Below are 142317 nucleotides of genomic sequence, written 5' to 3' on the forward strand. Positions count from 1 at the left end.
CGACACAGTCAGCATAGTTCCCTGGCCATCGGATGGAATGGGAACTTGTACTTTTTCCATAGTTCAGTTTAAGCGGTAAGCTGGTTTTCCTGCTGCGCTGTCACTCCCTCCCGTGTAGGTTTCTTGGAGGAATATGAGTGAAAAGCTGACCCTTACACCACTGACAGTGGTGACTCAGGGGTAAAGTGATGAGAGGCGACACTGGGGAAGGGGGCTAAATCGCCAAGGGGTACATTTCCCGGTGCTGTCCTGTGAAGCCCACATAATGCCTGTCCTGAAGTAACTGCCCGGAAGCCGTATCCATTCAGCTTGAGACTTCGGCAGAGACATTTTTTACAATAATGAGAAGAGGTGGATTTTTTATTTTTTTTTTGGGCAGAGAATGAAGTGGCAAACTACCCTTGGCTCTGCACTGTAGGACCCCCTGGTGATCTCAATTTTTTTTTTTAGTAACAAAACACATAGATCAAATGTCCACTCCAAACAAATGTCCATTTATGTGACTATTTTGGTTAGAATATTATAATCTATAATAATATATTAAGTTTTTCCAATCGATCCGCCGGCGTGACACCCCACCCCACCCCACGCCTCCCCACCCCTCACTCCCGTCCCCGCCCTGATCAGTACTTTTACCACTGGCACCCCATACTTTGACTAGCATATTGTCACATTGTTAGCATGGTGAGACATACTTGAATTAATGTGCAGAGATGCAAATGACAGTAAATACCGTTTGCTTGCCGCAATCGCCAGAAAGGTACCAGAAGCTGCACGGACAATACACACGTCGAACACCATCGGGGGGGGGGGGGGGGGGGGGGGATTACAAACACACTTCAATGGGAAACACGATACTCGGCACTTCATTACAACTAGACACACCTACATTCACTGACATACCTACATACTGTGTCATGGATATTATTTACACAAGTATTTGCATTATGTACAGTCTGGCACAATGCCTGCTGGTCCAAAAGCAATTAAGTCCTGAGGAGTCACAATATTATTGATATTCTGTAGTTTTTATTCCCTCTGGTTTGTCTTTCAGCTCCAAAAAATAAGCCTATCTAAAATGACCCACTTACATAGCGACTACCCATGTCCGCCAAGAGCCCCCAGAGAAGTTAGTCCACCCCTGGAAATGAGGTTATGCTCAACATGACTCCTTCTTAGCCGTTCCATGCTATAATTATTCCATATATTATTATACTATTATGCTATAACAGTAACAAGCACTAACTACGGTAAGAGGTACGGAGCATGCGCTGATTATAGCACGTTGCCGCACCCGCCACAAGACAAACCATCTCAGGGAGGAGAACCCGAGTGCAGCCGTGCAGTGAGTTATACCTCAGCAGCACACTTGTCCCAATGGACCACTGTGAGGTTTTTTCTGGTGGCTGGAGTGAAAATTCCGAATTAGGCACTAAGGTTGCAAACAATTTTAAAGGTCCAATGAATCCATCCCGTCATTCTTTGCACTTTCATTATTATTTTCTTTACAATTACAATTATTTTGCAGTACAATAGACGATCAGAGTCCTATTTTCATCACTTCCTCTTACTTCATCGCTTTTTATTATGATCAGATATTATTCGACTTTTATAGAGGAAAACATTGAAAATGAAAATAAAGGCAATATTAACATTATTGGTAAATAGATTTTAGTTGTTCAAATATGTGTTAGAGTACAATCGTTAAATTCATAGACAGTCAGCAGGAGGGTAATACAATACAAGAAAAAGCCGACTGTGACTCTTATTGCAAACACTGCAGATTAAAAGCCAGCCACTGAGCTTTATTTATTTATAGCTGTCCATGCGTAGCCTCTAATTGTGTGGAAATCAGGAACAGCGCTGGAGAGGTTGCGAGCTCCTCGTCCCGCAGTTTCCCGCAGGGGGCTTGGATGCTCCTCCGCCTTGTCCAGCGGACTTTCAGCACCGTGGAGAGCGGCTCCAGTTTCCCACAATGATAAAAATAATTATATGAATGACCAACGGAAATCCACCATGACAATATTCAATACACATGGTACGAACTGTGCGTGGTGTAATTTTGAAATATTTTCACAAAATAAACAGATGCAATGTAAGCCACTGAAAAGGCATATAAGTACAATTTAATAAATATAGATTATTTGTTGCTGTCGTGATGGCTGTCGTGGTCGCAGCGTTAAATTCGAATAGGTTAATACTAAGGCTACGCGCGCTGTGATAGATCCCCTTTCCACGTGCTCAGCCGCACTCCGTTGCCCGCAAATTGAAAGGCAGGAGTGGATCTGAAGAAGCTAGGGTGCCCTCCGTCTCAGTCCTCCGTCAACGTGTCAGGGGTTAGCGGACGGTGGGCTGTGCATCTACTCGGGATTCAATGCGCTCCATTCTTTCTGAAATTATAAGGATGTCACACATGTTTCTGGACTTAAGCTTAGATGTGATGGAGGGAGGCGACAGTGACCTGTGCGTGAGACGATCCGTTCGCAGTCAGGTCCAGTCTTGCTTCATATTTGATATATAATACTGTTATTTATAGATGTTTCGGTGACAAATCTATCATAGAAACAAACTATAGGCGACAGTGATAAATCGGCTTGGTTTTCTGGATCGCAAGCTCTGGCACATTTCGGATAGGAACTCGTAGCGTCTTCGCCTCGCCTGGTTTATAAATACCCAGCTTTTACTTTTTTTTTTTTGCTTTACGTCATACCATGATACTGATATTTACATGAATAGGAAGACCGGTACAGTGCGGGAGACGGAGTGGACATTTTTCAATATTTTCATATGGGAACGTTAAAATTAATGCGACTGAAAGTTCTTCTGCAGATATAATAGCAGGAAGTCCAGCAACAGGTATGAAGCTGAAGTTGAAGCTGAAGATGAAGCATCTGCTGTGGAACTTCGCCAAAGTCATCTGGATGTTCTGCACTTCAGTGCAGGCGCAGGTAATGCCAAGAAAGCAGGTTTTGTGCAAGTTTTTAACATTTTTGTTATATTTTGATATTGTATTTTATATAGTATATATCTTTCCCCTTGCTAATCTTGTGTGCTGCGTATAACTCATCAGGCTATATACATATTTGTCTTCATCGTTCTTTTTCCCACGTGTGGTGCATTTGGCAAATCAAATAGCATAAAATATACAGGATGAGTTATATATTCTTACCGGGACTTTTAAATTGAATTGTTCCATCTTTTTAATGGTCATTTTGATTGTTTTCGTCTGTGAGACGAAAAATGCCGTATTTTATACAGTAAGCGTTTTGTTTCCATTAAAATGCTCTATTTTAAGATGGCAGCTAGACTGTCACATATTCGTAACCGTACATGGGGTCTTTTAATATTCCTAAACGAATTATGCGAACTGGTCTAACTATATTTAATTTACCAGTTATATTATTCATTTCTGAATATATAGATAAACACAAGAAAAATAAATGAATTGATTCACAAATAAATAATTGCGTGCATGGTGTTCAGTACAAATTTTATTGATGACACGCCCTTAGATGTTTTTGAGTTTATGTAACACCACGTTGCAAAAAAGTAACCCTGTGAGGTGTCACGGTAAGAAGCACTTTACTGATTTTCCACAAGGTGATTGCAGTAATTGGACTCCTCAAAGCCGCATAGTGCCAGCAGGACTAAACGTCAGGACAACTTCTTTAGAGACTGCAATAATTATGTGGAGCTCATTAAAAGTCAAGTAAACAGTGTCGGCATCAAAGCCGGGGTGGGGGGTACGGCAAGCGAGATAGGATATGAGAAACTCACTTTCCATCTCAGTTTGATGCTCGTTTTCATGCTTTTATAATAATATGCGGCTCCTTGTGGATGCTTCTCGCGTTTCGCGGGTGGCCTCTCGTCTCTTGCATCTCAGCAGGTTTGGACACAGACCTGAATGTACGCGTTTGCTCATTACGTTCATTACGCGTCCTGTACATTGTGATTTTCTGAGAGAGTCATAAATCATAATGTTTCGCAGCCAAAGCCTTTGGGTCTGCTGATTGGAAATAATACCGAAAAAAGGGCTTTTGGGATGTCGAATCACTCCTGCAGAATCACCGGCAACGTAAACGGGTTTCGCTTATAGATTCACGACAGCTAGCCGTGAGTTGATCCTTACGTTGAGTTCCCTGAATGTGGCTGGGAGGCTGGGGGTTAAATTAATTGCAGCAGATGTGCAGACGACTCTCTGTATTGTGGCAGGATGCATATGCTGTAGGTGTGACTGGGGTTCAGGGTTACGCCTCTCCTCCCGTGCTGGGGGTGTTCCCCTCTACTCCTGCTCTCTGTCTGCATCCGTGCCTTAGCTGAAGATTAGCTGGTTTCCAGTGTATAACCTGGTTACATGAACAAGGGTGGCCCCCACTCAGAAATTCACTTCAATCCCTGACCCCCCCCCCCCGTGTAGTGGTTGTTTATGGCCAATAGGGGGCCCCCAAACCTAGGGAGCACAAATGCTTGGTTTGAGTTGTATAAATACTGCTGCCCATCAGTAGCTGATGCTATTCTCCCTGATCCATAGCTGGTCCTGGACCGATTGCCTCTGTCTTATCCTACTGTACAAAAATTAGCTTAGCAGGTGGACAGGCATTATACTTATAAAAAATAAGTACCTTTATATGCTGCAGAGAGCTTTACAGAAGCACAAACCTGACAGCTGTTTAAACAAAAAGGTTTAGTTTATTCATCTTTCTCAGCTTATGGACTCTGCTGTGAAAACATCCGATTTTTGAAGCCCTCTTTCTTCAAAGGAGCAGTTTACTGCCTCATCCTAAGTAGGCAGAGCTTTGTGAATCTGAATAGAAATATCATATCTCATTTTCCTGCTTACGGGTAGAGTGGGATCTGCTGTAATCATTTCTCTAATGGCTGTCTTGCCAACGATCTCCAAATGAATGTCTGCATCTGGGAACATCACATTAACACTGCTCTCAGGCTTGTTAGTGCAACAGGTTTAAGGTCCCTTTAAAAGAATTTGGTACACAAAGGCAGTGGAAAGCTCCGTGAGATGCATTCAAATGCAACATGCACACACCAAATATCGCAGTTATGCAATTTGAGATCCTGTCTGGAGCATGCTGAGAGTGGCCAGTTGGGCAATAAGCTGCATTCTGACGTTCCGTTACAGGGACAATGGCTAAATTAGCTTCAGGTTGGTTCAAACACGTAGGCTCTGGAGCTACTGCTGTATCCGCAAGATATACAAAGTGTGTGCGGATGTACCGAGCAAGAAGGCTGTGGTGTCCTGGGAGATCAATGCGCAGTAAGGAGTCAATAACAGAGAGTCTCATGGCCGTTGGGGGAAGAAACTTCCAGGCATCTACATTTGGTCACTGTGTATTACTTAAATGCTATTTACAATTAGAATTTAGAATTTGGTGATCAGTGGTCACTGTTGACACACCGCAACAGGAAAATGTGTCCTCTGCATTTAACCCATATGTGACAGCCACCCTGCGGAGGAAACTCATTTCGGCCGCTTGTACCCGCAATCTCGTTCTTTCGGTCACTACCCATAGCTCATGACCATAGGTGAGGGTAGGAACGTAGATCGACTGGTAAATCGAGAGCTTCGCCTTTTGGCTCAGCTCTCTCTTCACCATGACAGACCGATGCAGCGCCCGCATGACTGCTGACGCCGCACCGATCTGAGAACCATGGTCTCGGATTTGGAGGTGCTGATCCTCATCCCAGCCGCTTCACATTCGGCTGCGAACCGTCCCACTGAGAGTTGAAGGTCATGGTCCGATGAGGCCAACAGAACCACATCATCTGCAAAAAGCAGGGATCCAATCCTGAGGTCACCGAACCGGACACCCTCAACGCCCTGGCTGCGCCTAGAAATTCTGTCCATAAAAACTATGAACAGAATCGGTGACAAAGGGCAGCCCTGACGGAGTCCAACCCTCACTGGAAACGAGTCCGACTTATTGCCGCCCATGCGGACCAGGCACCGGTCATACAGGGACCGAACCGCCCTTAAAAGGAAGCCCGGTACCCCATAATCCCGGAGCACTCCCCACAGGACCCCCCGAGGGACACGGTCGAATGCCTTCTCCAAGTCCACAAAACACATGTAGACTGGTCGGGCAAACTCCCATGAGCCCTCCAAAACCCTGCTGAGAGTATAGAGCTGGTCCACTGTTCCACGGCCAGGGCGAAAACCACACTGCTCCTCCTGAATCCGAGGTTCAACAATCCGGCGGACCCTCCTTTCCAGGACCCCCGAATAGACCTTACCAGGGAGGCTGAGGAGTGTGATCCCCCTATAGTTGGAGCACACCCTCCGGTCCCCCTTCTTAAAGAAGGGGACCACCACCCCGGTCTGCCAGTCCAGAGGCACTGCCCCCGATGTCCACGCAATGCTGCAGATGCGTGTCAGCCAGGACAGTCCCACAACATCCAGAGCCTTGAGGAACTCTGGGCGGATCTCATCCACCCCCGGGGCCCGGCCACCGAGGAGCTTTTTAACCACCTCAGCAACTTCCGCCCCAGAGATAAGCGAGTCCACCCCCAAGTCCCCACACCCTGCTTCCATATCGGAAGGCGTGTCGGTGGGATTGAGAAGGTCTTCAAAGTATTCCCTCCACCGACCCAGAACGTCCCGAGTTGAGGTCAGCAGCGCACCATCCCCACCATAAACAGTGTTGATGTTGCACCGCTTCCCCGCCCTGAGACAGCTCCGCCCCACTCTTCACCCGAGTGTCCAAGACATGCTGCCGCAAGTCCGACGACACGACTACAAAGTCGATCATCGAACTGCGGCCTAGGGTGTCCTGGTGCCAAGTGCACATGTGGACACCCTTATGTTTGAACATGGTGTTCATTATGGACAATCCATGACGAGCACAGAAGTCCAATAACAAAGCACCGCTCGGGTTCAGGTTGGGGGGGCCGTTCCTCCCAATCACGCCCCTCCAGGTCTCACTGTCATTGCCCACATGAGCATTGAAGTCCCCCAGCAGAACAAGTGAGTCCCCAGGAGGAGCGCTGTCCAACACCCCTTCCAAGGACTCCAAAAAGGGTGGGTATTCTGAACTGCCGTTTGGCAGTCAGGACCCGTCCCCCCATCCGAAGGCGAAGGGAGGCTACCCTCTCGTCCACTGCGGTAAATCCCAACGTACAGGCACCCAGCCAGGGGGCAATAAGTATGCCCACCCCCGCTCGGCGCCTCTCCCCGTGGGCAACTCCTGAGTGGAAAAGGGTCCAACCCCCCTCAAGGAGACTGGTTCCAGATCCCAAGCCGTGCGTCGAGGTGAGTCCGACTATATCTAGCCGGAACTTCGCAACCTCGCGCACCAGCTCAGGCTCCTTCCCCATCAGAGAGGTGACATGTCCCTAGAGCTAGCTTATGCAGCCGAGGATCGGACCGCCAAGGTCCCCGCCTTTGGCTGCCGCCCAGCTTGCATCGCACCCGACCCCTATGGCCCCTCCCATGGGTGGTGAGCCCATTGGAGGGGGGACCCACGTGCCTTGTTCGGGCTGTGCCCGACCAGGCCCCATGAGTGTAGGCCTGGCCACCAGGCGCTCGCCCTCGAGCCCCACCCCCAGGCCTGGCTCCAGGGGGGGACCCCAGTGACCCGCGTCCGGGCAAGGGAAGCCGTGAGTCCAAAATCTTGTCCATTGTAGGAATCTTCTGAGCCGCACTTCGTCTGTTTCCTCACCCAGGACCTGTTTGCCTTGGGTGACCCTACCAGACAACATAGCTCCTGAGAGCACTGGAACACGCAAACCCCTCCACCACGATAAGGTGTCGGCTCCAGGAGAGGAGCCAGCAATCTTTTATTTACAAGTGCGCTTTAAGGCATGAGAAGTGACAGAATGACATCATATCAGAGCCAAACCAGCAGTGAGTCAAGGAGAAGAGATTATTGTAAATGGTCTGCATGTTTTACATCAAGCCACTGATTCGGAGCAGAAAGCAGATTTCACTGGTTCAGAAGTGACCCTGAGTGTGACTCAGATCACTATGTAAAGGATGCGTCACAATGGCTTCCTCAAATGCGATCTTCTGTCGTTTTATAAATCAAAAGCTTTTGCATTGTTTTTTTAACGGGCCGCATGTAAGCCCCTGGAGAATCTCTCGCCGCTGAGTGTAGGATGAGTGTCAGAGGCCAGGGCTCTCCTGCCTCCAAACTGCAGTCGCTGACTCATCCGCACACCACAAACAGGCTTCAGTTTGTGATGAAGTTTGGCGAAAATGGTGCATTTGTGCTGCAAGAAAAGATTATCACATGTGCCAATATGGAGTGTATTAATCAGAGAGCTCTTCTTAGTACTGAAAAGCATTAATACACTTGTCTCAAATGTGAATTAATTTAAGTAATTTCATTCTCACAGAAAGAGACAAATAATTAAAGATATTGTTGTTGCACTGTGCTGCAAAACTGAACATTACAAATTGTGAATTATATACATGTTGTTAGCAAATTTTATGATTTGTTGATGGATGTTGATTATGTACCGAAAATATACTTAACCTTGAATTCCGTGTGTGTAATGATTGATTTGTGGTGGAAAATTTAACTAAAATGAAAAAACCTAGTGAAACACGATACAGCAAGAAGGTTCCAGGTTGGGTAGCTTGAGACGAGCCATTCACAGCAAGCAAGGGGCTCATGATGATCAATGAAAAATGACATCCACTTACGACGGTCCTCTACAGGTGGGCTCGGATGCTGGAATCACTGCCCAGGAGCAGGTGTACCTCCTATACGATGTCAAGGTGCAGTGCCTGCAGAACGTGTCGTCGCACGACCCCACAGGTGAGCGGGGGAGACGCTGCTCTTCAGAGAGCTATAAGGTGACCATCAGGAGACTGTAGTTTGAGAAGCACGGTCAGCTGTATGGTGACCATCAGGAGACTGTAGTTTGAGAGGCACGGTCAGCTGTAAAGTGTCCATCAGGAGACTGTAGTTTGAGAGGCACGGTCAGCTGTAAAGTGTCCATCAGGAGACTGTAGTTTGAGAGGCACAGTCAGCTGTATGTTGACCATCAGGAGACTGTAGTGTGAGAGGCTCGGTCAGTTGTAAGGTGACCATCAGGAGACTGTAGTTTGAGAGGCACGGTCAGCTGAAAGGTGACCATCAGGAGACTGTAGTTTGAGAGTCACGGTGAGATGAAAGGTGACTATTAGGAGACTGTAGTTTGAGAGGCACGGTCAGCTGAAAGGTGACCATCAGGAGACTGTAGTTTGAGAGGCACGGTCAGCTGAAAGGTGACCATCAGGAGACTGTAGTTTGAGAGGCACGGTCAGCTGAAAGGTGACCATCAGGAGACTGTAGTTTGAGAGTCACGGTCAGCTGAAAGGTGACCATCAGGAGACTGTAGTTTGAGAGGCACGGTCAGCTGTAAGGTGACCATCAGGAGACTGTAGTGTGAGAGGCACAGTCAGCTATGAGGTGACCAGAAGGAGATGGTAGTTTGAGAGGTACGGTCAGCTGTAAGGTGACCATCAGGAGACTGTAGTTTGAGAGGCTCGGTCAGCTGAAAGGTGACCATCAGGAGACTGTAGTTTGAGAGGCACGGTCAGCTGAAAGGTGATCATCAGGAGACTGTAGTTTGAGAGGCACGGTCAGCTGAAAGGTGACCATCAGGAGACTGTAGTTTGAGAGGCACGGTCAGCTGAAAGGTGACCATCAGGAGACTGTAGTTTGAGAGTCACGGTCAGCTGAAAGGTGACCGTCAGGAGACTGTAGTTTGAGAGGCACGGTCAGCTATAAGGTGACCAGAAGTAGATGGTAGTTTGAGAGGCACAGTCAGCTGTAAGGTGACCAGAAGGAGATGGTAGTTTGAGAGGCCTGGTCAGCTGAAAGGTGACCAACAGGAGACTGTAGTTTGAGAGGCACGGTCAGCTGTATAGTGACCATCAGGAGACTGTAGTATGACAGACATGGTCATCTGTATGGTGACCATCAGGAGACTGTAGTTTGACAGACATGGTCATCTGTATGGTGACCATCAGGAGACTGTAGTGTAAGAGGCACGGTCAGTTATAAGGTGACCAGAAGGAGATGGAAGTTTGAGAGGCTCGGTCAGCTGAAAGGTGACCATCAGGAGAATGTAGTTTGAGAGGCACGGTCAGCTGAAAGGTGACCATCAGGAGACTGTAGTTTGAGAGGCACGGTCAGCTGTAAGGTGACCATCAGGAGACTGTAGTTTGAGAGTCACGGTCAGCTGAAAGGTGACCATCAGGAGACTGTAGTTTGAGAGGCACAGTCAGCTGAAAGGTGATCATCAGGAGACTGTAGTTTGAGAGGCACGGTCAGCTGAAAGGTGACCATCAGGAGACTGTAGTTTGAGAGGCACGGTCAGCTGAAAGGTGACCATCAGGAGACTGTAGTTTGAGAGTCACGGTCAGCTGAAAGGTGACTATTAGGAAACTGTAGTTTGAGAGGCACGGTCAGCTGAAAGGTGACCATCAGGAAACTGTAGTTTGAGAGTCACGGTCAGCTGAAAGGTGACTATTAGGAAACTGTAGTTTGAGAGGCACGGTCAGCTGAAAGGTGACCATCAGGAGACTGTAGTTTGAGAGTCACGGTCAGCTGAAAAGTGACCATCAGGAGACTGTAGTTTGAGAGTCACGGTGAGATGAAAGGTGACTATTAGGAGACTGTAGTTTGAGAGGCACGGTCAGCTGAAAGGTGACCATCAGGAGACTGTAGTTTGAGAGTCACGGTCAGCTGAAAGGTGACCATCAGGAGACTGTAGTTTGAGAGGCACGGTCAGCTGTAAGGTGACCATCAGGAGACTGTAGTGTGAGAGGCACAGTCAGCTATGAGGTGACCAGAAGGAGATGGTAGTTTGAGAGGTACGGTCAGCTGTAAGGTGACCATCAGGAAACTGTAGTGTGAGAGGCACGGTCAGCTATAAGGTGACCAGAAGTAGATGGTAGTTTGAGAGGCCTGGTCAGCTGAAAGGTGACCAACAGGAGACTGTAGTATGACAGACATGGTCATCTGTATGGTGACCATCAGGAGACTGTAGTTTGACAGACATGGTCATCTGTATGGTGACCATCAGGAGACTGTAGTTTGACAGACATGGTCATCTGTATGGTGACCATCAGGAGACTGTAGTGTAAGAGGCACGGTCAGTTATAAGGTGACCAGAAGGAGATGGAAGTTTGAGAGGCTCGGTCAGCTGAAAGGTGACCATCAGGAGACTGTAGTTTGAGAGTCACGGTCAGCTGAAAGGTGTCCATCAGGAGACTGTAGTTTGAGAGTCACGGTCAGCTGTACGGTGTCCACCAGGAGAATGTAGTTTGAGAGGCACGGTCAGCTGAAAGGTGACCATCAGGAGACTGTAGTTTGAGAGGCTCGGTCAGTTGTACGGTGTCCACCAGGAGAATGTAGTTTGAGAGGCACGGTCAGCTGAAAGGTGACCATCAGGAGACTGTAGTTTGAGAGGCTCGGTCAGCTGAAAGGTGACCATCAGGAGACTGTAGTTTGAGAGGCACGGTCAGCTGAAAGGTGATCATCAGGAGACTGTAGTTTGAGAGGCACGGTCAGCTGAAAGGTGACCATCAGGAGACTGTAGTTTGAGAGGCACGGTCAGCTGAAAGGTGACCATCAGGAGACTGTAGTTTGAGAGTCACAGTCAGCTGAAAGGTGACCGTCAGGAGACTGTAGTTTGAGAGGCACGGTCAGCTGTGAAGTGACCATCAGGAGACTGTAGTGTGAGAGGCACGGTCAGCTATAAGGTGACCAGAAGGAGATGGTAGTTTTAGAGGCACAGTCAGCTGTAAGGTGACCAGAAGGAGATGGTAGTTTGAGAGGCACGGTTAGCTGAAAGGTGACCATCAGGAGACTGTAGTTTGAGAGGCGTGGTCAGCTGTATAATGACCATCAGGAGACTGTAGTTTGACAGACATGGTCATCTGTAAGGTGACCATCAGGAGACTGTAGTTTGATAGACATGGTCATCTGTATGGTGACCATCAGGAGACTGTAGTGTGAGAGGAACGGTCAGCTATAAGGTGACCAGAAGGAGATGGTAGTTTGAGAGGCACAGTCAGCTGAAAGGTGACTATTAGGAAACTGTAGCTTGAGAGGCACGGTCAGCTGAAAGGTGACTATTAGGAGACTGTAGTTTGAGAGGCACGGTCAGCTGTAAGGTGACCATCAGGAGACTATAGTGTGAGAGGCACGGTCAGCTGAAAGGTGACCATCAGGAGACTGTAATTTGAGAGTCACGGTGAGATGAAAGGTGACTATTAGGAGACTGTAGTTTGAGAGGCACGGTCAGCTGAAAGGTGACCATCAGGAGACTGTAGTTTGAGAGTCACGGTGAGATGAAAGGTGACTATTAGGAGACTGTAGTTTGAGAGTCACGGTGAGATGAAAGGTGACCATCAGGAGACTGTAGTTTGAGAGGCACGGTCAGCTGAAAGGTGACCATCAGGAGACTGTAGTTTGAGAGTCACGGTGAGATGAAAGGTGACTATTAGGAGACTGTAATTTGAGAGTCACGGTCAGCTGAAAGGTGACCATCAGGAGACTGTAGTTTGAGAGGCACGGTCAGCTGTAAGGTGACCATCAGGAGACTGTAGTGTGAGAGGCACAGTCAGCTATGAGGTGACCAGAAGGAGATGGTAGTTTGAGAGGTACGGTCAGCTGTAAGGTGACCATCAGGAGACTGTAGTTTGAGAGGCTCGGTCAGCTGAAAGGTGACCATCAGGAGACTGTAGTTTGAGAGGCACGGTCAGCTGAAAGGTGATCATCAGGAGACTGTAGTTTGAGAGGCACGGTCAGCTGAAAGGTGACCATCAGGAGACTGTAGTTTGAGAGGCACGGTCAGCTGAAAGGTGACCATCAGGAGACTGTAGTTTGAGAGTCACGGTCAGCTGAAAGGTGACCGTCAGGAGACTGTAGTTTGAGAGGCACGGTCAGCTATAAGGTGACCAGAAGTAGATGGTAGTTTGAGAGGCACAGTCAGCTGTAAGGTGACCAGAAGGAGATGGTAGTTTGAGAGGCCTGGTCAGCTGAAAGGTGACCAACAGGAGACTGTAGTTTGAGAGGCACGGTCAGCTGTATAGTGACCATCAGGAGACTGTAGTATGACAGACATGGTCATCTGTATGGTGACCATCAGGAGACTGTAGTTTGACAGACATGGTCATCTGTATGGTGACCATCAGGAGACTGTAGTGTAAGAGGCACGGTCAGTTATAAGGTGACCAGAAGGAGATGGAAGTTTGAGAGGCTCGGTCAGCTGAAAGGTGACCATCAGGAGAATGTAGTTTGAGAGGCACGGTCAGCTGAAAGGTGACCATCAGGAGACTGTAGTTTGAGAGGCACGGTCAGCTGTAAGGTGACCATCAGGAGACTGTAGTTTGAGAGTCACGGTCAGCTGAAAGGTGACCATCAGGAGACTGTAGTTTGAGAGGCACAGTCAGCTGAAAGGTGATCATCAGGAGACTGTAGTTTGAGAGGCACGGTCAGCTGAAAGGTGACCATCAGGAGACTGTAGTTTGAGAGGCACGGTCAGCTGAAAGGTGACCATCAGGAGACTGTAGTTTGAGAGTCACGGTCAGCTGAAAGGTGACTATTAGGAAACTGTAGTTTGAGAGGCACGGTCAGCTGAAAGGTGACCATCAGGAAACTGTAGTTTGAGAGTCACGGTCAGCTGAAAGGTGACTATTAGGAAACTGTAGTTTGAGAGGCACGGTCAGCTGAAAGGTGACCATCAGGAGACTGTAGTTTGAGAGTCACGGTCAGCTGAAAAGTGACCATCAGGAGACTGTAGTTTGAGAGTCACGGTGAGATGAAAGGTGACTATTAGGAGACTGTAGTTTGAGAGGCACGGTCAGCTGAAAGGTGACCATCAGGAGACTGTAGTTTGAGAGTCACGGTCAGCTGAAAGGTGACCATCAGGAGACTGTAGTTTGAGAGGCACGGTCAGCTGTAAGGTGACCATCAGGAGACTGTAGTGTGAGAGGCACAGTCAGCTATGAGGTGACCAGAAGGAGATGGTAGTTTGAGAGGTACGGTCAGCTGTAAGGTGACCATCAGGAAACTGTAGTGTGAGAGGCACGGTCAGCTATAAGGTGACCAGAAGTAGATGGTAGTTTGAGAGGCCTGGTCAGCTGAAAGGTGACCAACAGGAGACTGTAGTATGACAGACATGGTCATCTGTATGGTGACCATCAGGAGACTGTAGTTTGACAGACATGGTCATCTGTATGGTGACCATCAGGAGACTGTAGTTTGACAGACATGGTCATCTGTATGGTGACCATCAGGAGACTGTAGTGTAAGAGGCACGGTCAGTTATAAGGTGACCAGAAGGAGATGGAAGTTTGAGAGGCTCGGTCAGCTGAAAGGTGACCATCAGGAGACTGTAGTTTGAGAGTCACGGTCAGCTGAAAGGTGTCCATCAGGAGACTGTAGTTTGAGAGTCACGGTCAGCTGTACGGTGTCCACCAGGAGAATGTAGTTTGAGAGGCACGGTCAGCTGAAAGGTGACCATCAGGAGACTGTAGTTTGAGAGGCTCGGTCAGTTGTACGGTGTCCACCAGGAGAATGTAGTTTGAGAGGCACGGTCAGCTGAAAGGTGACCATCAGGAGACTGTAGTTTGAGAGGCTCGGTCAGCTGAAAGGTGACCATCAGGAGACTGTAGTTTGAGAGGCACGGTCAGCTGAAAGGTGATCATCAGGAGACTGTAGTTTGAGAGGCACGGTCAGCTGAAAGGTGACCATCAGGAGACTGTAGTTTGAGAGGCACGGTCAGCTGAAAGGTGACCATCAGGAGACTGTAGTTTGAGAGTCACGGTCAGCTGAAAGGTGACCGTCAGGAGACTGTAGTTTGAGAGGCACGGTCAGCTGTGAAGTGACCATCAGGAGACTGTAGTGTGAGAGGCACGGTCAGCTATAAGGTGACCAGAAGGAGATGGTAGTTTTAGAGGCACAGTCAGCTGTAAGGTGACCAGAAGGAGATGGTAGTTTGAGAGGCACGGTTAGCTGAAAGGTGACCATCAGGAGACTGTAGTTTGAGAGGCGTGGTCAGCTGTATAATGACCATCAGGAGACTGTAGTTTGACAGACATGGTCATCTGTAAGGTGACCATCAGGAGACTGTAGTTTGATAGACATGGTCATCTGTATGGTGACCATCAGGAGACTGTAGTGTGAGAGGAACGGTCAGCTATAAGGTGACCAGAAGGAGATGGTAGTTTGAGAGGCACAGTCAGCTGAAAGGTGACTATTAGGAAACTGTAGCTTGAGAGGCACGGTCAGCTGAAAGGTGACTATTAGGAGACTGTAGTTTGAGAGGCACGGTCAGCTGTAAGGTGACCATCAGGAGACTATAGTGTGAGAGGCACGGTCAGCTGAAAGGTGACCATCAGGAGACTGTAATTTGAGAGTCACGGTGAGATGAAAGGTGACTATTAGGAGACTGTAGTTTGAGAGGCACGGTCAGCTGAAAGGTGACCATCAGGAGACTGTAGTTTGAGAGTCACGGTGAGATGAAAGGTGACTATTAGGAGACTGTAGTTTGAGAGTCACGGTGAGATGAAAGGTGACCATCAGGAGACTGTAGTTTGAGAGGCACGGTCAGCTTAAAGGTGACCATCAGGAGACTGTAGTTTGAGAGTCACGGTGAGATGAAAGGTGACTATTAGGAGACTGTAATTTGAGAGTCACGGTCAGCTGAAAGGTGACCATCAGGAGACTGTAGTTTGAGAGGCACGGTCAGCTGAAAGGTGACCATCAGGAGACTGTAGTTTGAGAGTCACAGTGAGATGAAAGGTGACTATTAGGAGACTGTAGTTTGAGAGTCACGGTGAGATGAAAGGTGACTATTAGGAGACTGTAGTTTGAGAGGCACGGTCAGCTGAAAGGTGACCATCAGGAGACTGTAGTTTGAGAGGCACGGTCAGCTGAAAGGTGACCATCAGGAGACTGTAGTTTGAGAGGCACGGTCAGCTGAAAGGTGACCATCAGGAGACTTTAGTTTGAGAGTCACGGTCAGCTGAAAGGTGACCATCAGGAGATTGTAGTTTGATAGTCACGGTCAGCTGTAAAGTGTCCATCAGGAGACTGTAGTTTGGTGACCATCAGGAGACTGTAGCTTGAGAGGCACAGTCAGCTGAAAGGTGATCATCAGGAGACTGTAGTTTGAGAGGCACGGTCAGCTGAAAGGTGACCATCAGGAGACTGTAGTTTGAGAGGCTCGGTCAGCTGAAAGGTGACCATCAGGAGACTGTAGTTTGAGAGGCACAGTCAGCTGAAAGGTGATCATCAGGAGACTGTAGTTTGAGAGGCACGGTCAGCTGAAAGGTGACCATCAGGAGACTGTAGTTTGAGAGTCACGGTCAGCTGAAAGGTGACTATTAGGAAACTGTAGTTTGAGAGTCACGGTCAGCTGAAAGGTGACTATTAGGAAACTGTAGTTTGAGAGTCACAGTCAGCTGAAAGGTGACCATCAGGAGACTGTAGTTTGAGAGGCACGGTCAGCTGAAAGGTGACCATCAGGAGACTGTAGTTTGAGAGTCACGGTCAGCTGAAAGGTGACTATTAGGAAACTGTAGTTTGAGAGGCACGGTCAGCTGAAAGGTGACCATCAGGAGACTGTAGTTTGAGAGTCATGGTCAGCTGAAAGGTGACCATCAGGAGACTGTAGTTTGAGAGTCACGGTGAGATGAAAGGTGACTATTAGGAGACTGTAGTTTGAGAGGCACGGTCAGCTGAAAGGTGACCATCAGGAGACTGTAGTTTGAGAGGCACGGTCAGCTGAAAGGTGACCATCAGGAGACTGTAGTTTGAGAGGCACGGTCAGCTGAAAGGTGACCATCAGGAGACTTTAGTTTGAGAGTCACGGTTAGCTGAAAGGTGACCATCAGGAGACTTTAGTTTGAGAGTCACGGTCAGCTGAAAGGTGACCATCAGGAGACTGTAGTGTGAGAGGCACGGTCAGCTATAAGGTGACCAGAAGGAGATGGAAGTTTGAGAGGTACGGTAAGCTGTAAGGTGACCATCAGGAGACTGTAGTTTGACAGACATGGTCATCTGTATGGTGACCATCAGGAGACTGTAGTGTGAGAGGCACGGTCAGGTATAAGGTGACCAGAAGGAGATGGTAGTTTTAGAGGCACAGTCAGCTGTATGTTGACCATCAGGAGACTGTAGTTTGAGAGGCACGGTCAGCTGAAAGTTGACTATTAGGAGACTGTAGTTTGAGAGGCACGGTCAGCTGAAAGGTGACCATCAGTAGACTGTAGTTTGAGAGACACAGTCAGCTGAAAGGTGACCATCAGGAGACTGTAGTTTGAGAGTCACGGTCAGCTGAAAGGTGACTATTAGGAGACTGTAGTTTGAGAGGCACGGTCAGCTGAAAGGTGACCATCAGGAGACTGTAGTTTGAGAGGCACGGTCAGCTGAAAGGTGACCATCAGGAGACTGTAGTTTGAGAGTCACGGTCAGCTGAAAGGTGACTATTAGGAGACTGTAGTTTGAGAGGCACGGTCAGCTGAAAGGTGACCATCAGGAGACTGTAGTTTGAGAGTCACGGTCAGCTGAAAGGTGACCATCAGTAGACTGTATGGTGATCATCAGGAGATTGTAGTTTGAGAGGTACATCTTTGAAAATGCATTTTACTTAAAAGACAGGAAATGTCAAGAACTTTCTTGGGTATAATCATTATTGCCATTTCGTTCCTTTTACAGAAAATTTATTTTGGTCCCTCTAGTCCACACATGCTTTAGCGAAGACGAACATATTTCAACTGTTGGTTGAGGCCCAATACTGCCGTTCTATTCACATTAACATTTATATGAACCTAAATCCCAGCTCTCGACACACTGTTATCAGCTGACCTGGCATCATTGTGCCTTTACGATTAATGGGTACCAGCTACTGTTAGAGTGGTACAGTGGGCTGGATACTGACTCCTTTATTCTAAGGTTCTGAATTCAAATTTTTAGTATGGCCATGTTATCTAGGGACTGTCTGACTCGTCTGTCTCTAAAATGTATGTTGCTTTGGATAAAAGCATCTGTTACATAAATGTATGTACTGTGCTCATACAGTTTCACTGCTGCCTCACATCTGATGACATGCCTTTTATACGTCTGGTCATGTGGGATCTTATGACTGTCATGACCTGCTCGTCCGTTCCTCCCATGTGCCACACCCCCCTCGCTACCTCGTGTGGATTCCCTGTGTCACCAGCTGTTTCTCGTTGTTGTTAATTAGTCTGATGTATTTAAGTCCGTGTTTGAGTATGTTTCCCCAGGTCTGTCATTAACATCATATCGTGTCTGCCTGTTCTGTGTTTGCCCGGAATTAAATCCTCTGTTTTCCCCTATTCCCTGAGTCCTGATTCTGCTTCTGTGGTCCTGCATTGTGCAACCGTGACAGAATGACAGTACTCGATAAAAAAGACACCTCGCCTCACCATAGAGGAGTATCTCAATTTGGTGGACGAGGTGAGCTACTGGCTCTGGCAGCCAGAGATCCAGGACCCCGCTGCTGGCACCCTTGCTGCTCGGTTGAGAAACTTGTTGAAGGAGATTTCGCCGTCTAGGGACCCGCATTTAGCCGAAGAGGTATGGCAGATGCTGGTCCGGCTGAGATTCAAAGTCACAGAGTCTTCTCCCGTCGGCCGAACGAACCCCTGCTCCTGCTAAGTTAGCTTGCACGAAGAAGCGGAGAGACTGAAGAAGGGAGGACATGCCGGGTGTCTGCGTGGGGTCCGTCTCGGTCCCTGCTGCCTCTCCTGCAGCGTGTCGGGAGGAGCTTCTCCCGATTTTCGACTCGGCGGTGTTTGCATCACCGGGTCTGCCCACTGCTTCACTGTCTGTGGCCGAGGCACGTCTGCTTCGCTGTCTGTGGCCGAGGCACGTCTGCTTCGCTGTCTGTGGCCGAGGCACGTCTGCTTCGCTGTCTGTGGCCGAGGCACGTCTGCCCGCTGCTTCGCTGTCTGTGGCCGAGGCACGTCTGCCCGCTGCTTCGCTGTCTGTGCCCGAGGTACGTCTGTCCGCTGCTTCACTGTCTGTGCCCGAGGCTCGTCTGCCTGCTGCTTCACTGTCTGCACTCGAGGCACGTCTGCCCGCTGCTTCGCTGTCTGTGGCCGAGGCACGTCTGCCCGCTGCTTCGCTGTCTGTGCCCGAGGTACGTCTGTCCGCTGCTTCACTGTCTGTGCCCGAGGCACGTCTGCCTGCCGCTTCACTGTCTGTGGCCGAGGCACGTCTGCCCACTGCTTCACTGTCTGTGCCAGAGGCACGTCTGCCTGCTGCTTTGCCTGTGCTCAATTCGGTGCCCAAAGCCTGCTCTGTCACATCTGTTCTCGCCCCCGTGGTTCCTGCTCTTCTGTTCCGGCCCCTGTTCTCATGGTCCCAGTCCCTATCGCCGAAGAGGTCCTGGACCATCGGATCACCATTCCTTCTCCCAGTCATGGAAGAGGAGCTTGAGTGGGACCCCTCAGGGATATACCTGATAACAGCCCCAATGAACCCATTTAGTGGGTTATCCCAACCACCACCCCAGCATGGCAGATCTCGGTCAGCTCCCCGTCTTTCAGTGTCCCACAGAGGGAGGGGACACCTGCGCAGGGGTCGGGTCCCAGCCACCCTGCCCCCTGGCTCGCCGTCGATTCCTCCGGTTCCAGTGGCTCATCGGGCAGCTGCGGTCCCACCTCCGAAGCCTCGTCAGTCCCCCTGCTCCAACTCATCGGTCATCTGTGCCTTCGCCTGTCGTGGCTTCTGCTCCCTCCTCACCTCCTCCATTGTCTCCCTCACCTCCCTCCTCGCCTCCTCCAGCAGTCCCTCCACCTTCCTCCTCACCCTCTTCAGTGTTCCCTCCCGCTCTGGACTCGTGGTCGCCGAGGGTTCCTCCAGCTCTGGCCTCACGGTCGTCTATGGCTGCTCCAGCTCCCTGTTTCCCCCTGCCCTCTGCTTCCTTGCCCCCTGGTTTTGTGCCCACTGTGTTTGCTCCCTGTCCTTCTGTTCTGCCTTTGTTCCCTCATGGTCTCTTTGTTCCTCCTGTTGGGTTGTCCCCTGATGTTGTCCTTTCATTATTTCCGTCTCTGGTGCCCCTATGTCTGTCCACGTTCCCTGTGGTGTGCCAATTGGCGTCTTGGTGACTGTCTTTGTCTGTTCTGCGTGTCGGTCCTTTACCGTTGCCTCGTTAATGTTTTTTGCTTCTGTTTCCCCAGGGGGGAGGTTTTTCATGACCTGCTCGTCCGATCCTCCTGTGTGCCACGCCCCCTCGCTACCTCGTGTGCAATCCGCATGTTATCAGCTGTTTCTCATTGTTTTTAATTAGTCTGATATATTTAAGTCTGCGTTTCAGTCTGTTTCCCCAGGTCTGTCATTAACATCATATCGTGTCTGCCTGTGCCATGTTTGCCCGGAATTAAATCCTGTGTATTCCCTTATTCCCTGAGTCCTGCCTCTGCTTCCGTGGTCCATGCCTTCATGACTCTGTCAGCCTTCCATCCTGTGCTCCTTTGTGATGTGTGGACAGGGAAATGGACTTTATTTAGGGCTCATCACACGGTTCTTATAAATCGACTGCTGTAGATGAAGATATCATCTGATATTCAGAGCATGCAGCGCAGTTCAGAGAGCAAATCAATGAATCTGTAACAGTTGTGAAATGTCCTGGGGGAGAGGGCAGTAATCCTGGCAGGGAGAGGGGTTCTGCCAGGGCTGCTGTATGAATTTAATCACAGCATTTGTTCTGCTTTGAAGCCCCTTTAAATCCTTCATAAGAGCATGAAGGCAGGGTTTTACAATAAACAAATAAATAGCCCTTCAGCCAGTTGGGGGCGCTGCCTGTAGTTGTCCATGCAGAGGGCACTGGTAGGTCACTTCTTTCAACGTGTCCCACCCCCGCAGCCTCTTGTAGTTCGTTTTCATGTTGCTGTGTGGTCACAGCTCGTTCTGTCCTAATGCTGTTCAGATTTTCTCAACTGATTGAGTTACCTGACCTCCTGCTCTTCACCAAGTAGAAGAATCCATTAAGGTTACTGGATTTTTTTCACAGTGGCGTCAGAGTAAATTATGCTTTCAAAGGTTTCTATTAAAGTAGCGGATGTGGCAGCGGCATCATAACATGGCAGCAACTCTCCTCCTCTTCATCCTCATCTACCTCATCCTTGCTTGTGTGTCCAGATGAGCCCTGCCCCCCCGGGTGGGATGGCCTGATCTGCTGGCCACAGGGATCCCCGGGAGCAGTCACGCAGGTCCCATGCCCCAAATATGTCTACGACTTCAACCACAAAGGTACGCTGCATCCTCTCATCTCCGCACGTGTCTGCCAGGAAACCTAACAACTCAAGTTCGATTCCGTTATAGAGGAATTCACTGCCTTTGATGCTGCCTGCCTGCCATCACTGACAGCTTCATGGAACTATCTCTGAGCTTTGACATTCATATCATGGCGCTTTTAATGTTCTTTTTTTTTTAGTTCAACTCAAGTTGCTCATTTTATAGAAAGGCGGAAATTTGGGTTCTTGTCCCTGATTGTTTTCAAAAGCAATACAATTTTATGTGAAAACAGGGCAGACAAAACCTCCACAATTGCAGATTTACGTAAGTATAATTTCCTGTATTGTGCAAAAATATAATATCATATGATGCAGTCTGTGTGTGTGTCCTGCAGGTCACGCCTACAGGAAATGTGATGCCAACGGCTCATGGGTTTTTCTGGAGAGCTTAAACAGGACGTGGGCAAATTATTCTGAATGTTTGAGGTTCCTTCAGCCGGATCATGTGGTGGGGAAGGTAAGCCCCATTGGGGTGTTTTCACATGAATTACTCACTCTCATCCTCAATCCCAGAATTCATAGCCAAATTCCAGCAGATATACGAGTGGTCTGGTTCTATCCAACTCAGCTTTTTTTTGACAGTGCTTCTTGCATGTTTCCAGCAGGACTTTTTCGAGCGACTCTACATCATGTACACCATCGGTTATGCGGTGTCCTTCAGCTCCCTCCTGGTCGCCATCTTTATCATCGGATACTTCCGGTAAGAACAGCTGTATCTGACTGTTTCTTGTTGACAGGTAGACTTGCTCTATGATACTTTGGACTTTGGATGTTTTGACCCAGTCATAAACCTACGTTTTATTTACAAGGTCATGAATTATCATCACTCATTCTGGCACAATTCAGCCACCCGTCACTCGTTGGTTCTCAGTCGTAAGCCTAGTGAACACCGTTTCCTGTAGGGGTCACTAGATTAACGTCAGACAGTGGAGTCCTGTTACTCTGTAATTAGGAAATGCACGTGTGGCTGGGGCTTGCCTTGTGGGATGGATGTTGAGCTTCGCAGAGTTTCAGTGTCCTCTTCAGTTGAGATTGCAGGATGTTTATGAATCACCTGTGAAATTACAGAGCCAGTTCTAATCACACACTGCGAGTTCTCCCATCTGCTCCATGTTAATTTACATATCAGGTTCATGGGAGCAATTACTACTGTGCCAATTTGACATATCTGAATAATGTGCTCCACCTGAGAGTGACAGGAAATGCACATCCCTGACAGGAAATGCACGGCCCTCATTGATAATGCCTGTCATGCAATCCTGTGGAAGAGCCCATCTTCCGCTATTCATTGCAGTTTGGATAAAGTGTGTCCGCTGTATTAAATCATGCGCAGGTGCTTGGACTTGCGCTGTTCAAAAGCTGCTGTGCATACAACGAGGACACCCCAGCAGAGGAGCCATCCCCAACGGTTCCGGCAGAAGCGAGCCACTCACATCTGATAGCAGCTTTAGCGACTATCAGCTTTAGCAAGTTTAGCTATGTGTGACACCAGCACCCTCAAGCCAAATCAATTACTCTCTCTCTGTCCTTAGGCGCCTGCACTGCACCAGGAACTACATCCACATGCACTTGTTCGTGTCGTTCATGCTGCGAGCCGTCAGTATCTTCATCAAGGACCACGTGGTTCACGCCAATGTCGGCCTGCAAGAATTCGACTCGGTGCTGATGGACAACTTCAGGACCGTCTCTGTAATGTCAGTGGACAAGTCTCAGTATGTGAGTCGTCATTCCTTCCTAAGCTGTAAAGTACTTTGTAAGAGATAATGTCCACAGTGATGCCGCCAGCATTATCTCATCTCCAGAGATGTTACATGATACTACATGGGCATTTTGAGGAAGGAACATCTAGTCTAGATCAGGCTCTGATTGTGTGATAACTGCAGTGTCTGTAATCGGCAGATCGGCGCTTCGAATCCTATGCTTGGCGATGTAGTTGTAATTTGTTTGGGCCCTTGAGCTAGGCCCCGTAACTCCTCGAAATGCCCCAGGGATGCCGGATTAATGGCCTAACCTTGTGCTTAGACACTCTCAGTTACTCTCACCCCTCATTCTTGTGCAAATCACAAATAAACCCTTAAGGTCAGTCTCATATATTTAAGCTATAAAGGCAGGTGGCATTACTGTAGTTTAATGTTTTTCAATACACTATGCATGTGCTTAGCAAATAAGATGATTTCTCCAAGATTTATATAAAAAAAAAACCTACAATAACAAAACAAGCAATTAAGGGCGGCCAAGCCTCTGGGGCCTGCTAATGAGGAGAAGCTAAATGTGGAAGCTGGAATCCATCTCCAAGCTCCTACTTTCAGGAGAACGCCTGCACGTTTTCTCCAAATCGCCGACGGAGCTGCCTGTGGTGCCCTGAGCAGGCCCTTGCGGTAAGAGGAGGGGAGAGGAGGGGAGGGGAGGGGAGAGGATAGGAGGGGGGAGGAGCTCACGCCATCATGGTCTGCCTCCGAGGGTAACACACGGCCTCTGAGCAGCCATCATAGTGCCAGAAGGATTCATTCGTATTTAGGACCCACACTGAGCGTTTCAGTGACACCCTGACTTCACGCTCGATCAGACAGTTAAATTAGCGTTTGTACGTGACCTGACTCCTCTTCTGTCCCATTCAAGCTAATCTGCCTGCTGATTCTTTCCAGAGCCACGGACTCTGATGTTGACAAAGCAACATGATATAATATAAGTACATCATCCTTCCATGCACCAATATCAAAACATTATCCTCTGTAGAACAGCAGTGTAAATAAATAGCTATCCAGTTAAACTGCAGATAAAGTGCAAAAATTCTGATAAGATTTTTAAAAATCCCCCCTAACCCGAATGAATGAGTTCTGGATCTCCTCAGCGTTTAAGCTCCGATTCCAAGTGTGGCGGCACGAAGGTGGAAATCGGAATTTGTCGGCTACACCACCTAGGGGATGGTTACCACCTAGGAATTAATTAAGTGCACTATCTACACACCTTCTACAGATGCACAGATGCAGTAAGGCTCACAGGTTCAATGCCGCAACGAAGCACAGACAAGATTCTATAAAACTAATATTTATTTTGTTAAACTGCACCCACAAGGATAAAAAGTACAGGAAACCAAGAAGCCAACCAGATAGCCCCTTTACTTAATTTTCAAGGTCAACACAAACCCGCCCTCTGGTCCCACTCTTAAGGGGGGGTGAGGCACCACCCTAACATAATTAACCAGAGTGGCACTTAGCAGAAGGGGTCCCCTATACCACCCACACCCCCACCAGTTTAGCTGGTAACTCAGGCCGGACAAGTACAAGTAAAGTCACACAGATACAGTAATATTATGAGGCACAGCAATATCCCACTACACACACACACCATAAGCACTCCAGTAATACACAGCAGATGTCAAAGCAAAGTTACAGGCGTGGCGGCAAACTAGACACAAGCCAATAATTCAAACACAACACGAAAACACACAAGACTGATTCTGCCCTGATAACCTGGCCGCACACACCGAGCCACACGAGCCGCTGCACATGGAAACAATGAGGTTTACGTCAGAATGCTTGAAAGAAAACAGCAGCACTGCATTAACTGGCGCCCAGGAAGCCGATCCAATCAATCACAGGCAGCCTATGACCGCAATCCGGAAGAAATAATTCCTCTGCTCCTACGGGGAATGATCAAACTAGATCACCATATAGCCAGCAAATCACAACGAGGCCACAGAGCCCTCGCTGTTCACCACGAGAACGTTCCAGTTCGGGACGTTTCCAAAGCACCTCTAAACAGCGGAGCCCTGCAATGGAGCGGCACTCCGTGCTCACCAGCTGTTCCACGCCACCAAGACGAAACCAACAGGAACCCAATCCAGAGGGAGAAGGTGCAAACACACGGCCCTTAATCTTGCCACTCACCTGAACTTCCCAGCCGACTTCATAAAATAGCCCCCAGACCAATCACTAAGTATCATGTGATAAAGTAAATTGCGCAAATTCCACAAGGAATGAGAAAATTACAGCAAGCGAACCCCCAAATATACACATCTTAATGCACATGTACACAACACCAGCTTTCAGTGCTGCAGGGATTGCAGCTGCACTGCATTGATCGCAGTGAATTACACTCATGCAAATCACTGCCGTGCACACACTGCTTTTTCCTGCATTCTTTATGAAAATATTTTGCCAGGTGAATCTTTTTGTGTGGTAATATACAGTCATCAGCCACAAGCCAGCTGTGAGTTTTTGTTGGGGGGGTGGGGGCAATCAGAAATGTACCCTGTGTCTCTGCGAGATCTGTGGCCTGTGCTGCCTTATTAAATCAGAGAAACAGAGCAATGACACTGTCTCTCCTGCCCTTATAGTGTCCTTTGGCTACTTATTTATAGGGCACAATTACAGCTCTGACAGTAAGATCATTAACTTTATTTAAGGGTTTATTTAAGGGTTTAGTGTAAACGAACTTGCTGTTGTCTTTAAGATATTCATTGTCAAAAGGAAACTTGGAATTAGGTGATTGTTTAATGTGTGACAAGTTTAAAGCACAAATGGGTGTATCTGTATTAAATCACCCCACAGAGGCTTGTCAGGGTGCCCAGAGAGGAAGGCCAGGTCACTATATTATCCATTTGAAAGCTTGTAGTTTGTGGTACAGATCCCCCCATGGGACCCTGGTGTGGTGCAGCTGAGCACCGTCCAATCACAGGGCGGGCTGTGTGAAGAGGTCTGCGGAATAAAAAAGACTCAAGAGTTCTTTATTGTCAGCACATCCATGTATCCGAGTACAGTGAGCTGAAACGCTGTTTCTCTTGGGCCCTCTGTTGCGTTACATATAATTACAAATACATAAATATGAATGCGTAACATCATCTACACAATACGGTATAAATACTAATAGTGTAGGATTATGTGGATTAAGAGTGGAGTTGAATCCTAATAAGGCATCCGGCAAAGCACAAATAGTGGGTTTTTATGAATTGTTATTTTATACAAACATTAAATAATTATGCGCTGCCATCTGAATAACGATATGGTACTTAGCCTGTCTAACTTATAATACCAATAATACTTGATAGGGATGTTAAAAATGTTTGTTACGCATTAATTATTTACTTTACTATAATGTTTTGTGACTTTTTAGTGAGTGCAGGTGAAGAATAGGTGCAGTAAACTATGTTAGCTGTATGTTTACAGTGAATATAAAATGTCCTAATGGACAGAATGTAAGCCGAGCTTGTGTTCTGTGTATCAGGGGCCAGATCAGATCAGTTTAGTCAAGGTTTGATTAAGGTTTCATTCTTGGCTTACAGTGCATCATATTCTGTCTATTTAGCATCCTCCAGTAAGGGTGGATGGTGGGGGTCACAGTGTCCACACAGGCATTTATGTGCTTAGAATTTCATTTATTGGTCTGAATGTGGGCTAGGGACTGAATGTTATGTTTAAAATAATTTTATTTTCTATGATGTAGATGTCATACATGTTTATTATAATAATGATTTATAGTGTTTATAATTTGAACACTTAAATATTGGTTTATGGTTTTCATAAACCTAGTAACAGTTTATTGAACCACACATATTAACACATATTATTTAACTATAATATTCTAAAACTAGTGCAATAGAAGTGCAATAAAAAAAAACTGGATTGTTACACCTATTTCCACTTTTATTCAAATATAAATATAAATAGTTTTATTGCCTCAACAAATTCAGATACAAATACAAACCCTGGGCTCTCTGCACTTAATGTGCCTGAAAGTGGTGTAGTGCAGATGTATGCTGAATTACTGTCAGGGATCCGGGCAGGTTTAGCACGAAGGGGTGGCATCATGCAGGCGGGGAGCAGAAACTTTATGACCCACTGGTGGCTCAGAGGACAACCGGGGACTCATTAAGAAACAGGGAAGACACTAGAAATACTTATTAAACAAAAACAGCTTACGAGGGGTCAAAAGTAAAGGGGGAACTTAAATATGAAAATGGAACTAGGTAACGAGACAGCAGGAGTGACACATAGACAATTAACCAATGAGGGAGGGTGCAGGACAACAAGCAATCAGGAAAACACACAAGGGCAGGCAGAAGAACAGGCAATAATTAACTCAGGGAACTGGGAGGGGAAAACTAAGACACTGACAGAAACAAGGAAAGGGAAACTTCAGGAGGGGAATAACAGACAGGCAGAAACACAAGCACAGGCACAAAGTATGAAACCAAAACCAAATACAAATCACAAGACACAGGAACTAGAATGAAGCACTAGGGAACAAAACAAAAAAACAAAGGAGGCAGGATTCGAACAGGCAGCAAAGGGATTTGCAGGTAGCCACATGCACAACACATGGAGCCATGTGGCTGAAAGGGAGCAAGTGAAAATACAAAGACTGACAGGAGGGACAGGTCAGCTAGCAACCCAGGACTCAGGAAGTTGATGATAAGAAGGCCTATGATGTCATCTACTTAGATTTCCAAAAGGCTTTTGATGTTGTCCCCCACAAGAGGCTCCTACTTAAACTCAAAGCGACAGGTATTTTAGGTACCGTAGCGACCTGGATTGATAACTGGTTAACAGATAGGAAACAGCGAGTAGTTATAAGAGGCACAATGTCACAGTGGGCTTGCGTTCATAGTGGGGTACTGCAGGGTTCGATTTTAGGACCACTGTTGTTCCTAATTTACATAAATGATATGGATACCAATATATACAGTAAACTGGTGAAATTTGCAGATGACACCAAGGTGGGTGGTGTAGCAGATACTGAATTAGCGGCTCAGCAGCTACAGCGGGATCTTGATTTAATTAGTGACTGGGCCAATACCTGGCAGATGAAATTTAACGTTGATAAATGTAAGGTACTCCATCTAGGGAGCAGAAATATAAAGTACAGGTATTTCATGGGTGTCACTGAAATAAAGGTAGCTGATCATGAGAAAGACCTTGGTGTGTATGTTGATGCTTCCATGTCCCATTCTCGCCAGTGTGGAGAAGCAATAAAAAAGGCCAATAGGATGTTGGGGTATATCTCCAGGTGTGTGGAGTTTAAGTCCAGGGAGGTAATGCTAAGATTATACAATTCCTTGGTGAGACCTCACCTAGAATATTGTGTGCAGGTTTGGTCACCATATCTTAAAAAGGACATTGTGGCCTTAGAAAAGGTGCAGCGTAGGGCCACAAAAATGATTCCTGGTCTTAGAGGAATGTCATACGAGGAACGGTTACTTAAGCTAAATCTGTTCAGTCTCAAGCAAAGGAGACTGAGGGGGGACATGATCCAGGTATATAAGATTCTAACAGGTTTGGATGCTGTTCAACCAAATAGTTACTTCAGCATTAGTTTAAATACACGAACTCGTGGCCATAGGTGGAAATTAGCGGGAGAACATTTCAAGCTGGATTTAAGGAAGCACTTCTTTACACAGCGTGTAATCAGAGTATGGAATAGCCTTCCTGATAATGTAGTGCAAGCTGAATCCTTGGGTTCCTTGAAATCAGAGCTAGATAAGATTTTAACGACTCTGAGCTATTAGTTTAGTTCTCCCCAAGCGAGCTTGATGGGCCGAATGGCCTCCTCTCGTTTGTATAGTTCTTATGTTCTTATGTTCTTAACCCCTGCTGGCCAAACAGGGAAGGGACACAAAAGACTGAGACAACAGGAACTGACCCTGACAATTACTAAGAGTGAAACTGTTTTAAGAAGCAACATTCCTGGTGTAGAGAAGAGTCTCGGATATGGGAATATGAAAGCTCAGGTCCCACCGGGTGTCTCTGTGGTAATTAGCTTGTCCTGTGCATTTCCAGGGAATTTCACGTATCGTTATGGCTGTGAAGGAGCCGCACTGTGTTTGTGCTTCAGCGACGATGCTGAACGGGGTTTGGTACATGGGGGGTGCAGGAGCTTTTGGACAGGGATGCACGTGATACCTCCTCCGAGCACAAGGTGTTATCTTTTGAATGAGAACTCAACTGTCGTCGGAGGAGGTGCAGCGATCAGCAGAGAGGATGAAAGAGAAGCAGGCCCACGCTGCAGAGGGGAATGTTTGAAGGGAGCAATTTCCAGAAAGCGTGTAAGCATTCTGCAGAGATGATCCTTTGGGGGGATTTGAGCTGGATCCTCCCTCCACTGTCTTCCATAAGTTCCTGACAGGAAACAATAGATGTTACAGCACAGGCACGTGAACCACGTCTCTGCTGTTCTCCTTCTGTCCATTGCACCATTTTCCTCCATTCGTATTTCCTCCATTCCACTTTTGTAGTTATCCTTTGAAGTTGAAGCAGAGTGGAGTCAGCTTTCGTTTATCTGTTTTCTTGTCTTTGTATTCTTTAAGGATAAGTTTCTTTATTGTTTTTGCCATGTTGGTTAGGCTGGGTCATTTTCTTTCATATATTTAATGAAGACTTTTAGGTTTGTACTTGCCTGTTCTCTTTGTAATGAATTGAAATCTCTTTCTGAATGATTATCTATAAATATGATTTAAAATTTGCTCTGACTTACCTCCACTAACTATAAAAGTAAACTTGCATGAAGAATTTGGGTAAAAGTTAGATATGCATATTATATGCAATGGCAATCACAACTAGAGAACGAGTGGCATTTTTGTAATACACAAAATCACGGCTTCTCCAAATTCAGAGTTATGAACAGAGCAGATGCATTTTAATCATATTTCAGAAGTGAAACTTCTGCTACATCCCAAAATAAATGGTTTAAACAAGAAATTTGAAGAAGACATGCAATTAAAATTAGAGCACGGTAAAAAAAAAAGTTGTAGAAGAACTAACAAATGATTTACATCAATGTCTACAAATGAATTCTGTCAACTTTTTTGATGGTTGCTTTCAGGAATTAATAGGAAGCGTAGAGGCCCTTGCTTTCAGTGATTAGCACATCGGCGCCCACAAGAAATAATCACTTTCTCACACTGCTCTGACTTTATTTTCTTCCAGTCTTTTCTTCCAAAATTTGGCAACTGTACTGGGTTTGTTTGCCATAATTTTGTTGTCAATTACCTTCCAGGGATTCTTGATAGGGTTCAGATCAGGACTCTGAGCAGGCCGTTTCATGACCTTGATGTTCTCAGCTTTGAGGAATTGCTTCACCTGATTTGCAGTGTGATAAGGTGGTTTGTCTTGTATAAAAATGACTGGCTGACTGGATGATACTCGAAGGGCAGAAACCGCATGTTGCTGAAGGAGGTTCTGATACTCGCTAGCATTCACCTTAGCATGTAGCCGTATGCCCACACCTACTCCGTCCACACAACATGCTCCTCAGCAAAGGACTAGTCTCGCCTTTTGCAGTATTCTTGTTGATGAGTGGCTGGACCACTGCAGAATGGGCTTTTAGTCCAGATTGTCCCAGATGGTGACACCCTGCCAAGACGTTCAAGAAGTTCTTGTCCTGCCCAGATCTAGTCTGGTGAGCAATTCCAACTGTTGAACCGATCTCCCATCATCCTGTCTACATGTGCTTTCGTCATATGTGGACAACCAGCCTTTTTTGGTACTAGAATGACTTAGATTTGTTGTACAGCTTCAGTATTAAAGAAATGAAGCTCTTGTAATGATTAGCTTCTCTTCCAGCCTTCATCTGAACAACCTGATGTCACAGGGTCTCAGGTGCTTTGAAGAGGTCCACCACCTTGCATAATGCCTACCAATGTAATGAGATAGACTGGGGATGCCAGATATTTCAGATTAGATGCAAGAACTGCCAAGTATAACAAATCGTTCTCTAATTTTCATCGCATGTCTTTCTCAAATGTCTTGTTTAAACCATTTATTTTATGATGTGGCATAGCGTTCACTGATGAAATGATTACATCTCCTTTATTCATGTTAGAATATCTTTGAATTCAGAAAATCTGTGACTTTGTACATTACAACAATGTCTCTTGTCCTCTGATTTTGATCACCACTGTAGCTTTTTGTGTTAAACACTCTCTGCACTTGCCTTTCTGTCCTTTCTGCCTTTTATGCACATACAGTACTGTCCAAAAATTGTAGGCAGCCAAAGAAAATGATGTTTAAATGATTATTATGTTGGTGTAAAACTATACTATTATGCCTGTCAAAGTGTTTCACCTTAGCAAAAATCACCCCGTTATTTGCAGCAATCGTATAATACGCCCGTGTATTTTTTGACTCGACCACTAGCAAACCTTGTATAGCTAATCGATGTTTTCTTTCACCTTTTTAACTAATTAATTAAGTGAGTTGTTCGTGAAATTTATTACATACATGGAATGGCTGAGGTGCCCCTGCAGAGAGGTTTGGGAACTGAAGGAGTGCTCGTCTAGCCGTCCAACTAGATATCAAAATTCAAGATGCAAGATTGTTTATTTGTCACACACTGGTTATGCAGTGAAATGTGCCAGCTAAGTCGCTTCTGCACTGTGCAGTAGAAAGAAGTGGGGAAAGAAGAGCCAGTAATTTCACTGGTAATTAAGGTGTTTAAATAATAAATAACCATTAATAGACTAAGTCAATCCTGGAAGATAAATAAAATGTAAAATAAAATGAAAACGTAAAATAAAATACTCTGGTTTCCCCCCACAGTCCAAAAACATGCTGAGGCTAATTGGAGTTGCTAAATTGCCCATAGGAGTGCATGCGTGAGTGAATGGTGTGTGAGTGTGCCCTGCGATGGGCTGGCCCCCCATCCTGGGTTGTTCCCTGCCTCGTGCCCATTGCTTCCGGGATAGGCTCCGGACCCCCCGCAACCCAGTAGGATAAGCGGTTTGGAAAATGGATGGATGGATGGATGGATGGATGGATGGATGGATGTAAAATAAAATTAAATAAGAAATTATAAACAAGAGATTAGAGGCTGGATTACGATACATTAGTGGGATAATGTACACGGGCAACAAAGTTACCCTGTACATTGTGTGCAATAGTGAACGTAGAGCAAACATGGAAAACGAACAGCATACAAAGTGGCACTGTGCATATAAGCTTCCAGACTTTTGAAGTGCAGACTTAAGGTGTGTGGGATCTGGGCGGGTAGGAGATTAGACTTGTCACTGTTTCACGGATTCTAATGGCATGAGGATAGAAACTCCCCCTGAATCTTTCAGTTTGTGCAATGCCTTTCCCGAGTTCAACAGTAACTTTTGGCAGAACAGAAGAAATTTTTACTAGTTTTTATGACGTTACTCTTAAGTTCCATCTGTTCTAATGTTAAACTCTCAACAGATTGAGTGATCTGGCTTGTCAACACATCATTAAAACTCGTGATGCCGACTTATTGATTCATGGGTGGGAATTCGGTCTAAAACATGACAGTGAAAGGCAGTGTTACCAAATCAGCACATGACGCCAAGTCAGGCCCAAGGGCCCCCTAGGTGGCAAGCAAACATTTAAAGGGTTATTTAATGTTCAGTTTACTGATCATCAAGGGTGACTGACGTGATATAATGACAATTTATTAGACATGGCAACAAGGAGTGGTCCAAAGGAAGTCTATTGTCTGCTTATATTGATTTAAAATCTAAAATCTTGCATCTAAACCCCAACCCAATGACACCGCCCTCATTAATGAAGACCTGGACCCAGCCAGCTATGAAACTGAATGTTTATGTGTTTTGGGGGGGGGGGGGGGGTGGAGGCACTGAAGAGAGCCCTGGCCAGCAATCCTGAGCAAAGCTGGCTGCCGCAGGCGTCCGGAGCACCTCCACACACAGCCCATCTTTTCTTGTCTTTTGGTTCCTCCTGCAGATTGGCTGCAAGATCACTGTCCTCCTCTTCATCTACTTCTTAGCAACCAACTACTACTGGATCCTGGTGGAGGGGCTGTACCTGCACAGCCTCATCTTCATGGCCTTCTTCTCGGACACCAAGTATCTGTGGTGGTTCACCATGGTCGGCTGGGGTGAGTTTGGGGGTCACGTGCCACCCCAGAGCATCATGGGGGGAGAGAAGGGAAAGACAGGAGCAGCATATACAGACCCTGACTCTTACACACCCCATTACCAGGTTTATTCAATTCATATAATACCAATACAAATTCAGATGCTGCTTAACTAAAGGAGCATGTGCAGGGGCGGGGCCACTGGGGCACGGGACTCAGCTGAAAGCTGATTGTCCCCCAGTTCAAAACATGTCATTGGCTAATAATAAGATTGGCCCTTTTAATGTCCCTTACTTTTAAAAAGTCCTAGAATTGCCTCACTCACTGAGAAACGTACAGCATCTGTATGTCTGTCATTGGCATCGACTTGTTGCAAAGTGTGTAGCCTAAGTGAGGCATGTGATGTCCGTGTTGTTAGTTATTTAAACTTGCTCTCCTTGAGAAAGGCACTGTGAATGGCTTCCGGCTTTTCGTTGCCATTGTGCTCCAAGGCGCCACCTCCCCACGCCTGTGTGAACTGCATGCTGGGTTACAGAGCTTTCCACTGAAGTAAGCTGCTGGTGGGACACGCAAACTCATTGGCTGTTTGTCTGACCGCCCACTTCACTTCACTGAAGCCAGAATCTTCTGGCACACCTCTGATTGCCCCGCATTAGGCTGGGCACGGCGCTCCGTCCGGGTCACACCGGGGGGCTTGATGTTTACGCGCCACAGACCCCCAGGTTCTCGTGATGAGTAAGATCATACGAGCCGGAGATGTCCTGAGTACACTCTGTTTATCCAGCCCTAGCGTGAGGTTCTGTCGCCATGGCGAGGAACGGGGAGTTTTGACACGTTTGACGTTTGTGGGGAGGTGTTCAGACTGGATGGGGGGGGGGGGGGGTTGAAGCAGACCTCTAGAGACACACAGGGAGGAGAGGAAAAGCACAAGAACAAGCAAAAGCGTTTTTAAGTCTGACGATATGCTACGGATCATTCTATGCACATGACAATCTAGCATTTCACACCCTGTTGATACATAATCGGTCATTATTAGCTGTAAGGGAAACTCGAGCCCGGTGCTTCTCGGGAGTCTGTGATCGTCTGCAGGGCAGGATAACGACTGGTGTGTGCCTGCAGAGGTCTGCTCACCCCGTTTGATGTGGTATACGCAGCAAACAAGAGAGCTTCTGTCTTTGAAATGCTGATTACCCACCCCAGCTTTAGGGGAGGACCTCACAGAAATCACCGTCTCACAAGCATCTGCAGTTTCTGTTTCTCTGTTAAGAAATGCAGTCTAGCGGGGTTCATTGGTCGTTATCCAATATCTTTACATTTCTGTCATAAAAACAAACATTAAATAGGCATATTTGGTGTAAATTCCTATTCAGTCTCATTCCTTTAATAAGATGGAAAAGTTTTGTTGTGCTCTAATGTCAGTCTTATATTTCTCATCTAACGGCATGTTTGCGAACGGCCCAGTACTGAAGTTTTTATGATAGTGAGGCTCTGCAGATATTGGCTCAGTCGCACTTCCAGAGCAGAACCAAAACCATACAAAGACAACAGTTCCTGAGACGGGGCGTGACATTCGCTGTCACCTTCATCAACATAAGCTGTGATGCGTCCCGTCCTGCATCTCTGAGGTCTTCCTGTGGTGTGACTGCTCTGGTTCCAGGTGTCCCCGCTGTCTTTGTGGCGGCCTGGGCCATCGTCCGGGCAATGCTGGCCGACGCCAGGTAAGAGACACGCTACCGGCCATATTTGTTGGACGGGTCTTAAACGAATCAGGAACAGGTCCAGAGTGATTACAGGCAGATTGTATTTCATCCAATATGTAAACGTGTGACATGTTCACTGACGTTAGGATTGTTTTGCGAATTATATATACTGTGGAAGTTTGCCAGAAATGTCCATATTCTTTATGACAGCTATGTCACGTCTATTAATAAGTATGTCAGGTATCATCACGCACGGCTGTGTCTCTCGAGAGCTGGTGCCCTCCTTGTTTTCTGCAGTTTCACACAGAGGCCGAACCCTGCATGATTCCTATCAAAAATGCACATGAATGCAGAAGGACTCTTGTGTAACTTTGGAGGGAAATGTGGACAGTTTTAGTGCTGCTGTAGTGAGTTTTTCTGCTCAGGTCTGGCTCCCCTGCATGCGGGGTGGGGTTGGAACTGTCCATTAGGCCATCAGTGATGGTGCGGGGGATTTCTGTCCCAGTTTCAGAGGGCGAGAAGGCGTCCAATGTGTAAGCCAGTCTGTTACTGTTCAGCTAGCCTTCACTGGGGGGGGGCAGCTCATTCTGTCAGGTCTTCCTCTGATTGGGCACCTTCAAGAAAATTTACTGGGGGGGCAGAAGCACCACGGCCTCTGCCACAATGACAACCCTATAAGTGGAGATTTCAGGTCCAGAGAGTACAAATCCAGACCAAGATTTTGTTTCAGCCAACTGGCTGAGGCCTCTGTCACTGTGACTCTTTATACTCAATTAATTGGTTGAAACAAAATCTTGGTCTGGATTTGTACTCTCTGGACCTGAAATCTCCACCTCTGGAAAACCCTAACCCAGCCCAACCCAACTAATCCGTGTCCCTGCAGATGCTGGGAGCTCAGCGCAGGAAACATCAAATGGATCTACCAGGTGCCCATTTTAACCGCCATTGGAGTAAGTGAGCTCAGCACCTGCAGCCTTCTGCAAACCCACCTGTGTATCTGGTATCATGCTGAAGGAGGGCTCTTCCAACCAAGGGTGGGGTTATTGGTTATGTGGTCCAATTCAAAACGTCACTTTGGCGTCCCCCTGAAGATCGTAGCTAACTAGGTGTGTAGCAGAACATGATGTTTCAGCATCTCCCAAACCCCAGGGGTCCCATGCAAATCCATGGTATGAGTAGGTGGTAAATGCCACTGATGCTTCCAACAGGCCTTACAGAACATATGAAGGCCATTATAAGCTTTTCTATGGCTCAAATTCCATTCCAAAGATTGCGTTTGTATGTTCAATGCAAGACTTTACTTCCCCTATCACAGTAGATTAAATTGCCATTGTTATTAATAGCTGCTAGAAACATACAATAGAAATGATCTAAAACGAATACATCAGATGGTCCACAAAAGATACTCTATTCTAGGCAGGCAGCAGACAGTTAGCAAAAAACTACCTCCCCCCCCCCCCCCCCCAGTGCTGGTCTATAAACAGCCATTGTATGGGCTTGCCTTCTGGGTGTAGATGGGTTCTGCCCACTAGCTTGGAACTGATTGGATCAGTGACAGTTTGCCGGTCTGCCTGAAACCTTTTTAATGGTCTAGGCAAAGGAACACGGACCATGAGCTTAAGCAAGGCTTTTTCTGAGTGTCAGATAGTAAGCCAACGGCAGGATTAGGCACTAGCTGTCAGCGTCGCTGCTTTCCTGGTCCTATCCCAAGTGTTTTGTCCCCGTGTCACTGCCTATCCCGTTCCTGTAGTATGTTTCCCTGCTTCCCAAACTGCTCCATAGCTCAGCGGGTTACATCTGCGGCCTCAGAGGCTGACCCCCTCCCATCATGACTGTTTGTATTGATTGTTTTCTGTTTTCCTTGTACCTCTTTGCTTTGTGTGCTTGTTTTCATTTGCCCTACTTGTGCTCCGTTTAATTTCGGTTCTGCTTTTGTTCCAAGTTTTTTCTCCTAGCCTCGTAACTCTTAGTGTTCGGTAATGCTTCCTAGTTTGCTAGTTTCCTGTGTTTGTAAGTTTCTCCATCTGTTGCTTGTTGTCCTGTACCTTTGCTGTTTGGGTAATTTTCTTAGGGTCCACATCTGTCTCTTGTTAGCCTGATTGCCTGTATGTATTTAAGTGCCCGCTTTCTGTTCCTGAGTTAGCCATTGCGTGTGTTAGGCGTGTGGTTGTTTCAGCTTTGTACTAGTTTCTGCGTATTACAGCCTTGCTTGTTTTTTTTCCCTTGTTCTGTTTCCTGTGTGGCCGGTTTCCCTAGCATGTTGATTTATGGTTCCACCTCGGTTCCTTCTTTTATCATTATCGCTCCCATTTTGTTCTGACCCCACATGGTCCCTTTATTTTCTGCTTTCCCCTTCGAGTTCTGTTCAGTTCTTTAAAAAATGCCTTTTTGTCTTGGAGCTGCTCCGTAGATCATCACCTTTTTTCCGCCTGTGCCACGCCCCACCATTACAACTAGCCTTAAAACATCACTTATACTTTCCAATATTAATGTAGTATAGATGCCCAAATAGCAATGTTTCTCAGATAACTGTGCGTATTTGTTTGGCTGTGGTGGATGCTGTTGGAATTTTTCATCTTTACATTCATTTGTATTTTATTCACACATCAGTTTACTGAACGAATCATGTTCATGTCTGAAGTCGTTTAGCTATTACTTTCAGCTGCTTTTCTTAATTATAGGCTCTACCGTGGAGCAGTTGTATATTATTCAAACTTGTTTTCCTCTAAAATCTAACAGAAATTAGTTGTAAAATGATTAATGAAGAAATTGAAATCGAGTTTGAACACAAACTTATCCAAAGGGCACACATAACAACTGAACAGATAGAAACATGAATGCGTTATTTTTGAATGTTATTTTTCCCCTGTGGGACTTTTTTCCTTCTCATTTTAGATGCATTGAATAATTCAGAATCACGGGGCTCCTGGGTAGCTTCAAACTGCAGAAAAATGCTGTGCGTATTTAAAATCTCCAAGTATGTTCGCCCAAAATCACTGTCATTGTCCACTGCAGTCAATTAACGCTTCGCGTTGAAAGGCTGCAGCTGCTGTAGCGTGCCCTACAATGCAGTGCAATAGAGCACAAACAAAACAAATGAATCATAGCATCTTCATTACAATAATCAGGCCTGGAACAGTCTGTCTGTTACCTGCCTCCACTCCTTAGCAATTAGCATTATACACTCATATAATACTGTGAATGTGTCAGCCTGCTGTAAGAGCAATATTCCTGATAAAACGGAAGAGATCATGCATATAATTAAAATCCACAAAGTTCCGGTTGCAGGAGTAGACCTGTAATATGGTAATATGGTCACATTCTCACCATGGTTTGAATTATATGTGAAACAAAGGGGATTGGTTGCATTCGCTGAAGGGGCGGGCTCCCCACAAGCCAATAAAAATCAACCCCCCCAACAGAAAACTGGTCATCCAAAGAGTGACTCGTACGATTCATCCAGAACTGATATTTCAAGATGCAGGGAAAGTATGGAGAGGGGTAACCAGGTAGACATTTAAAGATGTTGAATGTATAATTAATATAATGATATCAGTATTGTGACCATCATGGGGAAGAATGAATCCATGTCCTTTTGTTTATCTCCCCGGTTACAGTCCCTGAGTGAAGGCGAAAATGCAGCATGTATATTAAGTGAATTCAGTAGCAGTATAATAAAAAACCAAAATGTACGGTGAGATCTTCCTGACATGGATTTCATTCCAAACCAGTGATATTATAGTTCAGATTTTTTTTATTTAGTTTTCCTATTATATTATTTTAAATTTTCATTTGAAATACAGTTGACTTTTAATTAGTTTTCAGTGTTGTTTTATTCACTTTTATTATTTTTTTAAAGGTATATTTCTGTTTACTTTTTATATATTTTAATTTAATTTTATGTGTTAGTAATTTTACTTCTAAGGATTTACTGAAAGCTGTGGAGCTATTTCATGTGTCTGATGTTTAAAGGATCCTACAAGAATATGCAGTTCGCATGATGTAACTCAAAAGGGGCAGAACATGTAACGGGTGTTATTATAATGGCAATTAAAGATAAACAAGTCATTACTTTAGCTAAATAGTATTAAATACACTAACGGAAAGTATTTGATGTTTGTTTTTGTTTTATTTCAGTTCATTTCAGGAACAATTTATAGTTTTTGTTTAGTTGTAGTTTTTTATTTTCATATCTTTATTTCAGTTTATGAAAATGTTTTTTTACATTGTCAGTTCTCTGTAATGATAATAACCTTGTTCCATATCATCAGTGCGATGGGTTGAGCAGATAACACTTATGATGCATTCAGGAGTCATAGTAATGGAGTGATATGGGGGGATGGAGGGATAGAGAGCTGGGGGATGGAGAGACGAGGGATGGGGGGATGAGAGATGGAGATGGGGTGATGGAGATGGAGGGATGGGGGAATGTGTTGATAGAGGATGGAGCGATAGAGAAATAGAGAATGAGGGATGGGGATAGGAGATGGAGGGATGGGGAATACGAGGCGGAGGGATGGAGAAATGAGGGGGTGGAGCATTGGAGGAGTGGGGGATGGAGGGATGGAAAGATGGGGGGGTGGAGGAAATAATGCCCAGCGCTTTTTACTAGTCAGGCTGGTAGTAGGGTTTGGGCTCAGGATTTGGGTAGGTAGTAAGCTTGGGTTTATTAGCAAGCAGCTGCTAGTTGTCACTGTCCCTCTGCAGTCATAAAACATTGTTTGTTCGTTCACAGGTCTCATTTGCAGACAAATGCACTTCAGACCTCAGCATAGCTCTCTGTGCTATAACGTTGTGATGAAATTTTTATGATTAAAATATGATGTAATGTAATGATCACAAAGAAATAAATAAATTGGCAGCTATTTGAAACGTACGGCAAAAATGGGCTAAAATTAATGCATATTCTTTTCTTGTTTCTTTCAGCTAAACTTCATCTTATTTGTAAATATTGTACGGGTGCTTGCAACAAAGATCCGGGAGACCAACGCAGGGCACTATGACACAAGAAAGCAGTACAGGTGTGTGTATATGTGTGTCTGTCTGTATGCATGTGCGTGTGAGTGTGCATATGTGTGTATGTGCGCGTATGTGTGTGTGCATGTATGTCTGGGTGTGAATATGTTCATGCTTGTGTGCATGTGTGTGTGTGCGTGCGTGTGTGCATGTGTGTGTGTGTGCGTGCGCACGTCCGCGCGCGCGTGTGTGTATGTGTGTGTGTGTGCGTGCGTGTGTGCATGTGTGTGTGTGTGCGTGCGTCCGCGCGCGTGTGTGTATGTGTGCGTGTGTGCATGTGTGTGTTTGTGTGTGTGTTTGTGTGCGAGCGGGTATACCTTACCTTAAGGGGAGACAATATACTCAGAAGGGAAAACTCAATTTAATAAAAATCGGTGACTGCTATGAAAAAAGTAAAATTGCAAAAACTCTTGTATTTGGTTTGGTTATGGTTATGGTTAGGGCAGGGTGGGGGTTAAGGTTGTCATAGTTAGCAATAGCTAATAGAAATGAATGTTTACCCGATATGCACGTACGTGTGTGTGTGTGTGTGTGTGTGTGTGTGTGTGTGTGTGTGTGTGCATGTTCATGTGTGGGGATCCAGCTTCCAGGAGGCCCACTCCGAGTGCCTGTTATACTTTCATAGACATAAATGAATGAATGCAGGATAAATTGAAGGGCAGGAGGATAATATGAATGTGGATTTAACCATGGCAATAACATACTGATGCATTTATTAGTGCTGAATATCTCATTTCTCACATAGGGTGTATTTTTAAAATTAGCATTTATATGAAAAGCAGTCATACAAAAATGCTCTTTGTATAAATCAATAAATTTTACTCCTGTGAGTAAACATTGTTTTTAGTACACAGCAAAATAACAAGAAAATTGAACTTTGATGTATCAAAAATAGAAGTTCAGAGCTGTGACAGTGACTCATCAAAGATAGAGGTCCCCCGAGGTAGCAGTGATGTCATTTCCTGCCCCTTCAGCATGTCCTGGCGAGGCGGCAGGCAGCATTCACGGTGATGGACTGTGATGCGTCACGTCCCGGTTTGGCTGAGCGGTGCTGTTCGGAACGCTGAGCTGTCTCCAGCTTTATGCTGATTTGTGCTCTCCACATGCCTTTTGATTTGAAATGATTGACTGCACACAATGAGTTAGGCTTGTGATCAGAAGGTTGTTGGTTCAAATCTCAGCAGAAGGGTCAAATCTCCATTGAGCCATTGAGCATTGTGCTCAGCCTCCTGAAAAATGCATGTCTTACAAAAGGAGAGCATGAAGCCAAGAAGCATTCCAATGTACCTGGACTCACGTAAATAAAGCATCGTTTCATTTGCTGGCATGCAATACGTCGATGGAGCCCGAGGGCGGTCCGTGCTGTGTGGCAGGTCCCTGCGTGTTTGTGAGGATGGCCTGGAATTGTCACACAGGGCAAACACAGTGATACAGGGCAGCAAAGGGCACGGACGCAGTGAGCGGCATCAACATGTGAGGCAGACGCCCGGGGGAGTCCTCCTCACGGTATCATGTGTCTCCCTCAGGAAGCTGGCCAAGTCCACCCTGGTCCTGGTGCTGGTGTTCGGGGTGCATTACATCGTGTTCGTGGGGATGCCGCACACAGCCAAGGGCGTCGCCTGGGAGGTCCGCATGTACTGCGAGCTTTTCTTCAACTCCTTCCAGGTACTGGTGCTGCTGGCCATCGCGCGGACCATTATCCAGCGTGAAATTCTCCACTCATCCCACCTGGTGGCCTTCTGCCAGAATAGCAGGAAGACGTCCGAAGTCACGCACGATATCGTCACACTCCATTACTGCAACATCAACATAATACATGAATTAGCAGCAGTTAGAACAGGACTAAATGCATGCAAAAAAAAAAGTAAATGCAAATTTACACCAAATCATGTGCTTTTACAGTTCTTAATTTTATCTCAGTAGAATGTTGGTTCTGCGGGGAAGTCCAGCTCAGAAGCATCAGCGTAGGACGTGCTGTTCTTCTCTAACATGGTCTTTTTAGCTGTGAGCCCATCTGCCTCCGGGTCTGCTGGAGCTTCCATACCGGCCGTATTCCTTCCAGCTCATTCTTCCTCCTTATATAAAAAAGTTCTCTAGAAAGTTCCCAGAGCTGAGTAGAGGCACACGGCAATGGGGCTGGATATTCACCGTCACGTGCAATAAAACATGCTTCACCTATCGGCCGAGCCATTTGATTTATAAGAGAAGGACCCTCTGCAGCATTTGATCGTATGTTGGAAACACTTACAATTCTCAGCCCCCTGGTACGCTGTCATTCACAATCAAAACTGATGATTCACTTTACTCAGTTGTAGCCTTGAATTTAAAATATTTTTTAGAAAGGTCCGTCACCCCTCTGAGCGCCTCTAGAGGTGCTTCTCTGGTGCCGCGGAGTACTATGGCGGAGACGGGGATGGCGTTCACATTTCACGCCCACTCTTGGGCACCCGCCGATGAGCAGCTTCATTACCCGTTAACTTTCAGTCGTCAAGGCCACCTTTCCGGAAAGGTCGCTTCTGTCCAGTCGCTTCTGTGAGTCACCTTCCAGTTTTGTGTGCTCACTGCCCTCCCCTCCATGTTCTCTTTCAGGGCTTTTTCGTCTCCATCATCTACTGCTACTGCAACGGCGAGGTGAGAGACGCCGATCCCACATCTGGCAGATGAGCTGCCCCCCACTCAGACACCACGTGGCCCTTAATTGAGAGTGGTCGCTATGCACACCCCACACTTCTGTGTCGATACGAGACCGGGGGGCCCATTAACATCGCGACACTTTCCTCTGTATCTTCTCCTGCATCTGTGTCTCCTGTTGATTGCCTGAGCACTCAGAGCAGAGCAGCTACGCGGCAGAGAGACACACGAGTGCCTCACTGGAGAGTAGTGACACCCCCAGATGACACATTTAACTTAATTAAGCAATTAAGTTCTCAGGTGGTGCTAATTCTGGCAGCTGGTTTGTTCTTCCTCACACTGTAAACAAGGTAGACGCTGTATGTGCCCCCCCCCCCCCCCCCCCCCCCCGCCCCACCCCCGACTCTCAGGTCCAGACAGAAATCAAGAAGACGTGGACGAGGTGGAACCTGGCCTTCGACTGGACGGCCCCGGTGCGGTGTGGGGGATACCGCTACGGCTCTGTACTGACCAGCTTGAGTCAGAGTGCCGGCAGCCAATCACAGCTGGCCGCTGTCTCCCGCTCCACCGCCCTCTTCTCCAGCCAGGTGTACCGTAGCCGGGGAGGGCGCTCTGCCACCACCCAGGCTGCCCTGCCAGGCTGCGTGCTCAGTGGCTCAGAGGGCGACAGCCTGCCCGCATCTGCCCCCGAGGAGCGCGACGAGAGCGCTGGGCATGTGGACGACATCTCGCTGAAGGAGGCGCCATGTGGGCCCCGTGGGGCCGAGGCCGACCAGGAGGAGAGCATATAGGATGGGGGTGGGGGGCCCCAGAAGACCCTCACACACACAGGGGGAGAGAGCCCCCGTGAAGCTCTTACACACACATGGAGAGAGGGGCCCCCTTGCAAGGCCCTCACACACACAGGAAAAAGGGCCCTATACAGCCCTCACAGGCACATGCAAAGAGGAGCCCCACAAGTTCCTTACATACATGCACAGATAGGGGCCCCTCAAGGCGCTTAAACGCACATGGGGAGAGGAGCCCCATGAGTTCCTTGCATGCACACAGAGATAGGGGCCCCACAAGGCCCTCACACACACATGGGGAGGGGGGGGGGTCCATGAAGCCCTTACAAACACATGGAGAGAGGAACTCCAGCAAGGCCCTCAAATGCACCTTAAGAGAGGGGCCCCACAAGGCCCTCACATGCAGATGGGGATAGGGGCCCCACAAGGCTTTCACATGCAAATAGGGATAGGGGCCCCACGAGGCTTTCACATACAAATGGGGATAGGGGCCCCACAAGGCCCTCACATGCAAATGGGGATAGGGACCCACAAGGCCCTCAATGCACATGGAAATAGGGGCCCCACAAGGCCCTCATACGCAGATGGGGATAGGGGCCCCACAAGGCTCTCACATTTACATGGAGATAGGAGCCCCACAAGGTCCTCGCACGCAGACCAGTAGAGGGGCCCCCAAGGGGACTTCACACACTCACATATTGGCATGTGCATGGACACACACAGGCACAGTCTATCACGCACAAACACGCCCTCATGCCAACAGGATAGACCCCTAGTGAGGCGGGGGGTGGACAGCCACACTACTGTCCTCTGCTTTTTCCTGTCATTTTAAATCCTAATGTCCTCATTGCCTGGCAGTACATGAATGGCGACTGTTTAACTTTGCCTGTAAACACTGAGCATTACGGGGAAGGAGTGTGAGGGTCCCCGTCTGGCATCTCTGTGACCACCAACAGCTCTCAGAGTATCACTGCTAGTGAGGGGATCTCGGCTGATGTCCCTCTGGTCAGCAGCTCAATAAACCACTATATTTTTCTGGCTTGTACAATATGCTCTCCTTTGTTTGTGTGTGTTTGCCGTGGGCCCTGTACATGCACCCTGCTCGGGATCACTGCACTGGAAAAAAAAATCTCACTATTAATTTCAAAACTCTTTTCCCAAGACCTGAAGCTTAAATGTTTCTGCAGTGTAGTGATCAGGTGAGGGACCGATGCTGGTCCTGTACATTTAATGAGTACAACTTAGGGCTTGAAAGCTAATAGTCAGCTTGTTTAATTACTTCAGCTTAGTGGCTGGTTTAACTGCAGTATTCATGATAGACTCAGATCAGAGAGTGAGAGCATGACCCCCCTCTCCCCCTCCAAGTGAAAAACAGGACCCAAAGGAGTCCAGCATGGCAGATTCCAATGATGCTAACAGCCTTATGCTGTGCACCCCCACCAGCGAAATGAGAAGGCAGTGATTGGCTCCATCAGTGAAACACACAGAGCTAATCAGTTTCTGATTTGTTGCTTTGAGGGATGCCCAGCCTGTCACCTGCAGGCTCAGTCACCCATTTCCCGCGGCGTAATGCCCTCCTTACGTGTGAATCATATGGTCACGCCCTCTAGCATCTCTGCTTTTCTGCACAAACCAGCATTCTGCTCTGTTAGTCACTCGCCGTTTGGCAGAATAAACACCATTCAGTCAGAAAATAACAGGATATGACAGCCTTTCCGGCAGGGAAGAGTAAATGTTAGAATGGTTTGTGCAGAAAGCTTTTGCTCAAATTGTTCCAGTATAACACAGATATCTTCCTAAGCAGTTATTCATAAATCTATATCTATCCATCCATCCATCCATGCATCTTCCATACCTGGGGACTCTCCAATTATTTATACGGGGGAAAACTGTAATCCCTATATGACGCCCTTAACCCTACCCATCCCTAACCATAATCATAAGTAACCAAACAAAATACAAGACTTTTGACTATTGAAGTTTCTTGACTGCAGTGTCAAATTTTTGTAAAATTCATTTTCGTCTTGTGCAGACTGAAGAAACCACGATGTCAAAATAACGGGTTTTTGTCACCTTGTGGGGACTCACAGAAGCACGCTAACGCATGCACAAACACACATACCTGTGCTCCACCAGAAATACTCCGGTGAGCTTAAAGATCGGTCCTAAATGGGGTGTTTTCATGCAGCGGGAAGTGAAGGCCATTTCCTTCATTGGCAGGTAATTTCACACAGCCACTGTGAATTAGACATTAACACTGAGTCTCAGAAAAGACCAAGGCTAAAGCTTCAACTTCATAACCCCGCCCACACACACACACACACACACACACACACACACACACTCCCTGTATACAGCACAGGACAATTATCGCTCCATAACCTCTGGTTTCTCTCTTTCTCTTACGTCTTCACTCTCATGGAGGTAGGAGATGCTTTGTGCACTTCAACATGATTCATTCATATATATGAATATCAGTGTTGGGAAGTAGCTGACTACAATTAGTGATGCTACTAACTGAACTACTTTGTTCAGCAGCTCATTACTAGCCCAGTTACTTTTAAAACGCTGTAGCTTTTCCAGTATTATTTTCTAAAATAGCAATGTAGTGGCGAAATGCAGCATTGTTAAAAAAATACTACAGGTTGCTGTAGACCTATGTGACTTACGACTGATCGACCTTGCGACCGTTCTGAGGGCGCAGATATGTGGCAGCGTCTGCCAGCGCGTGTCACCCCACATGAGTGTATGACAGTTTATGCCCCAACTGTCAATAGATTATCAAAATCTATCTTTCTTTGTTGTAACCCTTCTCATTTTCACACAGCAGTTGTGAAGTATTCTTGTTTACACCAAAGAAACCTTTATTGTTTGCATTTTGCTGTTGTCTCTTAATTTTTTCCAGAGCTGTGTGTATATATATACACACATGCACACACACACACACACAGCTCTTGAATAAAAACTAAAGACTAATAAAACATGACCGACACAATCTGGACAGGAAGTGATGTCACCTTGTGTCTCAGATACTCCAAATGTCCTTCATTTCCAGCCTATTAAGGGACACAAATTGGCGAATTTCCCCTGGCATTTTCTCATCAGGTCACGAGTGATTTATCTTTTTCACCGTCTTTCATCATTTAAAGGGAGTTAAATGGCCCAATGTCAGCTAAGCACTTCCTGAGGTTCAGAGGTCTGCTCTCAGGTAGAGCCAGCACTTGACGTCACTTCAGTCACAAAGGTCACCTGCATGCACTAATCATTTGAATGGCAACACACTGAATACAGGAGGAAAACACGTTCACTGTAACATTGTGATCACTCAATGTAGGAATTTGACAGATACTACAAACAACTGTTTCTGAGCTATAAAAAACATTTGAAAATCAATATACCGTAAACATTCGATGCGAGCAGGAAAAGGCAGGAAGTTAATGTGCAGATTTAATGTATGTTTTTTGTATCCTCTATCTTTCATGTGCTGATAAACGCTGCATTTATCCAGTTCCTGGGATTGTAAGTCTTATCTCTGTTAGTCCCCTCATCTCTGTTCGACTAAAATAAATGTCTCAATCCCTCCATTCTTCATGATTTTATATTTCTGCCCACTGCTTCTTTCCACTGCCACTGTGACACACAAATCTCTTTCCCTCTCTCTCTCTCACTCTCTCTATCAGATCGTTTACATTTCATTTATTCAGCGGATGCTTTTACATACATTTCAAAAAAAAACTTTCGATGAATTTTCGTGAGCCGACCCCCATGATTCACTTTGCTGAGAGGTGGGGCAGGTGGCAGGATATGATTTGGCGCATGACGGTCCGTGAACCCTGCAAAATGGGCTTTTATCCAAATGATAATAGAACAGAAAAAAGGGGGGGTACAGCAGAGCTGGAAGAGGTCATGGAGAAGAATCTGCTCGTGGCACCGGTGGTGAAATTTCTTTGCTCACCGCAGGATTTGAACCAGCTTATCCCTATGTGGTATGTGAGGGCGTCCTTTCTGATGATAATCTGCAGGAATAATTATGGATGTCCTTTTCATTCGTCATTCCAGAACATTCTGTTTTGATCCACCATTACAAGTAGAAACTTTTCTTGTGGTTGCCTCGGTCTGCCGTACACTGTCAGAAAAAAAGGATACAGACTTGGTGCAGTTTTTTTCCCCAAAGTACAAAAAATGTTCCTCAGCGTCCAAGGTACATTTACCTGCAGCTAGGGTATAATTGGCAGACCCTTGAGCGTACAGCACTAGTGACAAGTAATTGTATGATGATTCCACCCTGATAAAGACCTCACACATCTCAGTACACATGATGAGCCCCTCATACCCTTTACAGGATTGTTCTATTTGAAAATCCTTAGGGCTGCCCTTGGTAATAGCCAATGTTTCATCTTTGATAGTAACCGGGACTGAGGCAAGTCCTCTCAGTACAAGATCAGATGCTACTGAAGAGTCTCCATGTTCTGCCACTTTCGAATGAGCGTTTCTCAAACCCAAATCCACAATGAATGTCCCATCCACTCATCTTCGTCTCACTTTTGTGTTTGACGCCTCGTATTTTATCCTGCACGTCTAACATTCTTCTGGCTGACGAGTCTGCAGCAGCATCACAGGTCTTCTCCAGGCAGCTAGCTGAGCACGCTCTGTTTGTGCAGCTCTCCGTACCCTGCTGGGCCCACGGCTGACATTTTAATGAGGAGTAGGGATCCGTCAAGACTGCATGGCTGTTCTCTCCTTCTCTGTTTCTTTACACTATATTTCTGTTAAATCTTAGTTAATATAAGGGATTTTTGGAGAAAATATCCCTTCCAAGGAAGGAGTTTTTAGGCTGGCCAGAGCTCTCTCTCTCGTTACATAACAATTGCCCACGTTTTGTCCATGTTTAGATGCTGTTTGCATGTCATTTCATGCCCTCTCTCATGTTTGGACAGTCATGTGAATCACTGGGTTTGTCAGGCCACCGTCAAACACACGCACGTACTGTTAAAGGCTTTCTATTTCTATTTTATATATTCCGATTTTTACCTTTATCTGAATACAAATAGGGGGCGGCATGGTGGTGCAGTGGTTCGCACTGTCGCCTCACACCTCTGGGACCCGGGTTCGAGTCTCCGCCTGGGTCACATGTGTGCGGAGTTTGCATGTTCTCCCCGTGTCGTCGTGGGGTTTCCTCCGGGTACTCCGGTTTCCCCCCACAGTCCAAAAACATGCTGAGGCTAATTGGAGTTGCTGAATTGCCCGTAGGTGTGCATGTGTGAGTGAATGGTGTGTGAGTGTGCCCTGCGATGGGCTGGCCCCCCATCCTGGGTTGTTCCCTGCCTCGTGCCCATTGATTCCGGGATAGGCTCCGGACCCCCCGCGACCCAATAGGATAAGCGGTTTGGAAAATGGATGGATGGATGAATACAAATAGCCGTGTTACTATCACAGATGCCGCTCCTTCACACGTTACAGACTGGCTGTAACATTTGGAAAAGCCACCATTTCAAGGTCACTCAGATCCAGTCCTGGTACACCTGGTGTCACGCCCAATCTCCCTCCCTCCTGTCCTGTGTGCTTTTGGCCAGCAGAGGTCTCCCTTGCTGGCCATCCGATATCCTTGATCATTCACACCTGTTCCTCGCTGGCTGTAATTGCGACCCTCACCGGTGTTCCCTTATCTCTGGCCCATTGTGATGTCTTACACCAAATTGTCCTTGATCCTCAGTGCATGTATGTACCCCTCCGTCCTGTGTTCTCCTGTCCGGTCATTGTGTTCCTGCTCATGCGCATAGTCCCGGTAGGTCCTTGTAGGAACCCACTCGCTACTGTAAATCTCTCAAATAAAATGCCCTTTGGGGTTTCTTTATTCCTCCCATTCTTACCAGACATGACACCTGGTGTGTGAAGGTCTGCATTCTGGTAATAATCTGTAGCAATAATTATGGATCTGCTTTCCATTTATCATTCCAGAGCATTCTGTTTTGGTCCAGCATTACAATTAGCAGCTCCATTTATTGTGGCGTAAGCAGTGGGTACCCAGCCTGTAATTACTGGATGATTATGGAAATGAGATGTGGTGGGGGGGTGGTACAGAGACTTTAAGTCCTGGGGGGCTGCAGTAAAAGCCCCCCTGCTGGTAACACTACTCATGGGCTGCCCTGATAGGTTTACAAGGTTTACATCTGTGTTCTCGTATCAGTGCGAGACTCAGTCGACCGGCCAAAAACCAGCACCAATTCTCCAGACAGCCTTTATTGGTTATAGCCAAACTGCCATCATCATCCCCCTCCATCAGGCACAACCGTCTGGGCGGTAGAGGAAAGACGTGACTCTGTGCCAGCTTCAGAGCTGAATGCCCCGCATAGGTCCGCTATCACCACCTGGAGCACATGCACGACCGCGACCGGAAGCTTTATCCAGCCGGATTCTGTCTGTGATAAATCAGTTTGCCGTGAGTCATCATCAGAGATCTGCACACTGACTGACTGGGGGTAAACAGGACTTAGAAACATCACATGTCTGAGGCCCCCTGAGTTTGCCAGCCATAGCCTGTTAAAGAGGAAATTACCTCCCTCAGCGGGTGGCAGAGGACAGAAGGTCTGACCTTCTCACATCAGGACGGCTCCAGCATCACCAAACAGTTCCCACTCTTATGGTGTTCGTCACACTTCACTAAAACCCAACTTCTACAGGAATAAATTGATGAAGAAGGACAGGAAGTCGACTATAAATGCCCCTTTCAGCCTTTGAGATGATCGCAGAGGGGGAAAAAATAAGCAGTCAAATCGTACAAGTCACTCTGTTCTCCTGTCTGTGAAAGCTAATGGTCTTAAGTAGAGGAGTCAGCGTGAGTTTTCCCTCCCCTATGGCAGAATAAATGCCATAAGGAGATTATAGCATCGACCGGACCGCCGACTTTTAACAGGCTTTTAACGATGCAAAATCACCAACTCTTGTGTGCCAAATTGCCAGTGAGGTGTTGCTGTGTTCAGGAAAGCTCTTATCCCCCGTGCAAATCCTTCGCACACGCACGAGCATGGTCAGAGCGATTGGCACACGGACGGGAAGCAGGAGAGCAGCCGGTTTCAAGCAGCTGCCCAGCAAAAATTGCCATTATTACTTATTGTTTCATCTAATAAATCCTCTACTTTCAACACCCAGGCTGTGGTTTGTCTGATATTTGTTTTGTAGGTTCTTCCTAAAATTGTTCTTCACCTCAAGTGCTGTAATTTCTTCTGTTTTAGACCAGGGTTCCACAATGACTTTGCAGATTCCCCTGCTCAAACACACCTTCTGAACCAGATAAGTAGCTGGTTAAGTTGTACTTCAGAAGACAAAACCTTTTTGAATCCTGGCTCTCCCAGATTGGAATTGGGGAACCCTGGTCTAAACGGACCCTTCCTTTAGGCATCCAGGAATATCAAAGTAACAAGAGTAATATAAATGTAACGAACCTCAACATATTGAAGCCATTCCATCTCTGCCCTCTAGCCAACATGAGTGATTCCTGTCCTGCCACAAGCCCTGGTTTCAGGAAGGTGTCACTGCCGTTGTCACCCTTTTGCTCACAGCTAGTTATGGGAGACAGATGGGCGGAAGCGAGTACGTATCCCTACCTGAGGATTCCTGAGCGGTGAGTGAGCTACAGCAGGATAATCACTGTGACAGCTAGTCGGCAAGTGTGACTGTGACTGTCGTAGACCATCGGTTTGGTTCACATCGTTTCAGTCTTGACTGGTTGTTTCCTCTTTCATGAAAAGGAATGCATTTATTTAGCTTCATCAGGGAGTTGAAAAGGTCTTCTGTTTCTTTTCTTGGGGGCGTTTCTAGCTATTGCTAAAATCAGGGGCTAAGTGAAATCTATACGGGGCTTGACTTTTATTTTTTTTGAAGGAAGATTGGCATCAGGGCTAAGCTTAACTTATTCAGGGTTACAGCCCCAAGCGGTCAGAGCTAACCACGCCTTTTCCTAGCTTATAACAAATATACCTTGTGTTGAGGCATCTCCCTCTGTACTTACTTCATGATGAATAGCACATAAATCATTTCACAAAGAATCAGAATAGCGTGAATTTTCTGTGTTTATCACACAGTGGCTGTTCTTCATGACTGGTCAGCTTAAAGGCCCACGGAGCCCCGTTAGTGCATGATCCATCTTGAATGTGCCACTTTCATTCTTATTCACAGGTTATGATTTTCTAGTAGGGGGCGGCATGGTGGTGCAGTGGTTAGCATGGTGGTGCAGTGGTTCGAGTATCCGCCTGGGTTACATGTGTGCGGAGTTTGCATGTTCTCCCCATGTCGTCGTGGGGTTTCCTCCAGGTACTCCGGTTTCCCCCCACAGTCCGAAAACATGCTGAGGCTAACTGGAGTTACTAAATTGGTGTGAGTGAATGGTGTGTGAGTGTGCCCTGTGATGGGCTGGCCCCCCATCCTGGGTTGTTCCCTGCCTCGTGCCCATTGCTTCCGGGATAGGCTCTGGACCCTCCGTGACCCAGTAGGATAAGCAGTTTGGAAAATGGATGGATGGATGGATTCTCTAGTACTTTATGTACTGAAACATTCCTCATGTTAAATTTTTGATTACTCATAGACTCTTTCTTTTCCTTCCTTCCCTTCTTTCCTTCCTTCCTTTCCTGCCTTCCTTCCCTTCATTCCTTCCTTCTGTTCTTTCCTTTCCTTCCTGCCTTCCTTCCCTTCTTTCCCTCCTTCCTTTATTCCTTCCTTTCTTTCCTTCAATCCTCTCTACCTTCCCTTCTTTCCTTCCTTCTTTCCTTCCTTCCCTTATTTCCTGCCTTCCTACTTTCCTTCCCTTCCTTCCTTCTGTCTTTCCTTACTTTCTTTCTATCCTTCCTTTCTTCCTTTCATACTGCTATGGAGTTAGATTTAAGATGTACTGCCTGTAAAATATTTCTGAGGAATTAAAAGACAGCAGCTTTCAGACCTGACTCTGCCTGTGAAAGTAAATATGACTTTGATATGAGGCCCTCTGGCCCACAGACACCTGGTAGGTAACGGACACTTTATTATCCGTCAGAAAAGGTTCGAAGACGGAGCTTCGGTATTCTATCCTTCATCAGACAGGCAGATGTTAAAAGAAATTTGGGAAAAAAATCGTCTGATGAATATGCAAGAAATATGCTGTCAGAAAAGCACCGTTTATTTCAGCCACAAGACAGCTATGAAATTGCTGCCAACGCAGTCATCTGAGTAGGGGGACCAGGCTGGGATCCAGAGCAGCCCCCTCCATGCAGCAACACCCCCAGAGTGCTCTGTGCTGCAATTAGAGAGCAATTAGGCGGCTATGGGGCTACATGCAGGATGCCTAGTAATCAGCCGGTGACATTTGCGGGCTTTTGACTCTCTTAAAAGGGTCTGCATGGCCCCACACAGTGCTCCCACCTCACCCAATCAGTGCCTAGCGATTCAAAAAAAGGCCACACCCCCAATCCTGGCCAGCCTGCTAGTCCCTAATGATGCAAGTACTCAGGGACGGATTACGGACTGGGCCAACGCTTATCAGCAATGTATTTTCGTTTGTCTATTTTAGAGGGCCTACATTCTTTGATCCTCTGCCTTCAAGGGCCCCTGACCCTATAGGGAGGGTGTTTGGCTGCCAAGGGCCCTTGAATTGTGGTGGTTGTGGTGGTGGTGGTGGTGGTGATGGTGGTGGGGGGGGGGCCCTCGCGAACGTTTTGCCCAGGGGCCCACACAACCCATAATCCGTCCCTGCAAGTACTGCTCCCTCAGACCTCCAAATCACTGTTATGTCTATGGGAATCTCAGAGCTTTCTGTGAATTGTAATTCAGTCTACAAAGCATGCAATTACATCCATCTGCAGGCAGGGACATGTCCCATCCTCCCACTGAGTGAGCTCCAGCACCAGCCACAGCGCCCCCTATCTTCTGCTCCAGAACAAAACACAGCTTGTGATTTCAGCTGGTATCCTGCTTGGGTGATGAACAGAGTGTTCCAGGATCAGCACTCTTGCTGGGTCACAGACCTGCTGGCTCAGGGTTAAGTTCAGTGTGAAAGTTTAGTCATCCTTGAGGGAGGGCGGGTGAATCCTGCTGATTCAGTCTTATGGTACAGGAATAATTGCTGGAGTTTTGCTAACAGAAGTCGGTTGCTGTGGAATATCAAACTTTCTTTTACATAGGATAATATATTGATCCCAATTTGTTATAGTAATTATTTTATAATTTAACCTTTTCCTTGTATAAGTGGTAAAATAAGCTACAGTTATAAATTAATTTCCATTGAATCTCTGGAAAACCAAGGAACCATAGGAGAGAGCAGGACCTGGAATTACTTTGTCGATTTCCCAAAATCCACATGAAAGTAAAATGTTACGATTGCAAAACCCAGGAATTAAAGCAGCACACAGAACAGCATGAGCTAAAGTGGCACTACTGACAGTATTACAGACCATCCCCCTTTCACCATACGGTATTACAGACCATCCCCCTCTCACCACACAGTATTACAGACTGTCCTTCTCTCACTACTGACAGTATTACAGACCACCCCCTCTTACCACACAGTATTACAGACCACCCACCTCTAACCATACAGTATTACAGACCACCCCTCTCACCACATAGTATTCCAGGCCATCCTTTTCTCACTATTGACAATATTATAGACCACCCCCCTCTCACCACACAATATTACAGACCACCTTCTCTCACTACCGACAGTATTACAGACTGCCCCCCTCTCATCACACAGTATTACAAACCACCCCCCCCTCACAACTGACAGTATTTTAAAGATCAGTATTCATGGCTGTTGTCACTGGGTCTGCGGAGGTCATCGATGTGGATCAGACTGGCCGTCATCATCAGCTGAAAGCCCGAACTTAATTACAGGTCACCACGACGACATCGCTGACCCACGAATTCAGCATTAAAGGCTCTTCAGTCGCAAAATAATCATCATTATCTGATTTTCATTTTGTTCTATATTAGGAATGACGTGTTTAATACTCATTATTTGTTAATGAACGGCCGCTATGTGTCATGTATGGAAGCTGCGTGTCTTGGCAGAGGGCGGGGCTGGGAGGATGGTGGTCTTTTATCTGCTACAATGGGTACAGACTGCCGGGAAATGGGAATGAGGGTTCTGCTGGTGTTGGAGCTGGATTTGATACATTCTGGAACAAAATGGCTGACATTGCATCATCCAGGTGGGGGCTACACAGTGGTGGTAGCCACTCCCTATTTAAAGTCGTTCCCTATTGCTTCTGTAAAGTGGTTTAGCTGTCATGAAAAGCGTGATATAAATGAAGCATTCATTCTTTGTTCATTCCTACAGCGCTGACACTGAGGCCAGTGGCCAGGACGTGGGAATGGGCTCCTTCTGGTGTCACGGTCCTACTCAGCAAGTCCAGGAAAGCCACAGACTGCTGCATGTTCCCATGGCTAATCCGACTCCACCTAGTAGCAGGGATTCGGCAGTTGGGGCCCCCACCACTATCCCAGAAGACAAACAATGTTGTTATCAAAGCTGACTATTGCTTTGTGAGGAAATTTGAAGAGCAATTACATGAATGGGGCCCCCTGGTGAGACAACATTTATCCTCAGATCCAGGGTTTGTATCTCTGCTCTTCAGTTATGGGCAGAGTGGCTCGTCCAGATGAATGACCTCACTGTCACTGTGCAGATTATCTTAAACTCAGGAGCACTGGCGGGTTTAGGTATAGGCAGCCACCCGGGGGGGGCATCTTACCAGGGGCAGTTTTCTATTGCTCATTTGCACGTCACGCCAGTGATATCATGTCACTGTATGTGTGGTTTAACCTTGTTGGAGTGGGCGCCATGATTCGGAGCTGGACAGAAGAAGAAGTAGGAGATGGGGAGGGGGGCGGAGCTGGGCTGACCTCAGGTCGCCCCACTGGAAGCCCGAGGTGGGGGAAGCAGAATCTATTGAATAATGCACCAGTGACTTTGTACAGTACTCAGTCACATTATAAAATGTTACTAAATACTACTAAATGCTATTAAATGCTAAATAAACCACAATGCATTCATACGTTAAATATACAGTTTCATAGACAAATTGTTGCATTTTTCTGGTTTATGTGAAATCCTCCTGAATAATATAACGCCAGTCTGCACACCCCCAAGGTGAATTTGTTGAGTTTTGACTCTTGGCTGACAGTGTTGGAGGACGGGTGGCGTAATGAAGCTCGAGTGGAAAATTAACACAAATGGAAAATAAAAGGTCTGAGCCATCAGGTGCCCAGTTTAGTCTATTTCAAATACCTCCATAAAAATGGTGTTTAGTGCTGAAGGGTGCTTTATTTTTATTGGTGGAGGGGAAGGAGTAGGAGAAGGAGATGGACACTCACTTTTTGTTGCCTGTGGGGATGGGTGCTGAAGGGGGGGAATCGCCCTTAGCTATATATATAAGCTAGAAACTGTCACTGGTCAGGATGCGTCATGCATGATCCGGGGGGGGGTGTGACTTGTGGAATCTATGCCCACTGCATGCATCTAACCCAGACCCTACACATTTTCCTACAAAGAGGATACATCTCTCCGAAAATACTCCAGTAAGAGCCTCCAGTCTTGTACTGATGTTTCTGACTGAGCTGGTCCCTCTCCACACCAGAAGCCCCCGTAATGGGTAACGCAGTGAACATTAAACTGAACATCAGAGCCATTTCCCAGGCTAATGATGTCTGATTAAATGGCAAACTGGAGAAGTGGGACAATGAGTCACTATTTTGCAGAATATATCTGACATCAGGGAAATTTAAATCCAACAATCGCACCTCAAATCCTGAATCAAACAAGATCTCTTTATATCAGGGGTCACCAATCTTTTTAAGACTGAGAGCTACTTCTCGGGTACTGAGCCATACGAAGGGCTACCAGTTTGAAACGCCCTCCTAAACTTATCTAAACTCCATGCATAATAAACATTTTTATTAAGTTTTAAATGCTTTCTTTTAGGTATTGTCATTTTCAAAACTATATAAATGCAAATGTGATTAAAGTAGAATAGCAACACAATGAAATTAAATTTTAGACGCCGCTCACTCGTGAATTGTGCTATTTTTAGAACAGGTGGACGACTCATGTGGTCCTTGGGGGCATCCTGGTGCCCGCGGGCACCATGTTGGTGACCCCTGCTTTATATAAATATGACACCATTGTCGTGCATGAGATGAAATATTTAATAAGGCCTGACATATGCGATAATCACACTCGAGGCTGACCCAGTGAGACTCAGCTGAACCCCACCCAAGAGCAGCAGAAAACAAATTCTGTCATTTCATCTATATTAAAAACATTTCAGCAGTACCAAGTAATTGGTGTCAGTTTCACAAGAAACGCAGTGAAATATTAAAATGAACGTCGCTAACTGTAATATCATGGAATTCAACCAGAGGTATTTCTTCAGATTTTTTTCACTCGCTCCTTTGCACCCCCTAACCAATTGGTGCCCTAGGCGGTCGCCTATGTTGCCTATAGAGTGAGCTACCCCAGTCCTATTTTATATCCATAATTAAATATAACCAAACAGTTAAAATCTTAAAAAAATGCATAAGGACAGATTAGACATCAATGTATCAATATTTGGTAGCTGTCAATTTTTCTTTACATTTTTTTTTTTTTTACAAAACAAGCCCTCTAAAATTCTGCATGTTTTTCTGTATTTGAATTTTTGATTTAGCTCCTAATGACAAAGGCTATCAAAGCAGCTTTGTTCTTTTAACTTGAAGAAGCGCTTATCATGCACAGGGACAAAAAAGGCAAATGAGATATATTTCTGTTGACATCAAAAAGAGCTGTTTTTAAACTGCGTGCATGAAAGAGTCTGGCCTGTGATCCATATGGTAAATAACATCTCAAGGGAAATGAATAGTAGCAGAGTGGCTGCCAGTGGGATACAACTGGAACTGGCTCTGTGTCACTGGTGAAAAAAAGACACCAAAATTGAGCCCCAAAGATACATTACATCTGGCCCAGATTCCACCACACAGGTTACTGGCTGCAGGCGTGGTCACCCCCTTTGGCCACACCCACCTATAGATGACATCAGTCATTCGTCATTCACACCTGCAATTAATCTCCGTCTGTCGCTATCCTCTATGTCTGCTTATATCCATTTCGAGTACTTGTTTCCACCCCATTCTCCAGTTGCCTGGCCCGCTGCAGTCAGTACTGCCCGCTCTGGAGACTCTGACAAACAGGGGGCCTCATATCTACCTGAAAGGGTCTGTGGTGAAGAGGTAGCAGATGAAAGATTCACTCCTGTGGGAAAGAGGATATCTCCACCTGTAAGTGTTCAAGTTGTCATGAAATGGAAACTTTCTAATATTATATGATGAACCCAATTTATCAAAGTGTGTTTTCCGTAAATGTTCAAGTGTTAATGAGAAAATGGGGAAGCGGCTGGTGAGACTGACCCTAACTTTCCTAGACCTTCCTTGAAATGCAATAACTGCTTTAATAAGGAGAGAAATTCGCATGCTTACGTCTGTAAGACTGTGCCTAACAAACTAGCCTCATTAAGCATGATACACAAGTAACTGCAGCGTGTATGTTAACTCCGGCAGGTCATTCTTTCTGGAATAGCCAATTTGCATTCAGATGGTATGTAGTGCTGGGCATTTCAGGTTCAGAAGCTACGAATCCAGACCAGGATTTTGTTTCTACCAACCAGTTGAGTTACTCTGTGACTATCACTCTATGCTCAAGTTGTTGGTAGAAACAAAACCCTGGTCTGGATTTGTAGCTTCTGAACAGGTTTGCTCAAACCCCTGTGCCTGCCTGTGTGACTCCGTGCCCTGCAGTGAAATAGCATCCCATTCAGGGTGCCCGCTAAATGGGTCTAAACCACAGCTCTGCACTGGATAGCCATGGATGGAAGGATGGATAAATGTTGGAGACTATAGAAGACAGAGGGAACTGTCCAATCAGGCTCTGGGAAGTTCTTTGTCTTCCTCCTCCCCCTGCACCTCATCAGGTCATGCTGGACCTTAACACCAGCTGGGATAGCAGGGTGACTCCAGGCTATCAGCAGGGCATCTATGGTGACTCCAGGCTATCAGCAGGGCATCTATGGTGACTCCAGGCCATCGGTAGGTCATCTATGGTGACTCCAGGCTATCGGTAGGTCATCTATGGTGACTCCAGGCTATCGGTAGGTCATCTATGGTGACTCCAGGCTATCAGTAGGTCATCTATGGTGACTCCAGGCTATCGGTAGGTCATCTATGGTGACTCCAGGCTATCGGTAGGTCATCTATGGTGACTCCAGGCTATCGGTAGGTCATCTATGGTGACTCCAGGCTATCGGCAGGGCATCTATGGTGACTCCAGGCTATCGGCAGGACATCTATGGTGACTCCAGGCTATCGGTAGGTCATCTATGGTGACTCCAGGCTATCGGCAAGGCATCTATGGTGACTCCAGGCTATCGGCAGGACATCTATGGTGACTCCAGGCCATCGGTAGGTCATCTATGGTGACTCCAGGCTATCGGCAGGACATCTATGGTGACTCCAGGCTATCGGTAGGTCATCTATGGTGACTCCAGGCTATCGGCAGGGCATCTATGGTGACTCCAGGCTATCGGCAGGGCATCTATGGTGACTCCAGGCTATCGGCAGGACATCTATGGTGACTCCAGGCTATCGGTAGGTCATCTATGGTGACTCCAGGCTATCGGCAAGGCATCTATGGTGACTCCAGGCTATCGGCAGGTCATCTATGGTGACTCCAGGCTATCGGCAGGTCATCTATGGTGACTCCAGGCCATCGGCAGGGCATCTATGGTGACTCCAGGCTATCGGCAGGGCATCTATGGTGACTCCAGGCCATCAGCAGGGCATCTATGGTGACTCCAGGCTATCGGTAGGTCATCTATGGTGACTCCAGGCTATCGGCAAGGCATCTATGGTGACTCCAGGCTATCGGCAGGTCATCTATGGTGACTCCAGGCTATCGGCAGGTCATCTATGGTGACTCCAGGCTATCGGTAGGTCATCTATGGTGACTCCAGGCTATCTGTAGGTCATCTATGGTGACTCCAGGCTATCGGTAGGTCATCTATGGTGACTCCAGGCTATCGGTAGGTCATCTATGGTGACTCCAGGCCATCGGTAGGTCATCTATGGTGACTCCAGGCTATCGGTAGGTCATCTATGGTGACTCCAGGCTATCGGTAGGTCATCTATGGTGACTCCAGGCTATCGGCAGGGCATCTATGGTGACTCCAGGCTATCGGCAGGGCATCTATGGTGACTCCAGGCTATCGGTAGGTCATCTATGGTCATTAATGAGACTGGAGTAATTCAGCAGGAAACGGCAGTCCCCTTTAATAAGGTGTGAAGTTTGGTATTGATTCTGGGAAGTTCTCTCACTACTGTGTCAGACTTTTTCTGTGGTCGGTGATAGTTTGGGTTGGACACTTTGACTCATATTTTCAGTTTAACAATGGACGCCTGGGGTCCATAAGACCTCGCATGCATGATGATGCAAACAGCCCTAATAACTAATGTCCCATTTCAAAGCACTCTACTTTACTCCCAACTGCAGAATTTCTGATAAACTCTTACAGCTTTGTTCCTTCTTGTCTTTTGAGGTATTCATTAATCAACTGTCAGAGTGTGTAACAATACTATCTTCTAACCACATATGCTGGTCAGAGTTGCAGGCGATTTCCAACTAACGGAGCCCTGGATGTTCAATTATAGAGTTTTTCTTGCTTTCAATGGTTTGCACATTAGTATGTTGGGTGGAGCATGTATTATGTAATGCATTTAGACTGACAGTGTTACATAAAATTGCAATTTAGAGAAAGTTTAAATACCATATACCAGTGTTTCTCAAAAGTTCCCTGGGGGGTTGAGAGGTAGCAAAAAATGGACTGTCTGGGGCTCCCCGAGGACTGGTTTGAGAAACCCTGGTTTATCGAATCCACCCATTTCTGAAACCACTTATCCTATTCAGGATTGTGAGCGATCCAAAGCCTATTCTGGAGGCTATGGGCACAAGACAGGGAACAACCCAGGATGGGGAGCCAAGACATCGCAGGGCATTCAGACACCATTCACTTACACTTATGGGCAATTTTGATAACTCCAATCAGCCTCAGCATGTTTTTGGACTATGGTGGGGTGGGCGGGGGGGGGGGGGGGGGGTACCCAGAGAACATCCCCACAACAACAAAGGGGGAACATGCAAACTCCACACACATGGAGCCATGGCGGAGATCAAGTACTGCTCCCAGAGATGGGAGGCAACAGTGCTAACCATTACACCACTATGTTCAGGTCAATAATATATAATTTTTTAAAGTGCAAGGTGATTCAAAACTAATCTAAAAGCTTACAATTCAAATATCATGTTAAACATTCAGATGAACACATAATAGGATGTTGGGTTACATCTCTAGGTGTGTGAATTTTAAGTGATGGAAGGTGATGCTACGATTCTATAATTCCTTGGTAAGACCCCACCTACAATATTGTGTGCAGGTTTGGTCACCGCACCTTAAGAAGGACATTGCTGCCTTGGAAAGGGTGCAACGTAGGGCGACGAGAATGATTCCTGGTCTTAGAGGAATGTCTTATGAGGAGAGGTTAGCTGAGCTGAATCTGTTCAGCCTCGAGCAAAGGAGACTAAGGGGGGACATGATCCAGGTATATAAGATTCTAACAGGTCTGGATGCTGTTCAACCAAATGGCTATTTCAATATTAGTTCAAGAACAGGAACATGGTCATAGGTAGAAATTAGCAGGAGAACATTTTAAACTGGATTTGAGGAAGCACTTCTTTACACAGCATGTAGTTAGAGTATGGAATAGTCTTCCTGTTAGTGTAGTGCAAGCTAAAACCCTGGGTTCCTATAAATCAGGGCTAGATAAGTTTAATTCTTAAACGAGCTTGATGGGCCAAATGGCCTCCTTTGTAAATTAATTATATTATACGAACAGTAAATGTAAGCGATGAATAAAGGAGATTCGCACAATGATACTGTTACACATACGGATACTACGGCTGTAAATGCATTTACACCGGGTGGATCCTGCCAAAATCTGCGGTGAACTGGACGAAGCAACATTATCGAACAGCGGCACCTGCTGGTCTCCGAGGCGAAACGTTTAATTGATGTCAAGAAGGCGTTTTATTTTATTTTTTACTTTTTTTACGACTCGTTAATTTGAACACTACCACTAAACTAAAAAATTACAAACGTGAATAATTTGAACAATTAAGTGATAAGTACAATGCCAATTATCCATCCATTCGATTGTTTATCCTGAACAGAGGAAAGCAATAATATCAAAAGTGTATCAAAATAAACTACAAAATACAGCCCCTAAGCAAACTATCAAAATAAACTACAATATTTTATATTTTAAAATTCCTGTAATACATACCACATACTTCTATGCTATATCAACCTGTTTATTCACAAGCACACTGACTCAAATGATCAAGCATTAGAGCAACATTTTCTCACTGCTTAACGACACAATATGAATGTGAAGCCAAAAAAAAGATAAAATATTCTTAATATTGTCTTAAATATACCCCAACTACACGCATGAACAGTCAGATAATGGGAAGTCAATCGAATGAAAAAGTAATAGTAAACTGAGAAAGATTTGTTTTTTGTAATTTAATTGACAAAAATGCTTTCTGTTTTGCACCACAGATGCAAATAGCTCAAAACAAGATTTAAAATGAATGATGACAAACGCAGTTTAAATACTTCACTCAGTAACATCTTAAAGACTTTAAACACGACCAGGCCTGAATGGAGCTTGTAAGTCTTTGGTTGATGAACTACTGGCTCTAATAGCCATTCATTAAAATGTCTGGAAAAACTAATCTTCCTTCCCCTGTATGCGCCAAAGCTTTGCATGCATGCATGCATGGCTATACCATGGGCAAAGAATTTCTTGCATTTTCAAAATACCAAAAATACTCAAATGTCAAAGTATTTTGATACAAATCACATAATTACGATCAAATTAAAGAGATCAAATACAAATTATAGAATACAATTTTGTATTTAAAGTAGGCTACATGTATTTAAATACCCATCAGAGGTACTGCCCATCCCTGATCCTGGACAAAGGGACCCTATCCTGCTCATCCAGCTTTGGTGGATTAGGCCTACTTCATATGTAAAACTAGTTCGAAGCGACGGGACACGTCTAATCAAACATTTTCTTTTCAGTAATATGAAATTAAATCCATCCATCCATTTTCCAAACCGCTTATCCAATTGGGTCGCGGGGGGTCCGGAGCCTATCCCGGAAGCAATGGGCACGAGGCAAGGAACAACCCGGGATGGGGGGCCAGCTCATCGCAGGGCACACTCACATACCATTTACTCACGCATGCACTCCTACGGTCAATTTAGCAAGTCCAATTAGCCTCAGCATGTTTTTGGACTGTGGGGGGGAAACCGGAGTTGAAATTAAATCAAACAATCAAATATGAAATTGACGTGTTGTCCAACGATTTACGTATCAAAAAGAGGAAGAAGTGAAATTAAAGCCAGCGCAGAAATACGTGATGCTTTTGTGAAGATTTATAGTTGACTGCTCAGTGACGGTCCCCTTTAATGTGGGCACCTCTGCTCCGCATTATCATGGAAATGAAGTGAGCTGCCAGTGCGGTAATGCACTTTATGCGAGAAGCAGCGGTTATTTCTACAGCTGAAATCGTATTAGGTTCCCAGGTAGTCACCGCATCAAAAAGCTTAATTTGTATAACGCCGGTAAATCTTGAAAACCTTTAATGGTATAAAGTAGTAAATTGTCGAGATTTTATACCGCCTTCCCTCCCCGTGTTTAAGTTTTCTGAATAACTGACCCATGTTTAAAACAGACATCACACATTATATTTTAATAGGGACGTTACACATTTACACCACATTTACCATCAAAACGTCAGACCCTAATAAGTGACTAAGGGAAATTGCTTTGGAGGTTAACGAGTGGCTTAATTATGCCGAATGTATGTGTCTTTCGGGCATTTTCAGAGATTTCAGAATCTCCGACAGCCTCCGAAAAGGATTAAACAAGCAATTCGCTGTGTTTGGTTAAGGATTGAAACATTGTTATTTGCATGCGAATTGTCAATAAATTATCATTGTATATATTCAAAATAATGTATGCGATATTTTATCAAATGATTGCAATACAATTATTGCATTTAGGCAGAATTTGGATAACTCCCACCTATTAAACCAAACAAGTATTTCCATTATTCGCCAGCAGATGTCACTGAAAAACATCTGTTCGAAAAAAAATTGTGGGAGTCACTGCTTCGAAACTACATATAATGTGTGATTGTGTGTTTGTCTGTAACATTGTATAAACTGTTCATATTTTTGCGGTCAAACCTGCACAACTTGCGCAGACCAAGAACATCGAGGATCTTGATGCTGCAAGCTTTCGGGCTGCAGAGAATCGCGTTCACGTCAATCGCGTCTGTCACCGCCGACACGTCTGCGTGTATGCATGCGGAGAAGTGTGAACAGGCCTTTAGTATATACGGGTATGTGCGAATGAATACGTGCGTGTGAAGGTATACGTGTATGTACCCTGCGATGGACGACCGCCCCATCTGTGCTGTTACCCTGGCCTAAAATACGGTGCTAAATGAAAAAGCAGAACTCCGCAAACCGTTTAGTTTTATTACCAGAACAGGGATTTACGGCTTAGCGTGTCTTCGACGAGCTTTAAACAACAATGCAGTACATTGAAACAATTAAAACGTTATATAATAAAGACTGGATTAGTAAGTGGAAAATTTAAGTAGTGTTTTTTCCAGCTTTTTCAAAAGTAGTCAAAGCAAATGTATTCATAAGTAGGCCAAGGGATACATTCCATAAATCATATGCGTCCGAGAGAGTGTCACGTCCACAGCGGAAGGAACGACCCGGAATGCAGGTGGGGACACCCCTCATGGGGAGCTTTATTGGGACTGGCAGGCCAGACACAGACAGGTAACAATGACCAGACAGGAGTACTGGACTGAGAGACGCTAATATACTTTGTTAATCAGGAAGAAACACGAGGCAGCTGCGAATGATCTACAGGAGGGCAGGAACATGAGGTAAGACTGACAGGCCATGGGCGTAGCTGATTTGGAGCCGCACCCAGGCAAACCACAGGGATCAGACAGGCGGAGCAGGCTGGACCTGACATTAGCAGCACGTTTATATATTTTATATGTGAGGAACTGGTACACGAGCAGCACTCGGTGGGACTGAGAGAGACGATGACGGAGGTTAGAGGGCTGGGAACAGCGATGCAGTCAGGGTGCTGATATAAACACTGCCATTACCTCCACGCTGCGATTCAGCCAGCTGCAGCAGGGTCGGCCAGCACGAGAGGCTGGACCTCCAGCGATGTCCGAGAAACAAGGTACCTCTCCCTACTAGCCTGTTCTTATAAAAGCCCCAGCACCACGGTGGGGTAGCTTCGCGCAGAGTTCAAGGTCGTTCGGTTCTTTCCCAGCACTTGGGAAGTCTGTCGTGGGGTTTTGTGTGGTTACCTCAGTGCTGTTGCTGGTGGCGTCGTGGTGAAGGAACTGGACCTGCGATCAAAACTTTCTGCCGAATCCAATTTTGAGATTCGCATTTTCACGCTTTAGTAAGGTGCTCAGCTGGTGAAAAGTGTCTCCATGTGGGAGTTACAGTCACATGCACGTGGATAGCTTCACCACGGCTCACCACACGCTAACCTTTATGTGCACATGTACTGTGGTACATTGTGGTACTGTGTGGTATTGTGTACTGTTGTATGTTGTGGTACTGTGGTATGTTATGATACAGTGTTGTACCGAGTACTGTGGTACACTGTGATACTGAATACTGTGGTATGTGTGGCACTGAGAACTGTAGTACATTGTGGTACTGTGTGGTATTGTGTTCTGTTGCATGTTGTGGTACTGTGGTATGTTGTGATACAGTGTTGTGCCGAGTACTGTGGTACACTGTGATACTGAATACTGTGGTATGTGTGGCACTGAGTACTGTAGTACATTGTGGTACTGTGTGGTATTGTGTACTGTTGTATGTTGTGGTACTGTGGTATGTTGTGATACAGTGTGGTGCCGAGTACTGTGGTACACTGTGATACTGAATACTGTGGTATGTGTGGCACTGAGTACTGTAGTACATTGGGGCCGTTACGAGCAAGGATTCCAGCTGAGGGGATGGTTGCCAGCACCCAAACTCCCCAGCACCACACTCACTCTGCTACACCTTCAACAGACAGGTCAGCACAGGACGACACACAACACAGGACTGACGCTCCTGACAACACAGACAGAAAAAAACACTCGTCACAGTGCTGATTCATCGCCGCCTTTATCATCATTAGCAGAATCTCAGCCTAAACCAGATCAGTGATCCAGATTCACCAGCAATAAATCACTTATACTGTACAAACACAAGCACTATCAAATGAAACCGTTACAAAAGAGCACGATGCTGAGACATCTCAGTCCCATGGGAAGTAGAATATCACAAAACGGAGTGCTGCCATGTTGCCCGTCGACCTTTGGCACCGTTATGCCCATGCAGCTCCAAGTGAAGCCTTCTCAGCAACACAGTCTGACACCCAGATCGCGGGCAGGGGCACGCAGAGTGCACAGCCCGGTTTAAAGATGCTCGCTCTGGCGAGACACATGTCTTCAACCCCCCCAGTCCTTCACAATGGTGAGAAAAACACGGTAAAATGCAGGCAAACCTCCTCTGCTGAAGTTTTCTGTCTAACTTCTCTGAGAACCGTAACGTACGGCATCTGCGATTTTCCGTCTTTATGAACTCCCACGATGCACTTTGATTGTCTTCTGGCCTTTCCCGTTCCGCCAGGCTCCTCGCTGGCTCCAGTGCTCACACACCCTTGCCGACTGGAGCCCCTCTGGATGTCCACATGTCCACGGGCTGAGACTGCTGATCGTGACATAAACCGCAATGTCCCCTTTCCCTCTGCACCTCTGCGCTGTGCCAGACTTCCCTAGACACCCAACATGAGCTAAAAACTACAACTCAGGCCCTTGGAACACAGAGCGCCTTCTTGGGGTGCAAACAATTCCTCCTCTCTATAGCCACAAGGACAACAGAACATGTAAACAGCCACAAATGAACCCACTCTTTGTGAAAGCCTCTGTTTTTGTAGAGCATCTTACTCTCTCTTCTCCACTAGGGGGAGCGTAAACCTGGCCGCACATATTTTTGCTCCACAATCACGGAAATGGACGAGCCCACTGTGTAGTTTAAGCAGCCAGCCTCATGTCCCCGTTTGCTGGGTGGAGGGTAACGCTGCCTGGGGAGGTCAGGAGTGCTGGGTGAGGGGGGCAGGGTTCCGGAGCTGAACATCACAAGATGACACAGTGCAGCCTGTGAGAGGTGGTGGCCCTGTCCCCCCTCCACTTGACTTTCTTCTTCTTCTGGCTCTTCTCTGGGATCAGCTGCCTATGGGGGGGAGGGTGAGATGAAGGAGGAGATACCACAAGAGCCCCTCATTATGGCCGCTGATATAGAACTCCCCACTGAGATCACAGATCAGGCATTTTAGATTTACGCCGCCTTTACAGAGCGCAGACAGCAAGCTTTTGGGCTTCAAGAAGGCTTATTGAAATTGTTCTTCTAATTTAATGTGCATTTTTGTCAAGATTAATGAGGAGAGGCTGTGTAGTTAAAGAGCTGCCTGTGTGCTCGGTCTAGAAGATATCTGGATCCCAGGAAAATGGCCAGATCCCAGGAAGGTAATACATCAGGGTTACTGGGATCTGTTGTTGCGGGATCTGTTACTGTGCAGGTAGAACATTCTTTGAATTTGTAGCTTGAAATGAACAACATTCTGCCACAACTCTGCTGGTAAGTAAAAGAAAGCAGAATAAAATAATCCTATTTATACCCCAATGAAAAGCTCTTTGTAAGGGGTTTGGCTCTGAAGCAAGTTCCTTTACGTATCGGTTCCCAAATTCTGATCCTGCCTTTAAGCCCAGTCCTGGGAAAAACACAGCGGCTTGCTGTCCAGGAGGTCCTAGACCCGGCGTCCCACTCCTGTCACAGTGAGTCCCTGGGAAACCACGGTGTTTATGTGGCTGGCTCACAGCAACCAATCCAGTGATGGGAAGTGGGCGGTCTGTCACACGGCTGACATACCTGATGACTCTGACCAGCTCGTGAAAGGCCTTATCCACATTCATCGGGGGGTCCTTGGCACTCGTCTCGATGTACGTAATCTGAGAAAAAATGCCGTGGCAGCCGTGAGTTCAGTTGCCGTCAGGGTCTGTACCGTCCGACCCTGCCCATCATGTCTCCTCCCCGTTTGTCCAGCAGGTGGTGCTGGCCATCCTGTCCTTCTCCCTGTCCTTTCCCCTTAAGCCCCTAGCGTTGTTCCCTTGCCCTCGACTGCCACATAGCTCAGTGCAGCTAAGAAACTGAGCACTTGCTGGTTATGGATTTTAGGCTGGCCTCTGGATGGCCTCATCCATTTATTAGTATTTATTTAGGTTTCCGTTTCCTCCATGTTTATGTTCTGTTTTGCTTTCCTTGCTCTTAGGCTTTCCCTGTGTGTATTTTAATTCCAAGTTAGGTTTCCTAGTGTAGTAATTCCTAGTGTATTTGTTCATAGTGTTACTAGTTTCAGTGTTTTTTCTGTCTCTTAGTTCTGTGTTTATTTAGTGTTACTGCTTACACCTGTTTTTCATTGTTCTTATGCCTCAGTTGATTGGTTAATTGATTATGTCTTACACCTGCTCCTTGTTTGCTCCAGTTTTCTATGTGTATCTGAGTGGCTGCCCTTCTCTGTTCTATAGTCAGTCCTTAGATTTGTTACTGTTGGTTGTTCCTTGCCCATTTCTTGCTCCTGGTGTTGAATTGTTCCCTGACCTTGTTTGCTTCTGCTTTCTTATAGTTAGTCCTGTTTCCTTTGTTGTTTTATCACTAGTTCCTTAGGTTGCTGTGTTGTTTGTATTTTGTGCCTTACCCGATTATGTTCAGTTTTCCTAATAAACCCTTTTTTGTCTCATTGCTGCCAGTGGAATGGAACCCTCATTTCCACCTGCACCCTGCCCTGCCGCCACAAGTTACCCGGACAAATGGAAAGGCTATTCGAATTCAGACGCCAAAAAGATTCAAACAATAGAAAACCACGCTAAACTGAAAACTGCACAGAGTTCCCATCATTAAACAGACTGTAAAACTATAAGGCGCATTGAGATGCAAGACTTAAATTATACCTTCTGCGAATGTGGCAGAGCGGAGTATTTGGCCCCAGTGAGAGACAGGCACTATCAGTGTGAGATGGTTAGTGGGTGACAACAGCAAACCGTGATGTGATCAGCAGCCTCACAGGGACCCACATCTGACCTCGATGGCCAAAAGCACTGAGACCGTGTGTGAAATCTGAATGCTTAGGGGACCAGGCCGCCCCGTCCAGTAAAGACGTCTTTGATGAAGGCTGCTAAGTGCATGAATACCTGCTACATATCTTAACGTCTCATTAAAGCAGCCCTCTCAGAAGGCATGTAAAGAGATTACACGCTCAGGGACCGAACATCACAGCTCTGCAGCACTTGGGCACTTCACCTCTAAGAATAGCAGCTAAGCTGTGAAGCCACTCTGGCTTTTAATGACAGTTTCAGCTCAGCCGAGTTTCTCAAGTTTCACGTCTCACACATACAGTCACACGTGATATTGTGTGCGGTGAAATGCTTTTCTGTCTGCAGCTGGAAAAGTAACAAGATAACAACAATTAAATAAAATTAGAACAAAATAAAAGTTTATTTGGAGAATCATTGATAACTGACCCCATGCCAAGGAACTAAGAACTTGGTTTAGAATCTCAGATGATCCCCGTGTCCAATAGGCCTGGAGTACCAGCCCTGACGTCCTCACTGCAGGTTACAGCATGAGGCTGAAATTGGACAAAGATGCTCACCGCATCTCATGGGAAAACTAGTCACACGGCGCGACTCCTGCTTTAAATACAAAGTTCTCACATGAAGAGAAAATATCCTCAATATCCGTATTCTGCAATGAACCAATGCCTCCTAATCATGCTGAAGGACTTTTTTGTGATTTATGAACAATAAAGATTTTAATCTACATTGTGTATGGCTTGCTACTGTTCTGACATGCTGGGAACAAACATTACATTTCCACAGTTCTGGGTATTGACATCAGTGGATGGGCTATGCAGGAACCATCTATCCGGGCCCCGCCCCTTCCTATCCATGGCCCCACCCATAGCCCCCTCAGACACTCACACTGTGCTTAGCCGCCATCTCCCTGCCCTGTTCCATTGTCACCTTCCGCAAATGCACCAGGTCCACTTTGTTCGCCACCAAAATCATGGGAAAGGATTCCCTGCGAAATGAAATGCATAAGATGATGAATGGAGGTTGAGGGAATGTGGGGTCCAGAACGACACGATAAAGGCTCAAATCAGATCAGGAGAAGCAGGAAGAAGGAGAAGCATGACATCTGATGGGGGGATGCCCTTCAGAGACCTACAGCTTCAGCACAGCCTCCTCCCATATCACAGGCCCCTCCAAGAGAACAGGCCCATCACTGAGCACGGGCTCCTCCCATATCACAGGCCCCTCCCTGAGCACAGGCTCCTCCCAAATCACAGGCCCCTCCCTGAGCACAGGCTCCTCCCATATCACAGGCCCCTCCCTGAGCACAGGCTCCTCACATATCACAGGCCCCTCCCTGAGCATAGGCTCCTCCCATATCACAGGCCCCTCCCTGAGTACAGGCTCCTCCCATATCACAGGCCCCTCCATAAAAACAGGTCCCTCACTGAGCACAGGCTCCTCCCAGAGCAAGGCCCCTCCCATATCACAGGCTCCTCCCATATCACAGGCCCCTCCCTGAGCACAGGCTCGTCCCAGACTTCACCTGTCCTTCACACGCAGGATCAGCTGGTGGAATCGGTCCACATGCTCAAAGCTGGCCTTGTCTGTCACAGAGAAGACAATGAGGAAGCCGTCGCCAGTCCGCATGTACTGCTCTCGCATGGCACTGAACTCCTCCTGGCCAGCCGTGTCCAGCACTGTGAGGGAGGTGGAGTCACCGAGATGGAACAGGGTGCAAAGATGGATACGTCACCACCCCCAAAGTATCACCTTTACCATGAGAAAGAGCAACTCCGCCTACTCCACCCTGAGTGCAAGATATGCATTCATAAACCTCGCCCCAAGGAAAGAACAAAAAACCCAAACTGAGTTTCAATGCTAAATGGGCAGCCTTCAAAGCTAAATGGGTGGAGGACACTTTACCGTCCAGGATGGCCCACTGGCCGTCGATCTCCGTGTGCTTCAGGTATGAGTCCTCGATGGTGGGGTCATAGTCTGGCACGAAGATCTTCTGGAAGAACTGGATGGTGAGGGCACTCTTGCCGACCCCCCCATCCCCTACTACCACCAGCTTGTATGTGGGAAGGTTGTCACTGGGAACAGCGCTGGTTGCCATAGAAACTGCTACACCTATAATGGAAGATGGAGGAGAGGAATGGTGTTATGCTGCTGCTGAGGGCGCCATCCGTGTCAGATGCTGTTTCTGTGATGGAGATGCTCCCATCATAGTCGGCAAAGTGGGCGCCAAGGTCCAACCCACCTCCCTTCCTCACTAAGAGCGGGGCCCCACACGCCTCCCATCCTCACCAGGAGCGGGGCCCCACACGCCTCCCATCCTCACCAGGAGCGGGGCCCCACGGGCCTCCCATCCTCACCAAGAGCGGGGCCCCACACGCCTCCCATCCTCACCAGGAGCGGGGCCCCACGGGCCTCCCATCTTCACCAAGAGCGGGGCCCCACACGCCTCCCATCCTCAACAAGAGCGGGGCCCCACACGCCTCCCATCCTCAACAAGAGCGGGGCCCCACACGCCTCCCATCCTCAACAAGAGCGGGGCCCCACGGGCCTCCCATCCTCAACAAGAGCGGGGCCCCACAGGCCTCCCATCCTCACCAAGAATGGGGCCCCACGGGCCTCCCATCCTCAACAAGAATGGGGCCCCACACGCCTCCCATCTTCACCAAGAGCGGGGCCCCACACGCCTCCCATCCTCACCAGGAGCGGGGCCCCACACGCCTCCCATCCTCACCAGGAGCGGGGCCCCACGGGCCTCCCATCCTCACCAAGAGCGGGGCCCCACGGGCCTCCCATCCTCACCAAGAGCGGGGCCCCACACGCCTCCCATCCTCACCAGGAGCGGGGCCCCACGGGCCTCCCATCTTCACCAAGAGCGGGGCCCCACACGCCTCCCATCCTCAACAAGAGCGGGGCCCCACGGGCCTCCCATCTTCAACAAGAGCGGGGCCCCACGGGCCTCCCATCTTCAACAAGAGCGGGGCCCCACACGCCTCCCATCTTCAACAAGAGCGGGGCCCCACACGCCTCCCATCCTCAACAAGAGCGGGGCCCCACGGGCCTCCCATCCTCAACAAGAGCGGGGCCCCACGGGCCTCCCATCATCAACAAGAGCGGGGCCCCACACGCCTCCCATCCTCAACAAGAGCGGGGCCCCACACGCCTCCCATCCTCAACAAGAGCGGGGCCCCACAGGCCTCCCATCCTCACCAAGAATGGGGCCCCACGGGCCTCCCATCCTCAACAAGAATGGGGCCCCACACGCCTCCCATCCTCAACAAGAGCGGGGCCCCACGGGCCTCCCATCTTCAACAAGAGCGGGGCCCCACACGCCTCCCATCCTCAACAAGAGCGGGGCCCCACAGGCCTCCCATCCTCACCAAGAATGGGGCCCCACGGGCCTCCCATCCTCAACAAGAATGGGGCCCCGCCCGCCTCCCATCCTCACCATGAGGGGGCCCCACGTGAAAACTCGATCATTTTAATTTCTCCAAGTACAGAGTGATGCGTTTTCAAATGTGGTTAATGTTCCTGCAATGTGCTATTGAATGATAGGCTACCAAAACCATCTACACTATCAGAATGAAAAGGTACAACTCTGGTACAGTTTTGTTCCCCAGGGTAAAAAAAGAAAAAAAAAGAAAACAATATTAATGTACCCTCAATGACACAAAAATATTCCTTGGCGTCCATTTCTATACCTTAAATTACACTAAACGGTGCATTGACTTAGAGCCAGGGTGCAATTAGTAGACTTTTGTAGGTACAGCAACACGGACAAGTAATTGTACCCTCAAAGGTACAAATTGGTACTATTTTGCATAACTGGATATAGTAACATTGTATCAAATATAGAAGCAATAGAAAAAGTTATTTGTAGGGTTTGACTTTCCGTATTGCTATAAACAGAAAGAATATGTATAATGATGACCTCATGCAGTTGTACTGAGTCATAAAGTATTCTTTACAAAATGACGCCGGGGTCCCGGTCACGGCGTGGACATCCGTTATATTCATCTGGCTATATTTGTGTGTCCATTTCTACATTTAATTTTACAATTCATTTTAAATTACAAGAAATGGTTATTGTGGCGTTTTAAAAAGTTTGAATCATGTAATACAATGTCGGTTTAAAAGTCTACAACTGTTAAAAAAAACATTTGTAGCAATGATACTTTTTCCTTGTAAATAGATAATTAAACAAGGCTGCAATTAATTCAAACTTGACTTGTGTTTTTCACGGTGAACTTTGTCAGTGATGTGCAGGAGCCACACTGTTTTATATTACTGACAATGATGCATTCTCTAACTTCAAAAAAATCACCGACCGATATGCGTATATCCTTTGATCAATTCACTGATTAGTAAAATTTGATAAAATATATGCAAACGTTGACAGTACATTTTCAAAACCGGACGATTTGCATATCTTTTCTTCAGGATTTTAGATTAAGTGAAGTTTATGTACCGTCACATAATATTTGCTATAAGCTATGAAAGAGACAGCAGTCAATTATCCCTACATCTGCGATTGAGACATTTCGTTATTAATGCATATCTAATAACGAGCACCATTTCAATGACTGTTCATGCACAAACACACACAACTTACCGAGTAACGGTCTGATGCTACGCGACTATCACTTTCCAGGCGCTTTGCCCACATACCTGTGCTCATAAGAGACTTTTCATTGTTATTTGGTAATGCTTCCTATTTGCGAAATCAGGCCGGTCCGATTCGCAGTGAAATTTACACTGTAGCAATTCTTTATATTGCAACAGCTGATACTATAAATAGCATTCGAGCACAGGGGTGGGCCTGAGTATTCGGTACACATCATAATAAAATGTTTCGTAATTTGTTAGCTTAGAAAGCTAAAAAAAACTAACGATATAATTTAATACAATTATAATAAATGCTTTTGTTCCGAAATATCTCCGTACATGAATATATTAGAAGAACGTAAGTTCTTTTGTGAAATGCTTTCCCTGCAGGCGTAAATGGACTGCTCCGCCATGCTGGAACCCCGTCGGTCCTTTAAGGTGGAAAATGTGTCACAACGGGAATCAATGGATATGGCTGTAATTGCAAATAGATACCGGTATGCCGGAGTGTTTCGGTAACAGAGTTACTATGTATTAGCTAATTACATTTCTCATAGCCTTACAGTGTATGCGTGAGTAATTAATACAACATATCTTAATTATTATGTTACTTTAAACGGACTTATATTGCTGCATGTGTTTAAAATGATCAAGATTTATGTTGGAATATTGTGTGATTGGTGCATTACTTTGCACATTTCAGTCATGCTTTAAAAGACGGCAGAAGGTGGCAGTGCAGAAGCTGTGAAGAAAGACGTGCAAGTCGTGGTAAAGTTAAGAAAAATACGAATGCGTCAGATTGGTTGGTTAACGGCCTGTGTATTTACATGAAAGTCACAGGGCTGAATATTAGAGCTGGATATGGTAGCACCAAACTTTAAGATGCTGCACTGGTACAAGAAGAAGCGTCAGCTGAGGGATGGATGGTGTATATGTTGATGGTGATGTAATTTCCATACTGCAGATTAATGCTTATGGAAAATGCACAACATAAATAATATTTTGATTTATTCCTTGTTTGTCATGTCTGGCATCCAAGAGTGTGACGATTTCTGCCCAGAATGACATACAGCCTAACATGAAACAGCAGAAGATGGGGGCTGGTGGGGGGAGGGGGGGTTAGGGTTATTATATGGCTAAAAGCTCAGATATACAGACATAGCAGAAGTGCTGGGAAGGCTATTTTAGGAATGCAAAAGGTTACAGATTATTAGTTAACCCATTAAAAATGTAACAAATAATGTGACTATTTTTTATTAGTTCACCAAAGTCATGTGATTTATTGTGTTTGACTTTCTTGATTTCTTTTCTAGCAAATGTTTCAAACTTGGCAATAAGGCTGAGTGGTCCCAGCGGCTTTACTGACCCGTGTTGTCTGGAAATATGCCGAAAGAAAGCAGCCTGCAGCATGATGAAAAGACACAAAGCAACAGAATGAATGTTATATTCTACAAATGAGCTTTTTATTGAAAAGAATATATTAGGATGCACCCCCTTTCTAATCCCAAACATTTTGATTAGTTACTGTAATTTAATTATGTACAGTACTGCACAAAAGTCTAAAGTTATTTATCTGGGTAGTAAGTGTACATTTGCTCAGAACAAAAACGACTATTTAACTGTAGAACATATGCAAATTAAGAATTTCTTTTGTTACCCAAAAAGTTACTGGTATCTAGTTGGACCCTGTGATGGGCTGGCCCCCCATCCTATGTTGTTCCCTGCCTCGTGCCCATAGCTTCTGGGATAGGCTCCTGACCCCCCGTGACCCAGAAGGATAAGTGGTTTGGAAAATGGATGGATGGCTAGATGAACACCGCCTCAGTTCCCAAACCTCTCCTCAGGGGCACCTCAGCCATTCCATGTATTTATTGAATTTCCGCCCCAGCTCACTTATTAAGTTAAAAGTCAATGAGATACTGATTAGCTATACAAGGTGTGCTAGTGGTTGTGTTAAAAAGATAAATGGCTATATTGGATGGTTGCTGCAAACACTGGTGTGATTTCAAGAGAGGTTTTGATATTGTTACACTATCACACCTTTACAGGCACGATATCATAGTTTTACAGCAATGTGAAGATCATTTAAACATCATTTTCTTTGACTGCCTAAGACTTTTGCACAGAACTGTATTCTTCCCACTGTAAAGGTTACATTTATTTTGTAATTTAATTATGAGAGCGGCAGTGCTTTGGATTTTGGACAGAGGAGCAGTCACTGGCAAGCCAGACCTGTGAATGATGCCGATTTTGAGATGCACGCAATGGCACCTCCAAGACGAGAGGGTTTGTTGGACAAAGGATGCTTTAACACATCAGCTGTTATACGAGACACTACTCCCGCATCCATCTGCGCTGCTGTACTTACACAATAATAATCATTATGACACCTCTCTGCGCTTCGCTTCTCATTTGCATTGCTGAAGTGAAGGGGCCGCGATTTGCACGGCACTGCGGTGAATCAGGAACCCCGAGGAGGACTGACCTCGACAAGAGTGGGAGCCGTTTGGTGCTAACCGTCACTGACAGGGCAGAATCAACTTCTACAAAACCCCAAAGGAGTCTGGACTGAGCTAATCAGCACACTCAACGATCAGATTAAACTTACAGCAACCACACTACACTCACTGTAGACTAAATGTAACAGGGTGCACCACACATATGCGCAACATGGTAAATCATGTTTTTGGAATGTGGGGGGAAACCGAAGTACCCACAGGAAAGCCCATGGTGACATTGGGAGAGCATGCAAACTCCACACACATGAACCCCTGGTCCCGCATGAAACCCAGTCTAATGCAAATGTACTTAAATGAAGAACAGCCTGTAAAATGGCTATTGATTAATTGCCAATCAGTCTCAGCACCCATTATTTATTTATGCGTTTCTTCATCTGGTGTTTATCAGCTGCTGACTGGTGTTGCTGAATTCAGTTTCTGAATGTTGGCATCCCTGCTGCCCTAATGTCCCGATGAACGAACAATCAGATCATCTCTCAATGTGGTTCCCCGTCTGCTTAAGCGGCATCGCTGACCGTTTGATCGGACTGCTTCAGTGACACCTTGGAACATGTTGTGCTTTTATTAAAGAGCTCAGAGCAAACAATGGCAATGTAATGATATGCATGTGGTGCTCGGGGAGGATGGGGGAGGGCGCTTGGCTCACACCAAGTGCCGTTTTTCAGTGTGGAGTGAAGAGGTTGCCTAGCAACAAGTGGGCTTCTCTTGGAATGCTCTCCATCACTCTGGGCTTGGAGAGCAGCAGTCTTGCGAAGACTCTTGAGGAGATATCCCCCTTCTCCCCCCAACACCAAGCACCTTTAGTAGCAGAGCCCCCATTATTCTCACTCATTGGTGACTCTAAAAGGGCCAGACACACACCCATCTCAGAAATTTTAGATTTTAAATTTAGATACTTTAAGATATATTTGCGGTATTAAGCAATACCTACAATCAAGTTGTGTGCCAGTCTTGGAAAGTATCCATCCATCCATCCATCCATCCATATTCTACCACTTTTCCGGGTCGGGTCGCGGGAGCAGCAGTCTAAGCCGGGAAACCCAGACTTCCCTCTCCCCAGCCACTTCATACAGCTCCTCCGGGGGAATCCCGAGACGTTCCCAGGCCAGCCGAGAGACATAGTCCCTCCAGCGTGTCCTGGATCTTCCCCGAAGCCTCCTCCCAGTGGGACATGCCCGGAACACCTCACCAGGGAGGCGTCCAGGAGGCATCCTGACCAGATGCCTGAGCCACCTCATCTGGCTCCTCTCAATGCGAAGGAGCAGCGGCTCTACTCTGAGTCTCTCCCGAATGACTGAGCTCCTCACCCTCTTGAAAAATATATTTCATTAAAATATAGGAAAATATAGTTCACAAGCCTCCCAATGCCCCCTTCTAAAGCTTCTTTGGTGGCGACTTTGCACACTCAATGTGCCACAACACACTATGTAAAGTGCCTTGGGGTGACTCCGTTGTGATAGGCCTATATAAAAATAAAATGAGTTCATTGGCCTGAACCTTCCTAGATCTGATTGCTGCCCTTCACTGGGATCACAGGTTGTCTTGTAATCGTTTCTTCTATGTCATTCTGAGGGATAGACAGGTGAGTTACAGGTCTCCAAGCAGTTTGTGTGCCAGGGAGTATGCAAGGCTGAGGAATGATAGATTATATTTAAGGTGGATATTGCTTGGTTTGGTCTTGGCAGGAGAGTCACTAATGTGGAAAGCAGCTATAATGATCATTCCTGCAGAAATGTACTCCTGAACTAGGGATTCAAAAGAATTTGCATGGTCTGGTTCCCTTTGTGGTTCACCATGACGTCATACATTTCTAATGGACCTCTATTGTTTTTGAGGCTTTGTGCATATGTCTTCCGATACATATACATCTTCCAAGTCTGTGTTCCACAACCAGCATCAAAGTTTATGATGTGAGTCACAAGATGGAGAGTGTCACTGAGATGGAGAGCATTAGTGAGAAGGAGAGTATCACTGAGATTGAGAGCATTAGTGAGAAGGAGAGTGTCACTCGGATGGAGAGCATTAGTGAGAAGGAGAGTGTCACTGAGATGGAGAGCATTAGTGAGAAGGAGAGCATCACTGAGATGGAGAGCATTAGTGAGAGAGTGTCACTGAGATGGAGAGCATTAGTGACAAGGAGAGTGTCACTGAGATGGAGAGCATCACTGAGATGGAGAGCATCATTGAGATGGAGAGCATTAGTGAGAAGGAGAGTGTCACTGAGATGGAGAGTATTAGTCACAAGGAGAGTGTCACTGAGATGGAGAGCATTAGTGACAAGGAGAGTGTCACTGAGATGGAGAGCATTAGTGAAAAGGAGAGCATCACTGAGATGGAGAGCATCACTGACATGGAGAGCATTAGTGAGAAGGAGAGTGTCACTGAGATGGAGAGTATTAGTGAGAAGGAGAGTGTCACTGAGATGTAGAGCATTAGTGAGAAGGAGAGTGTCACTGAGATGGAAGGTATAACTGACATGGAGAGCGTTAGTGAAATGGAGAGAGTTACTGAGATGGAGAGAGTTACTGAGATGGAGAGCATCACTGAGAAGAGGGTACAACTAAGATGGAGAGCGCTACTGAGATGGAGAGCGCTAGTGAAATGGTGTTAATGAGACGGAGAGCGCTACTGAGATGGTGGTGCGTATTTCAGAGAGCAGCAGCAATGGAAACAGCGCTTTAGAAGTTTAAACAAACAAACAGGACCAAACCAGGAGGAAATGGCTGATGCCGTAGGTCAGATGCTGGAAAATGTACTCTCATCATTCTTATGTAAGACTATTTAGATTTCTATCTCAAAAGCTACAGCAAATCACCCTCAACTGTTTCAAAATTTTTAAGAAAAAAAAACATATTAAGTTGTTTTTTTAGTAATTCGTGCATGGAGGATCAAATTCTGAGCATATTTCGATCATATGTGTCTTTACCAACAAAAATAAAGAAAAAAGCAAAAGCTAATGACGTCTATCTTAGAATGACTCGACAAGGCCAATGTGAGTCCTCAGCACTGCGGACAGCAAAGAGGAAACAGAAAATAGTTTGTGAGCTGGCCGTGCAGATAAGATCAGCTAAAGAAGAAGCAGGCTTCATGCTCTCAATCAGGCTAGATCTCACACAATGGCCACTGAGCTAAATGATGGACAGATGTCAAAGAACATTACCTCTTGTAGATGCTATCCCAGCTTTAGATGAAACATTGTAAAGAAATTTTTCCTAAACACACCCATATGCAGACGTGAACAGTTTCTGGCAGCAAGGGGCAGAACCAAGCACATTTACAAACAGCTCATTCGGGGTCTTGAACACAGCCAATATGTGTGACACCTGGAGGTCTTTAGGTCATTTTAGGTGAGACATTATTATCTTTCTTCCCATTTCATAATGGCTGCTACTTGTCTTGTTCTCTTAAACTTTCTTTGGCGAGTTATATAACATTCTATCACTTCCAGCCACCCCAAATGACCCCCCCCCCAGGTCTGGAGAGGCATGAGGAATGTGCCTTGTCCAAATTCATCTTCAGCTAATCCACACAGTGCTCTAACGCTTCTCTGCAAGGCATTTCACCAAATTCTAAAAATGTGTGTCAGACCCAGCCCGGATGAACATCCCTTGTCTGGGAAATAAATCATGGTGTAATCATGTTCTAACCATGATAGAATGGTATGTTGGATGGAATGGATCGGCTGGATGAAACACAATAGTTTTTATAGAATCTCTGGTTGAATTATTACTCCCAGTGGTTGTAGCCATGGAAACCCAGAATAAAGGTCTATGGAGGCTGTTTTATTAGTGCTTGGTGGGGACATTTTTTTATCCTTCATGCATTTTTAATTTTTGATGCACACGTCTGCTTCTTCGTAAATGGAGAATGTCTTTTGCTGTGCTTTTAATTGCTTCAGCTTTTGCCTGTGGATGACCATTGTTAATATTTATTATTACAAAAGATTCGCGGCAATGCTCCGTGCCACGTTATCAGATTTCACACATGTGCCCTCCTGGCTTTCTTTTATGTCCTCTCAACAGCAAACTTGGTAAATATTTCATAAGATGGGGTGCGCTGGGACCTGGCTATCAACCTCTACGGTAATCAAGGATTGTGAAGCGAACATGCTAGTCATCAGATGACTGCTGCAAATAATTTATGAGCAACATGTCAGCCCCCTGTGAGCTGAGCTGCCTTGCCGTTTGCTGAAGCTGTGTTCATCCCGGGGTACTCGTGGAGAACTCAGTGGTGACCACAGACGTAGTCCGACGATGTCCACCTGAATACAATTTATATTGCGGGAGTAGTAACACATGTAACGCCACCTGAACTAACTTCAGGGCTGACGCTCTGACTTTTTCAGAGATCAGGACAAAATGTTATTTGAAGGTTTTCACAACAAAGTCCACAAAATCACAAAATCACGCTTCAGGCTAGTCCGATTTATATTTAGGGCACTATAGTGTCTGTGATACTATTCTAAAACAACCATACATTGTCAATGGTCATAAACAAAAGTGAGAACCAGTAGTGCTGTAGGTGTTTCAATGACAAAGGCTGCAAACAAACGGTTCCTTCTATATTTTTTATTTGTTTTATTATGAGGTAGAGTTTCAGTAATTTTTGCAAATTTTGTTACACTCTGACCCCTAGTGGTAGTTTAAGTAATTACAGATTCGACTGCAAACTGTCATCTGCAGTATCAACATTAAAGCTTAACTTTAATGACAAAAATTGGATTACTGTCACCATGACATAAATTACGAGCTTTCTCACCCACACAACAACTAAACAATGTTAAAAACATTTTCAAAAATCCTTAGCTTAATTTTAAGGTAGAATTTTCTGCCGCAAATGGTTTACGCTGTCGTGAAAATTCCAGTTTGCTTTACGGCACCGCATAAAATGCTCTATTCTGTGTGTCCTTGTTGACATGTGCTTCGAGGGTGAATAAGCGATTATTTTATTTTTTTGCATTGTGCTATAATGGCATTAACAGATTCTATATGATTTTGAAATGTTGTTTTGGGAAATTTAATCTAGCTATAACGTTCAGGTCGGGTTAGCTATTCTGGGTAAGTCTGTGACTATTGTATTTTTAATTTTTTGTTAATTTATGTTAATTTTCTATTTATAATGACGATTTTATGTAGAACGACGAGTCGTTACATAGATTTGTAGATATTTATTTGATAATACGACGCGTATTCAAATGAAAACCCGTCAGATGTCAAATTCGATACATTTTATTAATTTAAACTCCAGCTTTCAGCGTATAGATCTCAGTTTAAAAGTCGGATAAAATGTTTGAATATGCAGTAGTATTGACTGGATTTTGTTTTTGTTTTCAGATATTTCCCCTTGAGTGAGATTAGGAGGGTTTTTGCAATGCCTTCGCCTTTCATCACCAGGGTGACAGTCATCGTGCAGAGGTACCGGTCTGGGCTGCTCCTGGCTGGATGTGGCGGCCTTTTCTCTGCTCACTTGCTCTACCACGTGTTTCCAGAGCAGACATACAAAAAGGTGTACCAAGCATGGCATAAAGGACAACCTGCTAGTCTCTCTGGCAAATTGGAGGACATGTTTCAGGGTGTCCTGAGGGACATGAACATCTCTCCACAGGGTTACAAAGCATTTGCAGCCTACGGCTTCCACCCCATTGGGGCTGGGGTACCGTGGCTGCCCTCTGGGGCACTGGTCGGCCTTCCAGCTAACTTTAACAGCTCCCCCGATGACATGGTGGGCATCACCAACCGTGTGGTCCTGATCAATGGTGAGCCAGTGGAGTGGGACAGTGCTGTTGGCAAGGCCTTGAAGGAAGCACTGATGCTGTCACCTGAGGCCCAGCGGTTTGGCGTGGCCAGGGAGGTGGCACGCCTGGAGAACGGCTGCCCAATCCTGCAGGCTGTGGTGGCCCCCGCCTGTCTTGCAGGGGCTTGTGCCTACGGGGTGGGCATCAAGCAGATCTTTGGGCTATATGGTGGCTCGGCACTGCTGCGTGGTGCAGTAACCCTGCTGGCTCTGGCCTTGGGGGGGGTGTCCTATATCCTGGCGTCCGACACTGTCAGCCAATGGCAGGAGTACAGCTCAGACCGCCGGGCTGCCAGCCTGTCGAGGGACTACGCCAGGGGTGGCCTGGAGTTTTACGACAAGCTCCTCTCCAGGAACAGAGTCCTGCGGTTGCTGATGGGCCCAAAGGGTGAGGAGATGTACGCCCCCAGTGGGAACCTGTTCCCTGGCAGTCTGCTGCGGTTGAAACATGCACCCTACACCTCCAGGAGGGAGGGGATTGCCAGCCTCCTGAAGCAGATGGAAACCTAGAAGGGAACAGTCCAAACAGCCTGGGTTCCAGTTTAAGGTGAAACTGGCCATGTCACATCGCCATAGAAGCGGCGCTGACGTCCACGCCCTCCAGCACAAACGCTCCGCCAAGCTGTCTCTTATACAGCTCCCTAACAGACAGTGGGCTTTTACAGCTCTGCTACAAGACGAGGAATGCGGGAGTGTCCAAGCAGCGGAAAGAAAAATATTCTTGTGATAAAACATCATTAACTAAAGATCTATGAAAGGGTTAAGGCTGCGTAACTCGCACTTAAGTGAAATTCACTTGTTACAATAATAGATTTGAAACGTGAGGTGGCTTCATTTATATGTTTTTTTTTTTGTTTCAGTCATATCATTTGCTTAACTTTATTGAGCAAACAGGTTCAATACCCTTTTGTTTGAGCAATCATTAAATAAAAGAAACATTTAAGTAAAAACATACCTAGATCACTTGTTTCTTTTTTTGTTAAGTAATCAGGCAATTGATCACTGATGTGTAATGAACATTAGGGGCAGCATTTAAATAAATGAACATTAGGGGCAGCATTTAAAATATTTTTAAAAGTAATCTGTGAATCACAGATATACACAGAAAAGTCCAGAATACTTGACTTTCATATTTGTTGTATGTTAGAGTTGGGAGCTATTCGCTGTCGATGAATTTGGGACAAGATGTTTTGCTTTGTTTCCATTGTCTTCCTGTGCTTCACCTGGTCAGGGTCATGGGTTAACAGGCTGGGGTACAAACTGGGTGGGTACACAGGTACACACCGTGGGCAAATTAACGACATAATCTTTGGAGCGTGGGAGGGAACCAAAGTACCTGGAGAGATCATGGAACTCAAATGTTTCATGCAGAAATATAATCCTGTAAATATAATTCGTTTGCATACAGATATTTTAAACATTCTTAAAGATCGCCGCCAGGTGTCGCCTCACGATTTGATATTTCCGTAAAAAGCTAGTCGAGACCCATTGTAAAGATTATTTTAAAAAACGGCAACATTTCACTTGCGTGGGCACTGATGCAATAGTATTATTCTATTACTTATCTACTAAGTAATCACAAGTTAAGTCATAGAACTTTACATATTGATCTAATTTTAATGCATCATTAATGAATCGTGTTCCATGTTTTATCTCAAGCAGTTACTATATTTGTTACTATGCATTTTAATTCTGTAAACCTTCTGTGAACTACTGAAGGAACAAGTAAAGAATAACACAAGTGGAATACTGATCTCGTGTTTGTTCATCATTCATAAATGGTGACGCATCTTTTATTTGAAGTAGCGACTATATTTGGTCACGATTTGTATTTCAGTAACAACTGAGTTATAACTAAATATTCGTTCTCCGTCAAGTAAAATGTTATTTAAAAAATTGTTAGAAGCCTGTCTTACGTCATAAACAGCAGATGAGCGAATGCAGTGTATTGGCGTTATGTAACTGTGTAGTCTTGTGTTATGTATTCGTGTATAAATGAATGACAATGAATTGATTGTGAATTTGAGAGCTGAATTTGAGAGACACGGCCATCCAGAGATGCTGCTTGATAGGCGGACGCCCTGCCTTCCGTGCCTTTTCCCCTCCCCCCACGCAATGGCCTGTCCCCCGCGTGTCCTCCCACCCTCTTGCGTCGTCCCTCCCCCCGTGCGTCCCGCTCACCCTCGTGCGTCGTCCCTCCCCCCGTGCGTTGCCCCTCCCCCGCGCGCTGGCGGCTCGCAGAGGCTGCGCCATGTTGCGTCGCTATGCTGTCGCTTTTGCGGCAGAGGTGAGCGAAGCCTTCGGGCGGCGGAGTAAAAAGTGGGCAACGTCGCAGTAAGAAGACGCGAAGGGACGGAGCGATTTCCCCTCTTCACCGTCTCGCCCTGTTGCCGCGAACGATCGGCGCCGGACTAAGATGAGCGGTGTCAGCCCGTAACGGCCGCTCGCCAGCCCGGACGCCCGTCCGCTGGCCTTCCCCGGCGCGGATTACCCTCAGCTGCGGTCCGGGAGGCGCCGCATTCAGTGTGTGAGAGTGTGGTTGTGTGCATGTATGTACGGTTGTGGGGAAGTGTGTGAGGGTGTGTGCGGGTGTCTGCGTGCGGCCTCAGAAAAAGGAAGATGATGAAGATCATGATGATGATGATGACGAAGATGAAGCTTCGGTGGGGCTGCAGCGGGTGATCTGAACTGCATTTTTTGTCCTTTGCCCCATTCCTGTTATTTTTTTTCTTTTTTAAATAACATTTCGTTCCCTGAAACCTGGACCCTGTCAGAGCTGTTGATGAAGGTGAGCAGCGCCTTAATCTCACTAGCCGCGTCACGTTATAATAATTATAATAATAATGATCATAATCGTAATGATTATGCAGTTTCTCGGGGGAGGCTGCCGCAGGACGTGCTGTGTCAGTGAATAACCCGGATTATTCCCTTCCAGCCGGTACGCACGGAGCACTGGCTCCCTTTGCAGTGCATCAGAACCGCTAACACGGCCGATGTAACAGCCAGCCTCCGGGAACTGCGTGTGTGTCTGTCTGTCAGTCTGTCTGTTCGTTCGTTCATCCAGGGCAATGATGATACCCGCTGTGGGGCTCCTCTCCCCTGCTAGGGCACAGGCGGATTGGGAACCTACACATGCAACTGTCACAGCCGCTGGCGTTCTGCCCGTTTCCCCCCTGGCCAGTCACCCAATGGTCCCCCACCCAGCTCTCAGGACTACTGTTTAAATTAACTGTGCATCATCCTCTCCATGTGCCCCCTCCACCTGAGAGCCGCTGCACTCCCTAGCAACCAACATGAAGTCTCCTTGGGGGGCGCTGGCACTGAGTCACAAATACCTGGTTACTGTGGTTCAGACGTCGGGGGGGCTCTCTGCTATTTCATTAGGCCTGAGCAGCGAGCCATTTTCCACCACTGTGATGTGGAGAGCCCACTAAAGCCTGACCTGTTTTAGGTGCAGGTCATTGGTGTCCCTAGTGACGTTCCAAGCTCTGCAGCCAGGGGGCACCAGCAGGACCCATAACGACTGGGGTCACGTGTCATGCTGCGGGGGAGTTGTCTCTTTAGTGTAAGGATTGTCTCTGGGTTTGGTGGGGCGGGGTTTGAGAAACTGGAGACCCTGTTTCCATAGCAACATCACCCCCGCTTTAATGTTAAACCGTGGATGGTGGCCAGATTCCTGATATTCTCATTTTGAGCATAAAGTGACCCCTGGGAGTGTATGGGGTTTGGGGTCACGTTTGTGGGGGGTTGCCCTTACAGAGAAGCCTATTCGCTCCTGTCTTGTTTTCTTCATTAAGCTGACCTTGTTGCTGTCAATCCTGCCTCTTTTGCCCCCACCCACCCCCACTCCACGTGTAAATCAGCCCCTGAATCCTGGTTCTGAGGCCGTAATATGCAGTGCAGCAGGTGTGTGCCAGTGGGTGGGGGCGGAGGGGTGGAGTGTGGCCCACCCCCCTTGTGTAACCGAACCTAAACGTGGAATCTTACCGTGCTTTTATTTGCACGCTGCACTGTAAGCGGCTTCACACTGGGGCCAAAGACCCGCTTATTCGGGGGGGGGGGGCTGATTCAGCATATTCGGCAAATTCATCAGCTCCTGTGAGCTGCCCCTCTCCCACAATGAAGCTGGTGTCTTCAGTTCCAGATATTTTTGGTGTGTCGCTCTTCTCGTTTTAAAGAGGCGTCTGGGGAGACAGAGCCCTATGTTTTTCGGATTTGGGGTTTTCTGCAGGAGCCAGTGTGATGTCCCTGCAGCAGGGCGCACTGGGCCACTTGTGCATTCTTGATGTCTTCCTTTAGACTGACATGTAGATAAATATTCATGTGACTTTACTAATAAGGCAATTAAAACAGTCACACTGGCAGCCACCCTGTAATAACCTTGATGAATAGTCACTGGAGCAGTTTTCCCACTTGTGTGTCTTCTTTTCACTGCGACGTTGTTGGCTATGTGCACGGTTTATGAGACGTTTCAGGGTGTGGAAATGCACGTTTACCTTCTCGTAGTAAATGGGTCGCGTCCTGCTCAGCTTGGATTCGGATCACGACCCGGTTCAAGCCCGCAGCACTGTCACTGAACTTGGCTCGTCCACGGGGCTCTTATTGGTCTGGGTTTTGATCTGGTTTCTGTGCAGTTTGGGTTTCGACTGACGCACACACCTTCGAGGCTGGGTGCGCTGGTCCAGCTCATGGGCGGTGGACCTCGCTTGGGGACAGGATTACTGGTGAGGGCTGTGCTGTCTCTTCGTACCGGTGACGTGAGGTGGGGCTGTCTGCCTCGCCTGACGGGTGCCTCCCGCATCGTCTGAGTGCCGTCCCGTCGTGGTTAAGGTGCTAGCGCAGTTGCTCTCTGCTCAGAGCGCCGCTCTGGTGTTATTCAAGATTAATAACAGGAACAATGCACATCACTGATAGTGTTTCCCCTTAGTGACCGTTTTCCGCCCCCCTGCAGTCTCGAGTGTCAGCGCTGATTCATCCCACGTTCTGTTCCACTTTTTCGGCTTCCCAGTGTTTGCCACGCCCGTTCCAGGATTGTCCACAAAACACAACAAGAGCAGCTTGACCGGATTTGGATCTACGTGCAGCCATGGCGGTTGGGCTCTTGCAGACGAGCTCATGTCGGGCGTGTTGGGTTCCAGGCCCCATGTGTCACCAGCGGGGGGTGGTGGTGTCGGCCTGGCTGTGGCGAATGAAGCTCCTGCTCTCATTGTGAGGGCGTGTGGTGGAGCTGGGGCGGTGAGGTGCCCCCAGGCTGCCCTGCAACACCCCGTGGGCTCTATGGTTGACGGTGGGTCTCGCCCTTCCTTCACCTCGATGTCCCTGCCTGTGTTGCCCTCCCTTTGCTGAGATGCAGCTCCAGGGTCTCTCCCAGGAGGGCAGGTAGCAGTGATCCAGTTTTACCTGGGGGAGGAGGCGCTGGGCAGACGTCATATTCCTGAACAGAGGAGAGCCTCGGAAAGCGTGTGTTTAATCAGGGGTGGGGGGAGGTGGATAGTGAACAAAGGCTCGTGCAGACCCTCCCCGCCTCTGGGAACGGGGGACGAATCAGTCCAGCAGGCAGCCTCCAGAGTGAATGATGTCATCCTTTTGTTCAGGGCGCCACCTACCTGCACGATGTGTGACGCACGGCTGCTTAAAGTCGCCATGGCACTGGATGGTGCGGTGGTGGCGAGGAGGTGGATGATGCGATGGCGCCGCCGTTTGGGGAATGGGGCTCTGTGTTTTGGGTGGGAGGGGCATCACATGGCACATGATGACTGGAGAGTCTTAGAGCGTCCAGGGAAAATACTGAAGACTGGCTTTTCTGTCCGGTGCGGGTGATAGCAGTGACACAATAGGGGCAGCATTCGCGACATGTCTCCCTACACGAGAATCCGCCCCCCGAGGTCCTCCCCCCTAAGACAGCTTAGCCCACTGGCTTGTCCCATTCAGTGACCGCCGTATGACCGCATCACGTGACAGGCCAGGCGGCGAGGTCAGCTGAGCATTCAGGCTCCACTCTTTCATCTCTCGACAGCATGGCGGTTTCTCACCTTCGTGCTGCTTCTTTGACTGTCGGAGGTAAAAATAACGGCGACTGCTTATTTCTGTGGTTTCTGGGCCTGTCAGTTTTTCAGTGGGTGTCGCATCTGGGACGTCATGTGATTGACAGACTCCTCTCCCTTGTGGAACCCGGCCAAGGGCTGCTGGGGTCATGCTGTCCGCTGAGCTTGCTTTGTCAGTGGTGGTTTTAACAGGCACTGTTTCTGAATGACCTTCGGGTGGGTGACTTTGTCCTCAGCGACCTTTAAGTTGCCCTCAGACAGGAGAGGACTCCCTTAGTGTCTCCCTTAGTGTCTCCCTTAGTGTCTCCCTTAGTGTCTCCCTTAGTGTCTCCCTTAGCGTCTCCCTTAGCGTCTCCCTTATCGTCTCCCTTAGCGTCTCCCTGCCACTCCAGCCTGCAGAGCAAGAACCACATGGCACATGCAGTGACCCGCCATCACAGTCCTCGCCACCCCGAACTCACTCCCTGGAGAAATCGTGGAGGCCTCAGCAAGCCTGAGTGCTTCTGGGGCCCTCCATGTGGCTCCGGGGTCGGGGTCGGGGCTGGTGGCAGGGGGTAGCGGGAGGGCAGGGGCATGCTGCTCTGACATCCAGTCGGGGGTATTTCTGCTCGGAACAGCTGCACTGCGTATTTTCTTGCGCGCTTGGGAAGTTATTTTGGATGCGCTGCGTCTTTGGCGAAACCACGAGGGGCTATTTTGCACGGTGGGCAGGTTATGCCGCTCAGCCACTTGGAAGCAGACGTCTCTTCTCGTCGATGTGAGAATGTTCCAGATTGAGCTGCAGAATGACTGGCTCTGGCTGTTTAATGCTGCATTTCACGGGATCCGGCTGACCAGCTTTGAGTATAACGTAGGTGTCACGCTGGGGGCCTTTAAACTAGGTTACAGCTAACGATTTCTTCAGCTTGCCTTTACTGTGTGTCATTCATTTTCATTGGCTGCAGTCTGCAGATTCCTCCTCCCCTCAGCCTATCAGTGCTTTGGGCTCTGGGGCAGGGACCCTTGTCCCATGTGGTCAGGTAGGATGCTGTCCAGTGCGGGCGTTAGATATGGATTGTTCCCCTGCGTCATGTGATCCCAGCATGAAACCTGGCAGCATTCTGAGGCTCAGACTAGCACCCTGAGCGCCGCGTACCTTTAACCAGCACTAAACACCTTTGAAGCATCTCTGAGTGGCACATTAATAAAGAGGGGATACAGCTTAAGCACTCGCATCCATCAAAGGACTGTTTTAATCCAAATTATTGGGATTATTCTGGGGCTGTTTTTGGTGGGGAGTTACCGCCCTGTACAGGATTAAAAATAAGTGTATAATGTTACACCTGCTACTCTAAAGTCTGACTTCGGCTGTCTGGGAGGTTCTGGTGGGGACTCAGAGCGGCCAGGTGCCCTGGAGGGGGTCCCATGCCGTGTGTGGGGGCGTGAGGCTGAGGGGCGTCGCACTTCGTTTGAATTATACCACATTTTGGTGGCGCTAAAAAAACCGAAAGGAAAATGTTTCAGTACTGATGGGAGAGGGAGCTTTGGATCCCGCGGGGGCGGGCTTATTGTGTGCTGTGCGTCACGGGCTGCCTCGTCTCCTATTGGTCGCTTTATTGGTTACTTCTCAGCCTCATCTGTACTGACATGCATGAGATAAAAAGCACAACAGTTTCCTGCCTCGAAGAATTAATCCTCTGGCCACGATTGATTTACGTTCCGCAGGAGAATTTATTTCAGGATAATTATTTCATGGTCGTGTGCTGACATTGGATCTCCTGGGTTCTCATACCGCTCTCTCCAGCCCGGGCTGCGGTTAGCCTGTGCTAGGGTGCCCTGTGGTGACAGTCCATCACGGGAAACTCCCAGTGTGTCCAGTGTGTGATTTTGGGATGTTTGTGTTCGTTTGGTCCTTATTTTTCATTTCCCATATGACCAAATGGCTGCATGACCCCCCCTCCGCTGCTCAAATCGTTCTGTCACTTTGTCAGCTTTGCCATCCATGTTTCTATCCATGTCCATCTGTCTGTCTGTGTCTGTCTGTACGTGTCTTTGTGTCCATCTGTCTGTGTCTGTCGGTCTGTCTCAGTCTGTTTCTGTGTCCATCTCTCTGTCACTTGGGAAGGCAGGGCCTCCTGTGGAACTCCTGTTCCCACCCCTAAGAGTGTTGGACGTACCAGGATCTCAGTATAGATTCCCATGTTGACATGCTGTTTGTGTCTCTGACCTTTTGTGAAAGGCTGCTATTGTCATTTTGTTCGTGTTTACTGCCCATATCTGTCCCCCCTTGCAGCCTCTGTCACCGACCCGCTCGCTTCATCTCAGCCCTGGAGGACATAGTCATGTAGATCGAGACTCTCCCCCACACTTTCCCGCTTGATTGTACTTTAACGTGCAGGCGGCCGAGGTGTCGGGTGGGTTAACAGAGCCCCCCCACGACCGCAGCTCTGACCCGCCCCCATCGTGCCGGGCCGAATCGGCCAGCAGGTTTTTAAGGAGGTCAGACGGCAGCTCGTGCTCGGAGCGACAGGGTCCCCTGGAGAACCTTGCCTCCTCTCTTATTATTTAAATTCATTTATGGGCGTCAGCAGCACTCCCTCGGTGAAAACATTAACATAATGAGTTCTGTGCCAATGGCAAGCTGCGCCCTGATAGCCCCTGAAGAGTGGGCGGGGCTTACTGAGGCCTCCTGTGTGTGTGTGTGTGTGTGTGTGTGTGTGTGTGTGTGTGTGTGTGTGTGTGTGTGTGTGTGTGTGAGATAGAGAGAGAGCTGAGGCCTTGGTAGGTGTCTGCTGCCATCCTCATTAGCAAAGGCAGGCTTTGACTCTCATTATCACCAGATGATCATGGGCATTAAACGGGAGCCTCGGGCGGGATTTACTGTTAACTTAGGGGTGGGATGTCGCACCCGGCTGCTCTCTGGCTTGAATGTCCTCACGCAGATGTGTGCTCCTCCTATCCCTGATTGCTGCATCTCACCTGCGGGGGTCCCGGACCCCCCCAAGCTAAGGTGAGGTTGAGTATTCTGCATCCGCATCTGATTGTGGTTTGGGTTCAGGCTCGGGGGCGTCCCCGGCGCGCACCTGCTACCGCTTTTAGCTTCTGAGTTTCCAGAGGTGGGGGGGTCCCTTTCTCTCTTCAGGGCCATCCTGCTGTCGACAGGCGTGTGGGTTGTTCATTGTGAGCATAGCAATATTGTGCTGCGTGCTCACAGCAGGGCCAGTGTACAGCCGCCTCTGGAAAACTAGATCAGCGCATTTCCGGAAGCTTCCTCCATGGTGTGCAGCCTGTGGCAGGGGTCGACTCACTTGGTTCCGTCCTCAGGTCGATGTTTTCCGTGCTCGATGGCTGCACTAGAGGTAGGGAGGCCTTTAGCGTGGAATGATCAGTGATGTTTATGGAGGACGTGGTCCCTGTCAGGCTGTTAATCTCAGAACCATGAACCTAGTGTCCAGCTGCTTGCGTGAGAATCGTGGGGATGCCTTTTTGTTGTTAGTCTGTGGTTTTATAATCCTACTGTCTCAGTACCCAGAATACTCAGTTGAGAATTTCTCTCTTTCTCTGAATATATTTCTTGAAGTTTTAATGGAAGAAATAATTTCTTCACCAGCAGCTTCACCTTGTGGAATCTGCAGTGATTTACATGCTGTCTGTCTCTCTCCCTCTCTGTCGGTCTGTCTGTCTGTACTGCAGACCCCGTGTGGACCGTAATGAGCGCACGCCTCCGCTTGCCGGCTGGCAGATCCTACAATGTCCGGGCGTCGGAGCTGGCACGAGACCGGCAGCATGCGGAGGTGCTCTGTAACGTCCTTCTCCTGGATAACACCGTCCAAGCCTTCAAAGTTAATGTAAGTACCCCCCTACGCTAGGATGCTCCTTAGAGATCCACTGCCGTGAAAATGTCAGGATAACCCTTATTTCTTTTCCCTTAATGAATTTCGGAAGTTTGCCAGGATTCAGATCGATTAATTAACATTTACCAGTGCCTCATGTGACTTGTAGTTTTGTTTTTTTTTGGGGAGTTTTCAACATAATTAGTAAATATGTCCACGTTATCTAAGGGAGTGCATCCATTTTTAACATACTCCTTTCCTATTAGACTTGGGATGAAGGACAAATGTGCAGCTCTTCATCAGGCACAAGAATTCAAAGTGTTTTTATAAAAGCTTGTGGTGAATAATGTGTTTAATGCTTTATAGAATGTAATTGTAACAAAGCAGCATTTTCCACAGCTAAAGCTTTATCCTTTTTCGGCTGGAAGTTGATGGCAGGAAGTGACTTGGGTTTGTTTACATATTGCTATGTGAAATGCAGAGGGGTGTAGAGTTTTCCAAGCCTGGAGCTGTACCCGGTTTGTGGCTCGCATGGCTTATTGCTCACGACAGTTTAGATAACCATTTGTGAATGAGAGTCCTAGGAGTTTTAGTTTCCCTGTAGCATTTGGAGGTGTGGTTCACCGCCCCACAGCTCACTTCCGCTCCCTACCATGACTGTAACTTCATGAATGATTTAATTCAGTATGAAGTGCTGAACAGAAGGGTGTCTCGGGTTGCCAGGGATAGGCCACGTATGGTACCTGGGCGATGATTTGGCCACTCTCTCTGCTCGACGACACCGTACCCAGCCACGCCAAGCAGCAAATGCTGGACGAAGTGCGAGGTCGTGGCGGGAGATCCCAAGTAGGAAGAATGATGTAGTTTAGGCCGGTCATGAAGCCTGAAGGCCTTTGTAAGTGGGCATCTCTAGGTGTGCAAGTTAACTGACGTCACTGAAAGGAGGGTCTCTTTGACACAAGTACATAGGATCTGTTACAAATGAGGGGAGCCTTCAAGGAAACTTAATTATTGCACAGGCGTTTCAAACACTATACCAAGAAGACGATTACCATCTCCATATCTTGATAATTAGACAGTAAATCCTGATACGTTATTCATGCCAAATGTAATTTTTAATCCAGATTTTATGTGTGATGTTTAAGAAAATAATTCATTTTAAACTTTTAAATTGAAACGTAAACATTCAAAAGCTTTCAAACATTCAACCTTTAACATTTCAGTGTCCTTGAGGCCCGAGTATTTGACCAATCCCTTTCATATTCTGCATAAAGACTACAGTTTATAAAAGAAAAGGGCTTAAGGGGTGTCTCATTTCACATCATTCATTTTTCAGTGTTGCCCTTCCTAAGGGACACCCTACCCCACGCCGGGGGAGCCCTTGCTGGAGGCCGCAGGGGTGCCAGAGTGCCGGTTTCAGGCCTTTGCGTGGATGTGCAGTTATGGTGTGTGAGGGCTTGTGTTTATGTGCTTCCTCCGTCTGCCTCGAGCTGTTCATTAATACCCCAGTGGGCTCCTCCATAACGGAAACGAGCCCATCCAGCTTACTTTGGCTCGCAGCTCAGGCCAGGCATCCCCCCCGCCCCTCTCCAGCCGGCCGCCGGTGCCAGCAGAACACGCCGCAGATGTGACACTGTAACTAGAGTCCCTGTTAATTTTAGTCCCGCGACTCGCCCTCGGAACAGGGTGGCCAGCTATTTGCATAAATGCCCAGCGTGCCGGCGTGACGGTTTTCTGGTGAGTGTGCTTTTGCACGCTTGTGCGATACATGTAAAATGTTCCACTGGGGGGCGCTGCCCTCTATCACAGCTGTTGTGGGGCTATAACGGGTAACTGCATTCTGTTGAATGGGGTGTGTTTTGGAAGTGTTGCGTTCACCTCACTGGAGCGTGATGTGGCTTTATTTACTCACATGGCCTCTGTCCTGATCTGCAGCAGGGCATTGTGGGTGCGGTGCTGAGTTTCTCTTCCCGGCACTGCTGCGGGACTTCGCGAGCATGGGTACAAGGATATTTAGGGATAGAGGGGCATTTCTTGCAATATTTATATCACTTAATGGATCAGGTAGCTCTGAGGAGCTAATCTTGGGTCTTGGTGACAGTTGATCCAAACCGGATCTGGCTTGTCAGTGGACCCAGTCAGGCGATCAGTTACCCATTCAGGGTAGTGCTACTGAAATCTCAGAGCTGCTAAATCTGTTCATCCGTCTGAGTGGTAAATCGGCAGCCTTTAGGATAAAGCCGGGGAGGGCAGTGACTGAGTGAGCTATGCAGATGCACGGTGTCCCCCAAGGCGAATCCTCGGGCCCGAGTTTCCTGTTGCTCGGAGGCTCAGTCAGAGAGCCGTGGTTACGGTTACCCCACACCCCCCCGGCGGCTTTTTGTGTATAATAGATGTCTGAGGCCCCCAAAAGGCAGCATCTGTGCTCTTCCTGATGCCTTTAGAAAGCCTGCAGGCTGCTGTATAGAGAAGCTCTTTATAAAAGGCAGGAACTGGACGTCTGCTTTGGGCTGGCAGATGGGGCTTGGCGTGCGTCCCGCGGGCTGCCGTGGGGGTCAGGATCAGCACTAAAGGAATGTGGAAGCAGTGTTGCCCTTCATGGGATGGGATTCCCGCGTGGCCGGGTGAAAAGCTCAGGCACGGCTGCAGAGATGTTCGGTTTTACACTTGAATCATTCTCTGTGGGGGCAGGAAGCGGTCACATGGTCATCTTCCCTTTGCCTGACATCCGGGGGCTCTGTGGTGGCCGACGGACAGGAAAGGCCAAGTGACAGCTTCTGTTCGGTGAGCGAGGAGCAGGGCTCCCAGAGATGCCTGAGGAGAGGGGTTAGGGTGCAGCAGTGGGAAGTTGTAGGTGTGGTTTGTGTAAATAGAGGCCTTTGTTAGGTTTGTTAGCTGGTAGCGACTGGTCCTAGTGCTAGATGGCGCTATCCATCCTCCATGGGGCAGAACGATGTTTGCCGGCGCAGATGTGGGAAAAGGCGTGCTGTGGGTCTCCTACCTGGGCGCCCATGTGACACACCTGTCCTCCATGTTGGCCACAGAAGCACGAGCGAGGACAGGCCCTACTGGATGTAGTCTTCAAGCATCTGGAGCTCACCGAGCGGGACTATTTTGGGCTACAGCTGGCGGACGAGTCCTCAGACAGTCCGGTGAGTACTCTCCCCCCCCCCCCCCCCAATCATCTTCAGGCCACAGGGGGCAAGATCCATGCCACACACCTGCATGGAGGTAGGACATATGCAACTGTGTGTATCTCCTCTGTGTGTGTCAGTGTCACTACACTGAGTCTCTGTTTTGCAGAGGTGGCTCGACACTAACAAACTCATCCGGAAGCAGTTAAAGAGTAAGTGAAAAGTCTCTCTTTATGCCCGTAACCCACACCTTGTACCCCGCCAGAGGGAATCATTGACCGTCCCGTGGTTTGCTTCGCAGGAGGATCACCTCACAGTTTGAACTTCAGGGTCAAGTTTTTTGTGAGCGACCCGAACAAACTTCAGGAGGAGTACACCAGGTGAGGGGCCTGAGTTTACACCCAGGGAAGGGTCACGGCCGGACACGGCATTGATGGGGAACTCCCAAGGCTCCACTGATGTGTTTGTAAACATGGGTGAATTTCAGTACCTGTTTTATAGAGGATGGTATAAATCCCTGGATGTTCATCCTACTCCGCCACAAATACCAAGGGTACATCAGTTCCATCATCTATGGGTTCCTTCCTCGTTGAAGAAGACCAATCCCATGATTCATTGCTCCCCATGACTCCATCTGGTCTTAAGGCTGTTCTGGTACGCCATCTTTGAGCCACAGGGCACTGGTGGTGCAGTAAGATGCCCCATGGAAGGTTCAGTGGACACAGCGTGCTATTTTTAACACCCTGGTGGCATGCCGGTCCTCAGAGTGTTTGGCCTGTTTGAGACTTTGGCGTTGAACCTAGGAGGAGGGACGGCACTCTGAAACAGGGCCGTTCTCTGAGCTGGCTGAGAGGTGCAGGAAGCAGTAGGTTTGTTATGGGGGGAAGTAAACAAGACTCATACCTCCACAGGGTTATCATAAGAGCGTGTAGTGAGGGACCACACGCGGGGTATTAACATCTCAGAGTGATGACGTCAGATCTGTACAGTCACACGTTTTGGTCGGACCCGCTAACCAGTTTGTCCATTTCAGGTACCAGTATTTTCTGCAGCTGAAACAGGACATCTTCAGTGGAAGGTGAGTGTCATCTTCCTGCCATTTACTCATCATGCGAGGTTCTCATTGGCTGTCATTGACTTTGATTGGCTCTGATTGGCTGATGTGTTTTGCGGTTTCCCACAGGCTCCCCTGTCCGTATAGCACTGCCACCCTGCTGGCCTCCCTTGCCGTTCAGTGTGAGTATCCCATTGCGGGTCCCCTGTCCTCTTCCCAAACCCTCTCATGATAGTGCAGCTTGTTACAGTATCGGTTTTTTAGTTTTCATTTAGTGTCTTTCATTTTTTTGACCTCCCCATCAGTTGTGCACCTGACAGCAGAGCGTAGTATCCAGATCACTGGGTACGGTATCCTGACAGCAGAGGGTAGTATCCAGATCACTGGGTACGGTATCCTGACAGCAGAGCGTAGTGTCCAGATCACTGGGTACGGTATCCTGACAGCAGAGCGTAGTGTCCAGATCACTGGGTACGGTATCCTGACAGCAGAGGGTAGTGTCCAGATCACTGGGTACGGTATCCTGACAGCAGAGGGTAGTGTCCAGATCACTGGGTACGGTATCCTGACAGCAGAGGGTAGTATCCAGATCACTGGGTACGGTATCCTGACAGCAGAGGGTAGTATCCAGATCACTGGGTACGGTATCCTGACAGCAGAGCGTAGTGTCCAGATCACTGGGTACGGTATCCTGACAGCAGAGCGTAGTGTCCAGATCACTGGGTACGGTATCCTGACAGCAGAGCGTAGTGTCCAGATCACTGGGTACGGTATCCTGACAGCAGAGCGTAGTGTCCAGATCACTGGGTACGGTATCCTGACAGCAGAGCGTAGTGTCCAGACTGCAGAGTTTGATATCCTGATCGACGGGTGTAATATTGATGTCCTGACCTCAGTGTTTGGTATCCTAACCGCAGGGTGCAGTATCCTGACCGCAGGGTGCAGTATCCTGACCGCAGGGTGCAGTATCCTGACCGCAGGGTGCAGTATTGCTATCCTGACCACAGGGATTGATGTTTTGACCACAGATATTGATATCCTGACCTCAAAGTTTATTATCTTATTATTCCGACCACAGGGTGTAGTATCCTGACCACAGAGACTGATTTCCCGACCGCAGGGTGCAGTATCTTGACCACAGAGACTGATATCCTGACCGCAGGGTGCAGTATCCTGACCACAGAGACTGATATCCTGACCGCAGGGTGCAGTATCCTGACCACAGAGACTGATATCCTGACCGCAGGGTGCAGTATCCTGGCCACAGAGACTGGTATCCTGACCACAGAGACTGATATCCTGACCGCAGGGTGCAGTATCATGCTATGATTAGGATGCTTACTGCATCCGTCCCATTGGATCGCCATTCTGAGCCCGTGGTTGATACGTATGAGGTGGGTTTCAGGCAGTAATTTGGTCAGAGTGATGCTGAAACACTCGTTTCCTCATTAACTCCTGTGATTGGCCCCGGGGACCAGCCTGCAGGACCTGCCACATGCTGGGCTGGTGAGCCACCCGTGACCTAAGGCCCCTTTGCATTAACCTTAAACTGGACTCAGCCTCCCACTCCCCAGCAATCCTGTCGATGGTGTTCAGTTTCACTTCCGGATCTGGGCTGTTTCTCACTATGTGTACTTCACCGTACTTGGGTTCTCATGTACCTGTTTCATGTCATCTTCCATTGCCGAATACCAGCTCCAGTACTAAGGGCAGAAGTACAGAGCCTGGTAAAAATCCTCGGAGGCCATTCTTGCCTCACCCAAAATGTTAAGGACACATCGGTTGCATCTTCGCAATCCCATGATGCATTGGGCCTCAAGTTCGTTCTTGGGAGGCATGTTGGCAACTCTGCTCTTCTCAAGACTACAATATGGTCTTTGCATTTCTGGCTTTGAGAAACACTCCTGATTTCGGAGCTGAATCTTCCACGATGTTTTAAAAATATTTTCTGAGACTCGTACTGTAAACGTATATTTGCATGTAACTTATAACCCCTTGAATTTAATATCACGTTCTCAGTGTTTGGCTTTGTGTTAACATTAGCACCGATTCAGTATTAAAGTTAGCGTTAGTGTTGACTAGGTGTTAGGGTTAGCGTTAGCATTGGCTGAGTGTTAGGGTTAGCGTTAGCATTGGCTGAGTGTTAGGGTTAGCGTTAGCATTGGCTGAGTGTTAGGGTTAGCGTTAGCATTGGCTGAGTGTTAGGGTTATCTCTTGCGTCTCCTGCAGCTGAGCTGGGAGACTACAGCCCGGAGGAGCACCTGCCCGGTTACCTGGCTGAATATCGCTTCATCCCCGGCCAGCCAGTAGACTTCGAGAAGGAGGTGGTGAAGCATCACCAGCAGCACACGTGAGGACCGGTGCTATCGAGTGGGAAGACCCTCACACACTTTCACATATACTCGGTGCTGTGTGCTATCCCCCCCATCACCCCCGTGTCAGAATGCACCATATTGCTCATTTCCAGGGTCTAGCTACAGTTCAAGGGGGTGGGGCCAGGGATGGGTTGTTCAGCCCTGATAGACTTGTGGTGCCCGCTGATTGGACAGTGCTTGGTGGCCTTCCTGAAGACACTCCTCTTTTCTGGCTACACAGAGGCCTGTCTCCCGCCCAAGCAGAATTCAGCTACCTTAATACGGCCCGAACATTGGAGCTCTACGGCGTGGAACTGCACTATGCAAGGGTGAGTGTCTGTGTGTGTGTGTGTGTGTGTATCTCACATCCCAGCCTTGTGTCTCCAGCGTTGCTGTCTCACAAACATGCACTTTGATACAGAGAGAAGATGGGCTTTCAGTGTGGGGGTGTCTGTCCCATGTGGCTTTTAGACTGAAATTTGACAGTGACACAAATCATACCCGGCTGGCCGCCTTTGTCCTGTGCAGATGCATGTCATATTAATATGATGCGTCTGGGCAGCCCAATTAGTTAAAGCTTTAAAGTCTGCGAATGTTTCCCAGCTGAATTGCAAATCTGACTTGCAGCAGAGCATCAATCCTAACATCATGCTGCCTATATTTGGAAATATTAAGGGCATAGCTTTTTGCACGTTTCTTGTCCTGTAGTGCCACACAGAGGCAGCAGTGAGGTAATGCTGCTATCTGCTTAGACCTTGTAACCCTGTACAGGGAGTCTGCGTGATTTTCATTAGAGCAGGTCTATTTCTCTGGACTGCCCATCCGATTCAAACAGCAGGTGCCTTCAGGGGTTAACAGCCTGGTGTTTTGGTTGAGGGAAGAATTTGATTATGAAGAGAAAGAGCGTCAAGACGCAGGGCTGCGCTATAGTTGGATTTCAATCTAGAAGAAGCCCTGGGCAACATGCCTGCTAATCCAGCACAGCGCCACCTGCTGGTAGTCTTGGAGATTCAGCTGTCTTCACACTTTGCGCAGGTGTCAGTCCCTGGGGGCTTATGACCTGAATTTTTATTTTATTTTTTTACCTGTTTCTTGTCCTTAGGATCAAAGCAACACCGAGATTTTAATTGGGGTCATGTCAGCAGGAGTGGTCATTTACAAGAACAGGGTACGAATCAACTGCTTTGTATGGTGAGTAGTCCCTGGGGGCCGGGCTGGGATGGGTTTCAACGGGCCGCACAGATTCAGGTGTATCCCAAAGGGCAGCGAGCGAACCATGATGGTGCGGATGTCATGTGCCTGCGTGGGGGTGAGGGGGGGGGAATACAGGGAGCTGTGCAGGAACAGGGTCTTCAGCTTCCTACACTGTAGGGATAGCTAACAAGCCGGGTTCAAAGGCACAGTCTTTATTTAGAATATCGCTGAGTCATGAAAGCGGGGGGGTCTGAAATGGGTTAGCAGACATTTGCACATCATTAGCAGTATTTATGGGCCTGTGTGACGCTTCTGTGTGTCTCTGCTTCCCTTCCAGGCTGAAGATTGTAAAAATATCTTTTAAATGTAAACAATTTTTTATTCAACTCCGGAGAGAATTGGTGAGTTTTAGCAGCAAGACAGCTTGGGGGGTGGTTTTTCGTGTATGTATGTATGTATGTATGTATGTATGCGTGTGTGCGTGTGTGTGTGTGTGTGTGTGTGTGTGTGTGTGTGCGGGGGGCTGTGCACGCACTGGGAGCCACTTCCTGAGAATGTCAGTGTGGGATAACGAGCAGATTGTTTAATTACAGCTGCTCTAATGGGCATCTTGCTGGCACCAGTTGGACATGGGGTGTGACATCGAGCGGGTAGGTGGACTGTGGGAGCTTGTAGCCCAGACTGAACCTGTGCTGTCTGCTCCCCCCTCCGGCCGCAGCACGAGACGAGGGAGAAGCTTCTGGGCTTCAACATGGTCAGCTACCGGGCCTGCAAGACGCTGTGGAAGGCCTGTGTGGAGTACCACACCTTCTTCCGGCTGGAGCGGCCTGCCTCGCCACACAGGGGCTTCTTCAGCCTCTACTTCACCCTGGGCTCCAAGTTCCGCTACAGGTGAGTGTCCCCCCACCCACAAGCAAGCCGAGTACCCCCCCTTTAACTCTGAAACCTCTTAATCGGCACATGTGAGTAGTCTAACCTAAGGAAGTAACACACGTAGGTGTGTGTCATAGAGAGAAGACATACAGTCACGGTCGCCGGCGTGCATCCCTTTCAATTGGGGGGAGGGGGGGGGGCTATACCATGCTGTCTGAAGTACCGCACCTGTCATAACGGGAGAACCTTCATTATAAGTCCTCGTCCATCTCCCTAACCGCCTGCTTCCCTCTTGCAGTGGCAGAACCGAGGTGCAGTCGGTGCAGTATGGCAAGGAGAAGGCTGTCAAAGATCGTGTGTTTGCCAGGTAATGCATCATGGGAAATGGCCAGGGGCTAAGGCTCATGGTCCCCCTCCCCCATACGAGCCAGTCAGGTGGGGGCTGGCACTGCGGTGCAGTCAGCCCTTCTGAGACGGCCGCTCAGCACTGCACAGGAAGACGTGCTGCTAACCTACACCAGCAGGGTGGGGGAAGGGCGGGGCCCCACTCTTAAAAGGAACGTCGTGCTCCGAGCCACAGGGACAGCATGCTGCTGGCCACACGCCACCGCTCCAACCAGCGGTAATGTGCCGCCGCGATCAGGGGGCTTCTGGGGATGCGGTGGTCGTGGGGGAGGTCATGTGACCGGGATCTGCTGCCAGGTCGCACTGTGGACTGGCTAGCTGGCTCGCTGGCGTGATGTTCCCAGGTCGCTCTGCGCTCGCATGTACCTCTGAGTAAGTTATAAATGCTGAGGTTTCCTGTTTGTCTTTGAATCTTGTTCCGCGATGTAGGCTGGCGTGAGCGTGTGGCTAGGTGCTGCTGTCGGCTGTCTCACACGTGATGTTGCACACGTTCCCCATGCCGAAGGGTCAGTAATCGCGGGATCGATCCGTATGTCGACGGCAGAATTCTGCGGTTCCTTCTCTAGGGTGGGACAGCGGGGGGCCAGAGCCTCATCAAGATTTTCGCCGGCCTCATTGGGTTATTGGGGCTTTCTTAAAATCCTTGGGTGGCGTATGACCTGAGCTGGTCTGCTGGTGATTTTTAAGCGTTTAGCTTGTTTGCCTGATATGAAGAACTCGCCGCTTCTCCGTGTGATGCGTTCTGTCAGCTCTGTTTCTGGGTGCCCATCACATCTGGAAGCTCTTTTTATAGTCGTATCCAACGACTCTGACGTTTCCAGAGAGCCAGGGGGGGTCTAACCAGGATCCGCAGACCAAGGAGGGGCTGCTCTAGACAAACTAACGGCTTGAGCCGTGGACCCTGGATGACCCCTTGACAGCAATGATTCACTTTCTCACAGCTCGCTGTGAGCTGACTCACGTCGGTGTGCTCAAAGACCAAAACCTGGAGGTGTGAGATAAAGTGTGACGGGTGCCGCCTCGAGTGATGTCGCTCTGCTGCTTCGTCGGCGCCGCTAGCTGGCCACACCCTTCGGTTTGCGTGCCGCCACCTGACCCCTGAGTTCTTCCCGCAGGTCTCCCAGTAAACCGCTGGTCAAGAAGCTGCTGAGCGGCATGGACTGGGAAACGGTCAGCCGGAACTCCCTGTCTGAGGAGCGGCTGGAGACCCGGAGTCTGCCCACCCGCTCCCCGCCTGGGACGCCCGACCAGTGAGTACCTGGGATGCCTGACAAGGACTGGGGCGTGGTGATGCGTACACACACATGTGCTCTCTGACACGAGAGCATGTGAGCATCTCTCAGGAACTCCACACCACACAGAAGACATGCTGAAACCTGTGTACTTACACTGTAATTTGAGGGAGGGGGCAGGAGGGTGTCCCACCTTGAGGAAGCCTGGGGTAGTGGTATTTGCCAGGTGGAGGCAGGTGAGAAGCAGCTTGGGGGACCCCCTCAGAAGGCAGGCCGTCCCAAGTGTCCGCTCATAAACGTGACCCCCGATCGCTGTGATCCTGCCGGCAGGAGTTCCCCGTACGCGCAGACGGGGATCCGCCCACGGCCGTCATCCATCGGACACCTGGTTGATCACATGATCCATGAGTCGCCAAGCGATGTCTTCGCCAACCACAAGTCAGCCTCCTCCACCCAGGCGGACAGCATCAGCCTGGACTCCTCTTCGTAAGGGCCTCCCCCTTTATCAGTCACTTACACATGGGGGCATCTGGCTGAGAGCCATGCACGTACACACGCCGCATGCTCTGTCTATCAGGGGGGTGGCTGCTGCCGTCCGTGCCAGTGGGGGGGTGATGGTAAATGGAGGGGGGCATGTCACTGTTAGTGGCTAAAGCACATCCTTACTCACTGTGGTTATTAGCTCACCGGGAGAATTGCTACAGTGTGCATATTAGCACAGTGTGGATATTGGCTGGCTGTGGGTATTAGCATGGTGTATGTTATTTGCACAGTGTTAGCTTGCTGAGGGTATTATTACAGTGTGGATGTTAGCTTGCTCAGAGTATTAGCATGGTGTGGATGTTACCTTTCTGTGGGTATTAGCATGGTGTGAGTGTTAGCTTGCTGTGGATATTAGCATGGTGTGGGTGTTAGCTTGCTGAGGGTATTAGCACGTTGTGGGTGTTAGCTTGCTGAGGGTATTAGCACGGTGTGGGTGTTAGCTTGCTGAGGGTATTAGCACGGTGTGGATGTTAGCTTGCTGAGGGTATTAGCACGGTGTGGATGTTAGCTTGCTGAGGGTATTAGCACGGTGTGGGTGTTAGCTTGCTGAGGGTATTAGCACGGTGTGGGTGTTAGCTTGCTGAGGGTATTAGCACGGTCTGGGTGTTAGCTTGCTGAGGGTATTAGCACGGTGTGGATGTTAGCTTGCTGAGGGTATTAGCACGGTGTGGGTGTTAGCTTGCTGAGGGTATTGTCATGTTGTGGGTGTTACCTTGCTGAGGGTATTAGCACGGTGTGGGTGTTAGCTTGCTGAGGGTATTAGCACGGTCTGGGTGTTAGCTTGCTGAGGGTATTAGCACGGTCTGGGTGTTAGCTTGCTGAGGGTATTAGCACGGTGTGGATGTTAGCTTGCTGAGGGTATTGTCATGTTGTGGGTGTTACCTTGCTGGGGGTATTAGCATGGTGTGGGTGTTAGCTTGCTGAGGGTATTAGCACGGTGTGGGTGTTAGCTTTCTGTGGGTATTTGAGCGATGTAGATGTTAGCTTGCTGAGGGTATTGTCATGGTGTGAGTGGGTATTTGAGCGGTGTAGATGTTAGCTTGCTCTGGGTATTAGCATGACGTGCATTTTACCTTGTTGAGGGCATTAGTTTGGTTTGCTTTTGTTTTGAATTATACCAACAATATCCTGTTGCATGCTAAGTGTATATTTAGACCAGCTTGTGCAATTTACTTAGCTAATTCAAAGTTTTTCTGCTGAATCATGACCTGTGAGTCTGTAGCTGGCAAATCACTTGACTCTGGGGCTGTTTAGCAGTATGAGAAGAAAGCCGTGTGAATTTGCCTGTAAAACGTGTTTACAGCAGTTATGGTGAGAAGCATGTCCGTCTCTTTGTGTGGCTGCCGAGTCACTTGGCTGCTTCATCCCTCTGCTCCAGCTCATTCCTGTGGCTCTAGCTGTACGTTAGCAGGTTAAGGGTTAGACAGATAACCCCTTGCGTGTTCAGCAGATAGCATGCCAGGTTGCCCTTGAGTGTGTGTGTGTCTCTTAAGCAGTTAGCTGTGTCCTGAGCATTCGGACACATGGGGCACACACCCTCAGAGGACACAGGGTGTTTTTCATGCAGCGGACCCACAAACAGAGCGAAGATAAACGTATTATGATGAGTGTGTGAGTCTTTTTAATCACCGCGGTGATTGCAACTCATACGATTTTGATTTAATCTGTATACAGCCACCTTGTATCTGCCAACAGCTCCCCCCCCCTCCTAAAAAAAAATAAATTAAAAATAGCAGGAGGGGTAAGTGAGTTGATGTGAAAGCCCAGGGAGTGTTCAGCCATCCCTTATTGAATGCTGATGATGTGTGTATGGTTTGAGCTGGGGCAGGGGAGGATTCGTTTAATTAGATTTAGCTGTGGCAGGAAGCTCTATTTATGGATCTGACCTCCCAGCCACTGGAGGAAGATCAGGTGTTATTGATTAGCACATCGTGCCTGGAGTTACGCTGATCCGTCACTTTACAGCTGCGGGTGACACTGTGTGTTTGTGGGTATGTCCGCGCGTGTGCAGATCCCCCGACGCCATGTTGGACGGGCAGCCCCCGGCCCTGCCTCCGAAACAGTCCAGGCGGAGCCTTTACACCCAGAGCAGCCAGTCCCAGTCGCAGCAGGAGCTGGACAACCACGTCGGCGAGATGTACGACATCCCTGTGACGGGGGAGAAGGCCATGGTGAGCCCCCCCCCCCACACTGCCATGAGTCACTGATCATTAAGCTGCTTCACCTCAGCATCAGTCTGGATGCTCTGGCCATCATTAGTGGAACATCATAATTACCTCTTGCATGATAGTAGAGTTTCTCCTGGGATTCAACCCTTTAACCTTTCAGTCGGTTTCATGATGCGCGCGCAGTTTGAACTTTTCAAAGTGACCCTTTGATTCTCACACCCCCTCGCGTCTTCCCCGCCCCTCCCCAGTTGAACGGTGCCGTCCCCCACGACAACTTGGTCCTGATCAAGATGAGGCCAGATGATAATGGAAGATTTGGCTTCAACGTCAAGGTCTGGCTCCTTCCTCACAGGGATTTTTTTTTGGTTCCTCCCTCCCCCAGTTGCGGTCCTGTATCAGCATTAATGTGACGTTCCTCTGTTCAGGGTGGCTCTGACCAGAAGATGCCTGTGATCGTGTCCCGTGTGGCCCCTGGAACGCCGGTAGGTAGAGGGATCTAATCCCACTAGCTGACAGCTGTGTGCTGCTCCTGGCTGTCAGTGATGTTTGGTGATGTTCAGGTGCCTCCCGTCCACATCTGCAATGACAGGTGGAGCTGTTCAGATCACCCTTTTCCTGACAGTGCATCTGGCTACATCTCTGTGGATCTATAATCCGTGTCACTGTGTAGACATTCGGGAAGTGAGGGCAGTTGATAGCGGCGTGATCACAGAGGCCTGTTCTTCTCTGGCTGCCCCCACCTCTTCCCCGCAGCTTTTCTTTGTTTTGTGATATTCTGAGTGTCGAGTGCCAGCTGGACACTGTGTTCTTATCGGATGTTGATATTTGTTACTGCTGTTTTTTTCATTACTCAATGAGCCAAAACCTGATAATTCTTAAAGTTCTCGTTATCCTAATGGAGGAAAAAGAAAAAAACAAAACATTACATTAGATTCATTACATGGAGGAGAGTAAGATGAAGTGATTAAGGACAGAAGTGAACCAGCCCATTATGACTCTTCCATCCCACTCCAGGCTGATCTCTGTGTGCCCCGCCTGAACGAGGGTGACCAGGTTGTGATGATCAATGGCCGGGACATCTCGGAGCATACGCATGACCAGGTGGTCATCTTCATTAAGGCCAGCTGTGAGAGCCACTCCGGAGAGCTCATGCTGCTGGTGCGACCCAATGGTAAGAGCCAACTCTTTGGATATCTGTGGTGGTTCCTGGTGACAGTCACTGAGGGCCAGCTCTTAGGGTGTGTACCCTGGTTCCTGATAGCGATCGCTGAGGACCAGCTGTTTGGGTTAATGCTATGGTTCCTGGTATCAGTCACTGAGGTCCAGCTGTTTGGGTGTGTACCCTGGTTCCTGGTAGTGATCGCTGAGGGCCAGCTGTTTGGGTTAATACTATGATTCCTGGTATCAGTCACCGAGGGCCAGCTGTTTGGGTGTGTACCCTGGTTCCTGGTAGCGATTGCTGAGGGCCAGCTGTTTGGGTTAATACTATGATTCCTGGTATCAGTCACCGAGGGCCAGCTGTTTGGGTGTGTACCCTGGTTCCTGGTAGCGATTGCTGAGGGCCAGCTGTTTGGGTTAATACTATGATTCCTGGTATCAGTCACCGAGGGCCAGCTGTTTGGGTGTGTACCCTGGTTCCTGGTAGCGATTGCTGAGGGCCAGCTGTTTGGGTTAATACTATGGTTCCTGGTATCAGTCACCGAGGTCCAGCTGTTTGGGTGTGTACCCTGGTTCCTGGTAGCGATTGCTGAGGGCCAGCTGTTTGGGTTAATACTATGATTCCTGGTATCAGTCACCGAGGGCCAGCTGTTTGGGTGTGTACCCTGGTTCCTGGTAGTGATCGCTGAGAGCCAGCTGTCTGGGTATGTGTTGTGGTGCCTGGTAACGGTCACTGAGGCCCAGGCATTTGGTAGTGCAACCAAATTAACCCAGGTATTGACCTTTTCTCCCCCCCCAGCCGTGTACGACGTGGTGGAGGAGAAGCTGGATGCAGAGCCGGACTTCCAGTACATCCCGGAGAAGTGTGCACAGGACTCCACGTTGCTGGACGGGGAAGCTTGGAGGGAGTCCATGCAACAGCTCAAGGATGGACTCAGCAGCGGCACTGTGCTGGCCCAGTTTGAGGTGAACCCCCCCCCCCCCCCCCCCAGCTCTCAACCCCTGGCAGGTGCTGGGGAAGGCAGATGGCTGGGAGGGGCAGACTATGGCCACTTTCTGACATAAAGGCCTGAACCCCAACAATATTAACTGCTGCTTCCATTTTAAATCTGTTCTCATCTCTGTGTAGTCAAATCAGCCGACTCAGACGCCAGCTCAACTTGAGGCTATGCATGACAGCTTTGTATCTAAGTAACGTGCTGTTATTTCCTGTTATTGCTGCCCAGACAGTTTCCTGTTTGCCTCGCTTAGTGCATTACTTACGAGCCAGTCTACGTTACCGCTATGTGCTCTCCTCAACCGCAGCACGCCACACTTATGTAGAGTATCACTTCCAACTGGCTGTGAATGACCATGTTCACACATCTGAAAATAATAAATCATATACTTTCTCTTAAGGTGTAGTTAATAGGCAGTCTGCTCGGCCAGTCATTCCAGTAATGAGGACCCAGCGCGAGACTCTCATACCTCCTGTAGTGTTGACCTAACTCTCATCTCGTCCTCCTCTTACAGCAGTTATATCGGAAGAGACCTGGAATGACTATGTCTTGTGCCAAATTACCTCAGAACATTTCCAAAAACAGATACAGAGACATCTCGCCCTGTGAGTATCACTCCGGGATGGTGGGGTGCGTCTGAGGTTTGTCACATGTTACCTAACAGTCTGCTCATTGGCCATTTGCAGATGATGCCACGCGGGTCATCCTGAGGGGCCTGGATGACTACATCAATGCCAACTACATCAATGTGAGCCCCTCTTTCGAGTTCCCACCCATTTAAAGTGGGCACTCGAGCACGCGGTCACGCCCCCTCCATCCTCTTGCTCGCCCCCAGATGGAGATCCCAGGCTCCAGCCTCATAAACCGATACATTGCCTGCCAGGGGCCCCTGCCAAACACTTGTCCGGACTTCTGGCAGATGGCGTGGGAGCAGGGTTCCTCCATGGTGGTCATGCTCACCACACAGGTGGAGCGGGGTCGGGTATGTTGCGGCGCCCCCTGGTGGCAATGGCTGCTGTGTCACTTGATTGTGTTCGATTTTGCAGCTTTGCGCGCACGCTGAGAAGTGACTGCACTGGAGTGTCTGAGATTCTCTCTCGTGTCCCAGCTCGCCACCGTCACATGGATGCACTTATGCTAACAGGCTAAAGCTGACTAACCCCTGCTCTGCCTCTAGGTGAAGTGTCATCAATACTGGCCGGACTCGGGGGACAACGCCACCTACGGCGGCTTCCAGGTGGCCTGTCTCAGCGAGGAGGGCAATGCCGCCTTCCTGATCAGAGACATGGTCCTCACTTGCCTGGAGGTGTGTTTACTATTTGTTGAAACTCTAGAAGTTCCTGCTGTGTGCTTTTGCACACCCCGTCAATGTGCGAGGTTGCTATAGTGACTTGACATGAGGGGAGAAAGCGCAGTGACAGGGTGTTACTATCGCTGATGGAAGTGCGGTGCCGCGGTCGGGAGGATGTGTGTGTATCTGAGGGCAGGGTGGCGTCCCCTGTTGCCACCACAACATGCGCTGACTATCGGCGTGTCGTCACAGAGCAGCGAGAACCGGCAGCTGACCCAGATCCAGTACGTGGCCTGGCCTGACCATGGTGTCCCCGACGACTCCACTGACTTCCTGGACTTCGTGAACTTGGTGCGGAATAAGAGGGCAGGCAGGGACGAGCCGGTGGTGGTCCACTGCAGGTGAGAGCTGGTCCTGGCCACGCCCCTTGCATGTCACACTCCTTTAAGGCCCCTCCCACCCCCGTAGTATATGTGTACCATGGATTAGCATCTTGGCCATAGGGTCCTCTGCTGTGTGCCCTGTGGTGTTTCTTGTGGATCAAGAGGTTTTTTTTCATACAGGGGGTGTCATCACTCCTACCTAAATAAATGCCTGCTCTGTCTACATCGTTTGTTTTTATTTTCCTTGGAAAATACCTGTGTCAGCTCATTTTATTAGAGCTATGGAATATCATCTGCTTAATGCCAACGTAGTGCAGCCTGTTAGTGCTGTTAACCAGCTGAATTCCATAACACCTGCATGGGGGGAGGGGGGCGGCAATCAGGCTTCCCGAGCAAGTCACCAAGGCGATGGATTGCCCTGGAGAAATGATTCCAGAAGAAACAATGCCCGATGCTGCCTGGGGAAGGATCCAGATGCTTGCATGATCCTATTAGGGATAAGTGGTCATGGAAGGTGGACAATTAGATGTAGGTGCATTGCTATTTTTTGATTAAGTATCATGGGTTATCTTCCAAAAGTGATTCAGTATAATTCTTCAGTAAAATAAGGCCATCATGGTCCGCAGTACTTCAGTATGCCTGAGGGGTGGCGCTACTTTCGGCGACTGTAGCAAGTGCAGATAATGCAAGGGGAGTTGAATGTAAACAGAGGGGTGGAGGAGGCTGGGTTTTTCAGGCAGGCAGCGGTGGTGCCGCAGCTGCAGTGTGAAGTTATTCAGTAATGAGTCTTTTCAGCAGTGAACCAGTCAGGTGCATGCTGGGATTACGCTGCATCAGGAGCCCTTGAAGGGGTACAGAGAGGGGGAATGAGGGCGGGCAGTGCAAGTCCCCATCTGACCCGGCTGCTAATGTTACATTATTTTGGGGTTACTGCCATCCCGCAACTGATGCTCTCTCCTGTCTCTTGCAGTGCCGGGATTGGTCGGACCGGGGTTCTCATCACCATGGAAACAGCAATGTGCCTGATGGAATACAGTCAGCCTGTGTATCCGTTAGACATCGTGAGAACAATGAGGGATCAGAGGGCCATGATGATTCAGACCCCGGTATGTAGCATCCCGCTTGCTCCTCACATGGGTCTCAATGAGCCTTAATGGGGCAGCTTACCCCAGAAGTGAAAAAAGATGATGTAGAGGTGCTTTAGTGCTGTCTATCCATATAGGTTGTTCGACTGGGAGTTGCCTAGTTTTGGCGATATCAGGCGTAGAAATGTCGGGCTTATCTCAGATATGATGGGACCGAATGGCATTCTTTCTGTGACGAATAAAGCACCAAAAAATAGAAAGTTCAACAGCAATGTCTCTTACCAGGAATAATTACCTGGTTACTGAGGACAATCCACAGACTTTGCAAAGAGCAGTTTAATGTAGGAATGATTTTCTTCTACCGGACTCCACACACCGATCGCAACACTGCGGATAATACCAGCACAAGCTCCCCGGCGATATCTCCTGCAAAGTGATACTATCGATGTGTGGAGTCTGGTAGAAACTGCTCTTTACGAAGTCTGTGGATTATCCTCAGTAACCAGGTAATTATTTCTGGTAAGAGACATTTTTTAAAGCTCTACAATGTGTCTTTTTTGTCTTGAGGAAGCATGAACAAGAATGAGAGGCTCAGTGGAATGATGCAGCCTCTCTGACAATCTGAAGTGATTCCCCTTCTCCTTGTGATCAGAAGATCAATGCGCAGTGGCTTTGCACTCTTTCAGACATTTTGAATGACTTTTGTAAGGTTAAGAACTTCATTGATCTCTTTGGGGGAAATTTCTTTGTCCAGTAGCACAGAAAGATACAACAAAAGATAATGCAAGTGAAGATAAAAAAAAATGTCTGGCCATATCTATAGTATGATACCCCCCAGACGCTGTCATATTGAAGCAGCTCCTTGAGTTTCGAACCTGAGACTGCCCGGGGGTTTGAGCCTGTCTGTAGTGTTTTGGGACTCACACCGCATGTCCCTGTACTCTCCTCCAGAGCCAATACCGCTTTGTGTGTGAGGCCATCCTGAAGGTGTACGAGGAGGGTCTGGTCAAGCCACTGAAGTCTGTGTGAATGAGGACGGGGCGGTCCAGCCGTCGCGAGGCCCTGGAACCGCAGCTGGCGCCCCAGCCTACGCAAACGGAAACTTCCAGGATGCAGTCACACCCGCCCGTTCTCTATCCCAGGCTCCCTGTCACTCGTGAGATGTTCCTGGGGTGCCCGGCAGGACACCTCAGAGCTGACACTTTGGAGAAAACTTAGCACTCTTGCACTTTATGTGGACAAAAAAAAAACACAAGAATCATTCAGAAACATCCAGTCATAGTCATGGGACAAAGAACTACTGCTTGGGGCGAAAGGAAACATGATGGTGATGGTGGTGATGATGATGGAGGTCCATAGTGCCATTATTAGAGGCAGGATAAACATCTGTAATCCCTGTGGGCTGCCCCCAGGTAATGCTCGCCTTTTCAGCCTTTTGTTTTGTTCACCGTCTGTCTTCTGCCAGAGTCTTAGCAATGTGCAGAAGCACCGCCCACCAGTTAGGGGTGTGGCCTCCCTAGGACACCTACGGTTTTTGATTGCACATCTGAACAGCTGCTGATGCAGGGGGTGTCCTGTGAGCGAATGGTCAGCGCAGGCAGCTCCTGGGAGGTAGCTTGGGGCTTGAAGCTGTGCTGTTTTTCTCCTTAAGCCGTAGCTGGTGCTCTCTGTCTTTGCCACATCTACTGATTTTTATTTATTATAATAATTTTTTTTTTTTTTTTATCTGGCGGCCTCCCACATTTATGTCTGCGAGGCTGATTTTAGTGCTAAATTCTGGTCTGTCGGGAAGCCTAATTCTAAGTGAATTCATGTCAAATTTAAGGTATTTCTCAGTTTTCTTTAAAGATTTTTTTTTTTTAAATCTTGGAAGAATGGGGGTGTGTGGAAGTCCCCATTCGTGGTCTTCTTCCTCAGTCGTTAAAAGGAATGAATGCAGTTGGTTTTGTGGGAATGTAGGTATAAATGACACTGCATTTGTAGCCTGCTCACTGGCCTTCAGCAGTGCAGTACTCTCAACAAAGCAAAAGCGTTTTTATTTCTTTGTTTTAAATAGATCGATGGTAACGTGGACAGGGGCTCTAACCACAACTGGCTGAAATGTTTCTGTAAACTGAAATGCTGCAGTTTGCATGTAGCCCCCTTGGTGGTGCTGTGAGCATCCCTGTCTCTGTGGAGTCCTCTAAGGCAGTCTTGAAAATGCACGAGAGGCTTTGTGGCCTCTGCAGAGTCAGAAACACCCCCATCCCGCCTTTCCCAGCATGCTGTGCTTGTGTTCAATACGTGCACGGTACTCTGGGCTCAGTGCCAAACACATGATACTACACCGCCCCCTCCGCTTTGAGAAGTGTATACTCCCAGAAACCAAACCACAGCAGTGCTGGCAGCAGGAGGTGGTGGTGGGGGGGGGGGGCCTGGCAGGTGCCCCCCTCAGTGCTGCTGATGCCCCGAGGCTGGTCCCCATGGTGGGGGAATTTGGGCAGGGCTGCACACGCCAGTGTCCTTCATGCTTCAGGACCAGCGGTGTTCATCGTGAATGTTCAGCGACGTGCTTGTTGGCTTGTTACACGATAGCAAAAGCTATATATTTGTTATGGGGTTTTGTTAAAAAAGATATTTTATAAGACGAATACTCTTTGGGAATGGACAGCACTTTGCAGCTGACTGTGTGGCCTACAGTGCCACTCAGATCCTGTCTGGGGAACGATGACATTGAACTCTTATTTATCGCTAATATTTGCTGGGGGGCCAGGTAGGGTAAAATCGGAAGCAGGCCATGCCATTTATTTTTGTGTACATAAATTAGATTGTGTAAATACATTGTTTGTTGTATATTAAAAATCTTTAAAATAAAAGGACATCTTGTGTGAGTTTAAATGTTATTTTTATATTAAAAAATAAGTCTGTAAATGACGAAATTTGTTTTCCCTTAGGCAGCAACCTAAGAGATGCGAGTACATTTGGAAACTTGCTGGTGTAAAGTGCTTTCCATTGATCCAGACACACACACACACACTGTGAGACCGAATGGGAATCCACTCACCTAAACACACACAGGGGAGAGGTGTTGTCAAAGCCAGCAATCGTTACTGTGACCTTTCTCTGATTGGTGTGTTCATTTATGGACCTTTTAACCAATGATCTGCTGGAATGCTGAGAGGCAGTTTAAACAGGCCCTGGGAGATTCCTGGTCTGTCAAGCTTGTGTTAGCCGTGGGTGAATCACACACCTCTGCTGGCAAAGTGATCACCTAACCCACGTCAGGCTCTGTACGAGGGAAGGGAATCAACTTTAAGGATAAAGCCACCATTATGATTTAATTTCAACCACGTCAGAATACAAAAATAATTTATTGTTAAGCAGATATACAGGAGATGTTTTGATCCTAGTAATATTTCCTACACTACTGTACAATGCTTCAGTTTAATTCTTCCAAGTTACAATTTCAAATGAAATTTAATTTGATAGAATCTTATTGTATTATCTCAGGCAATGAATCATGGGGTAAAAAGGGATTGTCTTCGAATTCTGAGTTCTCACACTGATAATCTGTGCTATGTTGCCCCCTACAGGTCAGGTAATGCCTTGGCTTCCACCTCTAAGCTCCTTTTACGTTTATAATAGCTGGCTTTGACAAAACCCAGCGGGATAGATTCAAATTATTCCATTTTGAAAATGTTTATCATAATTTATGATGACCCTTCTTGTTCAAGGATATGGACAGTGCTTTGAAAATGTTTACAATACTGTTTATTAATGATCAAACGCGTGTCTATGGGGGGTGGGGGACATTTGTGTTTACAGAAGCTGCTTATGCTGAACATTGACGTACATGAGCAGAAGAAATGTGTGTTGACATACATGCATACCTGGGGCCTGTATTGCAAAGACACATTTCTTGCTTAGCTGGATAACTTGTTGGATTTAAGGTAGTCTGGGATAAGTGTATGTAGACAAAGATAAAGTCAATTAAACTGGGGTCCTTTAATCTGACAAGTTATCTAGCTAACCAACAAATCTGGCTTTGAGATGCAATACCCCTGGTCTTTCCTTGATCAGCAATTAAGGTTTAAACCAACATGTACACCTTGTTTGAATTATCATGAATGTGTTTGGCTCCAGTATGATATATTCAAGAGAGTTAATTATCCTGAGCTGTATTTCTGCACAGTTGTGGTATAAATAGATCCGTGACTCTTCATGAATTAAATATTGCTGCAGAAACTGCGTTATAAAGAGTCTGTACAGAGACCTTTCAATGCTCTTTGTTGTCATGCTGTTCAAGAACTGAATGTATCAACCTTTCATACGTTAGAGACTTTCCAAGGGTCAGAGGTCTATGACTTGGATTCTGAAAGGAAAATAATATTTTTTCATACCACTTGTAAAAAGAGAATAGTTTGTATACTTCCATGTGAATATATAAGTATAGGTCAAAGGTGTTATTTCACTGATCCCACTTCAAATCTGTGATTTAGTCCTCAATAAGGGCAACGGAGAGGCTGTGACGAAGCCCCTATACGTTTTCATTGTACATAAGAGCAATACGATGTCTGTTTAGTGCCAATGTTGTGTAAAGTAAAGTCTTATTTCTGCTTAAAGATGGAACTATGCTAATCTGTGGTCACTTTCTTTCAGTAGCCCTTTCGGTTGGTGTTTTTTTCCTCTCATGCTTCAGAATGAAGGTGGTATTTCAGGAATGTCACTTGCTGTTTTTCCTTCCACTTCCATGAGTGAGCCATTAATAATTTACAGTGGGTCTTAAAGAGGGTCATTTCCAAAATGTTTTACTGCCAGATGCCCTGTTCAGTTTTGCATTGACTCTTAAATGTGTAAACCAGAGGTGTCATTGTGCGCATGTCATATTTGGGAGTTACTGTTCTGTGACTCGCAATTACCAGCTTTTCTCCAAGAATTGCAAATTAAATGCATGTCTAAGTATTCCTTAGTGTCATGTAACCCTGAACCAGTTATGGACAAACCGCCTAGTGGCTAATGGCTCCATGTGCCAAACATTCTTATTGATTTAGTTTTAATTAACAACACTGTGACACCTACTAATTGGTTTAAATTTGTTTCAATGTCATTTCCTCATATACGCAATTACTGTTTGTAACGTCAATCCCTACACTAATTCAGTTGGCTAATACTTTTGAAAATTCTTCTGCCTGTTGTACTGCATATGAATTACACTGGTCAACAATATCTTGCAAACCAATCTGGCTATCTATCACACGCAAGACAAGGCACGTGAGGTGAATCTTAGTGTTGTTTGTGGTGAATTCAAATATCTAGTCAGAATTTACCTGTCACACAAGGATTTTGAGTGACACACTATTAAAAGTACAAGACACCTCTTGTTTTCTGAAAAATGCTATGCGAAATACCCGCGTCTAAAACATTGTACAATAACAAAATTGGTCGTTTCTCAAAAACCTTATGAGATGTGACAATTTTGAAGTTAGATTTTGTGATGCTGATTACAAATATCTGGCACACTCAAAATTATAAAGGAAACAAAAAGTCTGTAAACAGTGTCACCAGCGGGTGGTGCTGTCGTGAAATTGACATGTCCGTCTTAACATTGAAACCCAATTACGAAGTAAAATTTGATCGATAGGTTCTTATAGTTAAATAATAAATAAATATCAATTAATTAAGGGAACCGCTGAAACTGGATTACAAAAAAAAAGCCATTTCTGAAGATGCTGACGAAACTTCCTGTTTCAAAGTGGTTCTCTTAATGATTAAGTTGTCCAAGAACGAATTTCTCACGGTTGTTGAGCAATTGACCTGGCAAATATCAGTAAAGAAGCTCCCCTTTACTCCGCCCAGTCTTTGTTTTAAGGTGTCATGCGCTGATCACAGACTGATGTCAAATATATCAGCCAGCATCTGATGCCGCTAAAGGAGCAGCTTGCCCCCCCGTCCGCCTATCTCACTCTAACATGTGGAACCGCCGACGGCAAGTGACGTGAGCTATTCTCATTAGCGGATAAGAATCTGTTACCACATGTGCCGATCTTAACACCTAACACTATTTCATGTAAATTGCTTGGTAATGTCACATTTCATTTTTAACTATACAAAGCGGCGGTTACAACTAAAACCACGAATTTGCGTGCCCCCCCACCACCGAGGTTTGCGGGGGCCTGTTGGTCACAAACAGTAACTACACTGCAGGGGAGTAATTTTCTGAGTGGGGCCCCATAAACAACAAACCCGCTCTTGCGCCCACTGATTGTGACAACGAATGGGGCGGCAGATTCGGATTCTGATTGGCTGACTGGCGGCACATTGGTTCGCCCAGTCCTGAGGTGTGCAAATCCATGCTGGTTTCTAAGAGTAGCGCTAAACGTAATTTCCGGCTAAGGAATCCCCGCCTCCATGGATTATATCCCCGCCCCGTAGTCTGAAGTCCCGCCTCCCGTGGATTCTATCTCCGCCTCTCTTTCTGAGCGTCAGAAAGCGCTGCCTCGGGGTCCCAGCTCTCACTATGGCGGGCTATAAGGCATTCCAGATGGATTTAATTGATCTGTTTTAAGGAGTCAGTCGCACGACCACTTCCAGCCGATCTAATCGAAGAGAAGACAGTCGGGGGGCTGCATCGCGCTACACTTTCCGAGTTGCAGGTGGAAGTACGCTGCTTTTGCTCCAGCATCTCTAAAAGAGGTAAACCTGTTGCTGGCGCCGCTGCCCTGGGCCGTTTCAGCGGGACGTTACTGGAGCTGTGTATACGTCTATAAAAGTACCGAGATGGGCATGAAGATGCGCCTCTATTTCATTTAATAAGAAAACAGTTTACCTTTATAAATGTGCTTTACATAGGCCATATATTTCAGCGATCTGTTTTACAGTGTACACAATATTTAATATATAATATGCATTAAAACTGTAATGCATCGTTAGAAATAAATATCAACAGCATAACTCTGTAGAAAGCAGAAAGGGAGAAAAAAAAGATTAAAGTCCCATGATTAACGAAACACAGAAGTAAACGAGTTATCCCTTTATTGTTTGTGATTTAAAATAAACGATAATCTGGTGAAGTTTGCAGTGTAAACAGGACAAGAAAGCACAGGTGGAATGCAAGCAGAAAATTTATTCGTATTTTTAGCATTAAACGCATCGACGATGATGTCTTAACCTTTTGTAATTCGCATTTTAATGCCGGGAATGCTGCATTTTCTCTGCCTTAGCAGGGTACTTAACACTTCCATTCACTTCGACCTAAAACTGGTTCCTTGATCCGTTAACTGGAGAGTTTACGTACATTTAGTCTACAAGCTTTTTTTGTACTTGCCCCGATACTGGAAGGACTGTAAATATTACCTGTGTGAAGTTTGCGGTCAGTAATCCATACATCCATCCATTATTCTAACTTGCGGGTACTGTTACACTTGTTACTCTGATCATCCCCCAGACGCATTTCCTATGTTAATACCCCTGGTTGTTACATTGATAACGGACACTGTCTGACAGTAGCATCCCCTCCCCCACGTTCCCGGCCCAGCCTTAAACTATGCTGAGCTTCCTCCGGCGGACCCTGGGCCGGCGGTCCGTTCGCAAGCACAGGGAGAAGGCGCGCCTCCGAGAGGCGCAGAGAGCCAGCACACACATTCCGGCGGCCGGAGACGCCAAGTCGGTCATCACCTGCCGCGTCTCCCTGCTGGATGGCACCGATGTCAGCGTGGACCTGCCGGTAAGCCTGTCTGCCTGTCTCTCTCCTACGCTCGGCTCTCTTTATTTGTTGGATCGGCGTAAGTCGGTTGCGGTGGTGGTTGTTTTATTACGCTAGTTAATTGCTTTTTGGGTACTCCCCCTCCTCGGGAAGAATTTTTGGTACAGTGAGATCATACTGTGCATGAATTAACAGTCCAAACGGGATAGAAATAAGTAACTCGAATGCCTCATTAATGAGCCGGGATCTGCTGCTTGTGTGTTATTTTAGCTACAGCATAATGCACTCTAAAGACTCGGTGAAGCAGACTCCAGTTCCTTGTGTAAGGTGCTTCTCCAACCTTACTTCCTGGCTGCTCGCTAGCCTGCTCACACGTGACATGTCTCCTCTCTGACCATCTCCCCAGTCGGTTACCGCCTTTCCCGAAACCATAATGCTTAGCTGGACCTGCCGGCTTGTCCCAGCATTCCTGCTTTCAGGACACCGCCCCTTGCCGCTATGTCTGTTCAGAGGGGCTTTTATGAAGTGTGTCTCCGGTTTTCCTCTGAGGGACAGACTGGTGGCGGGTCCATGGGGTGTGGGGCTGCCCGTCGTCCAACAGCTGTGAAGCTTCTGGATGAGTCACCCTGTACCTGACTTCCTTTGGGTCTTTGGCTGTTTTGTTACAGAGACAGGAAGGTACCTGAGGTATCAGCCTCTGTGGGATTATCATGCCTATGAATTAGTTAAGGGCTATTAGATCTTATTAGGTTCCTGCCTTGTCTTACGTGTGACGGGTAGCATACGAAAACGCATATATTCACGAGATTATGTTCATTCTTTGCATGGTAAGGATTCTGTGAGTAGACGATATGAAGGCTTTGTTATGATTATAATTCTGGTTATTATCTATCGGTTTTGGCTGCTGTTGCTGTATTTTTTGATTTAGTAGGCAGTGGTCCCTTTAACCACATGCTGGATGCAAGATCTTACTTTTGAAGTCTATTCTTGAAGTGGTTCTCACGCCACTTGTCTGCGTGAAGCTGACTAACCCCAAGGACAGCTCTGATATCCTTTGTCCCGTCACCTTCCCTAGTTAAGCCGTCAGACTTCCAGTCCTATAGGGGGCAGTGATTCTGCCTGATCTTTTTAAATAGGTTGTCATAGTCCTTCTTCTGAATGTGACTTTAGCACATTCGATGTGTAAGGGTGTCCTCAGTTCTCACATAATATTTCAGGTGAACTTTGGAAAAATATTGCAGTCACCCAGCGACTTGTAATAATATATGTAAAGAATATGATTGACGATTGAGGACAAGCGGGTATGACTGATATGCTGAGATGTTGCTGCTGGCTCTGACGGGTGGGTTAATCATTGCCCTCGCTGTCTTGTGGGAAACCTTTGCCCTGCCGTTGGATGATTTTAACCAGACGCTGGGGGTGCGTGGATTTTGCTATCAGATGTGGTTAAGGATCTGGTTTCAATCCCCCTCACTGAGTGCCCATCTCAGACGGAAGCCCATGTTCTGCTTCTTCCCAAGTGTAGCGCATGTTATCAGGAACTCCATGAGGTACCCGCATAGGGGAGTCTGCGATGTTGCGGGTGCCGTGGTCCGCTCCCCCTGGGCGTGTGAGGCGCTCCTCTGGAATGCCAGGGGGGCCAGGATCGGTCGGCCCCTCAGCCTCATGTTCCTCCCCCCACTGGCCGGGGATGTAGCCGCCGCTTTCGGAATGCCACAGGTGGGGGTGCTCCCTGCGCTTGGTGTGACCCCCCCCCTCCCCGCCCACCCTCCCCATGGCTTTTGAAGGCCTCTCTGACCGTCCCGCAGCTTTAAAAACACGCATTATAATTGCAGTGCCTTTGGGTTGTAACTGCGCCGGAGCATTTCAGTGGTCAGTGGTTCTGGTGGACTCGGCCCGGGGAGAAGCTCTTCCTCTGCTGGCCGGGTCGCCGGGCCCTCAGAGCCGGTCCACCAGAGCAGAACGGCACAATGGAGGCTGGCCATTTGGGCATCACGTGGTTGAGTGTCTGAGGCCAGCGCTCTGTTGCCGTGGATACCTATCCCCCCTACCCCCCCCCCCACGCTTTGTGTGGGAGCTGCTGGGCTGAGGAGTGCAGGGATTTGCACAAGGCAGCTGAACACCCAGGAGGGGGGGAGAGGAGTTCATTAGGGCAGGGGTGCCTTGGGAGGAATTTAGCTTGGGTTTTCAGAGTTAGGTTTCTGAGCTGCCAGTGAAATGGGGGGGGTGTTTTGTGCTGTGACCATGTTTGTGGTGCAGCAGCGACAGTTTGCTGTTTACTCCATGCAAGACTGTGGGCATGAACAGGCCACACGTGTGGGGAAATTACATAGGAGCCCAGGATTTAATGTCTGGTGGTAACTGGGCTGACATCACAGGCAGGTGATGTGTTTCCTGTGTCTTCCTGTCGGGGGCTCATGCTACAAGGTGCTTCAGGCAGTTGGGGGGCCCCGTGACACCCCGAAAGTCTACAGCTTGCCGCAGTGTGTGCTGTAGGTAGTGAGTAATTCAGTGTAGGGAAGCTGGTTCTTACAAACAGGGATGCTGCTTACACTCACACTCACCTCTGCATGTTCATGCAAATGCTGCCCTTCATGGCATCTCACAGTGGCGGTTTTTGGTCACACCTCTGACCCGCGGGTGCTTGACATGCTGTCTGCCCTCCACAGAAGAAAACCAAAGGAGAGGAGCTGTTTGACCAGATCATGTATCACCTGGACATCGTGGAGAAGGACTACTTTGGGCTGCGCTTCATGGACTCCGCCCAAGTCCCGGTAAGGTTAAGATGGAGAGCTGTGAGTGGCGGAGCTGTGGCGTATGGAGGGGTGTGGCCATGTGTAATGGAGGGGTGTGGCCATGTGTAATGGAGGGGTGTGGCCATGGAGAGGTAGAGCTGTGGTGTATGGAGGGGTGTGACCATGTGTAATTGAGGGGTGTGGCCATGTGTAACAGGGGTGTGGCCGTGGAGAGAGGGAGCTGTGGTCTATGGGGGTGTGGCCATCTGTAATTGAGGGGTGTGGCCGTGGAGAGAGGGAGCTGTGGTCTATGGGGGTGTGGCCATGTGTAATTGAAGGGTGTGGTCGTGGAGAGAGGGAGCTGTGGTCTATGGGGGTGTGGCCATGTGTAATTGAGGGGTGTGGCCGCGGAGAGAGGGAGCTGTGGTCTATGGGGGTGTGGCCATGTGTAATTGAGGGGTGTGGCCGCGGAGAGAGGGAGCTGTGGTCTATGGGGGTGTGTGCTTGTGGGCCTCTGTTTCTAGGTCATAGGTAAAAATCAGAGGCATGCTGGAGGTTTAATGACATGTTGACAGTCAGTCAGTAATTGTTTGGGTTATGTAGAAATTTAAACTCATGTTAGTTTCTGCTTGTTGAGAAAACATTGCAACAGTGTTTAGGAAGCAGGGAGCTGTGTGGGTGTGTCCTGCGTGTGGAATGTGTGGGAGGTGCTGAGGAGCAGAGCACCTCCTCGCTTCCCCTGGCCCTGTCTCGATGTGACACGACCCCCAAATCCCTAATCTGCACTCTGCTTGGATCCCTGCGCACAGCTGTGGCTTTACAGCATCTGCTCCTCCCGAGTGTCATGGAGGCTCTCTGGGCAGCATTGGTGATGGGGGAGGGGGGTTGCTCAGGCATCTCATCACTGCTGGGGAGTATGCTGCTTGACCAGTATCTCCTGTCTCTCTCCTTATTCCTCACTACAGCATTGGCTGGATGTTACGAAGAGCATCAAAAAGCAGGTGAAAAGTAAGTGCTGTTCACGTCACATTTGCACTTTGGCAGGACGGCGACGCCCGGGCCTCAGCCCGGAAACACGGCTTGACTCGCGTGATGATCGTGACTCGCGTGACGATCATGACTCACGTGGGCCCCCTCCTGCAGCTGGGGTCCGTCCTTCAGACTGAGGTTCAGTCAGCGTGTCTCTGCTCATGTTCCTCGTGTTGCACATGCTGGATGAGTGTGTTAAGCTGTCTGTGAGGGTCGTCTGGGTGCTCTGCAGTAATGCCCCCACCCCGCTGTGTGTTGCAGTCGGCCCCCCCTACTGCCTTCACATGAAGGTCAAATTCTACTCCTCCGAGCCAAACAACCTGCATGAGGAGCTGACGAGGTGAGCGTCTGCGGGTTGGAGGTGGGGGGCAGGGAGGCCCTGTTGGACACTTTGATGTTATGCTACCATGGTAATGAGGACAAAGCTCAGTAAATGCTCTTGTTGTAATGCAGTGGCTAGGTAAACATCCTCAACACACAGTGAAGGCGTCCCAGTCTGTGTGTCCCTGCTCATGCTGATAGCTGCTCTCCCCCACTCAACAGGTATCTGTTTGTGCTCCAACTGAAGCAAGACATCCTGAGTGGAAAGTGAGTGTCCCTCTCTACCATCACAGGTCCCACGGCGCCTCCAAGAGGCTGCATTTCTGACCCCGCTGCTCACGCCGTTTCCGATAAATAATAATAAATAGCTGATTGATGTCAAAATAAGGCTGGTGAGGGGATTATGGATGGTTTCATGGCTGTGGTATGATCAGGCTGCTCTGTAGAGCTGCCAGTTTGCTGGCTTACAAACACATGTCCAGGTGAGGCAGTGTCACATGACCCCCGTGTGACTCACAGCAGATGGTGTATCACGGCAGAGCCTTCCGGCCAAACCCATTCACACCTGCCCTTACACTCGGGTTGGGACGGTCACATGTTGGTTATGCGTAAATTGGCAGTAATGCTGCTGAGAAGTTGCATGTTAATCGCAGGTGATGAGCTGATTGAATTCAGATTGTTTAGGTGTTAAATGTGTTCCTATTTTATCAGACAATACAGCTGAAGCAGGTGGAAAGTGCTATTGTGCTGATCCCTTAAGTCAGTACACTGGTTTATGGGGTCATTCATTAACCAATCAGTCCACTGAACACTGAATCACACACGAGGCTGCCGTCTCATAAATGTACACTATTGGAGTTTGATCAGTTTCACTTTCGACTATAATAATTATCCCGGCAGAGTTCACCGTCTCATGCGGAGTTCAGCATGAATAACTTCCTTTGTTGCTTTCTCGTTCTCTTGAAACCAAAAGCTGTAACATGCTTCAGATAATCGAGCCCTGGATCTAACCTCGGTGCATGTAGCTCACAGAGAGCGAGAAGGAGAAGCAGCATAATTTGGCGCTGACCTTTGACCCCTGTGCTTCACACAAACATAAATATCAGTCGGTCCTGTTTGACTTCTCACAGATGCTACACATCTGCTCAGCTTTCTGCGACAGAATGCTTCAGTAGATTATTTCAGCCTTTGAATTTGGTGGATTCTTGTGGGATCCAGTTTCACGGCACTTTTTACACATGAGACTTTGGATGGTTTGTGCTCTTCATAAGCAGCCCCCCAGACCCTTATCACCACCCCTTAGACACCCTTCTTTCTCCCCGACAGGCTGGAGTGTCCCTTTGACACGGCTGTAGCTCTGGCTGCCTTCGCCTTGCAGGGTAAGCGCCTCCATTTCCCATCATGCCATGCCTCCCTCTTTCAAGCCCATTGTAAATAGTTTCCTGCGACGCCGGTCTTTTCACATGGGGGTGGGGTTTGATAATCTCAGAGGCTGGGGAGTTGATGGTCCCAGCCAGCATTCCATGTGGGGGGGGGCGGGAGAGTTTAACCTCGAGGTATCAGTAGTGATCATGAACCTGATACCCAGAATGAGATGTGACCATTTTCATGCCGCTTATGATGCTGTGTAACTTTCGTTTCCATAACATGGTTTGGCCTAAAGGAATGCGGAGGCTGGGAGAGCTGATGAATCCAACTGGAATTCTGTCCGCCAGCCCTCCCCCAATCTGGAGCCACATGCCACCTCATTATACCTCATTATAATCCCCCTCTACTCCCCCAATCTTCACCTAATACTCTCCTCTTGATACTTGACTCAAATCATTCCCCAGCCAGGAGCTCTCACCTGCAGAGGATTCTGAGCAGTGGACACACCCTCTAATTTGACTCTGCCTTCAGTTAGTTGCAACCCCTGCATGTGTCCGTGGGGGCGCCGTGGGGGCGTGAACGCTGTGCCTCCCATACAGGCTGATGCTGTGCGGCTGGTCTGCATTTAAACCCGCAGGTGCTGGGTTTGGTGTTAGGCCTGAACACCTTCACTTCATTAAGCTGCGGGACCTAGTAGTTTTCACCTAACCTCAAACGTGGAGAGATATCCTTCAGCCTGCTGATCATATGCTTGTGAAGAACCTTACATGCACTCTTGTTAGTGATGGTGGGAGATCATCTCAGATTCTCATTAATTTTACTGTGGCCTCTAGGGGGCCACTCAGACACTCAGAGCCTTTCTGTGCTTGGTCTGTGCCTCCCAGGCGAGCTCGGGGACTTCGACCCGACCGAACACACCCTCGATCTGGTGTCCGAGTTCCGTTTCATCCCCCAGCAGACGGAGGAGATGGAGCTGGCTGTGTTGGACGCCTGGAAGGGATGCAGGTGTGTTAGTCGCCTCCTACAGACACCCTGCACACCGCTGTCTCATGTTAAACCAGATTTGTGAGCTTGTGTTGGAGTGTCTTTGGTTAAGCGTGTCCCCCTGGAGTGTTACCCCAGGATCTTGGTAACTGTAGCAGCTAAACGGTGTCTCTCTCCCCCCCCCACCCCACCCTAGAGGCCAGACACCAGCGCAGGCTGAGATCAACTACCTGAACAAGGCCAAGTGGCTGGAGATGTACGGTGTGGACATGCACACAGTCAAGGTCGGCTGTGGTGGGGGATGCACTGCCTGAAGGGGGCGCTCTGCTCTGTGACATTATAGCGGGGCTTATGGAGTGTGGGGGTTCCGTCTGACGCTCTGTACCACCTTCGTCCTTCCCAGGCCCGCGACGGTAATGAGTACAGCCTGGGTCTGACCCCCACCGGGGTGCTAGTGTTCGAGGGCGAGACCAAGATCGGCCTGTTCTTCTGGTGAGGGCTACTTCCTCTCTTCTAGCAGAGAGGATCTGTTCTTTGTCTCTAGTGACGCGAGTTGGGGGGTGCTGCTGGTTTGTCCTTTTAGTCTGACCCCACCCCCCTACCCAGGCCTAAGATCACCCGGCTGGACTTTAAGAAGAGCAAGCTGACACTGGTGGTGGTGGAAGATGATGACCAGGTGATGCGGCCGACCCGGGAGCTCATTCTGTTCTGACCCTAACACAACACCACATGTCCCTACAATGTGGTGAAACCTGTTACTTTTTAGCCATTTTTCAGATCCCCACAAAACAAAAATCAGTGACTACAATCAGTGACTACAATAAGGGCTATTTTGGCCTGATGGAGCCTTTGGGTATCGCCTTCCTGCTGTGCCCAGTGCATTGTGGGTAGCATCAGCACCTAAGATCTGTCACCTCCCGTACAGGGGAAAGAGCAGGAGCATACCTTTGTGTTCCGCATGGACCATCCCAAAGCCTGCAAGCACCTGTGGAAGTGCGCTGTGGAGCACCACGCCTTCTTCCGGCTACGGGGGCCTGTCCAGAAGAGCGCCACCCACTCCAGCTTCATCCGCATGGGCTCCCGCTTCCGCTACAGGTGGGCCAGGGCTGTGTGTGTGGGGTCTGCCTGCTCTCCTGGGTACAGACAGGAGAAGGAGAAGTAGCTTGGTAACCTGATGCACCCTTTATATACAAATGAGGAGGTAGTACTTCCTGTTTACAGTTTGGGGGGGGAATGTTTAGTCACCAGAGGTCAGTTCCATATCCAAATCTCCTGGAGGTCAGAGGTAGAGTAAGGGGAGCCGGCATGACCCAGAGCAGGAAGGGGCACTCCTGGGGGGCGTTTGGTACTAACCGCTCCAGTGCTCTTTCCCCAGCGGAAAGACTGAGTATCAGACCACGAAGGCCAGCAAGATCCGGCGCTCCACCTCATTCGAGAGGAGACCCAGCCGGCGTTACTCTAGGAGGACGCTGCCGCACAAGGGTGAGTGCCCCCTACTGGCCAGTGTGGGTCACAGCTCGCGTGAAGTGCCGCTGTTCTCTTTGCCTGAGTGTGAAGTCATGTGAATGCATTGATCTAATGGGCTTTTAGGACCCTGAACACATCAAAGGACATTAATCCTGAGCCGAGACAATCATGCTAACCACCCTCCCCCCCTTTTTTTTTAACAGCTGTTAACAAGAACCATGAGTAAGTACTAGCCCCCTTAATGCACATGAGGGGTACGGCGGGGTGCTGTGGGACAGGGTCCTGCTTCACTTTCGAGGACGGTGGTGCTCGGCAGCAAACGCATACCTGAATACTCTGACCCTGACCGACACCGCAGAGTGGAGCTCCGAGTCCCAGCGAAAATCCCTGCAGCCCCCGCCGCCATATGATTGGCCTGTTTTTTCCTTTTTTGTTGTTGTTGTAAACCTCTCTCCTTCCACCCCCCCCCCCCCCCCCAAGGAGTCACAATAACGGAGTGGATCAGAGCAGCGATACCAAGGTACTGAGCTTTGGGGACAAGTTTGCCATGAGTGGGATGTTATCCCTGTTTGTACAAACTTGCTGAGGGATGCCTTTGTGTCACTGTCCCTCCAGCCCCGAAGTCCCTGGCCCACCTTGCCCATAGTCACCACCCTGCCTACTGACCCTGGGCCAATGGAAATTGAGTGTCTCTCCAGGAGTCCCGGAGCCAGCCAATTGGAGAAGAGGAGGTGAGCAGCCCTTAGCTTAATACAATAAGAACATTAAAGTAGGTTAATCCGGCACCCTGCTGTTGGTCCGGCCCCGCTCCTCCTCCCCTGAGGAGTGCCTGACAACAGAAGGCTGTTAGTTCTGCACCGTCAGTTCCGGGTGGGTGTGGGGGGTGGCGGGGGTGGACGGTTTAGAGACAGAGCGGTCTGGCCAGGCCGTGCCAGGAGCAGTAGTCGGGCTCTTCCTCCGTCAGACCTCCGCTTCTTATCTCCCATTCCTGTGCCTGCTGGGGTGACGTCACCTGCTGCTGTGTAAACAGACAGATTAGCGACCGCCGCGGGAAGATCGCCGTGCTCCTGCAGTTCGCTTGCGCTCCGCGTATAAACACCTGACTCGCATGACGTGTACACATGCAGTCAGGTAATTTACTGCTGCTGCCACTGTAAATACAAGCAGAGTGTGACTGGCAGGGTGATAATGGAATGAACTCGGCTTTGTGAGAGCTGGAGGTGCCGGCTGGTTTGATTCGGTTGTGTTCCTGTGGTGTGTGTGCGTCCTGCTCAGACGAGCTATCACTTTTAATCAGTCGGCTCGCAACGGTTCCGTCACTGACTGCTGAATCTCGGTACCACGTCACTTAATCTTCATCTGTACCTGCCAACCAATCAAATCATTCAAACCTATTCTACTCTCTCCCCTATACATTTTAAGGGCCCAGACATAATCACTGGTCATGTGACCAGCCCTGAGGTGTTGTGTGGGTATCTCTACCTGCAGGCTTCCCCGACACCCATCCATGCTGGTAGATCGATTTCTAATAGTTTTAAAACTGCACATTATTTGTTCCAGCCTGAAGTGCTGAGTGCAAGCTGCCGTTTCTCAAGGTGAGGTATGTACCCATTGGTGAGGCATGTGCCCGCCCTCTGTAGAGCGCTTCGACCAATCAGATTCTGGGGTTTTTGATTTAGGGGCTGTCACTGCTGGTTCTCCCTTCTTAATTCGTTTTTTTTTTCTTTCTATATGGTGTCTCTCTGCAATAATCCAATCAGTGGCAGGTGTGGTGCAACTCCTACTCTGGGATACTGTGCTGGGCCTCACCACATTCCCTCCATGGTGGTTTGATTGTGACCCTCAGTCCTTCTTGACCTCCTGCTCTGGATCAATATCCTGTCACGTTCAACCCTTAAATCGTCCAGTCCGGTGTGTCTCACTGACATCCTGGCCTTACAACAGAGAAAGCTCTCCTTGGCCACAGCTAGACAGAGGCCCATTCGTAGAGGTGCTGTCCAATCACAGTCCAGCGGTGTAAATCTCCGCTGACATTATTAATGAAGGGCTGTTTTAGTGTTGCTCTTGGTCTCCTGCTCAAAATACACCAAACGGATCTGTATCACCTTAAAGTCTATGCAGGGCTTTGTGTTCTGTATTCAGAATGAAGCCACATTAATTCGCAGACTTACCTTATCCTGATAAATACATTCTGATAAATTCTTTATTTTGCCCTTCGCACAAGTATGAGTACAGGGACATCGGAATGTTTCTCATCACCTGGAGCTGGGGAGTATGGACCTTGTTCAAGGGCCCATGGACACACGATTGTTCTGCCGAGGCGATCTTCTGATCACAAACAGAGACATAACCCACTGAGTCTGCTAGCTGAGCTGCCCTCAGTAACCATGTGGGAAGGCAAGCGCTTTAAGCTCCGCCTCTCGGCCGGAGTAAGGAAGGTATTCGCAAGTCAATTCATCTCGTCAATCAAAATGAAAAGAATGCTTGATAATACCATGCTAAATAATCCCTTAGCATCCGATAATAGTCAGCATCAGCGCACTGGTTACCGCGGTGTTACCGCTGCGCCCAGCGTGTTAGACCATTAGCGATTGTTGTTGCCGTGGAGGGACCCCAGAACCCCCTCAAAGCTGATCTGCTGGATCCCTGCTAAATACCCCCCCTCCCCACTAACCTTCAGGATCCTCTATGCCCTGCATGCCATACGCTGCTTGAATACCCTGTTAGAGCCCTGCTGCCCTTCTGTGATCTGTCTGTATGGCCTGTGTTTAGAGGCTGCTATTGGTCTGTGCCATTGGTTTCATATTTGCCTTCTAGAACTCTCTCTCTCTCGCTCTCTTTCTCTCTCTCTCTGTCCTCTGTCTGCCTTATCAGCTCCAGCTCCTCTATCTGCCTACATTCCGCCTGTCATGTGTTTAATCTTGCGTCTCCCACCTCCCACCCCCCCAGCTGACCTTGCCACAAGGGCCCGGGCTGCTCCCCACGACTCCTAAAGTGCACGGATGGTTTTTTTTTTTTTTTTTTTTTTTAAGAAAAAATAAATAAATAAAATCACGCCAGAATCCCCAGGGAGACAAAGGCGCCTCTGTGCTGGTCAGGTGAAACTGCATGCTCCTCCCCGCCTCTGACCCCCCCCCCCCCCCAGAATGAAACTGTTGCATGAGGGGGAGGGACAGTCGCTCCCCGCTGAAAGGATCACTGGAATGTGCAGGTGTCGCACGCCATCGAGGACACACCCCAAGAAGGAAGGCCTAATATGAGAGGACATTACCGTCCCAGCGGCGCCCCCCTCAGGGGTCATCAGGAACTCTTACTGCCCCCCCCCCCCCAATTCATGCTGTCCCCTTCACATTTTTATTCCTTTATATGTAAATTTGTCTTTTGTACCCCACGATCCGGGCATATGACATAATAAAGGTTGTAGTAAATTCCATGTTCGGTTCAGATTTATGCTGCCGATCTGTCAGGACTGTGGATTTTTCACTCAGTCATTATGGCCATAATCTGAACTCTCGCCTGATCAGCGGTATCGCTCCCCTGTAACTGCGTACCTTCTGCGCTCCCCTGTAACTGCGTACCTTCTGCGCTCCCCTGTAACTGCGTACCTTCTGCGCTCCCCTGTAACTGCGTACCTTCTGCTCTTTTCCCTACGTCCTCAAAAAGTACCTGTAAAAATGTCCAGCGTGTAGATAGGCCTGTTTGTGTGGTCCAAGCCCGCAGATACCTGTTCCCTGCTGTGGGGATGCTGCCTGCGAGGGCTGCCGTCTGTGCGATTGGCCTCAATGAGGTTCATTGTAGCCTGCGGTTGACGTGACTGGTGGCTCGCTGGTTCTGCAGGTGAATCGTGGGATATCTCCCCCGGACACTTGGGAGATCCCCCTCGGGGGGGTGTTCCAGCCATGCCGGGCTGAGCCGGGATTCGCTACGGTGCCTATTAAAGGCCTTTTTCCATATGCAACTCATCTAGGTTGCATATGGAACATCTCTCATCTCTTCCTAAAAAAAAAACAGAAAGGATTTTAAGAGTTAAATATCCCTGCCTAGAGCACTCGGCACCTGACAGTGAGTCTTAACCGTAACCACAATCACCGCTGTAACCGTAACTGCTACCGTAACCCTTTTATCAGGTCAGCTCTGCCTGTCTGTTTCGGGGTGGGGGGAGTTTAAGACGGCACGAGAGTCCATGCGAGGCATTTGTTCTGCTTGGTGCTGTTGTGGTTTGGATCTGGTGGAACCTGCCGGAACACTGGAGACCATCAGAATGTCGCCTTCCCCGTGGTCTCGGTTCCGTGGCCCGTTTTGTTCTGGGCCAGCTTAGTGATCACTGTCTGGAGCCTCTGCTGGACGGGCCACCGTTTGCTTGGCTGCGGGTGAGTAACTAGAACTCTTTTAATCAAATGAGGATTTTCCGGCTCTTTCCGTGCGGCGCTTTGTTTTTCGCCTCCCTTTCTGAGTCCCTTTGTCCTCTCGCCCCTACAGTCGGCCTCCTGCCATCGTGGATTTGCAGGAGGCGTCCGGTGACGAGGTTGTACGGCTGGCGGTTCCCATGGCAACAGTGGGCCTGGCAGAGGACGCGGCCCTCACCGCGTCAGCCCCTAGTAACACAGCGGACAGGAACTTCTCTCTGAACGGTGAGGAGCACAGGGTTGTGGGGCTGCAGCTCAGCCAGGTTCAGCAAAGGGGGACTTGGCATAATGACAGTTACCGCAGAGCCATATGGGGCCCCTTAGCTTCCAGAATGTTCCAACTTACCGGGAAGTCCGTGTTTGGCTGTGAATGAAGTGTCTGTCTTCTCTGGTACTTTTAGATGCCGCAGTGAGACTGAAGCAGCTGGAGATTGACAGTGGTCTCATCCAGGCTCCGTGCAGAGCTGACATTAACGTCAACATGAACAACCAGGTCGGTGGTGCACTGGGGAGGGGGGGTCCTAGGGTGGGGGGGGGGTCATGAATATGGTGCCAGGACCACGGGGTCTCATAGCAGGAGAGTTTGTGGCTACATAGGTCAAGCATCAAATGCCGGGTTGCTCAGCTGGCTCCAGGACCTGCCACTTACTGAGGTGTCTGAGATTATGCCTGAGGAAAAATGGGTTACCGCAGCTTCAGGATAGACACCTCCTTTAAGTCATCTGTAGGCCCCTGAGGGCCATTCAGTCTTGGGGACTTGAGGTTTTCTGCTCCTCAGGGGGATGTGGAGAAGCTGACTGAGAAGTGCCTCAGCGGGGTAGCTCCACTGCGCCCCCCAGAGGAGCTGAAGAGCAACATCCTCAAAGCCGAAGCAGAAGCCGCCCTCAAGGTAGCGGGGGGCCAGGCAGCAGAGAGTGACATTGCTGTGAGTGTCCTTCCAGGGTGATGAACAATGCTGCTCCCTGTTAAATTGGCAAACCTCGAACATAGTCCTCCCCCCCCCCCCCCCAGGGCTTAAGGGACGAGCACACACCCCCGGGAGAGAAGAACTGTAACCTGCAGGAGAAGGCAGCCAGGTAGGTCCCCCTGGTGGCTGTGTGCTCACCAGCCTCCCGCCGCATAGCTCCTTACCGCCGCAAATAGCCTTGGGCTGTGATGTCACCCGCGACCTGCCTGCCCCAGCTTGGCACTGACTTTGAGGATTGTTAACAATGGGATAATGAGCTTTTCAACATACACTAGCTGTTGCTTTCTGCAGAAAGCCAACCTGAACCAGGTCCAGACTCCAGGTCATTCAGATGGTCTTTAATTAGTGTTTTGACCTGACACTTTTGGGGGGGGGGGGGGGGGTGGGACAGCTCATTTCCTAATAAAGGCTGTAATCCCACCACCGAGTACTGAAAGAACAGCCGCCCCCGTGTTCCGGATGTGATGAGGCCCCCTGTACTCTGAGGCAATGGATACGCTGTTCCATCCGCTTCTCTCAGCACCAAGGGGCCTGATGGGGGGCCCCTCCCCGTCCGCCAGCAGGCGGCCTGAGCACCAGGGGTGCTGGGAGCTGCTGAAGGTACAGGCCGCCCTGCCCTGTGCCCAGCCAAGGTGAGCCTCTGGGGGCAGTCCACGCTGATCTCAGATCATCTTATCCTGTGGATATTGCAGGAACTAGAGATGAGGTGGAGGTCCTGGCTGCAGACCCTTGTACAGGGAATAAGACCTTTTTTTTTCATTGGGGTTGTTTTTGTGTAGCCAATGAGGCACCGGAACTTATCACCCCCCCCCCCCACACACACACACACGCACACACAATAAACACTGGAAATTTCCTCTTGATTGTGTGGTGCCCTCTGGTGGTCATACTGGGACATCGGTTACACCATGGTATCAGTTTCATTCTACTGATGTTTACATAAAGGATTGTAGAGAGAGGTCAGTTTATCAATCTGAGTAAAAATAAAACTGTGTTAGAGATTAGCACTTTATTTTAACATGCAGACTGACGTGGCCATGCCATTAACTCCATGGCTACACGCCCCACTGCTGATTGAAACCTATTCAGTATAAGCAGGGCAGTGAAAGTCTATCATTTTTAATGACAGTTTATCATGGGCAACATATCTCTGCTGTTTACTCAGTTTGTGCTGCATGAAAATCAGCAAGAGTAACTGAATCATTAGACAGGGTCTCCATGAAGCTGTCAAAGTTGCACATCTTCGTTTGAGCCAGCAGGCGGCGTCTTCCATCTTTCATCTGTTGTTCTGCCCATTCAGCTGCGTCAGTGTCTTCTTGCTCTCTCAAAGAACAGCACAACTGTACAGATGTATTTGCAACTAAAAACACAGCTCATTGTTAAACTGAATGGTTTGTACAACGAGAAAAGGGTCCCAGTGTATAATCATGTCAAGTCTAAATGGTGTTACATGGTGTCTATATATATATATGTCAAGGTGGGGCGCTGAACCTGTGATCAGACAGTTGCCGATTCACATCTCAGGGTCAGCAGAGTGAGATCACTGTTGGGCCTTTGAGCAAGATACTTAACCCCCAATTACCCCAGGGACTGTAAGACCCTTTCTGAAACGTATGTCACTAGATAAAAAAAAAAATCTGCTAGATAGATGATTAGATGGATGGATAGATATTGTATGTTTGGCTCAGAATAGGTTGAACAACAGTGTTGGTGTTGGGTTGATGTCATCGACATTGGGCAGAGTGTCGGTTAATAAAGCAGCACTATTAAGTCAGCGAGATTAGTATCTTTTTGGGTCCTTGCTCTCGGCCACATTGCTGCCAGACTTGGTGATATCAGATGCATGCTAGTCGGCACCCTCTGTTTAAGATTATGTGCCTGTTTGGCCTCAGAACATCACAATGCATTTCCAGATGGTTGGCTGCACCAGCTCATGCTTGCAAGCATCACGACTTCAAAGCATCTTCATTCAAAGTCAAGGTGAATGGGCCCTAATTGCCCCATAAACACCCTTGACGCTGCCCCCTCCCCACTTCAAAGGCCCGAAACTGGCTCCAGACCCAGGAACATGGATGCTGGGAGTGTTGGGAGCTTTCCCCAACCTTCCTGCAGGACCAGGGCTGGAAGTTGTGATCAGGCCAGTCCCCCTGCCGGCTGGTCCTCCGGTGCTTTTTGGGGAGAGAAGGATCTCATGAAGATCCCTGGCACTCACGGTATCTTCTGTAGGTCCTCTCATGTGGATGAGGGATGTGGCAATTTCACACCCAACTCTCCTTGGAATTTTAGCAGACCCGTGACAATTGGCTTCCTGCAGACTTGGCAGGGAGGTGTGTATGTGTACGTGTGTGACGGTGTGTACTTGTGTAAGGAGATTTGCCTGAATGGAAACGGTAAGAACAGCATCATCACAGCACAGGAAACTGCTTTGGTTTAACGGCAATGTCGTTGATGGGCCTTTTTATTCCTTGCTGTCTCTGTTAGCTGTGGCTCTGCTGTGGACAGGGCTTACATCCTGTCCTAATGCCACCCCCCCCCATTCAGTGTGTGAGCCGGCCCTTCCTAATTTTAACCATCCGGTTGCTGTGTGCGAGACGATATAAAAATTGTATCTGGCCCAAGCTTGAGCGCCGCTTCTGAACCCTGTGTGTGATTAAGGGACCTGAACTGCCCCGCTGTCCGTGGCGAGGAGGTGCGAGCTGACGACGCGGCCTCCCATCTGCCTGCCATCCCCGTGAACGAGGCCCCGACCGTCATGGCAAAGACGTCGCCGGCGGGTGCGTCAGTGAGCGTGACACAGCGCTGTGCGGCGGCGTCTCCGCCATCTGCGCGGCTCCTCGAGACGCAGGTGACCTCGGCGGAGCCAGAGCAGCCGATGACCCTCCTGTGCGATAATCTGATCGACTTCTCAGAGCCCCCCCCGGTGGTGAGTTTGTGCCGGTGCTGGTCGCACATGCTCAAGGCGTCTGGGTTTACGCCCCAGATTCTCACCGGCTCCCCCTCTATGATCCGCACAGCCCAAAGCCGTCGTCATGCCGCGCTGGATCGTGCCCACGGCTGCAGTGTGTTCTGCTCAGCAGATCCCTCCTCGTCCCCCCACCCTTGCCCTGACGACCTCTGACCCCCCCGCCCCATTTGGGCAGACGGGTGTTTTTACTAATGGACTTCTGGATGGCTACGATGTGGCAAACGTTGCTCCTCTCCGTCCCGATGACAGCTCTCTTCATGCTCAACCGCAAATGTCTCACACGGCACATTTTGTGATCAGGTACTCGTCTCCTCAGTAAGATGTGGGCAACCTCAGTGTTGCTGGACTCTGAATATCGGTATTTGTCCAAGGAGAACCGACGAGTTACTATTGCTAACTAGCAGCTTGTGTGTCCACTAGCACGGTGAGGAAGGAGGAGTGCCCCAAACCCACGCACCTGCTGACCACCGAGCTCTGAGGGCCTCTGGGACGCCTGCTTCTCCATCGTGGATCATCGTACACCTCCCTGTCCACCTGGCTAGCTGCCCTTCCTTTCAGCTACATTCCATTTGGAAGATCTTAGAAGGTTTTTAATTCTTATTTTTATGACCACTGTGGACTATGGCATTTCCATAAGCCTCCTGATATACTGCTTTTAGGGTTATTGATGGCAGTAATGTGGGGAATTTGGAAAATAGGCATGGAAATACTAAACCTTTCATTAGAGAATGAGATAAGACCTCCTGCTCCAGGACCAGACCGCATTCCAGTTGCATTCCTTTCGTTCTCACAGAGGTCTTGGGAACGTGCCACCTAAGACCTGCTGTCACGGACCAGGTGACCCAGAGCTGACCCTGACACAGCCTGGAGACCTTGACCTTGACCTGAGTCCTAGGGGACGGCTGCAGCTGTACCCCAAATCACTGCCCCGCGCCGCGCTGTAGGCACCTCTGTAGGGTCTGTCCTGCTTGAATTGTACTCTGTCGTAATTCCGGCATTAATGAGAAACAGACACTAGAGTTGTTTCTGAATAATTGTGCGACTGTGTTGATACTCAGACTGCAGTTAGACCGTCATGCAAGGGGGTGGTGATGCAAGTACGTCTAAAGCAAATGGAATTGTTTCCTTTGTATATTATGCAATCTTATTTGCCTTAGTATCATATAACCATGGAAACTGAAACACGTAGCTCTGTGCTAGATAGCTGCACTGTGACGGGTAACTGTTTAGCCCAAAGGCCACATGCCAGTCACAGGGCAGCGAGTCTCGGCTAACTGAGATTCATTGTGTCGTTCGGAATTCATAACCTGGAAAAGCACACACAGCCTATCACTGAGGAGGCGGAGTTTGGGAATGTTTGGCACCGCCCTTTGAACCATAAAGCACGGATTACCGTTATGGAATGTGCTACTCAATAATGCTTCTAGAACCTTCACTTTGTAAGTGCAATTCGCTGTAGCTCACTCAGTGTATTTATTGTGTTTTATTTTGTCACCCCTTTGTACATTTTAAGCATCATCTAGATGTAAAGAAGCTCACAGAGCTGGTTTATATTTTAGTTTTATACAATGTAGCGTTTCTAAGTAAAACGTTCAGACTCATACATCCTGTTGACTCGTTTGATCTGTGACTCAGTGACTGGTGACACTCGTGGATCTGTGATTTTGTTCCGTTTCGCATGACAACTGCCCTCAGTGCCATCTTTGTGCGACAGTGAGAGACGCCGCAAAGGCTGGAAGGTGCATTTGTTCTTGGCAGAATCTGTAGGATACACGTTTAAAGGTAACAGACAGGCTAACATGGGAAAAAATATTTATTTGGCAACAGTAACATTCATTAAAAACAGCCAGCAGAAAAATCATACAAATAGTGACTCAGCTTTGAAATGTCTTGAGGTGACTTCGTCGTTCTGTCGGGTCAGAGGGCCCTGCTTTGTTGAATTGAGCAGATTGTTCACAGCTGAACGTCCCTTACACGCTGCAGCAGGGACGTCAAGTGGGACGTGTGACTTTGAGGATTTGTCAAACGGAAAGCGGAGGCAGGCTGCAGAGTTCTCTTGCTCTGGCTCCTTCAGGTGAGAAGCCAGAGACGATGCTACTGTACATACAGAAGGGCAAAATCTGGATGTAAAACATTAATGTTTGCATTTTAAAAAACATTAATGAAAGTGGAAATGGACAGCAAAACATATTTTTGAAGTAAAAAGGTGAACATGGATTTTGGGTCATTTTGCAACAAAAATTCCATCCAGTCCAGGGTGCTCCCCCGCCCTAGGATAGGCCGGAGATGGATTGATGCATCGGAAATCTGGGAATGTAAAATTTTATCTTGCTTCCCTTTTTGGAAACTGAAGACGGCAGTAAGACATGGGGTTAGAATTCTGACACTGCGAATTCTTGTGAATATGACGTCGTCGGAGCAGCACCAGTGATTCTAGGAATGTGAGTAGAGTCATCGGGCAGCGTGTCACTGACGGCTTAACAGCGACCGCCCCAGAATGCCACAGGGCTGCAGTGTGCTGGGGGAAGCCCTTTGTGTCGCAGCTCAGTGAAGCCCCCGTCTCTAAACTACCTTTTAAATTATCTTCAAAGCCTTGTAAACGTAGAGGTTCTGCCCTGGTCCTGCGTGTGCCGCTTTTTGTTCTACCTGAACTCGCTCATTCATCCTTGGCTGAGCCGTCGGGTTAACGGGCAGCACCGTGCGTCATGCCAAACGCGATACTCCCTAACTTGGGTGCCGTTAGCCCTTGAGAAATCAAGCAGGCACTTGATTTAAGGCTTGTTCTCTGGTCATTTACTGTTTTGTTTTTCCACAGAGGACCAAATGGAAGAAACAATCCGATTGATTACGCCATGACAGTCCCTGCAGGCTCTCAATCCCAGTGAAAGGGTAGATTTTAACATTTCCAGCGTTATTCTGACGTCGTATGATTTGAAGACAGAGGACTGAGAGCCTTTTGGGTCGCTATGAGCATCACACTCCTGCACCAACTCATTGCATCATTTTTACTTTAAGCTTCTGTTTTTTCTTCAGATGGGGACTCCAGTGTTGGTAAACTGTACCCCTGAGTCCAGTGTGGGGAAATTCTTCTGCATAATCAATTCAGCTGATTCTCATTTAAAACTCTTGGGTATTATCAATGGGTTAAAGCAGGAAAAAAAAAACGTGCATACACCAGACCCCAAGACCTACTGGCATCTCGGCTAGACCTGTGGTGCCTTTTGCTTAACGTTTGCCTTATGTTTCAACTTTGACTTAAGATTGTCCATTTTTGTAGGAGGCCTGTTTCAGAACTTCATCGTATTGGTGCGTCAAACTGTCATGTATGACAATCGGAGATCGTTACTGGGGGAGGTATTTGTTCAATTGCCATGTCTACAGTGAAGCACCATTGTACTAAATCTGGTAATGTAAAAACGGGGGGAAAAAAGCAGGTGTGACTCCTTACAGAGAACTGACTCTGCACTGGGGTGTGAGAATGTCTACGGAGAGTCGCCTTACCGTTTGTCCCTGATTGATCCAGCAAGGGACCTGGATTTGATACATGGACCCTCACAGATACCGGTAGAAGGCCAGTGCCAGGAGGCTGTGGCCTGCTACCCACAACGGACCACGGTGCTCAGCTGCGTGATTCTGAGTCTAAAGCCGTGTGAAAGGCTCAGGGGAAGAAAAGGGCCCCAAGGCCCACAGGGAGTAGGGCTGTCTGCCCCATCCACCTCCATGACCCCGCAGCCATCCAGTCGGCTCTCCTGCATATTTGGTTCAGCTTGGCTAAAGACACACTACTTCAAACTTAACAAGCCCTGTGTTTAAATACTGAAACCCGATGGTCTGCAAGGACCTTTCAGACGCGCTGACAGCCTAACAGAACTAAAGTGGACAAAATACTCAACAAAAGATTAGTGTTGCGAGCAGCTCGGTATGTTCCTGTGCTTCCAAGGCGCTGTGGGATTTGCCATGAGGTCTGAAGTGACAGGAACATCATTACAATCAAAATATTTTTAAAAATATCAAAGAACTAAACCGATTCCCTTAGCATTAAACCCTTAGCGTGAGTAAAAGGAAGGGAGCTGTGATATTTGTTGATTGTTTGAAGGGTGTCCGGTGGCCTGCAGTCCAGCGCGGATCAGAGTAAACAGCATCGCTCCCTGAATCCTTTCTTGTTTCCTCCGCTCTTTTCCTTTTTTTCCTTGTTTTTCGATTTCTTTGCCTGCACATTCCGCATCAGGTCAAAAAACACCTGGGGTGGAGGGAGGAGAGTGCTGTTACTGATCACACCAGCTGTTTACTGGTATCTGCTGGTCTGCAAGCTGCAGCCCACGTAGCTGTGGTGTGATGTGGGGGAAGACGGCACCGCCTATTCCGGCCTTGGGTCAGTTCCTAATCTTGAACGCTTCCCAGGAGCTTGGCTCAGAGGAGCCTGACTGAAGGAACATGATTACATCGTGGTGCAGTTTCACCCAGCGCCCGCCTGTACCCTACCTTGTCGACGTTGGCACGCGTCTTGGCCGAGGTCTCCACATACTGCACCCCCCACTCTTCGGCCCTGCTCCGGGCCTCCTCCACAGCCACCTGCCTGCGCTCCTCCAGGTCAGACTTGTTGCCCACCAGCAACAGAGGGATGCAGTTCTCTTCGGCCTTGACACGTAGGATCTGCTCCCTGGCAGTGTATCGGATACACACACTTAGTCCATGTCCTGCCTTTGTGGGTAAAGTTCCCAACCCTCTGGGTGCTCGACATGACTGATATCGAATATTGACTCGTCAGCCAATTTACAAGAAAACAGACCACCAGCTCATGAAACACATCAAGAACTTCCCTTTTTTGTTGAAAGGAGCTTTTATTTTTTTAAAAAGGGTATGGGTAGATTTAAAGTATCACTTAATAAATTGCTTAAAAGTAGCTGTGCAGAATTACATTTAACAGTATCTGTCCCAGCAGGCCACTAGTAGACATGGTCAATGCCAAGAGCTGGTCAAACTGTACAGCTGGAGAAATCGCCTGAATGCATTTTTCTATGTGCTTTCCAGCCATAAAATAGCCCACTGTGTGTAGTACTCCTGCTGATGTGAGCATTCAGAACATTCAGTGAGAACTTAATGACACGATGGTTGGGGCTAGTGCATCTGAACCGGAACCGGGACCGACCTGAACTCAGCCGTGGCGGAAAAGGACTCCTGCTCCGTGATGGAGAACACCAGTAGGAAGCCTTCTCCGCTGCGGAAGTAGTTATCGCGAATGGCAGCGTAGTCCTCCTGGCCCGCTGTATCCAGAATGTCAATCTGAACCTCTTCCCCATCCAGTACAACCTTCTTCCTGTAGCTGTCTGCCTTGGTGGGCTCATAGTCCTCTACAAACTGAATAGCCGGAGTGGAAATGGCAATAGTTATTTCCAACATCCTATCTGTCTGCTGTTCCATTTGATTTAGATAAAACAGTGATGGTTATGCGTGCCAGACATCCCACACAGGCTTTGTATGGAACAGGCTCTATGTGACCTGTGACCATAACCCCACCCAGGCTCTGCCTAGGACGGGTTCTACGTGACCACAACCTCACTCAATCTGCCACAAGTTGAAACCCAAACCTGCTCATCTGCTTCAAGTTTCATGTGTGGCTCACCTCGTCATACATGAACTGCAGGGTGAGAGCAGACTTGCCCACGCCGCCACTGCCCACCATGATGACCTTGTGCAGGGCTACGGCGCTCTGACTTTTGCTCTTGCTGGCTGCCATGGCTGGACTCCTCCTCCGGATGCTGGCCAACACCACCTGTGGGTAAGAGCGCAAAGTCGTGCCTATTAGCAGCACCTCCCACAGCTGTATGAAGAGATCACCCCAGAAAAGGGCCAGAAAAGGGCTGCCTACAAAGCTTTTGTTCCCAATGCATCCAGTTGGCCAGTGGACACATCTCAATCAATTTGTTTGGGGATAAATAATATATACTTTGTAGAAAATTACACTTTGGTCGCATTGTTATCATGAATAAGTGGCTCGCTGACAGCTCCCTCCATGCACAACCCCCCCCCCCCCCCTGCAGGCTCATTCAGATTTTACAAGCCTTAAGTGTTACTGTGCTCACCATACACCTGTGTGTCACTCTTTGAGCTCGGAGAGGGGTAATTTTACTGACCACTCCACACCACGAGGGCAGTGGAGGCCTGTAATAAAAGCCAGTGGGACACAATTGCCCAGAGGAGTGCTTGGTGTTATTGTCCTGGGCAGTCCATTTAAACAGTGAAGCTCTTATGAGATTCCAGCAGCCCAACAGATCAATACTTGAAATAGTTAGCAACATAAATTATGCCCAATATGCCAAAGGGAGAGAAGATCACTGGAGGTTACTTAGTGCGTGTCTCTTCCACTATAATCAAATGGCTAAATGGCCAACTTGAGCTGGGAATTTGCACTGGACACATGACTTGATACTACGGCATTGTGGCGTTGTGTAACATTTCCAGACTGGATGGTGGCCCAGACTGGACTTACAATTGGCCGAGTATTGCCAGGAAGCAAGCGAAAACCCACGTTTCTAAACTTTACACAAAACCAGAGGAACTGTGATGTTCTCCTATTACAGTAACATAATACTACACGGTCTGTCCCAGTAGGATCTGCAGTGATGATACAATGCGCGCTCTCTGTTGCTTATCCTTTGCTTTATTGGTCCCGATGGTGCTGAACAGTAATAAATTAATAAAATTAATCAATCTGCTATGTAAGCAACTGGTGCAGTGATGTTCTATGAAGATTTATTGGTTATACAATCAGGGGGGTGATGCAAGATTAAAAGACCAGATCCAGGTGGGGTCTGGAGCCTTCTACTGAGAATACCACACACCTTGCTGTTTCCCATGGTAATTCCCCAAGCCTGAGCTGTAATCTGCCCCCAGCTTTAACAATGGCTTCACTGAGATCTACATGCAGATCTGAAGACCACAGCTGACCTCAAACTCAGCCACTCTCCGCTCTTCCGCTCATGATGGCGGTCCACACTCAGGTTTTTCTGTGCACTTCTGTCCTCATGAGCCAGGCGTCTGAATATACAATAAGTCACTCGACATTACAAAGAGCCTCCAGGGAGAACAAAGCAAACCTAATACGCCATCTGTCATCGAGACGTGACAGACGGCGTTAGTTAGCCACTCACAAAGCAAACACTCAAGAACTCAGATCTTCCCCAAACATCAGCACCTCCTACCTCATACTGCTCTCTACACCCCCCTCCCCCATCTCCCCCCAGTGTGGGCCACTTCTGACTTCTGAAACGCTGTTCTGCGAGACCGATTCCGATTTGATCCGTTTTGATACCACTCAAAATTTTAAACATTAAGTTAATATCCAAGGAAAATGATGCTTTCATGTAACACACGGGCGTTGCAATTTTCTAACTTGCCAATTATTTACTGTGAGACACTGGAAATACACCAACAAATGCAACACAGTTGGGACGAGCCACAGATTTGCAGAGGCAGACAGGAGCTCCATCGGACCTGGAGGCTGAATCAGTCCAGAACGTGGCCTAAGCTGGACCGAGATGCAGAGCCCTAGACCTGGTTTTGCTGGAGCCACAGGAAGAGGCCCACGCTTCCCCACACATCCTGCCATTGTTGCACATCTGGTGACCTTGATGCAGAGAACCCTGTAAGAGGACATGGGATCAGGCAGGAGGTCAGTGTGCCGAGGTCAGCACCTCCTAACTGAGTTTAATTCCATTTATCCTTGTACATCATGATGACCACATCCTTCCTGCTACACACCAGGCAGATTGTGCTGCTTAACGGGCTCAGACGTTATGAGAGAACACTCGGAAAGACGGGCTTCAAGCTCAATGGTAACCCTGAATGACCCAGATGCCTCTATGCTCCTCTATCAATGGGGACTGTTCATACCCAAACCAGTGTGGCACCACATGTTTTCTTACCGAAGATATGCGGTCTTTAAGTTAGTTAACTCATGCTCTCTGGAATATAAACTATATTAGCTTAGTACAAAACCCACAGTATTGTAGTACAACAAACAGTTATCCTGATCATGCTCACAATAGGGCCTGAAGATTATTCCTGAATGAGATGCCAGTCTATTACTGTGCACAAGATGCCAGTTAACCTAACTGCAAACTTGTGGATGGCAGGAGGAGCCCAGAGTACCTAGAGGAAACCTACAAACTCCACTAACTGAGGTGGGATCTGTACCCCTCAAAAGTGGGTTTGAGGTTATCCACTGTGCCACCCTAAAGAGAAGCAATGCACATTATTTATTTTACCCTACATGTGGATCAGATGTTCAGTATTGGGGTGATGACTGGCACCGATTTTTCAAGTAAATGAAATGGTTTGTAGCAATTCCTGGAACTGTAGTGGGTCTAAAACATTTCTGGTTTGTAGCAGTTCTGAAAGAAAACTGCAGCAACGGGAAACCAGAACTTTCTTGTACTCTTCCAGTCCAACAAAATCATGAAAAGAAAAGTCTTCTAAAGCAGGGCTCTGGTTGACTGAATCTTTAAAATACAGAAGCCCCATACTGTTCACCAGAGACACCAGTCCCACATCCCAAAGGATAAACACTTCCCAAAGGAACAATCCTGATGATTAAAATGGATGTTCAGGGGCAGCTGACATCTCATACCTCATATTGCACTGCTCCACATTTTATGGTTTCTGTCATGGTTATCTTTCGTGGTTTTTTTTAACACGAGGACCACATTCACAAGGATTGTCTCTCGACGGGGTCTACAACTCCCTGCTTCATTCCTTCCGTCTCCTCATCCATTCTCCTTTTTAGATTACGGCCTGTCGACTAGAGATTCACCGATCCAAACCGATTTGACGGATCGGGTATCGGCCATACGTAACCGATCCACCTCCGATACTCATTCATTTTTGGCAGTCTCTAAAAAGATACATTTAACACGAAATAGGAACTATTTGTACAATCAATCGCACGACAGCTCTTTCCCATTTTAAATGTGATTTTGTTTCATTCAAGCACGCAGTTTTTCCACTTAGTGGGAGTGAGCACGGTGACTTCCGCCTGCTGTGACGTCACGCACATACCCTTCGAAGTATGAGGAGCGTTAGAGTATCAGATAAGACGATGACGATGATCTGGAAGTATCTTAAGCTTTTAACAGCAACT

The 142317-nt window shown here is 48.0% G+C and overlaps 6 protein-coding genes across 8 annotated transcripts in view; 4 read left to right on the top strand and 2 right to left on the bottom strand.

Moving 5' to 3' along the window:
• The first annotated feature begins 2722 nt into the window (after positions 1-2722).
• Positions 2723-44292, top strand: LOC125709741 (parathyroid hormone 2 receptor-like). The gene is made up of 13 exons (XM_048978492.1): positions 2723-2948; positions 8675-8774; positions 21126-21236; positions 21616-21737; positions 21883-21980; positions 22813-22996; positions 32977-33130; positions 34767-34827; positions 35693-35759; positions 39736-39830; positions 41352-41490; positions 42415-42456; positions 42867-44292. Exons 1-13 carry the CDS (start codon positions 2859-2861, stop codon positions 43245-43247), a joined length of 1644 nt encoding a protein of 547 aa, XP_048834449.1. The 5' UTR covers positions 2723-2858; the 3' UTR covers positions 43248-44292.
• A 21276-nt stretch (positions 44293-65568) lies between these two features.
• On the bottom strand, positions 65569-73380 carry LOC125709744 (ras-related protein M-Ras-like). Of its 2 annotated transcripts, none has more exons than XM_048978495.1 (6): positions 73279-73380; positions 70519-70725; positions 70139-70292; positions 69502-69601; positions 67394-67473; positions 65569-66697 (listed from the first exon to the last, which is right to left on the bottom strand). In XM_048978495.1, the coding sequence occupies exons 1-6, from the start codon at positions 73286-73288 to the stop codon at positions 66601-66603; spliced, it is 648 nt and encodes a 215-aa protein (XP_048834452.1). In that variant the 5' UTR covers positions 73289-73380; the 3' UTR covers positions 65569-66600. The 2 variants fall into 2 exon arrangements, with proteins under 2 accessions (XP_048834452.1, XP_048834453.1); XM_048978496.1 differs by having other exon boundaries at positions 73223-73365.
• A 7200-nt stretch (positions 73381-80580) lies between these two features.
• tmem177 (transmembrane protein 177) lies at positions 80581-82481 on the top strand. The gene is made up of 2 exons (XM_048978493.1): positions 80581-80791; positions 81068-82481. The coding sequence occupies exon 2, from the start codon at positions 81105-81107 to the stop codon at positions 82035-82037; it is 933 nt and encodes a 310-aa protein (XP_048834450.1). The 5' UTR covers positions 80581-80791; positions 81068-81104; the 3' UTR covers positions 82038-82481.
• Positions 82482-83744: 1263 nt separating this feature from the next.
• On the top strand, positions 83745-112132 carry LOC125709576 (tyrosine-protein phosphatase non-receptor type 4-like). The gene is made up of 27 exons (XM_048978166.1): positions 83745-84315; positions 91244-91398; positions 94428-94535; positions 94687-94729; positions 94819-94897; positions 95551-95595; positions 95701-95753; positions 97801-97921; positions 98167-98254; positions 99028-99116; positions 99457-99520; positions 99838-100010; positions 100291-100359; positions 101513-101647; positions 101960-102115; positions 104184-104343; positions 104589-104672; positions 104766-104822; positions 105355-105511; positions 106298-106464; positions 107011-107101; positions 107183-107244; positions 107332-107478; positions 107674-107802; positions 108040-108188; positions 109141-109276; positions 110207-112132. The coding sequence occupies exons 2-27, from the start codon at positions 91261-91263 to the stop codon at positions 110282-110284; spliced, it is 2778 nt and encodes a 925-aa protein (XP_048834123.1). The 5' UTR covers positions 83745-84315; positions 91244-91260; the 3' UTR covers positions 110285-112132.
• Positions 112133-115694: 3562 nt separating this feature from the next.
• epb41l5 (erythrocyte membrane protein band 4.1 like 5) lies at positions 115695-134781 on the top strand. Its single transcript, XM_048978391.1, has 23 exons — positions 115695-115927; positions 116769-116957; positions 119606-119710; positions 120637-120679; positions 120962-121040; positions 121244-121288; positions 122348-122400; positions 123274-123394; positions 123570-123657; positions 123777-123865; positions 123980-124049; positions 124299-124468; positions 124749-124855; positions 125044-125062; positions 125321-125360; positions 125456-125571; positions 129320-129471; positions 129648-129739; positions 130025-130171; positions 130258-130322; positions 132869-133136; positions 133228-133478; positions 133599-134781. Exons 2-23 carry the CDS (start codon positions 116778-116780, stop codon positions 133654-133656), a joined length of 2358 nt encoding a protein of 785 aa, XP_048834348.1. The 5' UTR covers positions 115695-115927; positions 116769-116777; the 3' UTR covers positions 133657-134781.
• A 192-nt stretch (positions 134782-134973) lies between these two features.
• LOC125709704 (ras-related protein Ral-B-like) overlaps positions 134974-142317 on the bottom strand; it is a 14417-nt gene continuing 7073 nt past the window's right edge. For both annotated transcript variants that reach the window (XM_048978395.1, XM_048978394.1), the window contains exons 2-5: positions 138802-138951; positions 138328-138536; positions 137661-137838; positions 134974-137418 (exon numbers count right to left, since the gene is read on the bottom strand). In XM_048978395.1, coding sequence (XP_048834352.1) covers positions 137305-137418; positions 137661-137838; positions 138328-138536; positions 138802-138915 — 615 coding nt within the window. In that variant the 5' untranslated portion in view covers positions 138916-138951 and the 3' untranslated portion in view covers positions 134974-137304. The remainder of the gene's footprint in view (positions 137419-137660; positions 137839-138327; positions 138537-138801; positions 138952-142317) is intronic.

This window comes from Brienomyrus brachyistius, chromosome 16 (assembly GCF_023856365.1).
Source record: "Brienomyrus brachyistius isolate T26 chromosome 16, BBRACH_0.4, whole genome shotgun sequence".
NCBI classification, from domain to species: domain Eukaryota; kingdom Metazoa; phylum Chordata; class Actinopteri; order Osteoglossiformes; family Mormyridae; genus Brienomyrus; species Brienomyrus brachyistius.

Excerpts from the sequence above, each read along its gene's own strand:
- LOC125709741 (XM_048978492.1), top strand. The coding sequence starts at position 2,859 with ATGAAGCTGAAGTTGAAGCTGAAGATGAAGCATCTGCTGTGGAACTTC. Across the intron at positions 2,949-8,674 it reads GCACTTCAGTGCAGGCGCAG|GTGGGCTCGGATGCTGGAAT; the intron begins GTAATGCCAAGA and ends GGTCCTCTACAG. Across the intron at positions 8,775-21,125 it reads GTCGTCGCACGACCCCACAG|ATGAGCCCTGCCCCCCCGGG; the intron begins GTGAGCGGGGGA and ends TTGTGTGTCCAG.
- LOC125709744 (XM_048978495.1), bottom strand. Across the intron at positions 69,602-70,138 it reads ATCCTGCGTGTGAAGGACAG|GGAATCCTTTCCCATGATTT; the intron begins GTGAAGTCTGGG and ends TTCATTTCGCAG. Across the intron at positions 67,474-69,501 it reads AGATGGCGGCTAAGCACAGT|ATTACGTACATCGAGACGAG; the intron begins GTGAGTGTCTGA and ends ATTTTTTCTCAG.
- tmem177 (XM_048978493.1), top strand. The coding sequence starts at position 81,105 with ATGCCTTCGCCTTTCATCACCAGGGTGACAGTCATCGTGCAGAGGTAC.
- LOC125709576 (XM_048978166.1), top strand. The coding sequence starts at position 91,261 with ATGAGCGCACGCCTCCGCTTGCCGGCTGGCAGATCCTACAATGTCCGG. Across the intron at positions 94,536-94,686 it reads ACGAGTCCTCAGACAGTCCG|AGGTGGCTCGACACTAACAA; the intron begins GTGAGTACTCTC and ends TCTGTTTTGCAG. Across the intron at positions 101,648-101,959 it reads CCGCCTGGGACGCCCGACCA|GAGTTCCCCGTACGCGCAGA; the intron begins GTGAGTACCTGG and ends TCCTGCCGGCAG.
- epb41l5 (XM_048978391.1), top strand. The coding sequence starts at position 116,778 with ATGCTGAGCTTCCTCCGGCGGACCCTGGGCCGGCGGTCCGTTCGCAAG. Across the intron at positions 124,469-124,748 it reads GGCTCCCGCTTCCGCTACAG|CGGAAAGACTGAGTATCAGA; the intron begins GTGGGCCAGGGC and ends CTCTTTCCCCAG. Across the intron at positions 125,572-129,319 it reads AGCCAATTGGAGAAGAGGAG|TCGGCCTCCTGCCATCGTGG; the intron begins GTGAGCAGCCCT and ends TCGCCCCTACAG.